The sequence below is a fragment of the Esox lucius genome, chromosome 25 (genome assembly GCF_011004845.1).
Source record: "Esox lucius isolate fEsoLuc1 chromosome 25, fEsoLuc1.pri, whole genome shotgun sequence".
NCBI classification, from domain to species: Eukaryota; Metazoa; Chordata; class Actinopteri; order Esociformes; family Esocidae; genus Esox; species Esox lucius.
The window spans coordinates 12,868,042-12,973,913 of NC_047593.1; the positions used below are offsets into that span (position 1 = coordinate 12,868,042).

The 105,872-nt window shown below is 43.4% G+C and overlaps 3 protein-coding genes across 3 annotated transcripts; 1 reads left to right on the forward strand and 2 right to left on the reverse strand.

Moving 5' to 3' along the window:
* Window positions 1-2,122: 2,122 nt before the first annotated feature.
* On the reverse strand, window positions 2,123-13,020 carry LOC105020997 (hydroperoxide isomerase ALOXE3-like). The gene is made up of 15 exons (XM_010888425.5): window positions 12,730-13,020; window positions 11,348-11,501; window positions 10,022-10,229; window positions 8,304-8,385; window positions 7,111-7,233; window positions 6,392-6,495; window positions 5,838-6,010; window positions 5,212-5,355; window positions 4,442-4,645; window positions 4,184-4,270; window positions 3,764-3,933; window positions 3,534-3,655; window positions 3,347-3,447; window positions 3,032-3,202; window positions 2,123-2,895 (listed from the first exon to the last, which is right to left on the reverse strand). The coding sequence occupies exons 2-15, from the start codon at window positions 11,492-11,494 to the stop codon at window positions 2,716-2,718; spliced, it is 2,016 nt and encodes a 671-aa protein (XP_010886727.2). The 5' UTR covers window positions 11,495-11,501; window positions 12,730-13,020; the 3' UTR covers window positions 2,123-2,715.
* Window positions 13,021-13,691: 671 nt separating this feature from the next.
* On the reverse strand, window positions 13,692-61,306 carry tbck (TBC1 domain containing kinase). The gene is made up of 26 exons (XM_013140655.4): window positions 61,082-61,306; window positions 60,424-60,694; window positions 58,141-58,213; window positions 57,586-57,700; window positions 56,950-57,023; window positions 56,104-56,245; window positions 55,455-55,515; window positions 55,209-55,270; window positions 54,823-54,884; window positions 54,344-54,492; window positions 53,864-54,002; window positions 53,099-53,198; window positions 52,821-52,870; window positions 52,447-52,576; window positions 51,553-51,651; window positions 51,376-51,438; window positions 50,904-51,030; window positions 50,529-50,579; window positions 50,328-50,411; window positions 48,614-48,699; window positions 45,834-45,870; window positions 43,948-44,109; window positions 34,124-34,305; window positions 25,815-25,978; window positions 19,334-19,493; window positions 13,692-14,069 (listed from the first exon to the last, which is right to left on the reverse strand). Exons 2-26 carry the CDS (start codon window positions 60,614-60,616, stop codon window positions 13,959-13,961), a joined length of 2,676 nt encoding a protein of 891 aa, XP_012996109.2. The 5' UTR covers window positions 60,617-60,694; window positions 61,082-61,306; the 3' UTR covers window positions 13,692-13,958.
* Window positions 61,307-61,683: 377 nt separating this feature from the next.
* aimp1a (aminoacyl tRNA synthetase complex interacting multifunctional protein 1a) lies at window positions 61,684-79,524 on the forward strand. Its single transcript, XM_034291184.1, has 7 exons — window positions 61,684-61,784; window positions 66,352-66,494; window positions 66,831-66,944; window positions 68,823-68,981; window positions 72,059-72,249; window positions 75,623-75,791; window positions 79,139-79,524. Coding segments are annotated over exons 1-7 (945 nt in total). The 5' UTR covers window positions 61,684-61,782; the 3' UTR covers window positions 79,306-79,524.
* The last annotated feature ends 26,348 nt before the right edge of the window (window positions 79,525-105,872 follow it).

Below are 105,872 nucleotides of genomic sequence, written 5' to 3' on the forward strand. Positions count from 1 at the left end.
ATTTACTGATAGATAGAAATAAGACAGTTCTCCGCATTTGAATCTGCTATGTTAAAATCTGAAGTGATTCGCAAGGACAACCTCGGAAATTCAGGAGGTTGACGTCAAGCGTTTGCGGAGTATGAGACTGGTCTTCAAGTTACCAAGTTCACATCATAGCCTCATGTTTCCCAAACGTCAATACTGACGTTGGTCAACCTCCTTTTCCTGTTGATGAGTACTGCCAGTGACACTAGGATTTACTTAGTTATACGTTTACCACATCTGTATCAATTGGTTACTATTATTAGACTGTAAAGCCCATTAAGTTCATATATTACAGGTGAGACAATTTCACAGAAATGGCGCGGCGACCAAAAAATGCATATGCTTACAGTACTCACTCATTTGATCATGGAATTCTTACGTGCTTTCGGAAGAGAAAACGCGTCCACAGTTTTTGCCTGCGGTCAACCTAGCCGACTCTTGAAAATACTCGGTCAAACTAGCCGCTCGGGAAAATTGTGTGCGGGGCTATACCATAGTATTCGTTAAAGCGCACTGAAAAGCAGTCTGCGTCGCAAGACGTATGCGTGTATTGTTCTATCGGTTCACTTTTTAGTACTTCAAGATACATTAATGCAATAAACATTTCTAAGGTAGCAATTTTGAGAAATGTACATTCAATTTGTATAGGCCATTTCTATGGAGACTTTGCTGTTGTCACACTTAAAGCCACATTACAGCCTCAATTCCCATAATTAGTTAATGATTCCATTTGATTTGAGTTAAGGTATGTCCCCTCTATGCGCCCACCACATGAAGAGCAATTTTACTGTAGCATTTTGGACAAATTTAAAGGTATATTGCATCTCCATGGAGACATTGCTGTTGTCACATTTAAAGCCACATTATAGCCTCAATTCCAATAATTAGTTAATTATTCCACTTGATTTGAGTTAAGGTATGTCCCCTCTATGTTTCCACCACATAAAGTGCAATTTCACTGTAGCATTTAGGAGACATTCACATTTAAATCATAGTGCATCTCTATGGGGACTCGGATGCTGTCACACTTTAATTTATATTTCAGCTTACATTTCCATAATTAGTTAACCATTACACTTTGGTTAAATGTGTCCACCCCATAAAGTGCAATTTCACTGTAGCACTTGGGAGAAATTTGCAGGAAAATGAATAGTGCTTCTCTGTGATAATGTAGATATTGTCACAACACTACAAAACAGGCTCAATTCCAATAATTAGTGAACCATTCCACTTGATTTGAGTTAAGGTATGTCCCCTCTATGTGTTGACCACAAAGAGCAATTTTACTGTAGCATTCTGGAGAAACAGAAAGGTATATTGCATCTCCATGGAGACATTGCTGTTGTCACATTTAAAGCTACATTACAGCCTCAATTCCAATAATTAGTTAATGATTCCACTTTATTTGAGTTAAGGTATGTCCCCTCTATGCGCCCATCACATATACATATATTTTACTGGAGTATTTTACATTAAAACTTACATTAAATACCTTGTGTGAATTTACTAATTATGGGATTTGAGCATACATTGTAGCTTTAAATGTCACAGGATTCAAGTTGCCATAGAGATGCATTCAATGTGAATTTCTCCAAAATGCTACAGTAAAATTGCTTAATATGTCGTGTACGCATAGAGGGGACCTAGCGTAACTGAAATTAATAAGAATTGTTAACCAATTATGGGCATTGAGCATCCACAATAAAGATGCGCTATACCTGTCAATGTAAATTCTCCAAAATGCTACATAAACATTACTCTATTTCTGGTGTGCCTATAGAGGGGACCAACCTAAACTCAAAATCATCAAATGTAGCTTTAAGTGTAGCAACATTCAAGTCGACATAGAGATGAATCATGCATTTCAATGTGAATTTCTCCCAAATGCTACAGTAAAATGTCTTTATATCTGGTGTACACATTGAGCGGACATACCTTTAGTCAAATCAAGTAGAATCATTAACAAATTATGGGATTTAAAACTATAATGTAGCTTTAGGTGTAGCTGCATTCAAGTCACAATAGAGATACAGTGGATATACAAACTTTTCACACCCCCGTTAAAATGCCAGGTTCTTGTAATGTAAAAGAATGAGACAAAGATAAATCATGTCAGAAATGTTTCCACCTTTAATGTGACCTATAGTGTGAACAATTCAATTGAAAAAGAACTACCTACCTTAACTCAAATCAAGTGGAATCATTAACAAATTACGGGAATTGAGGCTGTATTGTGGCTTTAAGTGTGACAGCACCAACGTCTCCATAGAGATGTACTATGCTTTTAAATGTCAATTTCTCCTAAACATATCCATTTCTCCAACGTCTCCATAGAGATGCAATATACCTTTTCAATTTCTCCTAAATGCTGCTGTAAAATCGCTCTTTCTGTGGTGGACACAGATGGGACATACCTTAACTCAAATCAATTGGAATCCTTTACTAATTATGGGAATTAACTAAATGTTCAGAATTAAACAAATGGAAAAATAACATTGGTTCCAACCCACCCTGATGACCACCAAAAAAGTAGTATCTAAGAGTACAAATGAATCCATTCAGTGGTAACTCTTAAATATAATTTCAGGTTGGACAGATTAAAGGTGTGGCAGGTTGTCAACATGGGTTGTGTTGACCAAGTAACAAAGTCCCAATCATCCCAGTCCTGCCTTCCATTTGGTGCCTAATCTAAATGGCCACACTGTTCTCCACTACAGCCGGGTCCAAGTAGGTGTATGGCACTGGTAACGTGGCGTTCCTGGCATTGACAGACTCACTAAAGGCTTTCAGTTCTGCCTGGAAGTTTTTTATCATGTTACAGGGTTGTGCCTCATAGAAATGCTCATCTGGGTACTGGCCAAGGGCAACCTGCATATGGAAGAGAATCAAAGTCAGCTAAAATAAATTGTTAAGCATTAAAATCCACACTTATATATTTTACCAAAATGTACAATGCTTAGCATAACTGTCGTTAATTGTAGGTCACGAAACTTGGCCGACTCACAAAGTCAGAGGCCTGCTTGCTAAGGAGCCACATGGTGGACATGCCCTGTGCTGTGGTGCCGACGTTGGGGAGGGTTTCCAGCATGGTGCTCTCAGTAGACTGCCCCTTGGTGGTGGGAGGTGGCTGTTGCAAGCTGATGGGTGTGTTGGGCATCCAGCTACCGTAGTCATACTGAGATACAAAGAAAAATGACCGGTGACTGATATGGTGTTCTTAAATATTCTTTGTGATGATAGTGACAAAGAGACACAAAATTGTTGAAATGTTTGGTTAATATGTAGAGGAAATAAAGGACTGTAGTAGTCCTACACCCACCTGTCCAGAGTTAACAGCAGAATGTTGGCAGGAAGAGATGAAGATCACCATGGTGACGAACTTCACTAATTCTGTCACAGTGGAAAAAGACTGAGGGATTCCTGGTAAAAAAAGAAAAAGAGGGGCGTGACTAATGGAGTAATGCCTGGGTAGAGCAGTGCCCCACCATTAACTTGTATAAACCTACCGGTCTTATCTTGGGCCAGGAAGCCATGGTCAAAGATATCCTTGATCCAAATCTGTAGTTCGTGATCGTTCTGGACCTCCGAGTTGTTCTTGTAATAGAAACCTAGTACTCCGTTAACAAATCTGTACAGAAGAAGAAAAACAAGATTTGTATAGTTAAATATAGCTACAGTACGTTCATCTACCAGTGGATGATACTTCGGAATACTCAGCTGCCTTGTTGTAGACTACCTGTGGATGATGTCCCACAACTTGAGTCCATCGTCCCTGTAGTAGAAGTTGGGGATGTCGTCCATTCCTCGTGCAGTGATGTCCTCCGTTATGCAGAGGGAGCTGTAAGTCAACTCGGCCACCGATCTTCTCAGCATCTCGATCATTCCCTCCCCGCCTGAAGCGGCAAACTAGAGTGTCCGATGGTACGAGGGGTTAAGCCAGGCGCAATTCGACTGTCCCAGATACATTTTCCACAAACACAAACCCACACATACATACACTAAGGAAGGTTGTTTAATATGAGATGCTAAGCAATGGTACGATTTTCATTGTTGTGTAGTGGCTGAGCAGAAACAACTTCCATGGTTGTGTGATACCTAATGTAGAGACCATACTGTACACATGTATTGTTTCTGTCCATTCAGTTCCTTACTGTACCTCAGTGAAAACTCCTTTTTCAGATATCAGAAGTGCCCGGGCCAGGACGTTGATCTGGAGGGTGTAGCGGCCGTGTGGAATCAAAAGCTACAATATACCAGGAGGAAAAGGAAAACGACATTTGTGAGGGGAATCTCAAGGACCGCACTGGAAAAAGTGTAAAATAGTTTTTTTTATTCATTACACTGCATTCCGCTATGTTACATTCTGCCATGCTACATTCTGCCATGTTACATTCTGCTATGCGATATTCTGTACCTTGTAGAGGGGGTGCACCATGGGCATGTTGCGCAGCAGTGATACCGCAAACACCTCAGCTAGTAGGTGGGTGCGAAGCAAGTGGACGTTGAGCTGGTGCTCTTGAAAGTCGGCGCTCCTCACAAAGATCTTGGCAAGGAGCCAGTCATACTCAGAGTCAGTGGGAAGGAAGATGGGGTTATCACCTGCAGGCTCTTGCTTCAGCTGTGGGGGAAGAAATAGGACCTTTTGGTGATATGGTCTAACATTTATCGTTGGGTAGCCATTATATTTGTCTCATGAACTGATATCTGTTTGAATCGGTAAATCACTGTCTACAGTGAAACAATTAAAACATTTGAGAAACAAGTTCAAGGTGGATGCAAGGTGCAAGTAGCCCGTTTGTGGAGAACCTAACAATACATTGCCTTGATTACATTCCATAAAGAGAGATAGTGTGTGGTTCGTGAGAGAGAATGTGGAAAGGCATGAAAAAGGATTTTAAATCTGTCTTGGGCTAGAGAATTGAGAGAGTGCAAGTCTTTAATAGTAACATTTTGTTCTTATCAGACCAGTGAATCGTTTTCCCAATGCCCTCAGATGTCTTCAAGTGTTGTTTGGCAAACGTTTACTCAGATTTACTTTTAAACTAATTACGCACAAAACACATGGCAACATATCAGAAAGCTGGCAGCTACATTACATGACACAGGAAGTTGGTATACTTGGTTGGGTGGATCGGCCTGGAACACACAAACCATTTCAAGTCTCAGACGTAAGGCCAATCTCACCTGAATGGCGATTGGCACCAGTGTGTCAACCGGGGTCCTGTAGAGCAGCACCAGAGGAGCGGCCATGTACTGCTTTTTCTTATTTATCACGTTCGGCTTTAATCCGTCCAGCTTCTTGTAGTCAAGCAGGAATATGTTTCCGCTCTGTTTGGGATACGATGACATGGGAGAATTAGTCAGAACAGCTTCTGAGATTACACTACATGGGAGTGTAGGGGGGTAACTTGATCAGTACCCCAGAGGCCCAGTAAAAGAGAGCCCAAGAGACCATACATTTTTGCCAGTCGTTTTTTAAAGTAGGTGACCAAAAAACATGCCAGCTAGCTGCATAAGACGTGCAGCATGCTAGCTAGCTGTCAGTCAAACGGCCAAGCGGCGGGGGGGGGGGGGCATACATTTTTGCTTAGTGTATGTAGCTCTTGGTAGTTGGTATGTTTCATGGTAACTATCTCATTTGACTTTCATTGACTAATGTGAATATTCAAGAAATTAATCATGTCCAAGAGGATTATCTCTAGTCTAGTGCCCCATACTGTAACTTGTAACACGATCATTTAAGGTAACCTTCAAAGATTTGTGTGAACAATTACTTGATTTCACTGGAGTTCCAGTTTGACATTCAGTACCTTCAATTCCTTTGAGAGGCTGCATGTTCCACTCAGGGAGGGCCTGACCATGTCTTCTGTGACTGGGAAATTATCCGGCAACACGGAGCAGCGACAGATCAACATAGGGTTGAAGCCATTCAGATACTGATACCCAAAGAACTCGTCTTCCTTCCAGTGTTTTTGTACGTAGTCTGGGCGGAGGAAATAAATTGAGGTGAACCACAAAATCTTCTGAGTTGCCTTAATTAATGGACCCGTTAGAAACCCTTTTACAACTTAAATATATTCATGTTTATTTCATAAGACATGTGGATGTAGTCCTTCCCTGATTCAATCTGCTTTCTACAATTTTGCTGCCCAGTAAATCAGGGCAAAGTTAAATCCTTTGTCCATCCATCCCATTCTGCTGTTGTCGGCGGTCTTCCTCTGTCTACTTTCTGAAAAATTTGCTAAATATCATGACGTAATAATAATGGGTTTTTATATTTATATTTTATTTGACATGTTCAAGTAGTAGTAGAGTACTTCCTATCCTGTTGTTAATACTATTGGAGATATGAAATGCCTCCCACCTGAGACGACGGTCCGTTTGCTGCTGAAGAGTTTACGGATTTCATCAAGATTTTTCCAGTTCTTCGTGGAGTCAGAATACCCCTTGAGTTTCAGCTCAGTTATCCTACGAATTGAGAGGCAAAAGAGCTATTTCAAGCACAACTTCACACTGCCAGTGTGAAACCAAGACATTATCCAAAACAATATGGATGAAGGCTATATTTCAGAAGTATTTTAAGGATCTGCTTCAGGAGACAATATTAAAATTGTCATCCAATTAGACATAAGTGATAGTAATGGTAAATTGTTTCCCTGATGCAGTCTTACCACATCTGGAAAGATATTTTCCATTTAAGCTAAGCACATAATAAATTATAATAGGGCAATTGCACAGTTGATTACTTGGCATGAATGCAACTTCTGAGCAAGAAAAAATACATGTTGAAGGAGTCCGTTTAAAGTGACATGTTGAAAAGTAGACATTCACCATTTGTTTTTATCATGGCAAACCCATGAGTTGTTTGACAAACCTGCATGTTTACATCCTTTGTATGGACATATTATTCACAGAAATGTTTAATTCATTTACACGTCTTCTGCATTAAAATGATTGTAAATAGGAATCATATTTTGGTGAGAGCCTTTTGAAAAGAGGCCCGATAATCTTACTTTACACAACACAGTGATGCCATCTGACATGAGACAATAAGACAATACTTGGCTTACTTGATGAACTCACCCAGTGGCAGCAGTGAAGACAAACTGGGTGGTCTTGCTGAAGGAGAAGCGGACTTCAGGAGGAAGAGTCAGAGGATTGTCTGTCTTTACGTTGCCAGGAAAACCCTCTTTGTATGTATCCCAACTGAGAAGGAGGAAGCGGGTGAGGAGGAGGAGGAAGCGGATGAGGAGGAAGCGGATGAGGAGAAGGAGGAAGCGGATGAGGAGGAAGCGGATGAGGAGGAAGCGGATGAGGAGAAGGAGGTAGAGGATGAGGAGAAGGAGGTAGAGGATGAGGAGAAGGAGGAGGAAATGTTTTGAGACAACTGGTCAGATATAATGCCAGATTGGACAGCTAGGCCAGATGTTAAACCATTATATTATGTATGTTATACAAATGGGAAAGTGAAAATATATTTCCCTAACCCTAATTCTTACACCAATTTTACATTTTAACTTAAAACTATATTAATAAACCCCATCTGATGTTTCCATTTTTCACCTCATTTATACAGTCCAACCTGATTAACACACACACACACACACACCACACAAGTTTGTACAGCTACCCTCATGGGGACCAGAAAATAGAAATTGCATGCTCCCTTGCCCTAAACTTAACCCTAAACCTAACCCTAACCTTAATAAAGTAACATTTATGCCTAAACTTTACCTAGATGTAATGCCTAACCTTAACCCTAAACTTAACCAACAACGCCTGGACCTTAAAGAAACCCCAATTCTAACTATAAAATCGATTGTAAGTTTGACCCTAAACCTAAACCCTGAGCCGGAAATTGACTTTTGCCTCACAGGGACCGGCAAAAGGTCCCAATGAGGTAAATTTTTTCTGGTTTTACTATACTCATTGGGACATTTGGTCCCCATTCGTTCAGTAAGACCTAACCCCAAACACACACACACACACGTTAATTTACCTTGTGGGGACCAAGACCTCCTTGGGAATCTCCTAACCCTCTCTGTAACCTTAACATCAATAACTTAACCTTGAAGCCTAAATGTAACAGCCCGGATGCCTAACCCAAAACCTAACGCCAAATCCTTAGTCTCCCAAATACTAAAGTTGGAAATTGCATTTTCCCTAAAAAATAAATCCTTGTGGGGAACAAACATTTCAGATTTGATTCTCTTTATGGGAAATTCAACTCCCAACATAGACGTGAATCACACACGCACAACACATACACCACTCACCAGTACTGCTCTGTCCTGGTCTTTATCTCCTTTTCCCTGCTATACTTGGCCAGATTACTTTCTTCATCACAGAGTCTTTTTGCTGAACAGGGAATAATAAATACTTTTTTATTATTATTATTTGTCAAAATAATATTTTACTGCATGTATTAGGGCCTTGTGAGTAATCCTTGTCCGCGTTCTAATTATTCATTTAATTGTGATGATTATAACTGAAAACTAATAAAAATACCACATTCAGTGTCTCTGAAAATTTGAATATTACTTAAGACCAATACAAAAAAAGGATTTTTAGAAATGTTGGCCAACTGATAAGTATGAACATGAAAAGCATGAGCATGTACAGCACTCAATACTTAGTTGGGGCTCCTTTTGCCTGAATTACTGCAGCAATGCAGTGTGGCATGGAGTCGATCAGTCTGTGGCACTGCTCAGGTGTTATGAGAGCCCAGGTTGCTCTCATAGTGGCCTTCAGCTCTTCTGCATTGTTGAGTCTGGCATATCGCATCTTCCTCTTCACAATACCCCATAGATTTTCTATAGGGTTAAGGTCATGCGAGTTTGCTGGCCAATTAAGAACAGGGATACCATGGTCCTTAAACCAGGTACTGGTAGCTTTGGCACTGTGTGCAGGTGCCAAGTCCTGTTGGAAAATGAAATCTGCATTTCCATAAAGTTGGTCAGCAGCAGGAAGCATGAAGTGCTCTAAAACTTCCTGGTAGACGGCTGCGTTGACCTTGGATCTCAGAAAACACAGTGGACCAACACCAGCAGATGACACGGCACCCCAAATCATCACTGGACTTCAAGCAACGTGGATTCTGTGCCTTTCCTCTCTTCCTCCAGACTCTGGGACCTTGATTTCCAAAGGAAATGCAAAATGTACTTTCATCAGAGAACATAACTCAACAGCTGTCCAGTCCTTTTTGTCTTTAGCCCAGGCGAGACGCTTCTGACACTGTGTCTTGTTCAAGAGTGGCTTCTCACAAGGAATGCGACAGCTAAAACACGTCTTGCTTATGTCTGAGCGTGGTTGTTTTTAAATCACTGGCTCCAGCTGCAGTCCACTCTTTGTGAATCTCCCCCACATTTTTGAATGGGTTTTGTTTCACAATCCTCTCCAGGGTGCAGTTATCCCTATTGCTTGTACACTTTTTTCTACCACACCTTTTACTTCTCTTCGCCTCTCTATTAATGTGCCTCTCTATTAATGTGCCTCTCTATTAATGTGCTTCGCCTCTCTATTAATGGACACAGAGCTCTGTGAACACCCAGCCTCTTTAGCTATGACCTTTTGTGTCTTGCCCTCCTTGTGCAAGGTGTCAATGGTCGTCTTTTGGACAGCAGTCTTCTCCATGATTGTGTTGCCTAAAGAACTAGACAGAGACCATTTAAAGGCGTTTGCAGGTGTTTTGGGTTAATTAGCTGATAATAGTGTGGCACCAGGTGTCTTCTATATTGAACCTTTTCACAATATTCAAATTTTCTGAGATACTGAATTTGGGGTTTTCATTAGTTGTCAGTTACAATCATCAAAATTAAAAGAAATAAACACTTGAAATATATCCATCTGTGTGGAATGAATGTATACATTATACAAGTTTCACTTTTTGAATGGAATTACTGAAATGAATCAACTTTTTGATGATATTCTAATTTTATGACCAGCACCTGTACAGTCGGTTATAATAACACGGCTCAACCTCCACAGTGCTTACCGGTGCCCTCTCTGAACCGGTGCACCTCCTTGTCCAGAATCCAACGGTAGACAGGGAAGTGGCACGTGTCTCCCTCTGGCGTCTTCACGACAATCTTAGACGGGAACCAGCCGTCTGTAGGTAAGAGTGGGAGGGACTGCAGGTCTAGCTCTATCAGCAGCAGTCTGCCAAGGGATGTGGGGCAACTAACCTCAAATGGACACGACGTCTGTAGACAGAGACAGAGGGAAGGAGTGATGGGGAAACCAGAGACACAGTGGGACATGGGAAAAAAAGAGGAAGCCAGAGGGACTTTAGAGATCAGAAAATGTGGCTTAAAACAAATCGCAAGTTCCTCGTTTGCACTTTTGACCCCGCAGCTGTGGGCGCGCTTTAGTGAGAGGTGTGATGATGCTTCTTCTTCTTACTAGTGGACACCTACCTACGAGCATCTCAGGTATGCAGCACAACGTTCCTCCGTTCAATTTCTACATAGCTAGTAAAAGCAGCTACGATTCATTAAGTTGTACTATATTACATACATTCCATAGAAGACAATCATATATATAAATAACAGTGTGTCGTGTGTGTGTTTTAAAGAAGGCCTATGTATCATTAGCTAATGGAAACGCAGTAATTTATTTCTGCAAAAAAACCTAACCGTTACACTGTCATGAAATATGATTATATACCGACTAAAAAACAAATAGGACATGGCCTGCTTATGAGTTGCCATGAAAGAACGTTAGATTAGTTCAGCTGAGAACATGCGTTCGTAACTAAATGCTTTTGGTTAGTTAAGTAGAATATTATGAACCAACACTGATTCGTAGGAGCTAACTATATAGAAGTTGGACAGCAGAACGCCCAGTACTGCTTACCTGAGATGTCATTTGTTATGACTTGTGTCGGAAAGAAAGGCTGAACGGTATTGGTTGTAGCCAAACACTCCAAAAATGGCAAACCAATGGAGAAGCATTATCCACACTTCCCACTAAAGCCTGCCCACGGCTGTGGGGACCAATAAGTGCAAACCGAAACTAGTGTTTCAATAAAAGAGGTCTCATACGTAAAAAATTCACATAAAAAGCATTGCAAGCAAATGGGTCTGTGTAGTCAAAATTAGGGGTGGTTGATGGCGAAATTCAATTAGATTTTTTAAATCAAATACATTCTATGATCTTGAAATATTTATTTTTGCGCTCTATCACAAGAAGTATTTGATTGCAAAAACTTTTTTTTATTATTTGAAGCGTCGTTCTTGCTTGCAGAACAATTTTTTTTATTGAAAAAGGAAAATGTTTTGTACTCGACAAAAACAAGTACCTCCATAGTTGACTGACTTACCGTGCCTTGAATAAAGCCTCCGTCCAAGTGGAAAAGCCATGTGCGTTTGCTCTCTCCTTTTTCACCAACCAGTTTGATGTAGACGTTGTTCATCGTGGTGGCATTTGCGATGTTGTATGTGTGGACAGTCACAACGTATTTCGCCATGTTGACTCTGAAATGTGTATATATATTATGAAAGGCTAATCTGCGCAGACTGCTCACCAAACTATTTTATTCAGTGTGAAAACCAAGCAAATACTTGCATGATCTTCATTATTCCATTTCGAAATACGTAAGCATTTTAGGCAGCATATTTCTGTTTCAATAACGTTTCCAAAGCCACACTCATTTAAAAAAGGTAAGGAGCAATTACAAAGTGTAATCCCAGCCACTGTTTTGGAAAAAGCTGAATGATGGTGCTGGAATAATGTAACCACTCTCGGATTTATATACAATATGGATGCCATCAAAATGACAGTTTTACGCTGTGCTGTGTTAACATTTATAGAGAGCATTCTTACAGTGGATATAAAAAGTCTACAAACCCTTGTTAAAATGCCAGGTTTTTGTGATGTAAAGGAATGAGAAAGATAAATCATGTCAGAACTTTTTCCACTTTTAATGTGAACAATTCAATTGAAAAATAAACTGAAATCTACGAGGGGGAAAAATGAAAACTAAAAACCTTAATAATAACCTGGTTGCATAAGTGTGCACACCCTCTTATAACGGGATGTGGCGGTGTTCAGAATTAACCACTCATACTGAAATTCATGTTAAATAGAAGTCATTACACACCTTCCATCATTTAAAGTGACTGATTAATTACAAATAAAGTTCAGCTGTTCAATTAGGATTTTCCTGACATTTTCTTAGTTGCATCTAAGAGCAAAAGCCTTGCTCTGCAGACCGCTTCCAAAGCATCAGAGGGATCTCATTGTTGAAAGATATCAGTCAGGAGAAGGGTACAAATGAATTTCCAAAGTTGTCCCGACAATATGACATTTTAAGTGTTTACATGCATGAAGCATTTCTAAGTGATATTCTTCAAGAATAAATGGGTACACAACATTCATTTATAAGTCCAACTACAGTAAAGACAAACTGAGATATTTCCCTTTGAGGCAAATATGGAATTTAAATAACAATATGGTGACATTTTGCACAATAGCAGTGAGCAAATTAGCAGTAACATTTCAAACAGAAAGGAATGATATCCAAAACACTGTAACTGCCAATTGCATTATGGTACATTTCATGCAATATAGCCTACTGACCTCAAATTCATCATATTGTTACAATACACAATTAGAGACCAATGTTTCAGATTTCATTCACTTTTTCCCACAGCTGTGCTCTTTTGCTTTATTAAAATATCTCCCAAATCATAATTTCCTTACCTTTTTGGGCGAATTCCTGTTGAGCGGTTAAGTGGTCCTTAAATGTAATGATTCTTTTTAGTACTGCTCTTTATACCTGTCTGTTGGTGGGTGTACAATCATATAAGTGGGTGTTACTTATCACCATTGATCTTAGCATTTTAACGTCAATTCTGTTGGTAGTGTTGATAGCCAGGTGTTGCCCAATCAACTTCTTTAGAATCTGAGGTAATGCCTCTTGATAACGCTAGGCATGTTTTGAAATTTGAAGTCCCATGTTTGAAATTTGGTTCTAACACATTTCATATGAAACATTACCAAACAGGTTTGCGCAAGTCTTGTATAGCCACTCACTTGCACCCACTGTGTACATCCTGTATGTGGAAATTCCATTAGAGGTGTGTGGCACACAATTTTTTTCCAGGTTCAGGACCTCTCTCCTAATCATGTCGGGACAAATACAAATATGCCACAGAGGATGCTGTCATTCAGTTCAGACATTTAAAGGCTGCAGGGACAGCGGAATTTAAACTCTTGAGAAAAACTTCACTGTGTCCAAATTGTACTCCTGCAGAACAAATACAGGACACAGAGGTCTGAACCAAGGTAAAACCAGGTCCAATTCATGGACTTAGAGTATGGGTCATGAGGAGCCCATATACATAGTTATTGATTAACAGAGTCACCTTTCTTCTCACACCCTGCTGATGACTAATAGGCAATGACAGCTATGCCTCTCCACTGCGGTTTAGGGAATGTTGAAAAGAGAGACGCGTCCTTTGGCGCAAATCTTGCCAAGCAAGTTCTGGCTGTTATCACACTGATCAGTTAACCGGGATGCATGTCAGTACAAAGAGATGGTGGGACAGACTTCACTTCAGAGACAGAAGACTTACAGATGTTATGAACTGGCTTGACCTCTCCCCTTTGGTCTTCAGTTAAGGCAGATTGTCTTGTCGTTTATGCAAACACAATGCTGACAATTTGCAGAGTCAGAAACAGACTTGTTTTAATGCTATGACTTCTCACCAAGCACATACAGCATATATACAGTACAGCACTGCAACGTATCAAAAAAGAGGGACTTCTTCATCCAACGATCTAAAGCAAAAAGTATATAACACCACAATCCAATATTTTACAATGTGTTAGAATACCTTTTACCAACAGAATGCCTGTTGGTAAAAGATCCCTTTTGCTAGTGTGGGCTGGGCTGAGTTTGATGGGCAGCTTGTGGGCGTGGTCACAGGTCAGATCTGGGGGGAAGGGACAGTGAGGAGGCCAGTGTGCTTCATCTTGTTGATGCCTCCATCCAGAGTGGCCACCCGGGGGTAGTTCACCTTCACCAGGTGCGTGGCAAACTGTCGGGACACACACCAAGGCAAGCCATTACCAACATGAAACATTCATCATCAGCACTGTGATGAAGCAGCTACTCTATGGGTGATGAGGCCCAGATCAGAGTCAGTTGTTGAATCCCCCCCCCCCCCACTTAGGTCATTAAGCAAATGGTCTTAAGAACGACTTACACGGTATGTTTTCATACTCTCCCCTGTCCTTGTTTTAGGCTGGAGAAGAGCAGGCAGTGAACCCACATTCATCATCTAATTCATTGGGGATTGTGACCTTGCAGTCCTTCAAACCACACTTTTCAAATGTTTGCCAGCCAGCTCAGAACACATTTCCCGGTTAAATCTCCTCAAACAGTGAAGTGACAGAATGAATCACAGGTACTTTAATCTTAATGACAAAGAGCTGACTTGTTTCTCGCGAACACAAACATCAACTAACACGTGCACATGCTTGCAAACACGATCACACACACAATACATTTATTTTTGGTTCAGTGATGATCATTCTTTCAATATTTCATGAAGATCCTGAAAGTGGACTGTCACAGACTTCAGCTGAAATCTCCAAATGACCAAGGATCTTCCATCATGCCCAGAGGCCCACATGGTGGGACCGAAAAGGGCAAGAAAACAGCCCATTTGCCAGAGAGAAACCAAGAGGGAGGGTGAGAAAGGATGGAGACAAAGGAATATGAAAGGTGAAAAGAGCAAATACAGTAGACCGCATGAGTATTCACACGTCATGCTGGGATGAATCCAAAATTGATTTAACTGTGCTTTTTGTGATTTTTCTAAAGAAAAAGTGAAATGTGAAAGTCATCATCATCATCATCATCATCTTCCGCTTATCCGGGGCCGGGTCGCGGGGGCAGCAGTCTAAGCAGGGATGCCCAGACACTTCCTCCAGCTCTTCCGGGGGGACACCGAGGCGTTCCCAGGCCAGCCGGGAGACATAGTCCCTCCAGCGTGTCCTAGGTCTTCCCCGGGGTCTCCTCCCGGTGGGACGGGACCGGAACACCTTCCCAGGAAGGCGTTCCGGAGGCATCCGAAACAGATGCCCAAGCCACCTCAGCTGACCCCTCTCGATGTGGAGGAGCAGCGGCTCTACTCTGAGCTCCTCCCGGGTGCCCGAGCTTCTCACCCTATCTCTAAGGGATCGCCCAGCCACCCTGCGGAGAAAGCTCATATCGGCCGCCTGTATCCGGGATCTTGTCCTTTCGGTCATGACCCAAAGCTCATGACCACAGGTCAAATGTGAAAGTCATATTTGGATTAACAAATAACAAATGAAATCAAGTGATTTATTATATACCACCCCCCGCGCCCGCCCCCAGGATGGATAGAAACAGAGTATGGATTGACCACATCATAGTGACTCCAGCTTTTAGAGGAAGCCAAGAAGACTCAGTGTTGCAACAGCTGCTGAAGGTGTTTCTAAAATGTATGGACTCGAGGGGGGTGAATGTTCACTGAAGTGGAGTATACACAGTGTAACGCAACAAAATGTCCACTACAAGAAAATGGGGCTCGCCGACCGAGCAGCAACAGAAAACTACCCATCACCGAACATAATTTAAGGTAGGGTGGTGCTTCATCCCAGGTCACACTAGAGTGAACCATTGTTATATTCAGTCCTCTACCTCAGGCAGTCAGTGTGAGATTTAACAACACAGCTGAATTAATCCAGCTCAATCACTAAAAATGATGTTGTTACTGTGTTCAAAATTCAAAAGGTCCATGACCTGCCATTTACATCATGAACAGAGATCTGTCAGCTCTCTTCGGGGACTGGAATGAGTTGCTCATCCTGGATTTGGAGGAGGAAGGAAATACTGCAGTGCGCGTCTGTAGCCTTGGGCTATATCTCCGGTCTGCTAATAAACAAACCGAGATCTCAGTGCTACTGTACAGTCTCTCAGCAGATGTGTATTCTGGTATGAGATTTCAGTACTTATTGCTATGGGTTTTGGTTGTTCAAATACATATAGCATAATTTAGCACAGCAGAACGGCATGATTCAAAATCACCACCGGATTGCAAAGTAAGAGACTGCATGATGTAAAGGAGGGTTTGGCAATTACTTATTCTGAACGTTTCCCAGCCTACTAAAGTCGTGCAGGTTTTGCAATGTGTTTGGCAGTTAAAGAGGAAGTTTCTGTTTTTGCAGTGTGTTGTAAACCAATTTTACAAAATTCTATCAAATCGCTTTGGTGGGGGGACCGCAATGTAACCCTCTGATGGCCTAGCTGCGCTAGCTCGTCCCTGCTCTCACTGTGAGAACTGAGAAAGTCGCATGCATAGAGAGACAGTCCGACGATTACTTCAAGCGATTTGTGAACGTACAACCCTGATTCCAAGAAAGTCTGGACGCTGTGTAAAATGCAAATAAAACAGAATGCAGTGATGTGCAAATCATTTATCCCTATGCTTAATTGAAAATAGTACAAAGACAACATATAGAATTTTGAAACTGAGAAATGTTATTGTTTTGTGGAAAAATACATGCCCATTTTGAATTTGATGCCAGCAACACGTTTAAAAAAGGTTGGAACATGGGCATGTTTACCATTATGTCGCATCACCGCTTCTTTTACCAATACTCTGTAAGCATTTGGGAAATGAGGAGGGCAATTGCAGTAGTTTTGAAAGTGAAATGTTTTCCCATTTTGCTTGATACAGGATTTCAGCTGTCAACAGTTCGAGGTGTCCTTTGTCGTATTTTTTGTTTCATAATGCGCCATATTTTCAATGGGTGACAGGTCTGGACTGCAGGCAGGCCAGTTTAGCAACTGATCTCTTACTATGGAGCCATGCCGTTGTAATACATGCAGAATGTGGTTTGTCATTGTGTTGCTGAAATAAGCAAGGCCTTCCCAAATAAGACATTGTCTGGATATCAACATGTGTTGCTCCAAAACCTGTAAACAGATGTGTCACCCATGCCATGTGCACTAATGCACCCCCATACCATCATGGATGCTGTTTTTTTAACTGTGCACTGATAACAAGCTGGATGGTCCCTCTCTTCTTTAGTCCAAAGCATTCCCAAAAATGATTCCCAAAAATATATATTATATATTATATTTTAATTCGTCAGACCACAGGACATTTTTGCATTTCACCTCAGTCCATCTTAAAGTAGCTTGGTCCCAGAGAAGGTGGTGGCGTTTCTGGATCTGGTTGATATATGGTTTCTTCTTTGCATGGTAGAGTTTTAACTTGCATTTGTGGATGCAGCAACATACTGTGTTCACAGACAGTGGTTTTCGGAAGTGTTCCTGAGCCCATGAAGTGATTTTCACTACAAAATAGTGTCTGTTTTTAAAGCAATGCTGCCCGAGGGCCCGAAGATCACTGCCATCCAATACTGGTTTTTCGTCCCTTGCATACAGATATTTCTCTGGATTCTCAGAATCTTTTAAAGATATTATATACCATTGATGACGAGATCCCCAAAATCTTTGCAATTTTACGTTGAAATATGTTATTCTTAAACTGTTGCACTATTTGCCTGCGCAGTGTTTCACAGAGTGGTGAACGACTCCCCATCTTGACATTTGAAAGACTCATCCTCTTTGGGATGCACTTTTTATACCCAATCATGTTACTGACCTGTTGCCAATTAACCAAATTAGGTTTGGGATGTTCCACCAGGTTTCTTTTGGCATTACACAACTTTTCCAGTCTTTTGTTGCCTCTGAAGCTGCTGACATCAAATTCAAAGTGAGCAATTATTCAAAAAACAATAACATTTCTCACATTTTATATTTTGTCTTTGTACTATTTTCTGTTGAACATAGGGTTTAAATGGTTTGCACTTCATTGAATTCTGTTTCTCTTTATAATTTACATAGCGTCCCAACTCTTGGAAAAAGGGTTGTATACATCTTTTTGATATTTGTTGTTATACCCCTTTGACATTTAACCCCACCAAGAGGGGACCCAAACCAGTGCAGGTGACTCTTTGAGTGATCCACAAAGCCGGCTCAGGATTGACTTAGGGATTTGGGGATTTTGTCCTCTCATCTGAGGCCGAAGATGGCCCAAGGTGACAAAGTTGGCCATTTTCAAAGTTTGCCTTCTTTCCTTAGCAGTCCTAGTTGGTATTCCTAGTTCAGGGGTTATACTCCTGATCTGATCCTCTTATCTACACAGTGATGGGGGGGCAGCATCTTCACCCCTTTAATCAGTGTGACAGAATCCCACCTTTGAGAGAGAATTTTTTCTTTCTTTGTGGGTTCTGGCTGCTTTCATCCACTTGTTTTCACAATACTTTTTCAGTGTGGAAAGTAAGACAATAATTACTCATAGATAAGCAAGATATGTCCATATCCAGGGTATTTATTCCCAAATGAGAAATAGGAAGTCGTCTACACCATCTGTCAGAGCAACACTAATGGATGAGATAATTGAATAGGGCTGTAGGGTGGTTAAAGCATCTGACCAGAAACCGAAAGGTTGATGGATGGAACCCCTGAGCCAGCAAGATGAAAAATCTGTCATTCTCTCCATGAGCAAGGAAGTAAACAGTAATTGCTTCCAGGTTGTTCCTGTTAAAGAGAATGTGTTGTCAGTCATACTAAACTAATAGTAATATAATATTTTTTTCATGAAACATAGCCTAAGTGAACCAAATACTTTAAACTAAACTCTGTTTTCTGACCTTATGTTTGTAACAATAAAGACCTTAAAGAGACAGACTGACAGAATAAGTAACAGGAATGCCAAAGGGTAGTCACATTTCTGAGAAATACCTAAAAGTCCAGCAGTCACGGGTGTAAGTTAGAAGAGACAAGTTCTAAAATAATGAATGCAATATTGCTTTGTCATTCAGAAAATGGACCTGTGCTACAAGCTCAACCACAACGCGCTTACAAAGTGAGCAACTTGTCAACACAATGTCAATATAAATTAATGATTTTATACAGGGAAAAAAATTAATAGACAAATCATAGTTTTAGGCTTCATTTGGAAAAACAGTGAGCACAGACATACGGCGAGAACAGCCTCTCCCCCACAAACAGAAAGACGGTATTTAGAAAAGGATTTGGCTCCGGGAAAACACATACTGTTCTCATGTCTGATGAAACCAGCCATGACTTCAGTATGATGTCTGTAGAGCATCAGAAGGTGAGACTAACTGAATCAGGTTCAGTCTGGGTTGTCAAACTGGCAGGGGGACTCAATTATTTACTAATTTTGCTCCCCTTAGCAGCAGACACAGTTTTATTTTGTGTTTGTTATTGTGTGTGAGTGTGTGTTACTTCTCTTACCATGGCGGCGCTCTTCATGGAGTGTCCGATGACCACGATGACGCGGCCCCTGAAGCTCTGAAGAGTGCCTGTGGCGGGACACTGCGCCAGCTCCCCGTCGGCAGAGAAGGCCGTGCTGTAGGGGATGTTGACGCTGCCGGAGATGTGTCCTCGGCCAAAGCTGGACACGCTGAGGGTTAAGGGGCGGGGCTTCAACAAGGACACCTGGTCGCACATTCATGCCATTTATCACTCTCATCAGTAGCAACTTCGGTGAGCAATCAGGGTTAGGAGCCTTGCTCAAGGGCACACTGACAGTCCACCCCCCGTCGCCTCCAGGATTTTAAACCAGCCCCCTTTAAGTGAAAGCCCAGGTACATGGGTCCACGTGAAGTCCACCACGGATATGACAATGTACTTTTGACTGTTCTAATTATATCGCTAGGAAGTTCATAATAAGCAATAACGCGCCTCAGGGGTTTGTGGTGTATGTTCAATACACCGTGACTACAGGCTGTGATCCAGGCGCACGTGGAGCCGTGCTTTAGAATAATCCACAGCCATATACCACTCCCCCGTGTGCTTTATGGGCTTATTATGAACGGCTGATTTCTCTCCCTTACAATGTTAAGCGCCGTTCGGCTAACGAATGACCTACTTCCGTGTCAGTTCAAGATTTTGGAAGGTGGGGACAGCGAGACTGAAAGTCGGTCCAGTCCCTCACCCTGATCCAAGTCCCAGGCGTTTAAGGCTGCTGTAGCAGCAGGAAATGACCGAGTGGAGTGAAGAGTACAGCAGACCGCGGTTTCACTTTTATGGTCTTAAGATAGTGCAACTGGACATCATTTGAGGGTCCAGCACCGTGATGAATGTCAGGCTGCATATGCAGTTGGCTCAGATTTACAGGCAATACATTCCCCGGGCCTGTGTTCACACTGTCAAGCTAATATACTCTCCATAAAACACAAGGATATATGGTGGATGAGTCCCGTTGAGGGCAAGCTAAAACACGTAGCCAAGGCCATGGGAGGTCGCAAGCTCCATTCAGAGTAATTGCAGACACCACAAAAAAATAATAAATGATTTCGCAACCTCGGGATGATGAAAACTACAGGATAGTACATCAGTGATAAAAAATAATAATAAACTATTGGCAGAGAACCCCCGCCCCCCCAACACAAATAGCATGACCGTACGAGTCAGTGTCCGCCCTACGTAGAACGTTTCATCGTGCGATTGGCAAAGCCTTTCTCCAGAATTAAATGGAAGAGGGATTCGGGACAAAAGAGGAGAAACCGTCGAGGAAATGGAGAGCCAGACAAAACAAAATGACTTAATCTCGGTGGGCGGTGGGGGGGGGGCGGCGACTGGGACTGGGAGAGTGTTAAAATTGCCATTGTGAAAGAAAAGACATGCGCTGAGGGAAAAGTGAAAACTAGACGATGAGAGAGCAAGGGGTAGAACAAAAAGAGGACTCATATAATTGAATAATCATTCTCCATATAAAAATGAAAAGAAAGAAAACTGCTCCATTTCCGAGTGTGTGTGTGTGTGAGTGTGCTTATCAACATTATCACTTTATAATTTGAACAGTGCTCTGCTGCTTTCCTGGAGCTATTAGGCCAAATATTTCATTATTAGAGAGAATGGAGAGGCAATTAAATATGGTTAGTTACAATAACTACTGCATGATAAACATACTGTTACGTTTCTATTTATGAGACTTGAGCTAGCGCATCTTTGCTCTGGAGCCACTGAATCTAGGGAACGCTATAAACAAAATCAGCAGTGTGCTAAAGGCAACACCAAAAGCTCAAGTTCTGGATCTCAGGAATAGCTTTAATAGGTGTGGGATGTGAACACTGGATTTCTGTGATCAAATTAATAACGAATCAACTTATTTTAGGACCAAGGTGAGACCCAGAACTGTGGTCTATCCTTGAGCATGATGATCAGCATGCAGTGTGGCCCGGGGTAGGCAGCTTTAAGCGGGCCAAAACCTTCTTTGTTCTTCTGGGTCAGGCGCCCTGGGGAAGCCTTGTGTATCAGGAATCGTTAGAAAAAAGAGAATTTAATCTGAGGGATGAGGGTTGCCAGATATTCCCCCAACTAATCCCCCTTGATAATGGAGCTCTAACACCCCCTTAAACAATTACCATTCCGCTGATCTCAAACAATCACTCTTAAGAGAGTGGCTCACTTTTAGGATGAAAGAGCATTACATACTGCTGGAAATTCAAATCCTGCATGTGAACCTGCTAGTGAAACACAGCCAGAAGAAAACAAAATGTAGTCTGTGCACAAAACTGTGTTTTTGAATGACATTTTGAACTTTTTCTGGAATGGTTCAGCCAATGTGGATTACTAGGTTATAGAATCTGGCAACATGTTTTAATTCTAAGGGATTTAGCAGTGGTATTCACGATGTGTGTGTGTGTGTGTGTGTGTGTGTGGTCTACTCACTTTAGAATGCATACAAATGCCACAAATCTAACCATTCATCCAATCACAAATTGACAGGCATTCCAACTCTTTTCATTCCTCCCAGAAGGTATTGCATTTAAGAAGTAGAATTTCACTAGTTAGGTTTAACAAGGTTAAATTATGATTCTAATGAAATCTCACCGGCACCACATTCTCCCTTCCAATTTGATTGGCTCTTATCCACATTGTTTGGCTGTTAAAATGTACCAGATGGGTTCACACCCATTCATATGACGGGAGGATTTTCTTCAGAGACTTCAACACCTTTACCTTACACAAGGTCAATTCAAATACCGACAGTCTCACTTTAAAATTCTCCTGACTGACAGGCAGGTGAAAGTGCCTTCTCATATAAATCAAATAAGACTCACACCTCTGAAATGTGAATTTTAGGAGTATTCCTCCACAACGTAACTAAAAAGTCCAAAAGGGATGTCTGGCTAGAAACTACTTCAATCAGTTCAATGCCTTAGAAGCCAACATCAATAGATATTGGCAAAGGTCAAACCATTTATCAGATGAAACTTGCAGCAGGTATAACAAGCTTGGAGGTGTGCAGCTGTCAAGGGGAAGAAGTGATGCTAGAGGGGGTGTTGTTACATTAGTCCACTCAGGAACAATTTGCAACGGATGTAAATTAACAAACCCATGAAAGGTCTCTAACATGCTACGGGTTGGTTAATAAGCAAGCAAAATTGATTTGTCTTAGACCCAGTCCTCCACGCTCTCAGAGGAGAGCACATAAGGGAAGTCAGTTCTGCTACATGGCGCCAGTGCCATTCACCCAAAAAGTATACAAACGGTCACGTGAAAACGTTAGTACACCCCCAGGAAAGTTGTCTTTTATTTGTTACCTACTCAAATACGTGAATATTAGAGCTAAATTCAAACCACATTCATTGATGAACATAACCCAATATAAGAAATCACAACCAGTTTTAAACCAGTTATGCAATTCAAATGAACAGAAATGCAATTTCCTCATGCGGACAAATTTAGTACACCCCTACTTTTAACTAGAATCAGGTGGACAAAAACAGGTGCTAATGATTAGAAAATAATTTGAGAGTATCTTGCGAGGGTCCAGTCTCCCATAATGATTAGAAACTTTCTGGTTTGGGTTAAGGTTTGGTTAAGACCATGTGTGTGTTAACACCATGCCAAGATCAAAAGACCAATCCAAGGCCCTCGTAAGAAAGATTATTGCCTGAGAACACCACTTCTAACACTGGTTAAAAATTCCAGGATCGGAGCGCACGTAAGCTCAATAAATTCAACCCTGTCCACCATTGTCATTTGCGTGACCCGTTTTTTGTCCCTCTTCAGGACCTGGCCGGGGAGTGTTAATCCTTTTAGAAAATACCGGCATTCCTGTTGCAGAAATATTATTGGCAATAACTTTTAATCCTTGATAGTGAAGATAAGCTTGCTTTTTCCTTCCTCTTTCTGGCACGGATATTGATTAATTCACCTACATTACCCACGCCTTGCCATAAAACAATCTTGATTTAATTTAATTGTGTCTATTCACCAGCTTTCCACAAAGAACTCATCATTAAATCATACTTCTGTTTTTGAGAGGACAGCATCAAACTTTTCATTCGAGGAACCTAACCACCTTTAGATTATAATTGAGTGGAGTGCCATTTTCCCAAATTTTCTTTAAAGAGCTTCTCCTGCTAACAGATGACCAGCCGGTAGCGTCTTGCTAAAGAGTTATATCATAAATCCGTTTTTTTCATAGTTCACAAATATCAACTCAATTAATTAATTGCTATCAAAATACCAGGTGCCACTACTCTACATCTAAATAAAGAGAATATATATTTCCAAGTACTAGCAGTAGATCAGCAGTTGCCGGGCTTCTGGCTTGTCACACCGAGCCGGGCTTAGATCAGTGACCGCCTGGCCGGGGAGAGAGCTACGTGACCGGGGGTGACTCCCGGTGGCGCGCTACATGCCGTAAGTGATGCTGTGTTATCTTGTGTTATTGGCCTTGGCGGCGTCTCCAAAGAGCGGTCGTCTGCTTAGATATGCTTTCCACCTCTAGGCTGTGTTGGTGTTGTGCTGCACCACAAGCCAAGGCTGAAAGCCCAGTGTCCGCCTGGAAAAAGAAATATTATTGGCAATACCTTTTAATCCTTGATAGTGAAGATAAGCTTGCTTTTTCCTTCCTCTTTCTGGCACGTATATTGATTAATTCACCTACATTACCCACGCCTTGCCATAAAACAATCTTGATTTAATTTAATTGTGTCTATTCACCAGCTTTCCACAAAGAACTCATCATTAAATCATACTTCTGTTTTTGAGAGGACAGCATCAAACTTTTCATTCGAGGAACCTAACCACCTTTAGATTATAATTGAGTGGAGTGCCATTTTCCCAAATTTTCTTTAAAGAGCTTCTCCTGCTAACAGATGACCAGCCGGTAGCGTCTTGCTAAAGAGTTATATCATAAATCCGTTTTTTTCATAGTTCACAAATATCAACTCAATTAATTAATTGCTATCAAAATACCAGGTGCCACTACTCTACATCTAAATAAAGAGAATATATATTTCCAAGTACTAGCAGTAGATCAGCAGTTGCCGGGCTTCTGGCTTGTCACACCGAGCCGGGCTTAGATCAGTGACCGCCTGGGCGGGGAGAGAGCTACGTGACCGGGGGTGACTCCCGGTGGCGCGCTCCATGCCATAAGTGATGCTGTGTTATCTTGTGTTATTGGCCTTGGCGGCGTCTCCAATGAGCGGTCGTCTGCTTAGATATGCTTTCCACCTCTAGGCTGTGTTGGTGTTGTGCTGCACCACAAGCCAAGGCTGAAAGCCCAGTGTCCGCCTGGAAAAAGTGGCGGTTCGTTAGGATCCATCAGCTCCACTGTAATAGCCATGTCTGTTCAAGAGGTGGGCTTTGGATCAAAGATTCTGACAGACCAGGGAGGGATATAAAACAAGCTCACTCCTCACTGTGTGTGGGAGAGTGTGTGTGTGTGTGTGTGTGTGTGTGCGGCCAAGCGCGGATGTGTGTATTTAAGACTGCCGCTGGTGTGCGCGTCCGTATCAGTGGATGTGCCAGTAATTTACAGCTTATCAAATTTCTAAAGAAAACGACTAGACTGAATCGCCGCGAGGTCAAACGTGTCTGAGGACACAATAAAACAATAACCTCCCAACAAACTACCATCATCACAAAGAAATACCCGGTCCCCCTCCCGGCAAAGCTGTTAAACCGGTGGTGATAGACCCCTAACGATCTGCCGTGCTTTCCCGAGGGACTGGGTTTCTAACGCAGACACTCTGAAACGCAGCTAGTGGAACCAGCGTAGCGGGTCTTCGGTCTTGGTATGTGTCACACGCGACACCGCCCGAAGGTGAAAAGCATATTTAAACAGCGGACCGCTCTCTGCAGGCACAGCCAAGGCCAATAAGGCATGCATTTATTCTGGCGGTACAGTCTTTTACGACACGCTATAAATCCCACTACATAGGAAAGCATAACACACAGGCTGTTTTTATCCTTGTGTGTTGCCGTGGCAAAGATAGAAACAGCCTCCAGGTGAATGAGGAGGCATGTTTTAATAACTGTCCCGGAAGACCTGCCCGCTATGTGTTCGCTAGCTCCTTGCTGCTGTTGCCGGGCCGAGTTCATTGTAAAAGCGCTTTGTGACAACAGGTGAGCTCAACAGGTGTTCATGTAATAGTGGCTTTATAAATGAATTGAACTGATCAATTCATAGATGGATTGAATTAATAGTCACACGCACACTAACATTCTTTCATTGTCGGGACCTGAAACCTAACCCATAAGTCCATGATCCCTAAAATTGGGATTCCCTAAAAGTAACCCCAATTCTAAACCGATGTCTAACGATAGGTTTTACCCTAAACCTAACCCCTGAGCTGGAAATCCCATTTTTGTGAGAGACAAATGAAACATTGTGGGGACCAATTTGTCAGGTTTTACCACCGCTGCAGGGACTCCAGGTCAACCCGGATCACACACACTCTCTAATGGATACTCCTCGATGCTGCGGATGTCAACGGCAAGAATCTTGGGTTTTCCGGCCTTGCTCTTCTTGGTCTGGCCCCCAGCCGACAGCTCACACAGGTCAATGAGGTCCTCAGCAGAGATCCGGGGTGACACCTCTGCTTTCAGGTCACGCAGCGCCAAGGGTTCCCGCGACTACAGAGAAAATGAATGGGGGGGTGGGGGGAGGGTTAAGGAAGATCTTGAACATCTTACAATATAACAATAATGCAATTCAGTGACACATTCCAATACCATTGTCAGTCTATGGAAACCTCAGGCTATGGCCTTATTGGCAGCAAAGGAGTTAGTATTTCTGGCAGAGGGTTTCGGATAGGCATCTTGTTTCCCCTGTCCAAATACGATAGCATAATGCTGCCCAGGAGGCTTCGATGAGCAGTGTTAATGGAGAGGACCTAGCCGGGGAGTTGAAGGGCACCAAGGCTGTTTACCATCAAAGGCCTAAAAGTATAGCCAGGTGCCAGGAGTCTGTGTGGCACTAAGGTGCCAGCGTCTCTTGTAAACAGTGTGCAGCCGAAAATGGAAAATGTCCCGTTTCACTGTGTAAGCCATCTTGAAATCACCACAATGTCTACATTGCAAATTACTCATGCATAATGTCACCTTAACCTTCAGGCTCTCACAATACATTGTCTGGGAAATATCTGTAAGGATATATAACTGCAGTTTATTGATCAATACATGGAATGGGCATAAGTATGGGATAGGCAGAAGTATGGGATGGGCAGAATCAATCAATCAAATTTATTTATAAAGCCCTTTTTACATCAGCAGATGTCACAAAGTGCTTTTACAAAACACCTGGCCTTAAACCCCAAGGAGCAAACAGTAGTGTTGAATTTCAGTGGCTAGGAAAAACCCCCTAAGAATGCCAAAATTTAGGAAGAAACCTAGAGAGGACCCAGGCTCAGAGGGGTGACCAGTCCTCTTCTGGCTGTGCCAGGTGAACATATTAAGATTACAATTGTAATAATTAATAAATGCATGTGGGCTGAGTGTAGAGTCTATTTAAACTTAGTCCAGGTCAGAAGCATGACCAGATGGACAAGGAAAGGGACAACACGGCGGAGGTGTCAGCACAGTGGCAGCTGAAATCGTCAGACACCGTCTCGATCTGCAACACAACCAGGAGGACTCTGGACAGGGACAGCAACGGGTCCCCCAAGCCAGGTACTCTGCAGATGTGGGCCAGGACCTCATGTCCTCCTAAGTTCAAAACGGGAGGAGACTGAGAAAATTCAGAAAATTCATTCCTCATATCAACAAGGATTTATATTGGAGAAGGATAACTTAGTGGAGAACTTATTGTGCTACTCCCCCAGCACAATAATATAGCAGCGTAAGACCTTGGGAGTGAGACAGGGGGGTCCGGCGATACAGTGGCCCTATCTGGGGGAGGCCCCGGACAGGGCCCAACAGGCAGGAAATCTATACACCCACATTGCCAAGCATCAACCAAAGGGACACCCACCAACTGCAACCACCCTGAATGAGGGCCGAGTATTGCCAGCAGAGTACAGCCCAATTGCACAAGTGCGCAACAGAGAGACAACAACAAGCCAGTGACTCCGCCCCCAAGAGGCATTGGAGGGAGGGCATCCCAGTGGCGATGAGAGCCCACCTGGACAGACAGCAAGGGTGGACAGTATCAAGCCTTTCTGGTCACCTTCACGCCCCCGGGCCAGGCTACACCTAATCATAGACCGTGCTGTAGAGATTAGTCTTTAGTAGACACTTGAAAGTTTGCACTGAGTTTGCATTAATTCGCAAATCATTCCACAGTACTGGAGCTCTGAGAAAAGGCCCTGCGCCTCCGGCTGTTTGTTTAGAGATTCTAGGTACAATTAAAAGGCCGGCATCTTGAGAAGTTACGTGTAGGTATGTATGGCTGGATCATTTCAGCAAGGTAAGTAGGAGCAAGTCCAAGTATTGATTTATAGGTTAACAGTAAAACCTTAAAATCAGCCCTAACCCTAACAGGCAGCCAGTGTAAAAAGGCTAGTACAGGAGGAATGTGTTCACATTTTTTTGTTCTATTTAGGATTCTAGCAGCCGTGAGCAGCACTAATTGAAATGTATTTATTGATTTGTCAGGGTAACCGGAAAGAAGAGCATTGAAGTAATCTAGTCTAGAAGTAACAAATGCATGGATTATTTTTCTGCATTAGTTTTTGATAAAAAGTTTCAGATTTTTGCAATGTTCCGAAGATGAAAATACGCAACTCTTGAGACATATTTTATAAGTTCATCAAAGGAGAGGTCAGGGTCAAGGGTAACGCAGAGGTTTCTTACAGTTTTTTGGGATACAACCATGTAGCCGTCGAGGTTCACAGTGAGATCTGTTAACGACGCTCTTTGTTTCTTGGGTCCTAAAACTAGCATTTTTGTTTTTCTTGAGTTTAAAAGCCAGAAGTTTTCTGTAATACACTGCCTAATATCTGAAACACATGCTTCCAAAGTACCTAATTTTGGGGCTTCTCCATGCTTCATTGAAATATATAACTGTGTGTCATCAGCATAAAAGTGAAAGTTGACATTGTGATTCCGGATTAAATCACCCAGAGGCAACATATATAGTGAGAACAATAATGGGCCCAAAACCGAGCCTTGAGGAACACCAAAACATACCTTTGACTTGTCAGAGTGTATGCCATCTACACTAACAAACTGATATATTTCAGATAAATAAGATTTAAACCAGGCTAGAAGTATGGGATGGGCAGAAGTATGGGATGGGCAGAAGTATGGGATGGGCAGAAGTATGGGATGGGCAGAAGTATTGGAGGGGCAGAAGTATTGGAGGGGCAGAAACGCATCATCTCAGAAGTAGCCATAGTTCATAAGGTCGAGACTCTTGTCAGGGAGCTTCTGAACAGACAGTGACTCCTGCAGTGTGCCAACGCATTCGAAGACATCCTCCTTGGGATTCAGCACAAATCAAATGAGGGGAAAGGTGGATAGATGGGGATGGCAAAGGGCTGAGATTGGAATATACATCCACTAGCCTGATGAGGTGCTGGCACAGGTCACACATTTCACTGGCTGTCAGGCTCATTGGTAGGCAGGGGGTGTGAAAAGGAAAGCAGGGGTGAGAAGAGCGGAAACGGGAGTGAATTAAATTGTAAATACTTGAGGCAGTTTATGTTAATCTAGAAAACTGTGAAAACCAGGGGAGGATTGCAGCGAGGGTGAGAGATTAGAACAGAGAGACGCACAAACGAAGAACGAGATACAGGTAGAACTAGACTGGTAAACAGAGAGACAGGTAGAGCTAGACTGGTAAACAGAGAGACAGGTAATGAGAGAGACTAGTAACTTTTTTTGATTGGTAAAGAGAGCAGCATGCAGAAATAGAGAGGAGTGTGTTATACTAACACAAGGCTGTTCACTGTCATTTAGAGTGAGTGTTTACTTCATTCATTAAGTCAGTCTGAGGATTGCACACAACCTTTAGCCAGAAAGACTTTAACACACATTGCTTCTACACCAACATGTTAGGAACAACAATTAATTACCATAAAAAAAAACAGATCTGTAACTGTAAATGGAAATACTTTCTGAGCGAGTGTTCTTTAATTAGGCTTTTGAATCAAAGGTGAAAGGTTAAGTCAACCATTTGGCCAATGAGACTAATAGGACAACTGCAAAGGTATTAATGGGTATTGAAAAGTGAAGACAAAACACAAAGACATTTTCATTTAAAAAGTCACGTGGGAACTTCAGATAGGTCCATGCACTAGGAAAGCTCAATCAAGCCCAGTGCGAGTATTATGCAGGATTGTAAATAGTATTTGAATTCAAATCACCTCTATATTTGAATATGGATTTGACACATAAAATGTTTTGCTATGTAGGGCTCTTTCCAGTTAACATGTGCATTTTCTTTTTACACGCGTCACTCACTCAAACACATCTTCCGTGCGAGCCAAGAACTCCGCGCACTCCTTCACATTCAGCACGTGCCGCTGTAGGTGCGATCGAAGCGCAAGGCTGGGTGGACAGGGCGGAAATTAATTCATTCCCATGGAGCGCAACCGCTGCAACCCCTCAGCGGGACTAGGTTGCAGAGCACACAAAAAAACTTGTAGCTTCTTTGCTGTGCGGTAGCAGAAACGGAAGTAGGTCAACCACTAAGACGATTCTGATGTAGCCTTCAGCTCTGTGTTGATGGGATAGCAACGAGCACAGCAATAGGCTACTCTTAATCGAAAAGCGCAAAAGCAAGAATGACTGCTGTTTTCATCCATAATCAACGTCGGGCCAGTTATGATAAGAGAATATATGAGGAACATTTTCACCTTATTTTAGAAGTTCATGAAGGTAAAATATCTGGAATTTGACTACATTTGCTGAAACCAATTTCAATGCAGCATGTTTGGCAAGATCACGGTGAACATCGGCAATGGCCTCGTCGGAGATAGAATCAAGCTTTCCTTGCTGCGTTACTAGCAGAGACCACACAAAGCAAAAACGTTCAGTGCGTGTTATCAGCTCTGTTAGCTGCATAAATGCACCTAGTTTGGAGTTTACTTTCTGTTTATCGCCGAATATATATTTTTTTTCTTCATTCCTCTCACTATATACAAATGACTGTGCGGATTCAGTTGATTTATTCAGTGAAGGAGTCGTACCAATTACTGATTACTACATAGATAATTGCAACATAATGACAGACATATTCTTGATTTGCAGTTGGTGAGTCCATTATTACACATCGTTTCAATGCTTCCACCTCACCCCCATATGGACCCTTAAATACGGCATGTATTTAATCTGCTGTTATGTTTGCAATATTCGCTTTGGTACAGTTAAGGTTTCTTTTTTAATAATAATTGTCGATGTGCGGGTCTTTGTATCAGAAGAATAGCCATGTCAGTTGGTTGTTCATGTAGGGAACTTAAATCAGCCCTGTAGTGGAGTACGAAAGACATACAGAAATGGCAATCATGTTTATAATGAGACCACCCTAACCTAGAGTTTACAGAGAACATATTATACTTGGATTTTGCATACACTTTAAATCTTTCTGTCCTTGTGGGGACCCAAAAACATAATTCCTATTAAAAATCCTATTTTCCCTTTCCAATATCCCTACCCCACCCCCCCGCCCATAATCCCAAAACTCCTAACACTAACCTCGAATACAAATTCAAATACCAACTGGAACTTTAATCGTAAACCTATCCCCTAAACCAAAAACAGGCTTTTACCTCCGGGGGTCCCCACAAGGTAAAACGTACAAGGTTTTACTATCCTTGCATGCATTGTTGGTTCCTGTCACGCCACGACTTCCCAACTGTACAATGCATCCTTGACTGTGGCTCCTTTGTTGGGCCACATGACCAGGGAAATGTCACGGCGATGTGATGCATTGCGTAACTGAAGCCATGCTGGCCGTATTCCAGAGCCCTGGGGGCCAATGGTGACAAGGCCTAACTGGCTCACAGACAATCCAGTGAACCAGGGCCCCGTTCAAATGTTTGGGGGAAAGAAATAGCCACATTCAACAATACGAATGTATGTTTTCAATTGCTAGGGTTTATAACCAATGTACACACTGCAAAACAGCCTGAGAGCCCCGACTGATTTATATGACCAGCTGCAAGCGAACAGCGGCTGGGCAGTAATTTACTGTACCATAAACCCAAGAGGGGATCAATACATGTGTATGCATTTTTGGAATACTGCATACAAAGGATATTTCGTACAGTTAAAAAAATAAATACAATTTGGTTTGGTTGAGAATAAAGCTGCCACAATGTAGAAAGCCAAAAAATAAAATCCCATATGTTCTACTTCAAAGTTGAGCAACACTCATAAAACACATTTAGAACTTGCGTTATTCTAGTGATAATGTTAAATAAAGCCCGAGCAGGGTTTGTCCGTGACTGTTTGATACAGCACATGCAGAATTAGTAAGCCTAACGTAGGGTGACTGGCACTTCAATCACAATTAATGTGGCAATCTGTGACTAACCCCAAGCCTGTCAGCATTAGCACAAAGGCTATCATTTTTACTCAAGACTTGACTCTTTCCCTTATCAGAGAATGCATCAGCAATAAACACAACAGGCCGGATTAGCAGAATCATGAGTCACAAAGCTGAGCCAATATGAATGAGCCTCATAAAGAACAAAAGGGTTCCCATGGTGAGTATTGTACACGGGCAGTGAGCACTTGACCCAGGGTCAACACTTACTTGATGGCCCCCATTTTGGTTTCTCCTCCAATAATGGCAAAACTGCACCAATTTTCCTCTCAACCAAAGGAGGAAGTAAATTCTCTGGCAGCAAAGCAGAGCGACACTCTTCAAAAATGTCATTTCTTCTGCCACACAGAGTCAATATGGGAGTGGAGCAGGGTCATTGGTTCAGGCCTTGCATAAACAGTTCCTCTAGTGTCCTGAAAACAGGATATTGCTGGATACGTTATTCACGGTGTGCTGCAGGGCATACATGCAACCACACATCCTGAGAAAAAGAAAAATACACACCCACACACACACCCACCCACACCTGGGTAAAATATGATCTTGCGTAAACGATCCATGCCAGGTAGGCAGACTAGGGTTTTGAAGAATACATGTTTTAAACAAACATCCTGTGAATCGAATATAACGTAACACCGTCCGATATAAATGTGTGAAACAACAGCAACAGTGTTCTGCCGCCGTGATCCGGTTACCCCGTGCCTTTGCGTGCACTGCCTCGAGGGCACCGCAGATGGACGTGGTCATGGGTCAATACCGACCGCGAAATCCTAACCAGGGCCTCGGTTCAGGACTTGAATGACAGAGATAACAGCAAGGGCGGAAAACACAGAGAGATCACATAGGTGGTCTGAATGTGTGACGTGACCCTGGAGTGAATAGTACTCCCAGCACCTCAGGTCTCGTTCGGACTCACCGACGGTTGACTCCTCTATAAGCTTTGTGTTGCCATCAGCATCAGGTCCAACTAAGGTGGCGGTCAGAGCGGAAGGTTGCTAAATGTCCTTGAGAAAGACAGGGAGTCACAGTTGCTGCCTAGTGGCCCAATGTGTGTGGGGTTGGGTTAAAAGCCATCACAGTGAAAGTTTGTGTTCAGCTGATGACTAAATGAACTAAACACGTCAGTCGAACGCGGCGTTTCACCGGCTAAAGCAAAACACAATGAGTTCACTCATTATTTCAACACTTAAGACAAAAGAAATGTGTGCATCAGCTAGGCTCTGCCAGAGATGCACGGCTGAGTTCCGATGAGTATTCTAAGACTGTACGTTTAGAAATCTGCTGATGTGGCCGGTACTACTGCATAATATTTACAGCTTTTTCAGGAGGGGGTGGATTTGGGCCCTGGGGTTCTGGGGAGAGTGGGGCACCTGGAGACTGGACATGTTAACCAGCCGTTAGGCTCAAATTCCAATCATAATTTAACAGCTAGTGAACTTTATCCCTCTGAATTGTCAAAGTCGATGGACGGCAACAGCCTGGTCATAGAGCAAAGCCATGGAAAACGGAGACACTGAGAAAATAATATATAAAAAGACAGAACCACAACAACAAGAAAACACTAGCTGCTCTAGAAACGAATGAGTACATCAATACGGTTATCACTGACCCTCAGTGTCCTAGATCTCTATTAGAGGTTTAGGGCAGTCTGCCTGGGAATGGTGTCCACTGTCTTGGTTTAACTAACCACTGATGGACACACGGCGTACGACTTCATTAGGGTGAGAAAACAGGGGCTCCATACAAGTGGAACATTCGTTGACATCTCCGTTTAAATCATAGGGGTCTAGGACTAACCAAGCCTGAGAGGGCGCGCGTGTAAACCACAGACGGATGGTAGCACCTTAATTAAGGAGGATGGGTAAAAGATGGCAATCAAGACCGCAAAATAACCTTCTGAGATAAAATGTAAAAAAATTATAATAATATTACCAGCCCCTATTTCAACACACATGACTGAGTATGTCATGTAGCGCTTCCTGAAAAATACATGTTTCCAGTTTGTTTCATGTACGGCTTTCTAATAACTGTACTGTCCACAAGGGGGCGGGAGAGAGGGACAAACAGCTACCATCAGGGTGAATTGGTAAGGTTTTCTAACAGCAAGATTTTTCTGGGACTTTACTGTTGAGTATAGTGTGTGTGTGTGTGTGTGTGTGTGTGTCTCTCTGTGTGTGTGTGTATATGTGTGTGGTAGGGTTTATTCGTGTTTGTTAGAATGCGTTAGTGAGCGTGAATTATTTCAGGTGAGCGAGTGAATGTATGAATCAGTGTTTCGAAGACGAACGCACCAGGTCCGTCTTCGGCATGTCCTGGTAGTCGGAGGAGTAGTGGGTCGCCGTCTTGCCGAAGCAGCTGGCGCTCCGGTCTGCCTGGGCCTTCGGGGGCTGGGCGTGTTGCCGGTACGTGGCGCTCTTGGGGGTCCAGCAGAACAGGCTGATGGATTCCCGGACGCAGCGCTCAATGTCGATCTCTGGGAGAACCAAGAGGGGAGAGGAGAACAGCAGTGTTACGTGTCTGTCAAGTTCTTTCAGCGTGACTCTACACGCGGGGTTAGGTTTTCGTGGAGCGTTTCTTAGTAAAAACGGATGCTTTTTGCGAAAGTTAATGAATGAAAGACACTCGGTGAATGACAAACAGGAAGCGTTAATGCCCGTGTCCATTTACTTTCTTCAGTGTCCCCGACCTTGGGCACAACAGTTGGGAGATTATGCAAATTAGCGGCAGGGTTTAGTGCGAACGTGAGCCGCCCCCTTGCTTCCTGCCAACTAAACGTGTTGGTATATGTGCACAATCTTTGACTGACAGGAATCCCAACTCCTGTGAACCAAAACTGGTTTAAAGCAGAAAGCGGATTCTAACTCCTCCTACTACTACTACACCCAGTAGGGTAAAGAGGTGGGGATTACCGGGAGGAACTTACTGGATTAGCTGAGGATTTGTGGCAAATTGAGAATTCAAAACCTCCCATCCTCTATTTCTTTACTTGGCTCCCTCCTTCTTCTGGACTAATGACAACTGTGGGTAATGAGTGTTTTTGGCTTGCCAGGATGCAGACTGAAACAAAGTAAAATAAGACGTAGCTCTTTGTTCTTGGGGTTGGGGATTTGTCGGCCCCTGAGAATGTATGTTTCCGGAATAGAGGACCTCTACACACAGGTCATTCCAGGGGAAACACAGAGACTCTGATCAAATAACCACGCTCTCAGGCGGCGGACGGACAGAAGGAAAAAGAAACCCTCCCCAAGGCCATCAATGTTGCAGGCAATCATGCAAGCACGCCTCCAGCAACCAGCCAAGAAGGAGAGATTGATAACAGCTTTGAACACCAGGGTTCAGCTTGGCAGTGCCTGTGTGTGTGTGTGAGAGTTAGAAAAAAACTTTGGATTAGATTCAGATCATTAATGTTAAGGTTGATTGTAGGAGGGCAGGTGTGACACAGTTGGGCCACAAATCAGCAGTTGGATTTGAGGGACACTAGGTAGGTTAACTGCTAGATAGGTAATGGGGCCGTGGAACCCTATTGAAAGGGACCCTATGGGATATGTCCTCTTTTGATCATTGTGATTAAACACACCTCAATTCATAATTAAACACCACATGCCTACAACTGGGCCAACCACAACACTGGACACAAAATCATACTGGTCCACGGCCTATATTCCAGGGCTGAAACCGAAATTGCAGACTGTGGCTTTAAAATCTGACTGTGCCAAAGGCCACAATCCCAGTCAGACTCAGCTGTGGGAGTCTGCGGATTTCCCTGCCAACACTCCCCACGGACAACGGAGATCCCTGGAGAACTGAAGAAGCAGCCCAATAGCATTACTGTAACCAGCGGGCACTTTGTTCTATTGCATTTTATATCCTAAGTCCTTACTGGAGCTAAGTCCTGCAGCCTCTGGGCCATTCTGGTACAAATGTTACACAGACATGCACAAAAAAAACTACTGAGAACGACTGAGGAAATGCTGTCAGGAAATTCAAGGCAGGCCCTTTCTTTTTGAAAAGCTAGCCACTGTAACCTGTGTTTGTATGTGTTTATGTTTTATAACCTGTTGGGATAGTGAACAACGCACATTTTGACCATTGGCTGATCCCCAAAAAGATAGAGACTTTCTTACTAAGAGGAAGTTTAAAATCAAAGTTACTAATTGGGTTAGAGAATAGTGATAAACTTTAAGTGTTAGGAATCAGAGTTAGGTTTTTGGTGTAAGAGTTAGGATGATAGTATTTCGAATGGGAATAAGTTGTGTCCCCACAAAGAATAAAGTCTCCCAAAAAGTGTGTGTTCATAAGGACGTGTGTATGTTTTCTGTTTGTGCCAAGTTACTGTACAAGAGACACTGGCAGATGAGCGTAAAAACCACTGCAAAATAGCAGTGGAACAAACAAATCAGCACACAGCGGGCTGAGACATAATTTGTGTTCTTGAATGCTCACAGAGCAAAAACGAAGCTATGCCTGCCTCGCTTTGGATCCTCATTAAATGAAACTCTAAACTCCCAATCTGAAAATGTCAGGAGCGTAACACCGGCTTCGGCTCTCACCCCCAGGAAATGGATGACACAAAAGAAGACATCCTAACTAATCTTGACAAAATGTCACAATGATCGGTTTTCCTTTAACGGTGCTCTACATTATTTGGCGCGGGAGGAGAAGAGCTATCTGGGGCAGAATTCGGAGTCGGTGAGTCACTCCATCGGCCCACCAGAGGCATATGGCACGCTGGTAATGAGTCTCGTGCCAGTTTCACTTTGAGAGACGCAGCTCAGACGGCAGCCTGGACTGGATCTGCGTGACCAAGCCAACGGAGGGCTGTGTCCCCCCTCCACTGGTCTTAGCTGTAATAGGCTTGCCGATGATAATTAATGTCACTGGCACCATTCACTGTCTATAAAGGAGGGGGAAGGAGAAGGAGGAGGAGAGTGTCTGGATCATTTAAGGCCTTGCTTACTTGTAACTTCATCTGGACCATATACCTTTACTCCAATGCTTGGAGACAGAAAAAGAAAGATTGAGACAAACAGAGAGGAAAAGAGACAGGGAACCAGAGAGAGAGAGAAGCAGTAAGAGACAGAGAGATTAAGAAGCAGAGACAGAGAGTAAGACAGAGAGTGAATTGCTTTATACCCCCTTACAAAGTTACCAAGGTACTGTCACCTGAAAAAGTAAATACTTATTTTTTTTAACATAATGTGGACATAGGGATACGCAGTCTTCATTTCAACATTATTGACAGAAAAAAGCCCTGGTGTTCATTAAACCACTTATGAATTTGTTTAGCAGTGTGTATTAGGGCATCGTCATCCACCTCCTGGAACATTAGAACATCATGAGCGAACAGTGATGGCACCACAGGGCACACCTGGCCCGGTAAAATGGGCTTTTGCCAAATCTGGATCCTTGCACTGCAGTCTAACAACACCACGTTTGTCTCATCTGTCCACAGCACATTGTTGTAGTGGGTTGGTCTTTTACCCAAGTGCTGTCTTTAAAAAGTCAGTTGTTTCCTGATATAATGTTTTTGAGTGCAGATGGCTCTTCTGTCCTGAACTCCAATCGGGTTTGTGCCCTCTACGTCTGACAGGCGACTCATTGCACTCTGACACTGACTGGACTCATTGCACTCTGACACTGACTGGACTCATTGCACTCTGACACTGACTGGACTCATTGCACTCTGACACTGACTGGACTCATTGCACTCTGACACTGACTGGACTCATTGCACTCTGACACTGACTGGACTCATTGCACTCTGACACTGACTGGACTCATTGCACTCTGACACTGACTGGACTCATTGCACTCTGACACTGACTGGACTCATTGCACTCTGACACTGACTGGACTCATTGCACTCTGACACTGACTGGACTCATTGCACTCTGACACTGACTGGACTCATTGCACTCTGACACTGACTGGACTCATTGCACTCTGACACTGACTGGACTCATTGCACTCTGACACTGACTGTGACAAAAGAGGCCTGTAGATCGCTCCATGTTACTGGGGTTCTTAGAGACTTCCATGAGCATCTTTCGGTTGCGTTTGTTTATTAAACTCAAACTGGCTTGTACTGCTGAGAGATTAGTGGTGTTTGAGGTCTATCTGGTAGGGTTATTTTTACGACAAAAACATATTTTTTTTTAACATTAATTGCATTATGAAATAAATGACATTCATTATTCATGTAGTTGGATATCACCAGTTCTGCATGGCTAATCACAATTAATACAATTTTCTTCATATTAGTTCATTCAAATATTTCCCGAATGGTATATTAGTTTGTTTTCATTAGATGACTATTATTTCATTAAAGTTAGTCATCATCATCAGCCCGTCTCTGCTCAGTAGCCAGACAGCCATGAAATGTCTCCTCTGTGAATCCCTCATCTAGGACAAGAGGCCTCGTTTAAAATACGGCGCTGAGAGAGCTGAACAAGAAATCCCGGCCCTTTCGAAGCACAATAAAGACACTATTTGTTATTCACCACAACAGATAACCGTCACACAAAGTAGCAGGGAACTCGTAAACAAACTACGCTAATAGAGATATGCTTGACTTTTTCATGTGAATACCTATGGGAACATCGAGAGAAAGACTTTACATAATACAAACACTGTGTTCAGGAATGTGCTGGCACTAGATATGTTACAATGTTTTAGTCTTCTACTCTTTTAACAAAATAAAAAGAGGAAATATATAATTTCCTTAATTTATTTCCTTTAAAATGTTCTCCCTGTTAAATGGTCCAATTTGTGATCACAGACTTGCCTCATCGCAGCTAATCAACATCAGGGTCGGTTGAGTTGAAGATGAAGTGATCTTTGACGCCCTTCTCGCCAAGCCATTCTGCACATCTCCCTGCTCACTCAGCCAGAAAGTATTTGCCAGAATATACACGCTGGAGGAGCGGACAGTTTTTAGCAAACAACCACAATTTTTGTGTTTGCGACCACCTAACCTACTGAAAGGAGTAGCTACAGTGCAGCTAGACAAGTCAACTCTGTCGAGCATCCAAACAGGCAGCACTGAACCAATCAAGAGAGAAAAGTTGATACAAGTCAGACGGCTGTTGTGTGTATAAAGCGAGGACAGAGTTGACCAGTCTAAAAGTCAGTGATAAAGCACAAGGCACCCATAGTTCAGGTGTTCAAAGTAGATTTCATTTGTAGAACTACCGACATCTAAATGTGTATGGAGAAAACGTATAGACGTTTCCACTTCCTGAACCAGAATCTTGGAAAGAGGGGGCAGATGATGTAAGTCCAGTTGTGTTTAATTATTATTACGTTTTCCGTGTTAAAATGCCTTTTAACAAAATGACTAATGAAAGTTCTACCCCCTGCCACCCTACAAAGCCCTGCGTCCCTGCCTGCTCTCCCTCACAGTTCTCTTGTCAATTATTTGATTTCTCTTTAGAGGAATGGTTTTAGTTTACAGAGTTATTTTGATAAATCTAAAACCATCCGACATTTCGCTTTGTCACGCAGCACTGCTGACTTGCGGACCAAGACACTGAACAAATACAATTATCCACACTACTTAACAGAAGACAAAACATTTTAAATGACTGATGAAAGCTTAATTTTATTTTCACACTGTGTGTTGTGAACCGGTAAACATTTTAAAAAACGTCTTATTCGGACCCCACAAAGTTTGTTTTTTAGTACTGAGGTTAGTTTTAGTTGTAGGCATTAGGTCAGGTTTATTCTTAGGTGTTGGAGTAGGTTAAGTTCAGGCATAAAGGCAAGATTCAAGTTAGGGATTTCTGGTTTTTGGGTGCCCACAATGAAAGACAAACAAACGTGTGGGAGTGCGTGCGTGTTTGGACACAAAAACGTTTAGTGTGTTTCTGGTTGCTGCTGCTGTGCAGCCTATGTTTTTAAACAGAGGAACAGGAGGCTGAAGGTATGAGGGCATGTATCCATCATCTTCTGAAAGAGAGCAAGATAAAGGCCGACAAAAAGAGAGAGAGAGCTCAGTCATATTGTTAATTGTTATTACGCGCTTTGGCAACAATGACAACCTCCCATTGAAACACATAAAATACAGAGATACAGAGTTACAGAGAGAAATACAGAAACACAGAGTTACAGAGAGACAGAGAGAGACAGTTTGCCTGTGTGTGTAGCTAGTGTGTATGTGTGTGTGTGCGTGTAGCTAGTGTGTGTGTGTGTGTGTGTTCAGGGACACGGTAACATTAAGAACCCCTTCTTCGCACCCAAACACAAGCCCTCCATGCCAAAGACAAAATGAAACCAGCTTGTATTAACCTAGCATGACATATATGCCCCAATGCCGAGAGATCAGCTGGTTATTGTTAACCTGTGTAGAAGCAGTGACTATGACCATTTGTCTGGTGGAACAACCTTTAACGTTCATAGATGCATCTCGACCATCTCGACCATCTCTACCCAGCACACGCTCCCATCAGCCGGAGACGTTGTCATCAGCTGCCGCGGCCCTCCGCCGACACGCACCAAAAAGAAACACGTCCTAACACGGACAACCGGTAGCCACTGTGTCCGGCCGCATTCGCACCATACCCAGCCAAGTAACTCAGTTGGGCTACTCCTGGTGGAGGTTTTTTCGGCTCTCGAATTGACAGCGCAGGTCTAAAAAGGAAGGCGAATGAATGAAGTGCAGCGATAAATATATTATCCAGCGCCGACAGGAGTACGCGTCAGCTCCATATTCATTGCATTTCTATGTGCAACGTTCCCCGGCTGTCTGACCTGGGTAAGTGAATGATGGGACGTCCTATGGGCCCTGCTGCTGAGATTCCAGTTGGAACACAGAAGGAAGCTGCCAGCTGCACTTCCTCTCTCTGTCTCCCCCTCTCACACAGACGCAGCTCGTTCCTCCGGGCGAACATATTTTACCTTTATATGGAGCTCTCTCCTCTCCTTAACACACCCAGCTTCCCCCCTCTTGAAATGTGCCAGCTGGAGTTGGTCAATAAAACACAGGCACGTGTGGAGACAGAAAGAGACGCAACGTAGGACAGAGCAAGAGATAAAAAGAGACTCCGACCCCCCCCCCCAAACACACACAGAGTGTCATCATCAGCACACGGAGCCAGTCAGCCAGCTAAGTTTCATGAGTACCCCAGCGTTCCCTTTGGGATAGAATAATTTGCCGTCTCACAACTGGTATTTAAATTTTAATGTCACACGCCTCTTAGCCGAATGGGGTAATCGCTGTTTCAGTTTAGAAATGGGGTTTAAGGGAAACTGATTGAGTCATCCCCCGAGTGTCAAGAGCATTATGAGGCATACATTATGGATGTTCCTGGCCCCTGGATTTCCTGCCTCTGATACTTTGCTGAAGCAAGCACTTTGTGCTGGGGGGGGAAGTATTCAGAATATGCACCAGGTGTTATTAAAGAGAAATGTAACTGATGTGGGTGCAGACAGAGGCAGAACAGATTCCATAGATTTTGTCCAGTCATTTACAGAGACACACAGACACACACATTCTTGCATGGGTTGGCCAGTCAGCGTCTACTCCCCCAGAATCTCCCCAGAAATCCCAAAGTAAGAGATGCCGCAAAGCTTCAAGCAGAAACAAAGAGCCAGAGAATTACCAGTCCCAAATGCTTCTGCATAAATCAAATCAACATCAGCAAATATGACATGTTTCACAGGACAGTCATAAGCTATGAATCGCAAAATTGACAGGTTTGGAGTGAGCATAGAAACAGAATTGCTAAATTGTACTGGGAGGGAAGGCTTAAAGACATCCTGTTAAAACTTGGTTTTGAAGGCCCAGTAAGCATTCGAGACAGAATTAGTAATAAAAAAAACAAACATTTATTCAGAAAAACACCCCTTTCGCACAATTGCCAGCAGCTGCATTCATCATTCTGAGCCCAGACACCAGAATATATTTTTAAGTTTGTGTCCATGTGCTCTCTTTTTATGTGATTCTGTGGTCAGGCAACAGGCTGTGTACGTTTTCCCCCAGTTTAGGGTTCCGCCTATGCATCTGGTTTGTTAACTTGCGAGCGTAACCAGCGTGAATTTCCTAGCTAATTAGCGGCGTGCAGTGCGCTGGTGGCATTTAACCTGATGATGTTCATCGTTTGAAGTAGTCGTTTTTTTGACGATCTTTTTAGAGTTAAGCTAAATTTGCAAGTCAAATTTCGTTTCAAGACATAGATCCTTGTATGCCCTCTGCTGGTAACACTGTATAGCCCAGGATAAACAGGAATGGAATTTAAGGGACACTGCTGAATCCTGCCTCTAACGTTCATAAGACAGAATTTAAACAAGAACAGAACCTGTTTCCTCCTCTTCATACCTTAGACCAAGACCAGAATGGTACTAGCTAGTCAAGGGTGGGTTAGGGTCGAGGGATAGTACTACGAGAAAAATATATTTGAAACATTAGCTTAAAACATTAACCCCAGCAGAAGATGTCTTCTGTCGAAATATGCTTGTATGTACGCTAGTAGTACAGTAAAAATCTATACACAGGTCCCCATTCAGGTGTGGCCATCCAACGCCATGCCCTACTCTGTCAGAGGGCTACGCTGGTAACTAACAAATGAGATTGGGCAATGTTTCCCTCACAGAAACGTGCATGCGCACGCACGACCTCACATAACTAAGGACAGTAAACTTCCGCTAAGACTCCACATGAACAATTTGTGCACCCCCCCCCCCCCAAAATGACTTTTCGCCTCGATGACAGACACTCGGTAAGCGACACAAACGTCCATGATGAGAGGCCAAATGAGCACCCATGAACTGTAATCCACGGACGCTTGAAATGAGTAATAAATCAGGGCTGAGGGTTGAACTGAGGACACTGATCTATTGCACGGCTGATTAGACAGAACAGGAAGATTAAATCCTGTCACTCCAATCCAAGTTTGCATAGAAAATATTTAAAAAAAAGAAAAAAGTACTCTCAGGTTGTTTTCCATCCTTTCCTCAGACCACAAAATGTAGTTCTCGCCAGGAAAGCTCACGCTTCACAACACACGACTCCTACCTTTGGGTATTTAGCTTAAGTGCTACCAGTAGATGCAGCGGACAGTTTGCTTACCTAGCATCTAGTACCATGCCATCACATCACATGCCTTTTCTTAATTTCCTGTTTTAGGGGGGGGGGGGGGGTCCTGTCTTTGTGGGCTAGAGTGCACGGAATTAACACCATATGGCATCCGACAACTCAAGGTAATTCCCCGGTGCTTCAGCTCAACCACAGTTTCTCCTTCTAACTGACAGAGGGCCAAAAATGGATGAAACCTCGGTGCGTCGACTAGACAGAGATCCATCGTGATAATCAGTCGTGGACACCACAGGTGGGAAGGTTCCCCGGCGTTGAACGCTCGGCGATAATCCCCGCGCACAGCAACCTGCCCAGTTTCCCACGCGGCCCTGCCCTCAGCGGTCGAGTCTACCGACGGATGCAGAGCGTAGCAGGGCATGATTAGCGAACGCAAAAGGAGCACGTGGCTCCCAGCACGCGGGGCCTTGCGTCATCGCCCTACAGGAACATCACCCACGGGGGCTAGAATACCAGTCATTAAACCCAAACAGACAGCAGCAGTCATAGCCCCGGGTGCAGAGAACGAGAGCTTTGCTGAAGTAGTTCTGAAGGAAAATAGTTTCTTCACTAAACCCCCCACCCCCCAGCATCAAAAAGTGTCTGAGAGTGATATATTTTGGATGACTTTTAAATATATAAAAAAAAACAAAAAACAGTGGGTCTTTTTCAAGCCGGTTCATTACTGGTCCCTGGGAGACGGAGCCCCTCCACTTCACGGTCACATCTGCACTCCTGCGGAACCTATAGCGCATCTATCATGCTGCAAATCAATAGGCATTTACATCTCTACAACACCCGAGGGTCCCAGCACTGGCCCTGTTCAGTCAGCATTAATCAAAGAGAATGAGAGAGGGGAGGGAATCCAAGTGTGTCCTGAATGGCAGTCTTTTCCCACTCCAGCGGACTCGCTCTACTTTGCACTAATCAAGGAATCTGAAATGCCATGATCACAAACAATGCATTTAAAAATGTAGCACACTAGACAGGCTAGGGAGCGCCCGCTATCCTCCCGCCGCCGCTCCCCGGCGAACCTTCCCCTCTCACCTGGGAGGTCGGAGAACAGCAGGATGCACTCGTTGAAGCCGTTGGCCAGCAGACGGTCGCGGAGCTGCTGCAAGATGGCCACGCCGATGCAGAACGGGAAGGAGCTGTTCCCCAGGAGCAGGGTGTCCCACAGGTGGAAGATCTTATGAAGGGGGAAGACGTCTGTAGGGGAGAGGGTTCGTCAATCAATCGCATTTACCCAGGATGCCTTTAATAGGCGGTTTCAGTTTTCAGTTTCATCAACCTCAAGCCAGACAGAAAGAACGGGTGGGGGGGGAGGGGTGGGGGGGGGTAGAGCTACTAACAATGAACGCCGAAGACAGCTGCAACAACGACAAACGCGCACATCAACACGGCAAAGAAGACGGTCTTCGCGGCAATTGAATGCGACTCCCCCAAAACGCACACAAGTGGTTTTCCTCTCACTCTAAGCAGTCAGCCAAATGCAGGGCCACACTGACCAGCGTGGCTTCATACAGCAGGGGAGGAGGGAGGAGGCACCATGTAGGCGGCAGTCAGGAGGATGTCCACGGAAAAAAAGTCTATAAACGAAGAGGAGCGATGGAAAGGCACATATGTTCAGGAAGAGACCAGACCCGACATTTTCCCTTGACCCGCGTGGAGCGGAAAGAGCCGGAGCACTCCGTTACGGCCCAAACAACGAGAACGGCCTCCCGTCACGTCCCACTTTCCATTTATCTCCTGATAACATTTCGGCTAATGTAATTGGATTAAAAAGCAACATCCGCTGGTGTTGGACGAGCGGACGCCCGGCGAACCGGTGGCGGGGGGCGGGGGTGGGGGGGTTGCCATGGAGAGTTCTCAGTCTTCTGCATATTAGCTGTGAAATGAGCAGCCAGTGGGTGTGAGTGACAGGTGAAGTTTGTGTGTGTGTGTGTGTGTGTGTGTGTGTTCGGCCCTCCAACTGTTCTCCTTGACTGGGTGCATTAGCAGTCAGGGAGGGAGAGAGGCGAGGGGCGACGGGCCCACACGCTGCCCAGGGGAGGACCGGGCTTCACATTCAGGGCCCCTGGGAGCCGTGTGGACGTGGGCATACATGCCTGCGAAATGTGTTTGTGTCTGCCCAATAGCTCTCCAGTGTGCGGTTCTGCATTTAATACACAGCGTACCACGCCGTGCTTCAGACTATAATGAGATGGCATAGGACTTTTATAGAGCATTGGAGTTTTGAAATACAAATGTACATGTATGAAATGTTTACTGATCAAAGCGCTACATTGAATGTTAAACATAGCTTTTCCCAGATACTTCAAAATGGGATCTCCTGAATTTCGCTGTTATCTTTTTAGTGTACCTTTAAAAAAAAAAAAAATCATCCAGAAAATACCTGGGAAGAACAGAAACCTAGACAGACAATTCGTAAAAAGGCACCAAAACAAAACAACAACAATGTTATAGCCCCCTCCTGAATCTATTAGGGGTGAAGTAAAGGTCACACAATTGTCAAAAGCTAGTAATCCATAAAATACTTGGGGCTTTGACCTTTTGAAAGTGCATGGTTATGAGTGCTAGACTCTGACAATCCAACACCCTGCCAAGGATTTAAAGCGGGAATAGGCAGTTGAACCAACATAACTTCCCACCCCAACTTCTGTGAAAAGCTGTGGGTTGGGGCTGGAGATATGAAATCACTGATATTCATGGACAGAGCAATGGATGCATGGAACACTTTGAACCATGTCCTGAGGATGACCTGTTGGAACAGAACAAGCTAAAACACTGGATTCTGATTGGATTTGCCAGTTAAACTAAGGTCACATTCAGCCGCAGTTATTTTTGAAAACATAATTTATAGTCCCAAAAATGTGGGGACTGTCCCTTTAATATATACTATCTCATATTGAAATGAACAAAAGTGAACTTACGTGTGAACATTGTGAGAAACCATGGAATGGCGTAGAGCTGTAAGTTAAAAGAGAGAGGATATACAGGAGTTAATGCAAGAAATAACATTAAAAATGCATACCCACTTTATGCGTCACAGTACATCACAGTCTTTATTAAAAGAGGAACAACAAAGACATGATCATCCTACTGTAAATGGCCAGCCACCCCAGCAACAAACATTAAAAAAACTAAGCGATCCCATTTTTGCAACCAAGCCCAGTGTCATACATATCACCACAAATCAGTCGCCAAAAGAAACGGAGGTTCAGGAACGTCGGCAGGTCATTTTGGGCGGGGGACGCCCTGCTCTGTAGTGTGCCTTGCCGGGTGGGACTTCACAGCTGGAAAGAGATCTCAGCTGGATGATCCCATGACCGTAGTTGCCCCTTAAACATTCCCAGCCATAGACTTTTGGTTAGCGCACATTCCAGCGAATAAATCTGAAAATAAATGGCATCCAAAGTACACCAAACTGGTACTTTAACACCCTTTTTCCCCCCATAATTCAACCACACCAAGTTTGCAAGACCTGATGTCTGCCAAGCTGGCACAGCCTGGGAGTTCATAAGCGAGGGGGACAGGGCAATAAAGAGAAACTGCTGAGTACTGGAAGTCTGTGGAGAGACTGCTACAATGAAATCTCATTATCCCAAACACTTCAACCTCTACCCATCCCTTCCACTATCCTTCAGTCCCCAACACCTCCCATAGGAGGCAAAGTAAATACACTCAGACAGACACGCACTCAGACAGACAGACACGCACTCAGACGGACAGACAGACAGACACGCACTCAGACGGACAGACAGACAGACACGCACTCAGGCGGACAGACAGACAGACACGCACTCAGACGGACAGACAGACAGACACGCACTCAGACGGACACGCACTCCGACGGACACGCATTCAGACGGGCGGACAGACAGACACGCACTCAGACGGACGGACAGACAGACACGCACTCAGACGGACACGCACTCAGACGGACAGACAGACACGCACTCAGACGGACAGACAGACACGCACTCAGACGGACAGACAGACACGCACTCAGACGGACAGACAGACACGCACTCAGACGGACAGACAGACACGCACTCAGACGGACAGACAGACACGCACTCAGACGGACAGACAGACACGCACTCAGACGGACAGACAGACATGTACTCAGATGGACAGACAGACACGCACTCAGACAGACAGACACGCACTCAGACAGTCATGGGAGGGAGGCCTAGTGAACCGGCCCAAAAGGAACCGAGCCAGAGACTCCAGCCAGCATCCAGCCGGACTGGACCGGGCCTATGGCGTGAATAATGACGGGAAGAGACAGCTGTTTTACACCAGCTGCGTCGCCCCACCGTGGTGGCCCGTGGTTATTTGACAATGTGTTATTCCATTGTTCCGCACAGTGAACTTGTAAATCTGCTTAGACGCATGCACAGGGGAAATTTAAACTGAGAGTTCACGTCGCGGTAACCGGGAAGGCTGACATTCAGGCTTTTAGTAGCCTAAGTATAGATTTATTAGTTTAGAACAAGCCTTGCGAAATCTCAGCATCGTTCTACACTCTCTGAAGTTCGTGAGTGAATTATTTATGGTCTGTAAAGCCTAATGCTCTGGATTCGACATCAAACACAAAAAGCTGAATCAACACACTGCGCTGAAATATTATTATCAAAGACCAGACTTGGTTAAGTCCCCAGCCTTTGAAATGGAAGGAAAATACAAATAAAATCGGCTGTTCACAAGTTTCGAGGTGACATCATTTAAACACCACCCACAGAGTGGGACCTCGGTGAAGACAGGCTAACAGTCTGGTAACTGATATACGCCGGCAATGGTTTTATTTTTGACAACAAAAAACTAACATTTATAACCAAGATATGTTCAGGGCAATGCTTTTGTAGAGGAATATTAAATGCCTTTATTCCAACCCCTATACAAATCCAGGCAGGTTCTTTGAGGGGCCATTTTGTCTTTCAAATGGAAATCCCAAAAAGGAAAACAAACAGTTTTCAGCAAGCATGAACAGTGTAAATATCCTCATGCCAGTCCCAATATGGCCTTTGTGGGCACACAGGCAAACCGCCACTGAGACAATGTACATTTGTCTTATTGTATAATAAATTCCCTGATACCTCAGTCAGCAGCCAGTCACTACTTTGGTCCCACCCAGGCCACTACTTTAAAAAGGCGAACGCTCTCAAAAACCATGCCAAAACGTATTCCGTTTAAGTTCCATCCATCTATACAGCAGAACCACAGTTGAATCACCACGGCTTCTCTAACGGTCCGCGGTTCAAGGCCAACAGCTTCAAGTTGTCATTGTGAATGGAAAAAAAAAAGTGCTAAATGGAACTTTTCACAGCAGTGTTTTTACAGTAGCCGAGTGGCAATCATGTGTAATCACAATCTCCAGCATCCATCTCCCAGAACAGGGCCCAATAAAAGTCCGTCACCTGACTCACAGGGGGACTCCCACAGGGATAGAGACGTTTCTATAACACGTTAAATCGGCCACGGTCAGCTGGAGACATTCCAGTTTAGAACCTCCCCCCAGATACTGACCCCCCCCCCCTGCCCAGTCAGTTTCATGGTTGAGACCACCCACTCCGGGAGAACACAAAAAGGCAGACGGGCAGTTCTTTTTAAGTCCCCTCAGCCACTGTGAGGTTTAGGACCAAACTGCCCTAAACCTCACTGTTAGCTTGGGGTTAGGAGCGACCCGGACCTACTGAAATGTGCTTACGTCAGGTATGAATCCGATCTCATTCAGGTGGTTGCTGAGCTCCGGGTCGTGAAAGGCAATCATCTGGGAGAAAACGGTGAGGTACTCTGAAACAGGTGCAGCAGAGAGGGAGCAATTTAAGTCGGTCCAGATATAAAATCAACACAACATTTTAACTATCTGTGGCACCAAAACATTTGGGTGTCTGTTGGAGAATGTTTCCCTAAGGGACACGACCCCTGGAGTCAAGGTAACAGCACAGTACATTTAATATTGGCTAACCCACAAATAAAGATTTGCATAATTAGTATTCTCTTTCTGTAAAGAGAAGAGATCGGATCAGGACTGAAAAGCTCCATCCCGTATCTTAGATCTAATAATTCTCGTATCTCAGCCGTACTGTAATTACCTGATACCGCAGCATCAATGTTTATGTACATAGAAGATCAGATTAGGTTATTAAACCATTTGATTATTTACTATAGGTTTACTCCTTGGTATTACATCCCCGTTTTCAAAAAAGTTGAGACGCTGTGTATAAATTTAAAGAAAAACAGTGCAAATCATTTAAACTTTATATTGAATAGAAAATAGCACAAAGACAACATGTCAAATGAAGAAAATTAGTTATGAAATAAATGTTATTGTTTTTTGAAAAATTTCGTGCCCACCCAATTTGATGTCAGCAACTTAGGTGGGACAAGAACAACAAAAGACTGGAAAAGTTGTGTAATGCTAAAAAAGAAAACCTGGTGGAACATCTCACAACTAATTGAATTAATTGGCAACATGTCAGTAACATGATTAGGTATAAAAAGAGCATCTCAGAGTCTTTCAGAAGTAAAGATGGGGAGGGGTTCACCACTCTGTGAAAGACTGTGCAGGCAAATAATGCAACAATTTAAGAATAACGTTTCTCAATGTAAAATTGTAAAGAGTTTGGGGATCTCATCATCTACGGCATAGATCATTAAAAGATTTAGAGAATCCGGAGAAATCTCTGTGCGCAAGGGCCAAAGCCGAAAACCAATTTTGGATGGCCGTGATCTTCGGGGCCTCAGTCGGCACTGCATTAAAAACAGACACAATTCTGTAGTGAAAAATAACTCCATGGGCTCAGGGACACTTCCGAAAACCGCTGTCTGTGAACACAGTACGTCGCTGCATCCACAAATGTCAGTTAAAACTCAGCCATGCAAAGAAGAAACCAGCACCTCAACTCTTTTGGAAATGGGCTTAGTATAATAAAATTACTAAAACCAACACAGGTGAGATCAGATGAGACAGCAAGACAAACAACACTCCACACTGGTTTCAAGTTTGTCCAGTTTCAACAGCCGAGCAGTATGTGTCCGTCTTTGTAAATCTATACAGGGCTTCTATTCTTTCGGTGTTCATTACAGCTTTGGAAATCAACCCTGAGAAGGACGGCCTCTTGATTGTCCCGTTTGATTTGGAAGTTATTATTTAATGCAATACAAGTGTTCTTCCGTTTTCAGCTTTGTTGAGGAGGACACAGTACCTATTATGTTCCTAGGAAAGCTTTTCTTAGTGGCTTAACTTACAGTGAAGTTCAGCTGCCAATATACGTACAACATAGTCTTAGAGGCCAGGGAGGTGTAAACAAAACAATTCCGTTTTATAAATACAGACATTACTGGTACACACAGAACAGGTCATGATGACGGAGGCCAGTGCTTCTTAAACAAGTGTCAGGGTACATGGAGGGACTGACCTTGGATGACATGAGAGTTGTCCTTCAGGAAGAAGTTATACAGGTATTTGGGGATGAAGGCTGACATACAGGCATAGGCCAGGGCTGTGAAAAAGGAAGAGGAAAAGAGGGAGTGCGGCAGAGACCCATACAAGGCTTGTACATGACCAGCCACGCTATTGACCAGTGACATTATTTTAAAGAAGAACAGAAAACCCTTACCTTCATTGTTGAAATTCAGCCAGAGAAATGGTGCACAAAGTGAATCCAAACCTGGGCAAAACATAGGGTGTATAACCACACTGAATTCCAAAAATATGACTTGTCTGCCCCCTAGTGGTTCATTCACCCCAACAGAGTATTGATCAAAGTTATCACTGACAGAGGGAGAGCAGGACAGAGACTATGGCAGGGAGTGTGTGACAGAGATAGACAGAGACTATGGCAGGGAGTGTGTGACAGAGATAGACAGAGACTATGGCAGGGAGTGTGTGACAGAGATAGACAGAGACTATGGCAGGGAGTGTGTGACAGAGATAGACAGAGACTATGGCAGGGAGTGTGTGACAGAGATAGACAGAGAGACAGATGTCCCACCCTGCCAGTAGACAAGCTCAGGATGAGAGACCACCCAGGCCTTAAGCACACGCCTGAACTTTCTGTGGCCCTGTGGCGAGGATAGTAACTCATCATACTGGTGACAGCGAGGGATGTCCACCTCAATCTGTAGGTAACACAGACAGACAGACCCACACAATACACACGAGTGAACTCAGGCTGACAAAACAACTGCCATCGTCCTCACTGTGGTTTAGAGCATGATACACTTGTGTCCTCTACCAGAACAATCAGCAACCATTCATGTCCGTTTATTTGTCAGTCATTAGCTTTCCTTTGTGTTTCCTTTAAAAACTAGAACTTCACTGCAGTTTTTAAAACGGCTTTACTTCATTTACAAGAATCCGTACGAGGGCCGATCGCTTTAAAAAGTTAATTTAACAGTGTGTAAGATCTGTTCCGCGACATGCTAGCCAGTTAGCGCGGCGGACGTGTTAGAACGCTGAGGTACCTGTCGGTCGGTGGGTATGGACGTGTCCTTATCAATGGCGTCATATTTGGCTTGAATGTCCCCCTGGCAAGAGAAGAACAGACATTTAAACAACTGAAACAGCTCCCGCTATCGTTACATGGCACCGTTTCATCAGCAGTTGCATATATGAATTTCTCTCTTTAATTATCAGCCTACCTCGACTCCCAGGAGCGCGGCCCAGGCCAGTCCACGTACGAGAGGAGGAATGTCTACCCTCGCCTCCTTCCACACATGGTTCTTTTTGTACGGGTATGCCTGAGGGACCCAACCCACAGAATGATTTAATAAAACGTTTGTTTAACCAGGTAAGCCAGTAAGAACACGCCGCTATTTCACTATAACAATCTAGTGGATCTAACATTTAGCTGGACTTTAATTCTACGTCCAAACAATTACTGCAGACCGAGGCCTGGACGTACTTCAAGGGAAAAGTTATCCCATCCTGGGAGGGGAACCCGTGATGATTAAAGAGTGCATGAAAGGGGTAAGTGTGTGTTCAGGACACGGTCAGCGTGACTTTGGATAGAACTTCTTTCCATTACAGGAATCCCTGGGAGCTGAGGGTCTTAAAACTGTCATTTCATTTTTAGTTCTGAGTGTTTGAGTGTGCCTCGGCATGCCTGTGTGTGTGTGTGTGCGCGTGCGTGCGTGTGTGTGTGTGTGCGACTGTGTCTGTGTGTGACTGTGACTTGCTACGATTGTGATATGTTTCGGTTTAATCTACATGAATTCACTATATGGTGAGTTGCTCCTGGTTTGTAAATTACTTATTACTGAGATTGAAAGACATCCTCAAAACAAACACTTTCTAAACTACAGCTCGCTAAAGAATTCCTTTTTCTAAATACACCCAATTGTAGTTCAGAGTAGTTAAAGTAAGCATTTCAAATAAATATAAATACTGCCCATCTTTCTCTGTGTGTGTGTGTGACTATGTGACTGTGTGTGTGTGTGACTGTGTGTGCGTGACTGTGTGCGTGTGTGTGACTGTGTGTGCGACTGTGTGTGTGTGTGAGACTGTGTGTGTGTGTGTGTTTTAGAGCTCAGGACCTTGAGAAGCCTGTCAAAGAGGATGATGCGGATTAGTTGATACTCTGTGTCCCTTTCCCTGATGATGAGTGGCAGGTTAACGGTGCAGGACAGCTCATTGCTGCTGTTGGACTGGGACAGACTGGACTGTCTAGGGGAGGGGGGGGGGCAGACAGACAGAGAAAAACAGAGAGGGGGGGGGTAGAGAGAGATGGAGGGAGAGAGAGAGATGCAGACAGAAAGAATGACAGAGAAAAAGACCAAGAGAAACAATGGAACAAAAAAAACATTTACCATCTCTGTCACACAGTGTGGAAAAAAACGACAGGCTGGAGAGGAACGGACTTTCAGTCAATAAGTGACACTTAAGAATCAGAGGATCAAAGGATTCTTACTCGTCTTCCAATAAAGGGTTATATGCCTCTCCTGACACGTCTTTCAGTCTCTGAAAGAGAGATGTATGTTAGATTTTCACACACACACACACACTCACACACACGCACGCTCAAGTCGAATTGGGTGTCTCAAGTGAACAACTAATTGTTGTTTTGTGCGTGTGTGCGTAGTACACTGACCGCTACAGTAAAAAGGTCAAGACCATTCACCAGCGCAATACATTACTGCAGGTGTTGTAAGGTCACATTAAATCAAGCAATCCCAGAGGTCCCCTCACGTTTTTCAGCTGACACAGAGAGAGTGTTACGGTCGTGTCATCCAAGAGGAAGCTTCGGTCTCTTCCTTGACCAAACGACTCTCCATCCTCCAGCAGGAAACTGACAGAGAGAGAGAGAGAGAGAGAGAGAGAGAGAGAGAGAGAGAGAGAGAGAGAGAGAGAGAGAGAGAGAGCATCGGATGCCAACTGTTATGGCTGCCGTTCACCTAGCCTTCACGCGGAAGAACACATTCTCCATATTTCTCCTTAACTAGGCTAGTATTCAATCCAAAAATGTGTTGCAGAAATTCCACGTTGTGGAGGTAACATTGACCGAGATCCAGTTCATGGTGAATACTACACGCCCGCTCAACCAGACCCTAATAAAGCCAAGACGCATACTGTACGCCAAGCTTTCAGATTGAATCCTGGCCAAAGCCTAAGAGCAATAACATTCAGTGGACCATGGATGCCCTCTGCAACGCTTACTGTTATTGATCTGAAATCACTGAACATTCATTTGATGATAACTACGGTATTAAACTGTCACAGAGACACAAATACAATTCAGATACAGATTCTCTTTTAGTTAGTGCTTCGAGCACATTTACACGACTCAAAACAACACGGTCACGTTAACACCTGCAGCTCAATTCCGACCCACCCCCACCACCAATTGATCTTTTCGAAAGATTAACTCAGGGGGGAAAACAGAAGTGATGTGCGGGTGTAAACGCAGCCTGACAGCTCTACGTGGAGAAACAGACGGGACATGATGTCAAGTACTTGGGAAGGGTGCAGACTGGAGGCTTGGACTGGATGATCTCCTTGTTGGTCAGCTCCTTCTCCAGGTCTCCCCCAGCCAGACACCACAGATGGTACACCTCGTCTATGGACCTTTCCCCCAGGTAGTCCTCATCGTCATCTGGGACATGATTGATTCATGAACAGAATTTATAGGGCAAAATAAAAATGCCCTATTCACACACACACAACGCGACGGGAGCAAACACCTCTCTACAATCTATTGAGGATTATAAAACAAGGCTCTTAATATGGCGTTGTGCGGTTATTCGTGGTGCCCCAACGCCCGCCTTGACCACGGTCGTCTGACCGCTCGGATCGGGTTTGAAAAATGTGCCGTTTAAAGGTATGACCTTTTAAACCAGGGACAGTATCTCCTACTCGAGACCTTAAATGTTAGGACTGACGGCAGCGTAAACCCGGGGGGGCAGGGTTAAGTGGGGTCGTTCTGCGTGTGTTGACCTTTGCAGAGCTGGCCGATGTCCTCCGGGAGCTCCAGGTGGGCACAGCGCAGGGAGGAGGAGAACAGGCCAACGGGCTGCTGATACAGGGTGTAGAGACACGACACGCCCTCAAACACTGGGTCCGCCAGCAAGTCCGCGGGAGTGGGTCTGCAAGCACGAAACATTGACGAGAACGCTCTCTCCGCAACACAGATTTCACTATCACTGCTGCTATATGTTATTACAATTATCTAATCAGAGCTCATTTTGGATCCCTCTCAGCTATCATGACGAAATACCAACACTAATCGCCACTTCATTCTAATTTCTGGAGTGGAGTTTACAGTAATGGGCCCTGTCGTTTGACCTTAAAGCAATTCTGTTGCAAGACAAATGCATAGGAAAAAGGCATTGAGAACGGGCTTTGTAGCAGGAAATGACGGTTAATGCAACAGTTAAGTCCACATCATACTGTTAAAATAACTCTGGTTGGGTTACCGTCTGGAGGGCTGGAAGGTGAGGCATTTCCTTAATAAGGTTACGACGTTCTTCGGCAAATCCTGTAAGGCAACATCGACAGTCACATTAGTAACGCTACAATTCCGACCCGCAGCCCCAATCGCCCTCCGCTTTCATGGCTTTCCAACATCCTCAAGGAATAAAAACCTCCTAAAACCGCCTGAGAAAGGTTAAAAGCATTTTTACAAGAAAACACTTTGGCAAATTGAGGGCATATGACTTTCATTAACACGCATACACACGCACGAATGCATGCACACGGCTAGCAGTTACAAATGCTGTGTTTTGGTACATATGTCGGCCGGTTTTTACGGTGGCAGGCCAAAGGAATCAAGTGTAATAGTGACTTATGATTTCAAGCTCACCCTAATGGCATCCAAGCATCCATGCTCCTCTGCAAGGACTGTGACGATGTCATCAATACAACCTAAGGGGAAAAAACACAAACAAGTACTCAAACAGAAATGTAAACGACCCCATCAAAAACCCATTAAACTGTGGCGCATAACAGAATATTACATCTGAGTAATATTCTGTTACTCAAATGACCTTGGGGCCTACTAATGCAGCAGGCCGGCCCTGCAAAAGACTTCGAAAACGCGTTCACTTACCGAGAGTGAGGATGAATTTTAACTTCTCGCTTATTTCAATGTTCTGCAGCAGTCCTCTACCCTGTGAATGAAAAACTGATGAGAAAAAGTACATCTTCCAAAGCACAGTGTTACACACTAGTAACCTGTTAATATCAGTAATTACTGTCAATTGACAGATCAATTAGTAATATGATCAATAGATAATAATAATAATAATACATGGGATTTATATAGCGCTTTTCAATGACCCAAAGATGCTTTACAAAAACAAGCAAAACAAAGAACACTGAGAAATAAAATATACAACAACAAAGGGGCTATGGGAAGGCTTGTTTAAACAGAAATGGCTTAAGGCGGAGTCGGAAGGTGTTAAGAGAGTCAGAGTCAAGGATGGATTGTGGCAGTGAGTTCCAGAGCCGGGGAGCAACCCTGGAGAATGCCCTATCACCAAAGCTCCGTAGCTTGGATCTGGGGATGATGAGGTGGCCTGCTGTACAAGAGCGGAGTGAGCGTGAAGGTTGATAGTGTTGAAGAAGGTCCGAGAGGTAGGGGGGAGCAAGTTTGTGGAGGGCTTTGTAAGTCAGGAGGAGTATTTTGTATTCAATGCGCTGTTTGACAGGGATCGATCGATCATTAGGGCACGGCTTGGTTGTGTAAGAGAGCTTACTGTACATAGCTCAAAGAGCAGGACCCCCAGAGACCACACGTCTGTCTTGGGGCCCGAGGGCAGAGGGTTGTCCCCCTGGGAGGTGTCACTATGATGGGCTGGGCCCTGGGCGATGACCTCTGGAGCCAGGTAGGACGGGTACCTGCGGACAGGGGTAATGGTCCAGGGTCACTTTAATACCCTGCAAGGCCTCCAGGCACCTTTCACAGAACTTTGACAAGGTTTGTGCTGTGTCTTGAATTAAATTCAATAAAATCTCAGTTCCATTTGACAATAAAACGACTTTTTAGGTGATTCTTTTTTGCTTCATATGATTTTCAAATGACGTACATGCATATCAAAGTATCACTTTGACACAGATAGGGTCATAACGTCGTCAAACCAGATGTTTTTTTGTTGGAGACTAGATAACACAGGACATCCGAGGTAGTAACACGCGCACGTGCACGTGCACGCAACACACACACACACTTCCCCGGTCCAACAGGATATTACAAACAAATACTGTAGAACATGGCCCTCGGGTTTTGGATAAGACTTCAGCTATCTATTACAGACCAGGACATGAAACAGTGGATTACTTTAATATACAAAACCTGGTTTTCATAAACAGAAAGATTACTCTCCCTTAAGCAGAAATATTATGATGCAGTAACTCATTCTATTTCACTCCATCAATTTGAGGAACAGTACGCAAATGCTCAATGGTGTTTGTTCACAGAGGGTCCCCTGACCTAATATAGACCTTCTTCAGTTTCACAGTAACCTTCCAGGATCATTATTATGTTTCTTTGTGTCATAAAGAACATAACTGAAAACCACATGGCTGGATAAAGGAAGGCTTACCCAATAGGAAAGTCCACATCAGCCCCATGGTCTGTCATATGATATAGGCCAAACTTAGCCAGCTTCACCCTGCCCTAACGAACACAAACATGAACAGAAAGTAGGACAAAAACAATGTATGTCAATAGCATTGCAATAATACATTTTATACTTGGGGCCAATTGTGCTGGAACAACTTCAGCAGTATTTAAAGTATATTTCATTTTCCACATATATTCAGCTCACGTTATCATTTTAATTCATTTTTGTCACAGCTCCATTCCTGAACGTTTTCCCCATACCAGCGGTAGAGGATAGTGCTTAATAACCCAGAGCAATGTGCTTCCATAGTGGAGACAGACAACTGACGTGACTGTGTCGGGATGATGCCGTGGCTGTTTTAGGTGAGTCCATCCGCAACAACTAGCGCGGCATAATTAAAGAATCTCGGGGGAAGAAATGGAGCTGACGAAACCAAACGGCGTCTACAGCGCTAAGAGCAAACGGAGAACCAGGTCAAACGTGAAGAAAGAAAACAAAAAACAAATCCATTTAATCGTAAAACGCCTCAAGGTTCTTAGTCCGCGACCAGGCTGTGTGTCTGGAAAACCTCCTCAAAGCCTTTTGATTGGGATGAAAGTGATCTGGCAGGGGTACCTTTCCATCCATAAGGACGTTCTGTGCGTTGAGGGCTCGATGCACCATGCCATGTTTATTCATGAACTCCAGGCCCTCCAAGGTCTCATAGGCAATCTGCAGCACCTTGTCCGTGCTGGGAGACAGACAAATATAAAACACATTTACAGCATGCTATAAAACACACCTAACGCCTAGTTTCAGAACCTGTGGCGTGTGGTTAGAAAGTCTTTGTTTATTTTTTTAATGGATGGAAACTCAGAACGTGTTTGTTTTTTTTCCGAGCAAAGGTTTGCGTTCGCTCTGTGTAATAAATAGACCGTTGTGTTGTTTTGTCCACCTACTGGGTCTTCATATACGTAGGTGAGGAGTTATGGTGTTGCAGTATGGGATTATGAGGGAAGAGGCAAATGCTTTTGTCCAAGTCAACACAGCGTGTCAGGGTTAGTGTTTTGGCCCAGCCCAGGCTGAAGTCATGCTGGCTGGCTTTTATTCAGTTCAGCTATTATAATTCCGCTGACAAAAATAAATTGCAATTCCTCTAAACTTGCAATAGCAGAGTACACGAAGTCTCACCTGACAGTTGCGCCAAGCTTCTGGAAATCATTTAGACTGCTCTCGTAGTGTTCAGCCACAACAACCAGTCGTTCTGGAAGACAGAAAAAGATAAGGTGGGTGGTAAAAAGTAGTGTAACATGGTCCATCAATTTCAACCCTGATATTTAATAGCTTTTTTTTGGTCGGTGTATGATCAAAACAAAAACAAAAATCCCAGCATACATTTTCATTTAAAATATTTTTTAAAGAACCCATGTCCAATAATAAAAAAGATACAAAGTGGTGTTTTCTTCATCTTACTAAAAATAATGGTGTTTTTTGGTCCCAATAAATAACAGAAAATACAAAACAAACAAATAAATAACCAAAATCTGAAACTGAACAAAAAAGACCCCACTTCAATACTTTTTTTGATTGCAGAGCTTATGGATTGGTTTCCAATAGCCATGAGGAATCTTAAAAATTAAAAGCTTGCACCATGTTGTGACAGAACTCACATATTTAATAACAAAGCTTTGAAATATGTAGCCTACTCAGTCATTTATAAAATGATTGTTCACCAAGCCCACAGAAGGAATGGAAAAACAAAATGTTATCTACAAAATCTGACGACAAAGCGTCCAGGGATCAGGAACTCAAATAACATCTGGACGTGAAAAAAAAGGATGAAACGATGAAACAAGTAAACTTTTAACAACTTAGGAAGTCCATGAAGACCGTGTTGTGTATACTCAGGCCAAACATCCTTCACATTACAGGGCCCTAAAAAACTTGATGGGCTCTTCTAATAAGATCAGTACAGTGTCGACATTTAGTTGATCATTTTCCGTTTTTGTGAGACTTATAATTAAACACATGCTTGTAGTAATGTGCAACACAAAATGAGATTCGCAAAAACATTCAGTCATTTTAAAGTCTCCCAGATGTAATGGACAAAAAAAACACTTCTTAACAATAGACATTTTTGAAAGCCGAGGGCATTTTGAGTTGAGGCGCAGTAATCAATGATGCAAGTACCTGCGATTGGTTTAAAAGACGCCGCTTAAAACCAAGTATGAGTGGGGCTGCGATGGAGAAAACAGGAACCGCCTATTTTAATGAAACCAAATGTAGCAGGTGTTAAAAAAAAACACCTATAAGTACATCCCCCACACATTGATGGGGAGGTTCTCATATGAACTGATCAACCACTCCCAAAATGAAGGAAGAGTTCAGATGGAGGGTTGCATTTTTTTGACTAAAAGCTCCCTTTTAATTTCCCCCGAAAACCAGAAAAATCTGCATCATTATAGGCCCGGGGGAGCAGTCAATTTACTCACGTGCCCCCGGTTTTCTCTTCTAATTCATTTCTATTAAAAGCTCCCACAGGGCGAATGAAGTAGGGTCATGGGTTAGAATCAGGGCTGCATTTCGCCCCACCTTGTTAAAGGTGCAGCACAAGATTGGGGGGCCAGGGTGGGTGGTGATCTCAGTTAACCAAAAAAAGTCCTGCCCAATTGGTCAAGTGCTTCATTAACGGAGGAATAGTAGAAATTATTCTCCAAAAAACTTAGGTGAATTGCAGCGACAACAGTGCACATTCAAACCATCCCTCCCGCATGCCCTGCAGTTTTAGGTAGCATTTTGGTCAATACAATTTAAACAGCTGTTAAAATCGATATGCATTTATTAGAAGATATTCCACAGTGATGCAGATATATACACTATCCACAGCTTATTTTTTTCACATGAAAAGATATTGGGTGAACTCTATAGAGTTCTAGCCACAAGAAAATGAGTGGAACCCGGGCTTGCCACCGTCTGCCATTCCAAATCATTGCAGCGGAGGTGGTGGTGACCACGATACCAATAGAAGAGAAGGGCGCAGCTTCAGTTGTCCAATAGAAAGCCTGCAATTTATATTGTGGTTTTGTATGCACACAGAATCATTTCTGGGTGAATCACGTATCACGTATTTTATGGACGATGTCTGAACAATTACAATCTACATATTGGATTTGTTAAAAGCTACTGCATCTCATACAATCTGTTGTTACCGGACTGATCTATGGTAAAATTTCTATCCACGAGAGATTGGCCAAACTGGAGTCCTTGTAGAGCACCAGCAAAAGAAAAGAAAAAAAGTTTGCCAATCGGGGCATTTCGCACAACTGTTGGATTAAAGCTGGTTTGTCGAGGGCTGTATGAAAGTCCTTCTAGCATAATGTTTGTGGCATTATCTAACATCAATTACATTATACTTAAAAATGTAGATAGAGTAATGCCCTGGCTTCTCTGACTATCAGAAGTACATGGTCCTACCGTGCTTCCCTCTGGTGATGTCCACATACTGGCAAAGCCTAGGGTGGGTGATGGTTTTGAGGAGCTGGAAGCGCCCCAGGATTTTTATGGAGTTGGGAGTGAGAGGGAGGCCATTGCTCCCACATACATCATGGGGCAGGGCAGAGGCAAAGAAGGTGAAGGCCCCTAACTGGGCATCTCTCAGGGGTCTCATTACTCTGAACTCTTCACTGATTCAGTGACAACTTTTAATCGCACAAGTTGACAGCTCCAGCACCGACACACACCCGCTCTATGGAAAACAAATAGACATTAGTGGCACTGAAATGAAACCCTGGATGAAGGAACAACTTGTCTGCACTTGCAGTATAAGACGACACAATATAATGGTTATTACACAGCTTATCCTTTCGGTCTATGTCATAATCAAACATAAAATTGCGTGGGAGATCTCAAACTAAACAATTGTTTGTGACCGGTGAGAATGTTAGTGACAATGCTACACTTTGATTTGCAAAAGGAATGGATGCATTTAGCCACTGTAGCTATTGCTTCTCAAATCATTCTCGTTTATGTAAAATTAGAACAAGAGGAACTGTACTGACTAGGAAGCATAACTGAAGACATTGAACGCCTTAAACAGCAACAAAGACTTTCCGAAATGGGAATTAATACTTACATTTACTAAAATAACAGAAATCGTTTCATTTCGCTAAATATTATCTTTCTTAGGATGCATTCGGATGCACTGGGCAGTTGAAGTAACGTGACAGGTGACGTCAATTTTCAGCGACGAAGTTAAGCTGTCAAAATTATTTGTAAACACAGTAATCTTGTTTACAGATGAAACGGCATTTGTAGCTTTTTGTTTTACATACTCATTGCTCAAAGTTTATGTTTATAGCCAATCCAAAGAAAACAAGAATATCTCTTTTCGCAATGAGGCTATCATAATTCTTTACGCCTGTTCAATTCTCATAAACAATGTTTCTATCAAATAATCTTTGACAAACGTTGTTATATTTTACATTCAAATTTTCTACTTAGCATTTGCTTGTAATATAATTCACAAGTTGCTTTTACATGTAAAATAATAAGTATATTTAATGGATAAGCAGGCACCAGCGAGAGAGCCTTATGAGCTGTGAAGCCGCAGCGCATGTTTAATCAATAACTAGCTAGTTCAGTTGCAAGCCAGAATGCCAGAGGTAGCCGTTCTTCTATCCACATTATGTGTAGATTAGTGAATTGCGCATGCGTTGCACAGCTACACGGATGTCTACGTGGGTCTTTTCTTGATCCGTTCCATTGTGGCTGGATGTTCCCGGATGTTTCCTTAACCAAAACGTGTGTCGATTTCAGGGTGCTGGTCACATTTTGATGTAAGTGAAATCCATGTACATTGTTCTTTCGTTTTTTTTTTTTTTAGTCAGACATTTATTTCCAAATTCGTGATACTGTATATCTGGATTTGGATGTCAGAATCACACATGAATCCAGTACAGTTGTTGGCAAGCTGAAGCTAACTCCACGTACTGTAATTATACACAGCACTGCAGGCTAACTTTCATTCAGCCATTAATTATTGGAATTTGCTGTCTAGTTTCACATTCAATTTCTGTCCAGGTGTCAAAGTACAGTACAGTAGAATGTGAAGCCTAAATGATTAGCCACAACGGCCCTAGTCCCAGCCAGAATGGACTTGATTTGAACCACAATTCTTAAATTGGGTTATGTAAAGACGTGGTTTCCATCATAGACGCTATTGTCCCATATTATTTTAATATGTTCAGACAGCAGTCAGACAAATTCCGATTTCCGATTATCAATTCATTATGCGTTATTATTTGCCCTAGTAAAAAACATCCAGTGCTGCCTTATCAGCCAATTAATTTGGTTCCAAAAAAGTTTGTAAAACTATTTTCGGTGCTAACAATAACCATGTTGTTTGCATATTCAATATTGTCGATTCCTGCATTACACATAATGCTGCACGTTTGCATGCTAAATCTGAACTTGTCTCAGAATGGGAAAACCAAAAATACGTGAAAATGTGGGTGTGTGTGCCAATTGAAGCCCTCGCCTCGGAAAGATTGTACAACCCCCAAAAGTTGACCATGAAATGGACAAGCTTTTACGGTCGACTAATCATATTAGTCTTTCAGTTTGTCAGTCTTAGCTCAAAACAACTTAGTCTAATGTGTAATTAATTTTGTCATTAAATATCATACTCATAAGGACAAACATTGCTAAAATCTAATACACCTCAACATTTTGGTCAGCTTTTATCTTTTATGGATGTCCAAAGTGAACTCTGACTGCATGTAATTTGTTATTACAATGTCACAGTCAGGTGGTGTATTTTGTTTCTCTGGTCATAATACATAATTACATTTTGTGCAATTGAAGAAACAGTACTTATCTTAAGTCCTTTGCAGAAACATAAAGGAGGCAGATATTTTCCTGCTGTTTTCACTGTTTAGCATGACGTTTTGTGTAATAATAATCAATAAATAAGCCCATGACGGTGAAAAAAAAACGTTTATCCTGTGACAATGATTGTCATGCTCTTTTCATTTACTAAACGGTATGTACATGTATGAGATTAAATTATTACTAGGCTAAAGTATTGTCTGCTAAAAATAGTAGATGATCAAATGATTATGGCACCAATAAAAATATTTCCTGGTAGATAACATAAGTAAATCATAAGTAAATTGTCCAAATTACTTTCCGTATAGACAATCTGGAATATGAACTTGGAAAGAACAAATGGGCATTTCTGAAACCTGCATTTTTCTTTATGTTTTGAAAACCCTAGTCATCACTGACTGACAGATCTACGGTGGCCTACTGTGCCACACGCTGTTCTCGTTGCTGCAACCCAGACTACCGAACAGGCTGGTGTTTTGTGTCATCCACACACACACACACACACACACCACCGTGGTTTTAAGTGGTCGCAGCAGCTAGAGAAGCTGGTAGATCATACCCCGATGGGTGTTCACACGCCATCACCACTGAACTGGGAAAGTTTTTTGGTGTTGAAAGAATAAAAACAGATCTAGGACCTGGGCCTAGTTTTGCTACCACACAACGTCCTGGGGCTTCTGTTGTCACTGTACCACAACGAGAGATGAAAAGGAATACATGCTCTGAGGAGGTGGAGAATGTTTATTTAGTTTTATGCTTTTCCACGACCACGAGCAACGACAAACTAGGACTGGCTGGTAGCAGTGATAGTGAAGGGAAGACAGCGTTGGGACCTGCTTTCACTAAGTGCATCTGAACCCACCTATTCGAATAAAAATCTTGAATACAGTTCTTCCCCTACTCCCACCGACTTTGGTAATAACGTTTTACTTGCCCTCTGTGATCTGGTCTTTCCAGGCTATCTTAAGAGGAATGCCGTAACTAAGTCACTCTGGATAATAGTTATGCTAATTGACTATGTGAAATGTAGGTCCACCACACCAATTGACCTAGGTTGATCCCCTAAAGGCATAGTTCTTCTGTTGTCGTAACTGTCCACCTTAACGTTATGAAAAGGAGTAACATGGTTTAGTGATGAAGCCATTGTTTACTTTCCATGTTCTCATTTGCCCTCATGCAAAGAATTGGATCAGGGTCAGAGTTCAACATTAGGCCAGGTTGTAGTTGGGCACCAGATAAGCAATGTGTCTGGCTCGGTAATAACCGGCAAAGCACTTTCCAGGATTGCTGGGTTTGGTTTTGGATCCGTGTTGCTTTGGCCTCTAGCTACTCCTTGAGAAAAATGAGTATTTTTGCATGGCTGTTCTTTGAACATTTAAATGCCTACCACTGATCGGACACGCCAGTCATAGTAGATGCAGACACGTCTTGACAGGTGCTGTCTGTCACGCACCCATCTGCTCCAAGTCCTCTTCGGATTCCCTCTCATCACAGCGCCTTGACACTTACCGGTAGCCAAGTGTTCAGTGTCTCTGTTGCATTGTGGATATGGTATTGAAACTAGGCCCATTATTTGGGCAAAGACATTTCATCTTCTCAAAGGCTGTTTTGCTTCATTAATACATGGATTTTATGGGTGGCATGACATCCAGAGCCAGTCATGATCAACTCTTCCACTAGGCAACGTGCTCTGCTGTGTTGTCCAGTGTCAACAGTAAGGATACTGACCATTAGCGGGCGTGCAGCCTGGAGGCCCGGGTCCCAGGCGGCTGTCAGAGTTGATTCTACAAGGACCCACCGCCATTTTTGGCGGTTATGCAAATGAAAACAGCCCTTTCATGGCGCTCGTAAATTCTTTCACCACAGGGCCCAGTTTAATCGATTCCGATCCTTCGAGAAAACAAGCTTCTTTGATCCCCGATATTATCAACTCCAGCTCCTTTTGTGTTTCTAATTTCCTCATCCCCGACTTCTCTTTTGTTTTCATCCTGCGCCAGCTGTTGTTTTCCGGCATTGTCCTGTACAAGGCCTATGTGTTGGACAATGTAAAAAAATCCCCTCTCTTTTCCCTTCCTTTCTCAGTGGGAGAGGATTGACAAAGCTTTACGTGTCCAAAGCACGTTACACATTACAACAAAACCCCTAGCTGTCGCCCAGCTGCATTTCGGCTGAGTGGCACGGGGCTGTCGTTTGATCCCTTTTGAACTCTAAAAGTAGCCCTACAACCCATCAGCGATGCAGAGAGAGTGCCATTCAAGTCTATAATGTGATTTGCCCATGTGTGTCTTTAAAGGGAAAGCAAATGACAAAAGATCGACAGCTTATTTCATTTATTGTCGTATGTTGTCTTTTCCCTCGCCATGTTATTGGAGAATTTGGTTTGACCAAGTTGACCTGGAGCTTGTCAAGACAATTTTGAGGTTTAAATACTCGGCACTGACAAGAAACAGTTCCCTCATCCGGAGTTCCCTGGGAAAAGGAAGGGAGGGTATAAAGAAGGGATGAGCTGATTTATCGGCTCATCTTTTTGCGGGACAATCAACATTTCAACCTCTTATTATCTCTGCATGCCTTGTGGAAAAAAGCCAGACTCTGGTAGACGAGGCTGACAGCCGTATGAGACATTATGGGCCAACATTACTTTAAATGTTTCTGATGTAGAAGCAATCTGTGTTTTCTCAGTCTGTCACGGTCGTTGTGTGCTGTCTTTTGAATTCCTCAATGCTATGAACCCATATGTTACAACATCCATTCATCTAAACTTTTCATTTAGTGATGGTGGATAAAATGTAATGTCAGGATATTTTTCCAACGTCACAATTTATTATTATATATTATATATAAGTTATCAATATTATATTATATGAAGTAAAAAAAAAAATGTTTTAGGTTTACCTTCATGTTTTACGTTAGCTTGTTATGCCATCACCTTAAGTAGTTTTTTTGTTTTTGTTTTAGCATCATTTTCCACAAAAATATATTTTTTGTCTTTATAATGTGTTATATATGAGGTGTTCATTATTTGTATCATGTAATGTAAACATTTGATGGAATCAGTTAACCATAATTCTGCCAGGTGTGAGTTAACTGTTCACTGAGAAGGTGTTCAAGAAATGTCTCTCCATCTACCCCATGTGAGGATGTGTTAGACAAATGACACCACAATCACCAGATTCGGAGGCTGCTGCATCTTCAAAAGTCACTTAAATGTAAAGCACTTCTGTTTACCATCGGACAATATAATATCAGCACCTAACTAGACCTGTTATGATAATATCGTACCTGGAAATACCCATATTTTAGGTCTCTCTGGGGAAGTATGGATACATGAATGTTGAATGTTTTCTTCTGGCTTGAAACATTGCAGTAAAGTTGCCGGGCAAAGGAGCATTCAACAGGGTATGACTGTGTATTGCATTACCTTTTGTGCCCTTCACCTGCATTGTACTGGATGTGTGGGTCTACTACTTTAAAGTTAATTCTTATATCTCATATTATCTGCGCTTACCTTCCCAGGTTCTTAGCAACACGCTCCCTGTCCTTGGTCAAGATGTCAGGTCTTTCTCCTGCCATGGTGAGGCTGGAACAGCGTGCGGCTGAGGCCGACCAGATCATTGATTACCTCAAACAGCAGGTGCAGCTGCTCAAGGAAAAAGCAGGTAAGAAACACGCCGACACGCACGGATACACGTGCAAGTATAGAGATTATATTTGGGTCAAATGTATTCCTTAAGCAGTTTATTGTGGGAGAGTATGATTGAATGACCTTGATCACTCAGCTCTGAATGACCTTGATCACTCAGCTCTGAATGACCTTGATCACTCAGCTCTGAATGACCTTGATCACTCAGCTCAATACAAGTGAATATTCAATAGAACAAAGGAACCTGAATGGAGCATTTTTTTAAAGTCAGTGAGGGGAAAGAAGAAACTATAAGCTAGTTGATAGCATGTTGGTCCCAATAAAGGTCTGATGTATGTCTGCCTAAACCCAGTTGTCCAGGCCACAGTTAGAGAAGAGAAGAAACTGATGGTGGAGAACGCCAATCTTAAGAGAGACATCGAACAACTGAAGCAGCAGCTGCTGGAGAAGGAGAAGATAAGAGGAGGTATGTGGCAGGTCGGTGGCTGTGTTCCGTTCACGGCCTGTCTCGGTCCCGAGGCCTCATATTGTATTGACGTTGTTTGAGAAATAACTTTCCTAATGGAAATTCATTCTTCAAGGAACTTACAGCCATTCATTTGATACAGGGTCTGGCGCTGTCAACCATATAGGTTAGGACCAGCTATAGCCACCTGTCGAATAAAGTTTGGCTGGGTTGGGAATGGTATAACCTGAGCCTAATATTGCAACCAGACCTTTTTGAACTATCAAAGCTCAAAGATGTACTTGAACTGAAGTGGCCATTAGGGCCATGATTATGTATTGCAGGCAAACCCGACCTGCCAACGTGAAGCTGCGTGCCGTCTGGCAGTGTTCTGCCACCCTGTTGTGATATCACGCCTCTGACACGCATTAATATCCAAGGGCAAGAAAGTCTCTGTGATCATTAGCACATCAATAATGGCGACCAGAGAGAGTTAGGTGGAAAATAAATCCGGGGGATTAGTGCAAATGGGCAATTTAGCCCTCTTCAAAAGGCCTCTGTATATGTTATTTTTGGAGCGCTTGGGGAATGTGCGCAACAAGTAATGCAGGATTATGGTTTTCCTCAGATCCAGTTGTGCTGTTTATTTTTGGTGTTTGTTTCAACGGGGCTTTATGGTGCGGTAAAATAAGCTCAGTCAAAGTAGTGATAAAGTGTAGAGCTTTTGTGAGTGATATTTCAGTGAGGCCTTACCCAAATTTAAGAGAGATGGCAAACTGAAGTAATGAAGACAAGACGTTGGAGGGGGGGGGAGCGGGGGGATAACCTACTGAAAGCCAGAAGACCGACAGCATTTAAAAGGTTAAATCGCATTGTTTGAAAGTTAAACCTTTTTAAGTTCCAAACCTCAGCTCTCAACATAGAATTAACATTAAGTCTGAATTTTATCATGTTTGTTAAACACCAGCAAATATTTTCATCAGAATACAAACATAGTACCAAACATATTTGCCTGAAATGATGGGTTCCCCACATTTTCTTCTTTTTCCAGAGATAATCCGGGTAGATTTTGTTCTGACTTCAGCCTCTATATCCTTGTTTTCCATCATTTCATGGAAACACTGCCATTTTCTCATCAAAACAAGCTTCAGGAGGCTTGTCGTTCCTCCGTTTGAGTCTTTAAATACATTTTCTCTGTATCATTAAGCAGTATGACGTTACTAAAACTAATTAGGAAAGGTACAGCTCATTAAAGAGCTGTCATTCGACCATCTCTGGGACATTACTGCCTGAGGTGACTGGCAAAATGGGTTTTTAAATATCCTACAAGAATATAAGGTTTTCTTTTCTATTGTGTATTGGAAACGAAACTGGTGGTCTCAGTATAACTCCCTGCTAAAAAATAAATACAGAGGAGCATAAAACTATATTCCAGGTGGAATCATTCAGCGCTGATGGTTTTTCTCCATCCTTCATTATCAGCCTCTTATTTTGACATTGCAAAAACCACTTCTCTGGATTCCTCAGCTCGTTAGAAGCATCGATTGATCAAAATCAGTAGCGAGAAGAAAATAAAACCAGCGGCAAAGCTGTAAGTGGAGTTGAATGTCTTTGGCTCTGCTGTGACTCAACACAATTGGCTCGCTGAGTTAGAGCCTGTTAGAGCATTTCGCTGGCAACACCGCGGTTGTGGGTTTGCTTCGTGCCTCGTCCAGTTTTACCTATCGCCAGCTAATTTGTGTCACTGTCAACTGTAGAGGCTGTATTCCCATACCCATATTAGCAAACCGCGTAAGCATGTGACCGATACTGTGTGCCAGTGTGATTATTGGAACGGCGCTTAAGTGTCTTTTGGAGGAAAGCACCGAATTCATCTTCTCGTGTGTTTTCTTTCCGCAGTGAGGGACGTGGCCATGCCGACAGCAGGGGACTCCAGTGTACTTTGCGCCTCAAAGCCCGCGCCACCACAGCCCCCATCCCCAGCAACGACTGCCGGGGCCGCCTCCAAAGCCCCTCCCAACGAATCCGAGGGCAAGAAGAAAAAAACGGAGAAGAAGGGTACAGCAGAGGAACGGATAAAACCTGTGATTTGTGTTATTGAGATTGCGGGGGGCCTCACGCGCCTGCCGTTCACGCGCTAATTGCCAAACCCATCTCTACGATGTGTGCTTGTCGCCCCTTGTCCCCCGTCCCCCCATCCCAATTTTTTATCTTTTTTTATTAGTCCGCAAAATCGAAGTAGATGTGAGCGCTACTTCAGTGACAATGAGCCTAAATGCTCCATAGTTTCGCTGTGGTATGTTATATCGTTTTTTGGACCTCTGAAATTGCTTTTCCTTTGGAACATGAGCCCTTGTCTAAGAGCCAATGTTTCCATCAACACTTGGCTGGATACGGCCCCCCTTTCAGTACTTTAATGGCCATTTGCGATTTCCCAGTCAAGTATTCGTAATCTGAATGTCTAATTTCTGGCGATAATGGACTACAGACACAGGGGAATCTGCATATAGAGGGGATCTATTTCCAATGTTGACATATCGTTTCAATTTCCAACGTTACATTTTGGACTTGGCCTGAGCGTTGTACTGAAGCTAATTCACTTGTTCTGAATTTCCCGAAAAACCTCTAGCTGATTTACGATGAGGTTGATAAATAATCTTGATGAAGAAAAAAACCCAAAATGGTGAGGAGAGATGAGCCTTGGTAGAAGTGTCAACTCAGTAATGGGACCTTAGACAGAGCCCCGGCTTGGATGTTTATATTACGTCGACGCCATTCATCCTGAGGCTTTGCACTGCTCTCCAGAGCTAAACCAGATATTGCAGTCTAGTGTAACGTGGTGTTGGTTTCCTCCGTGTCGAGTTAAAACGACCTATTTTCTGGAGCAGTGGTGGGTTTTCTTCCTTTTAAACTTTATTTTTTTGTTGTTTATTATGAAAATTATCTTTGATTTAAATCAGTCGAAAGCGTCGTTCCACTCAGACGTCAAACCCATCCGGACTAATTAAGCGCCAGAGCAACAGATAGAGAATAATCTTCTCCAGATTATTGGCCAGGACGAGCCAAACGAGAGGAATGGAACGCTGAGAGCAAGTTGTCTGGTACTTGCCTGACAGCCGTGTGTCAGAGGCAAACGGAGAACAGTGGAAATCTGATGCCGTTTGTTCAATGTCAGTTGATGATGAATGCTTTGTTTTAGCACATTTGAAAGTCTGAGATTTCCCATGTAGGGACTTATCGGACTCTGTTCCCACCTCATTTAAACGATTAGCGCCTGTCTGTCAAACACCCGTGGGCACTATTGCTGAAGGTGCCAGGGCTGACGATGTCACACACTAATGTGTGTTTTATCAGAGTGCAGATGGTAACAGAGGCGTTAAGTAGGGAGGCGGGAGAAGTGGGCAGGTACCCGGAAGGTTGCTGGTTCGAATCCCAGGGCTCCACTAGGGGCGATAAGTGGACGAAAAGATGGAGGGAGGACCACTTTCTACCATCCGCCCTGTATGAATGGGTGCGTGTTACCGGACACCCCTAGGGTCCGTACGGAGTCTCTGCCCTTTGTTGGAACAGTGGGTATTGATATTGGTGTTTACTTTTAAGCGTCTTCAGAAGTTCTGAAGAGTTGTGGAAACGAATCGCTGTACTATTTTTAAACGTCTGCAGTGATCACGGTCAAAAACGCCACGTTTGGGCCTCCGGAGTCGCCGGGCAGATTTGTTTTCACTTTAGGGGAAATTGGATCAGGACAATCAAGACGGCTGCTCGCTCGGCCTAGTTTCCACAGAGCCGAGTGTCAAATGGATCCCAATGAGTCCCTAGGCAGCTGGGCCATAGCAATGGGCTAAAAATAATCTCAATAGAAGCCTTGCATTAGATTCTGTTTGAAAATAATGGCATGGCCTGTATTCTCTGGTGAACCTTTTAATATAATAAAATGTAATAAAGGCAGAGTGAGCGGGCCGGCTCGGAGACGAGGATACTACACCCACTGAGGCCGACCCGATGTTAAGCTCTACTTCACATTTCAGTCAGTCAAGCAAAGTCCCTCTTTATCCAGAACGACTTTACTACACGGGCATGACTTATGGCCAGCCATTTAAACATTTATTACCCGCAACTGACAAGTCATCATTTCAAAGCAACGCGCACTTTATCATTAGTTACAAGTAACTATTTCAGTTCTTTTTCCCCCCATATCTATTTACTTCTAGTACTTATTCAATAGAAACTAGTTACTTGTTTCTGTTTTTATTAGCATATTGTCCTCTGTGCACTAGTATGTTTAACTTGACACCAGTACTTATTCCAAAGCCTTCAGTTTCTTTATGTTCTTTATATTGCCGTCTCGTTTAACTAAAAGCAATATGAGTTGTTGACGTTACATTACAGGTATCGACAGTCTTAATAATGCCTGGTAACAAAGACTGCTTTTGATATCTACTGCGTATGCTAATGGCCCGCTAAATATGCAAGATAGAAATGATTGCATCACCAAATAATTAGCCCAATGATGAATGTTACTCGTCACATCCATGGCAAATGTTGTTGTCGTTATTAGTGGATTCAAGCCATTCTAAATATTACATGGATGTTAAATTAGTAAATTCTTCATTGTACGTGTTGTTTTAAGACGTTTGTTTGTGATCAAGGCTACAGGGCCTCATTAGACCCTCCAGAAGCCTCTCCCAGCGAGTTTGCAATGCTGCAGCCTTTCTTTTGTTGAGCTTTGCCATTTCACAACAATAATTTAAAGGCATGAGTGATTATATTTGGTTTTGTAATTTTGAAACATTAAATAACCCCAGAAATACATGTTTTTATTGTTAAATGTTGAAAAACCACAGGAGGGATTTGTTCATTTTGAATGTCATGCTCATTTTATTATATGAAATTAGTTTCCTGAAGTTGACGGCTTTATCGATCCGCTCAGTCATGTTTGTTTAGTGCGGAACACATGACTATGGAGGGCCAGTCGGTAGGGGTGAGGAGCTGGTTTGGATTCAGGTCCTCTTTGTTAACCCCTTGCCACGTATTTTTACCCCTGCCTGGGTGCGTCTTAAAGCCTCCCTCTGTGTGTTTCGTTAACCCCATCCCGTGGGTGGTAACACCTCCTCCTCCTCTCCCTTTCTTCCCAGAGAAGAAGCCCGCGGCCCCCCAGGAGGAGGCTAAGGTGGACGTGTCGCGGCTAGACATGAGGGTGGGCCGGATCGTCACAGCCGAAAAGCACCCGGACGCTGACTCTCTCTACGTGGAGCAGGTGGACGTGGGCGAGGCGGCCCCCAGGACGGTGGTCAGCGGGCTGGTCAAACACATACCCATAGACCAGGTAACGGAGCCATCTTCTTTACTGGTTTTCACGAGAAAGTTCTACTGTCCCCATAATGGAATAACATCCAGCTCAGGTACCCATAAATACACCACAAGACATACCACCAGGTGTCTCTTTAGTCTAGGTCTAAAACAAACTCCCAGCAAGCAACAGTGTTGTACCGTACACGTCATGACGTCACACCGAACTAACTCCCTTGCATCCTATAATACTCACACAAACCGCTGGATTTCCTTTTAAGAGACTGAGAAAACGACATCTCGCGGCTCTAACCCAGAGAGGACTGAAGAGATCCACAGACTCACCCGCCGGCTCTAACCCAATGTGTTCAGCGGCATTTTCGTGTGTTTTGGTTTGTGGGACTGTCCTTTTCTGTCAGCGTAGCGGCATTTTGTTATGCAAGGTGTTTTCTATGGACCCCAGGCAGAGCAGCAGTTGCACTGGCATGAGAGCCGCGTGTAAGTCATTGTCATAGAAGAGTACTGCAGATTTTTTACTTCGAACTTCCAGAACATTTGGCAAGTTCGGGTGCCTCAGGGCAGACAGACCTCCACACTGTAGATCTCCCAATAAATTTATTTTAAAGATAGCCTTTTAAGAACTACTACAACCAGTATCGGAGCCTCATTTTCATGAGAACAAATTAGGGTGTGTTTGTAGTGTACCGAAGGTGCTAAAAGTCAGACCGGCTTGTCAGGTTAATATTTGGGATTTATTATCCCGTGCAAAGTGACCACTCTGGCGTGGTCTATGTCTGGGGTTCATGTTGCGCTTTTTATTGTCACTGAAGTAGCTCTCTGCAAAGACAGACTTGGTTTTTATTTTCTTAATGCCCAGAATTTACGATTTTGTCTCCGAGACGCAAAAGTAATTTGTATGTAGTCTTTTTCACATTGCAAAACCACCGGTTTCTCCTAGCAGTCAAAGGGCTTTTCTCGTTCTGCCTCTTGGCTTATGTTCATGGCATAGGAGCCCTTTGTACATTATGCTTTATATAGACAATGTACTGTATATTCCCTATAAATGAAAACACATGCTCTTTGGAGTCTTTGTGTATAGTCAAACGTATCTGGGGAAAATATGATAACATGAGAATAGTAATTGTTTATGACAGCCATGTTGTTGTTTTTTTCTTTTCATGTATTTTTAGTAAGACATATTTACCTTTAGGTAGCTGCAGTAGTGAGTTAGAGTTTTTGTTGGGAAATGTATGTGAACACCTAGATTGATTGGCTCCAAGTGTATTAAAGTAGTAAAACGTCCTATATTCTTTGCATGCGGAAATAACAAGCTTATATCAAGCTTGTAACACAAGCCCCCGGTGTTGATTAATCTAGGAGTCCACAAACTCTTTCTAATATATAATTGTATTATTATAAGTGTTAAGAGTTGTATTTTTGCTGGACCACATAAGCAGAGCCGGCCATGAAAAGTGAATGTCTCGTGAGTTAGTGAGCGACTGACCCACCCACCCAAAGTCCGTTATTGTCACCTATATTGATATTTATTGTATCAGTGTCATTCACAAATGAAAGAAAAATGAACGTTGTTGTGCCATGAAACGAAATAGCTTTGTCACTGTAAAGTTCATCTTCAGTCTCACTAGCAATTGCTCAATTCTCATGACTATTCCAAGTAGTAAGTTATTAGATACTAGTAAGCCTATTACTGGCTAATAAGCTGTTAAAATGGCCAGTGGCAAAAGCCATACAGTTCATAGATGCTATTTGTTGTGGAAATAAGTGCAAAAAGAAACAATGGTCAGTTTAACGCAATGCTTAATGGTGTCAAGCAAAATATTCAAACTTGGCGCGATGTTATTGTGTGACCAAATGATCCAATGTCAAGACGCTATACCGACACGCAGCATATGTATGGCTTTGTGGCGTAGTGGTTAAAGACACAGCCTCTCACATGGGAGACCCCGGTTTGAATCCAGAGGGCGACAACAATCATCCCTTCTAATCGCTGAACTTGACTCGTCTGGTTCCTTTTCTTGTTTCATTTGATTCCTGTTGTCTGTTGTTCTGACATCAATGATCACATTTTAGGTGGTATACAGAAAACGTTCACAAATGTTCTCTCAACACAGTATGAGAATAAACTGAGAATAACATTTTCTCTGCAGTCTGTAGTAGCAAAAGTTAAACAAGTTGAAAAAAAAAAATTACTGAGACGTTTGTCATCCTCCATAATCAGTTACATAAAGACCCAACTGAAGACAATTCATGCACACAGCCTTGTAATGCATGTAGATCTGGGAGTCTTAAAACTATACCTGCCACCCCTGGACTATACTGTATCAACACAGTTTGGTAGAAAGTTAATTTATACATAACCAGAATTTCCCTTGATATAATAGTGTTGCTAATAAGACTAAACACAGAGGCCGAATACACAATCTACAGAAAGTCGACATTGTACAGTTGAGACAAAATCCACATTTGTTTCGCATTCCAACATATAACAAACAAACCCATAAACACAACGAGCAATGACCACTACACCGAGTTCAACTCAGAAGTGGGGGAGAGAATGCCAAATCCTTAATCCTGTCACTGGAGATATTGGGCCTGTCTTTCCTTTAAACGGGAAGAACAAGCTGTAGTCGAAGCCCAACATGAGCAATAAAAAGCCTAACACTTTCACTGGCAGCAATGTAGAGGCTTGCCTTTTTTGTTTTTTGTTGCACATTGCGGTCCTTGCTTCTTTGTCCCGCACGCGTTGGCTGAAATTTTCAAAACCCAAATCCTGGCACGTTCAGAATGTGTTCCGGGCCTTGTGTTCTAGAGATTACATTGATTTCAAGCCTTCTTGTCTGTACATGAGATTTATTGTTAACTCTCAATGGACCGGTACTGGTGTTACCTCCAGCACACTTTTTGTGGTGCTTATCTGACAACCTGTCTCACACACACACACACACACACACACACACACACACTTACACACACCACTAAGCAAAGGCTGCCTGAGGAAGAAAAGCTGCTGCAAAAATCCTGTCGAGGCTGTACGCCTCAACCAACATGAATATTATGCAAATGTATGATTACAGGATGTTTCTGAAATGAAAGACGTGATTCTTTTTCTAGCTTTAACACGCACCATGTCTCTGTGCACTGCTCTCTCCTCCCTCCGCTCTCTTGATGGAAACGGCTTCTGGCCTTTTCAGAGTTTTGGTAAACCTCAGAGGTCCCTCCACAGACATGACAGAGAAATATATATATATATTTTTCTCTCACTCTCCTTGTGTTTAGGCGTTGTGGGTCACGCAAACTGTATTCCCCCTTGTTCTATGGATGAAGGTTTCAAACGTGCCTCCGTGTGGGGGTTTTCTTCTGAACATCTGCCTTCCCGTGTCCTCGCCCAGATGCAGAATCGGATGGCAGTGCTACTGTGCAACCTGAAGCCGGCTAAGATGAGAGGCGTGTTGTCGCAGGCCATGGTGATGTGTGCCAGCTCCCCAGACAAGGTGGAAATCCTGGACCCACCCAGCGGGGCTGTGCCCGGGGACAGAGTCATCTTCCAGGGCTTCCCAGGTAGGAGACACACGCTGCACTGCATGGAATGATTGACCCCTGTAGTCCAACTTGTGGAAGTATTTTTACTTGGTTCTTCTTACACCTCTGGGAACCTGTTTGTTAAAGGGGTGTGAGGGCTCTACAGGTCATTTATGGATGATTCTTTGTTTCGTTTGAAGAGGGTAATCACGAAAGCTTCTTAAGGCCCCAAAGAGTGCTCTGACTGCAGAGCTCATTCCTCTGTTTTCTTTAGTAATCAGGGCTAGATGGCCTGGGAGTCTTACTTGAAAAGGCAAACTAATCAGCCCCCCCCCCCCCCCCCCCCCAACAAGAAGTAGTAGAAGTCCTATTTTCCCACAATCAAGCAGCGTTTAAGGGATGGGACATTTTGAAAGGTCCTTAATGCCCCGTTCAAAGACCCAGGATTGATTTGATTCACATGTAGAGAATTAACGAGGGTATGCTCTTTATAACAAATAATCAAATAAAAGTCCACCCACAGAACTCATTTCTAATACAGTAACTACACACCGCCCTCCCGCTGCCTGTCAGACATAGTGCATGTCCAGTGTTCATGTTCAGTGTCATGCCTGTGAAGTGCCCAGAAACCCAAACTGGAGGAATGCGGCCTGTTTGAAGATCATAAAATGTCCCACCTCATGCCTCACCCGCTGAAGGGAGAAACCCACCGTCAATGTGATTGTGATTTAGACTTGTTCATGTCCCAGAGCTAATAAAAAAAAGATGGTCCTGTGGGGGAGGGGGTGCGGTTGGAATTAGAGAACAATGACAGAACTGGGCGTTTCCCTGGGAGAGAGCAGGAGAGAGACAGTGCAGATGGGAGCGGGAGGAGGGTACATGAACAGGGAGTGTCCATTACTCCCAGGCCGGGTGACATCAGCCTGGTTCCTCCTTTCATCTCCTCTCCTGCCCCTACTGACCCCTCCTCAAGCTGTCTGCTTTATGACTGATCACCTCGGCCCAAACCAAAAAATGCACAACTGTGCACATCAAGAAGGACGATGTTCACTTTGGCTGCACTCTTAGATGTAACCCAGGGGAAGAGGGATAACCCAGGGGAAGAGACGAGGGATAACCCGGGGGAAGAGGGATTACCCGGGGGAAGAGGGATTACCCGGGGGAAGAGACGAGGGATAACCCGGGGGAAGAGACGAGGGATAACCCGGGGGAAGAGACGAGGGATACCCCGGGGGAAGAGACGAGGGATACCCCGGGGGAAGAGACGAGGGATACCCCGGGGGAAGAGACGAGGGATACCCCGGGGGAAGAGACGAGGGATAACCCGGGGGAAGAGACGAGGGATAACCCGGGGGAAGAGACGAGGGATAACCCTGGGGAAGAGACGAGGGATAACCCGGGGGAAGAGACGAGGTTCGAGACGGTGGTGCTAAAAGATGGAGAGGGAGGGGGAGAGAAGACTTGGGTGCTAAGGTGGTCAGTTTCCAGTTGTTTCCAGTTGTTCTGTACACAACTTTGGGTTGTTAAAAATCACCAAACAGGATGTTGTTTACAGCATGAAGTGTCCCGGCCTGGCTGACACAGGCTACCACAACGGAGCGGTTGATCTTAGTACGGGTCTCTCTCCCTCTTTCTCCTGCCCTGGTGGCGCTGCGGAGAGATGAGTCATTCCACCTTCACCACACCCAAGTCGGCCCAAGTGTTGCTCCTCAAACTGCAGAGCGCATCCAAGCTGCCCCGTCATAGCTTTGTGTGTGTGTGTCCGTCCGTCCGTGTTTGTGTGCGCGTGTTTGTGTGCGCGTGTTTGTGTGCGCGTGTTTGTGTGCGTGTGCGCGCAGAAAGGCATGTGTGCAACTGAGGGAAATGAAACACATTGGTTTCCTCACGTCTTCCAAGCTGTTTGTGATGATGAGTAGGAAAAGTTTACACCCCAACAGAAGCATCTTATGAGTCCAGTGCAGAGCGCCAGTTCTGAATCCGTACAGTGGCCAAGTAATATCAGAACACTGCCAAGGACACAGTGCTGAGGTTATGAAGAGCTCCCTAAAACCCATTAGTTGCTGTCAAAGTTGGATTGTATGTTGTTTACTGTACATTTTCAGTTAGGACTAAAAGAGTAACGACTTCGATAACACTTCTGGCTTTGTTTTTCAAAAACATGTTTTTCAGTTGACAAGGAAATGCACAGAACAAAAAGTACTGTTTAAAAATAAATACATTGTAAATTGTGTATATATAAGCAATAGACAATGACGGGTCAGATTACAGGTAATACTGCCAGGCGCGAGGTTACATTTAACAGATATTGTTGAAGGAGTGATGTACGAAAGTGTCAAGCTTAATGGGACATTTCCCGTATTATGGCTCGCGCGCTCATCCAGACAGACAAATAAATCTCAGAAATGGAACTTTGTCCAAAACCATTGTCTGGGTGATGTGTCAACAATAAATGTGGAGATCATGGTCTAACATGCTAAAAACAGAATATCCCTTTAATGGTGTTTTGCCATTTGTTTAGGTCATTGGCAAATGTGAAATTAGTATCAACTTAAGGGGGTATAGGCTTTAGGAGTGACCAGCATGATAATGTCCACTGGAACCAAGTTATTATTTCAATAGCAGATGTTAAAATAAGTTAGTATCAGTGACTCTGTGGTGCTGGGTACATACCTAGGGCCAGTTTCCAAAGTGGAACACTGAAGACTGGTGAAAGGAGTGTTGGAGACAAAGCAATGGCGGCGTGTTGAATTAGAAATTACATCTAATTTACTGAGGAGCCATTTACCGTCAAGCCTATAGACTTTGTGGCCATAGTCAAGGATTGGCGGGACATCGTGTACTTGACCGCATACTTGAATTTAACCCAAGTCTGAAGGAGGGTGATGTGGGTATTCAGTGGGTAGTGAGAAGTCGAGACACGTACCGATGTTTTTGTAGGTGTTGTCAATCACACTGCCATTCAGGACGAGGATGTTTGAGTAGGCAGGCAGGTTGAGGTAGGCACCGACTGAAGAATTAAGATTTCCTTTTTTTAAGACTTAAATTGTTCGCGGTCAAGAGACATTTTCTAACCCGGCTAGACAGTCTTATGAGAATCCTAGATTGCAGAGTTCATTGATAAAGATGCATTGGTTGACAGAGTCAAAGGCTTTAGCCAAATTTATAAAAACACTGGCACAAGCCTGCTTTTTGTCTAAAGCAGATTTAAAGTAGTTTAAGGCCTTTAGAGATGCTGGCCAGTTCTGAAGCCTGACCGGACAATAGACATAGAGACAACACTCTGGGACTTCAGGTGGCAGGTTATCTAAATTAGGTCTTGAATATGGCCCTTGCTGGCATTGTTACCATTGAAATCGTTCTCCACTTTGTGCCCCCGATGTCCTCAGGTGAGCCGGATAAGGAGCTGAACCCCAAGAAGAAGGTGTGGGAGGCGGTGCAGCCAGACCTGAAGACAGACAGCCAGTGCGTGGCCACCTACAAGGGAGCCTGCTTCGAGATTGCCGGCAAGGGAGTGTGCAGAGCACAGACCATGAGCAACAGCGGCATTAAATAAAGACGGGCAAAGGCGGACAACAGAGCCGCTGAATTGCAATGGGATAAAGTGGAAATGGAATCCTATTTCCATGGGTGGAACAAGCGAAGTAGCTTGCTCAGCCTGTGGAGGTGATTGGCTGCTATACTGCAATGGTTCTGACTGTGATGTTAATGGAAGAAAAAGGAAATGTTTTGAAAAAGTCTAATAAAAGAGTTGTTTGCATCTTCAGCTTAAAAAGTTTCGTTTGCCTCTTTTTTGCGCGGCGTAAACGCAACATTCATTAAAGCCGATACAACTGTGCTCGTATCTGGGCTCTCTAGCTTTCTTAGGTCATCCTGCAAATCACTTTTATGTGTATTATTATTTTGATAAGTACTTTGATTTCAATATCCTCTGCATCACTTTGTCTCGTCTCGGGTTACTAAATAATCTGTGGGAGAGAAATGTGAATGTCAAGATACAAATCCAACTAACAGACAGATGGATTTTCCCAGACACTCTGCAGAAGGCCTTTTTGATGGTACTGTCATTCAAGTACTCTGGTTGTCTTCTCAGTCATTACCCCACACTCATTAATAGTGTCCAGTTTTTCAGGACTTATAATCCAGTTTAAAAGGATTGTATGTTTTCTTCTATTCTGTTCCAGCACCTTGAAGATGAAACCAATCCCAACAAATATCTTGCGGTGTTACCAGACTACAGCTAAAGTAATGTCCCATGACATACATTGTGAGGATTGCCAGTTTTATAAGGAACACAATCAAAGGGAGAAAGGATTCACATTACCCATGTGAACACAAAACTGGATCATTCTTAAAAGGATTACATGTTTGGAAATTGCCTGAGAGATCTGGCCCATTGGCAATAACTGTATATTGTTTGACTGTTTGATTCAATAGTCGAAAACACATTTTTGTTTTTATTACCATAGAATGCTCTGTTTAGTGTGTTGATGTCCCTTGCCTATCTAATCTAACGCATACTGTGAAAATATATTTTGGCGGGTGAACTGCACATGCATGAGGATCCAGCCAAGTATATTTACAGATGGTTCAGGATAAGGCTATAATGAATATGAAATGGAATTATGTTAATTTAACAATTGCTTTGTCAGTGTTTCCAGAACCGCTTAGTAATTAGCTGGGCTTGATCATAGTTGGGCGTGGTAATCAGTTGGACCAAGCAGACATTTGATCCTTGACCCCGGCTCAATGAAACTGCCTGCTATTAGAACAAATCTCTTCTCTCCAAAAGCAGCACCATCATGGCCACTGATTTGTCTGTCTGTGACTGTGTTTAGTCTGCGTCTTCACCCTCCTTCAGACGGAACAGATCTGCGGTCTTAACGTTTTTACATCGTCGCCGGCTCTTTTTAGCACCATGTGCTCATTTGTGTGTTGTTTCAAGAGCGATGCTGCCACTGCCTTGATGTGGCGGCGTTGAGTGGTAATTGGGGGCATGATTGTGGGGTTTCGTGATTGGCTGGTTTGGGCAACGCCGCGGAGGCCACACAGGCCCTGTGATTACCGCGGAGATTAAAAAGTCCTTTGCACTTGTCATGCTTCGATGCGTCCTTCTCTGACTGTCGTCGTATGACTCGGCGAGGACCTAACAAGGCCAAGTCCTCATTTCACAAAGGATTTGATATGGTTAAAAAAGGAGTAAAAAACATCTTTCTACAATTTGGTTTCTGCCCTGAAAGAAACCCAGTAAAGTCTTGCACACAACATTTCACACGCAGGAACTCATCGGAAAAGACTTGATGGGATAGTGTGGGGAATGATGTGTTCATATCAGCTGTTAAGAGGAGCGATCTTTGGAAGAGCTTTTGAGACTGTTGGAAAGCAGTTTTGCTGTGACGCAGCCTAAGAGCCACCCCTGTCTAGTTTATCCACCTACTTTTCAAACTCTTTATCACGTCCATAACCACAAAAGTTTACGCAGCCAGCGGCAACGAGCCAAAGCTACCTAAAATGCAGCAAAGCAATGTATTGAGCTTTAAGGTCGAGATACAACAGTCATGATGTCATTAAAATGGTACATGGAATATTCCAGCCGAAGTGATGTATCACCCAGGTCATTTGATTGCCAATATTGTGTGATTTGATGTGAGGCGAGAAGGAAAAAAGTCTAATGCAAGTTCACGTGTTTCTAATCACTTCAAGACCTTTCGGATAACATGTTTATGCTTGTCAATGTGATAAATGGTTTGTTTTGTGAATTTACCCAATCCTTGCTTTCTGAAATGATGTCAAATCGGTTGATTCTATGTATGCCTTTTACTTCCATTCTTCACAGATTTATGTCAGGGTATTCTTTTGTGATGATGCTTCCCCATTTTGTACTGTTTTGGTTGTTGTTTGGTTGGAAATATAGATTGTTTAAATCTGTGTTTAAATAAGCAAATTATCTCTTACAACATTTAGAACATATCCCTTTGTTTGTGTTTGCGATGTAGTGAGAAAAATATGATTAGAATTAGATACAAAGCCAACTCAAACTGTCAGGGGAGAGTATACTGATTTTTCCTCTGTCGTAGTAAAAGGTGATTCACAATTTTCTTTGGCAGACGTCAGACAGATTTAGAGTCCGTGAAGAGTTCTGGAATCTTCAAGCGGCACAGTTTACACCGTTCTGAGGGATCCTTCACATTTACTTTGTGTTATAAACTGTGGAGCTGTTACCTTTGAGCCAAGTAACTTCTATCTAAACCTGGCAGAGCAGAGCAAGGCAGTCTTGGCTGTCAAATCGCACTGTGGACAAGTCGACTACGATTTGGAGGACCAATCCATTTCTATTTACGTTCTAAAATAATATTCTATGGAAGTGTGATCAGCAAGTCATCTGGATTGCAGGAAGAATGTTAATTTCTCACATTTTCCACTGTGACCTAGTGAAATCTAGCTGGAGATTTTTGTAGATAAATAATACCAGAACTTAGTATTTTGCCATTTCCTCACGAACCTCCTTTAAAGAACAAAGGCTAACCATAAAAATGATTAGCTTGAACATTTTCATTGGAACACTGACACAATTAACAATGCCAGTCTCAAACGCTAGTGATTGAAGCGTGCAAAATGTACAGCATAAACAATGGCCAGTCAAAGCATTTTTTTTTCTGTTTTTCTTTGTTTTCGGGCCCCCTAGAGGTGGGGGGGGCGGGCCCTGGGGCATGTGTCCTCCATGTCGTTTTGATATCCGGCTCTGTGTCCCCTCACATTCTTACTGCTATAAGCAGCAAACAACACAGGAAATACTCAACAGAGGAGAGAGTGATTTGGCCTAGACAAACTGGATCCATCACTATGCCTAGTCCCCAGAACCTTTAAGATGGACCGTAAACCACATACTTTGCCCCTAAGTTGTACTTGAAGTGTTGTGGGGAAAAAAACATAATACTGTCACAAACTCTCACAAATGTAACATTAAAGTGTAAAATGAGATTCCAAGTGTCCTTCAAAATCACTGAATGATCACACGTTGAATGGTTAGGACATACAAATGGGTGTCTTCAGCATAGTAATTGGTACAAATACAGTGGACAACTTTATTGGGGGTCTTAAAAAATAAACAAGGAAAGTGACTTCGGGTTGATATTAAACTTGGAATGCAGGTGGAGAGAGATGAGAAACACTTACAGAAAGTGGAAAGAACTGTGTACTGGGGGAAACTTAAACTGACCATAGACATATTGGCACAAGCTGTAAAAAGGCAGCTCTTTGCATGCTCCTTTGTGTGTGGTTTCATGGCTGGCTAAGTCACAATGGACAAAGACCACTCCATCTCCTTCTCTAAGCTATAAAGAAATCTATTAGCCATATTATGGGCCAGCAGGGGCTTTTGAAACACCAGTTGTGAACAGCAAACATTGCTGTTATGTCTCGGTGGCCATGTTGTCAGGCCTTTTAGGACACAGGCCAGGACAGTTTTGCATGGCAACATTTGGATTTATAGGCAACATTCCCATGTCAAGATTTCATGTAGGTCTACAAATCTTTAGGTTGTAAAAATTTTTATTATTGTTATTGACAGCACTTATTGCAGCAACACATAATAAAGCAATTCTAGGTAGTTTATTAATTAATAATTACTCCCAGATTTGTCTATATTAGTAAATTAGTCATTAAATCGTTTATATCAACAACTTTTAAAGTAAGGAAATTCATGTTTTGTGTGTTTGTGGCCTGTTTGTACAACATTAGCATTCTGTAACTCAAATAAGCGATACTCAAATAATTCCGGTTCTGTCGGAATGTCTACCAACCGCGTGCCTGGTTTTTGTAAGTCATTTCAAGTGTCACAGTAAACATTGATAAAGTTTAAAGAATGATAACTTTTATACATTTTAAATAGCCCACACTATAAGAGGACACACAAAAATATCGTTTATGCTTTATTGAGTGTACTTATTTTATAGCACCACCAAATGTTTATATTGACGTCTAAAAAGCACATTTGGAAATGATTGCACTGATCATCTTGCGAGTGTAGCCTGGATAACAGAAAGCTGCAATTGCAGATATATGCTAATTATGTTGCTTTATCATTGCGTGTCTTTTGTGGAAGACCGAACAAGGTTCTGATGGTTTTTGTTGGTCTCAGTGCTGGTCTAGTGGATTGGGCAAAATCACGAAGCGGACCATAAGAGCGCTGCAAGGCAGCCGCCGTGTCCGTCTACAACCATATCGTAAATGAACTCCCCATCAAAATGTATGACTGGCCAACTGTGAAGAAGCCTGGAAACGAGAAACTCTGACAAACAACGGCAATAACCTTCTGGCCCACACACATTCTAGTAAAAACCGCTGGGAGGTTACAGAATACATGATCACAGCATAATCGGTCAAAAGAACAGTACCACTGACAATTATCAGTTTACGTCCTCGTGGGTTAGTTCAGAAAAACAACACAGGGGAGTATCCAACATGTCTGTATGCTCTCGATACATCAGGTCAATGGCACCAGTCTGCAGCTCTCGACTAAATGCAGTGTCATCCGTTAGAGACAGTGAGGAGCCTTCTGACAGATTGACGGTGACACCTGGTACTATCCGTAATGATGTGCCCTGTGACTACAGCAGCTATGGCAACCACAGGAGGGCAGAGCCCCACCACTAATAATAAACATCTCTAGACGCGGTGGGGATAGTGGAACGGACAGCACGGCAATACACATGAGAGTTCATCCCTCACGGACAAATCGTTGCATTCCATCATGCTACTGCACGTTCTCTTTACAGCATGCCGTCTCTCCTTTTCTTCAACCCCGGATGAGCACCAATTTTGTAGCAAAATTGATTGAATATTCAAGTTCCGTGGTAATCCCTAAATCGGTTTTAGGATTGTGGATTTCATTTTTATTCCTTACTGATGCCGGAAATACCCCCACCTGGATTTCCGAAAACATGGGAATATATGGGAAGTTCCTGGAATTTGGCAAACCTACTGTATAGGTCTGGAGCAAGAAGTCACACCACGACTAAGCTCAATGTGATTAAATTATTTAAGTTAAAAAAGAATTGTACAAATAAAAATGAACTCAAACACCATAACAGGAAATCGGGATGTGGTTAGCATAGTTACTAATTACCGGACGGACCCGTTTCCAAAACATGAGAAGGGAAGTGGCTAAGTGTTGTGTTTTGCCATGTGCTCTGAATTGATCCCTTCACTCTTACTAAACATATTCCGCCCAGGCGAAGACGGAGACTGAAATTCAATCACACATTGAAAATAAAATAAAAATATACTCTTCACATATATATTCTTCGCAGTGGCAATTGTTGCTCACAAAATAAAAGCTAATAATTCATGGAAATGTTCAATGTCCTACTGCGATAAAGACTGCAGAGGCCTCAGAAACGGTACTAACACATCCACAGGACATCGGGATAGTGTGCCTATAGTACTACCAGGACAGGCTCTAGTGTAAATACACCCAGGAGTTTCTGAAACTCCAATGAGCTCACTCGTCAGCTATCACCAGTCAATGGAGTCAACTGGGCTTTCTGAGACACTTCCTGTAAGAGTCTAGTGAATCTCACGTCTCCTCACTTCTGCCATATGCAAAGTAACCCATGAGCAAAGGTAAATGTCTGCCAAACCCTTGAGTCCAATTTAAGGGGCATGTCTTTAAATTACAGTTTTTTTCTTGCATGTCTGGTACCTCAGTATATTCATGAATCTCTCCCCACCAGCCAGGAGAGTCTATAGTGTAAAGGAGGTTTAAGAATCAAAGGCTACTGAAACTTAAACTGTTGAGTTTTAGAGACAGAAAGACAGCAGTGGATTGTCTTCATTTTCCTTCCCATCTTATGAGTCACTATGACAGTCAGGAACCTTGGTGGGGAAGGGGGGTTTCCCGGGGGAAACTTTGAGGTGAGTTCCATAATTAGAGCTAAACAGGGACAGTGCTGTCCTGAGACGCTACAGGTGAAATTCAAGACACAAGGGGGAGATCGTGGGATCAAAATAAAGGGCTTTTGGACAGATGAGGCTCAAAGTTAGAACCTGTGGTCTGTTTCGGGTTAGAGCACACCTGAACGGCCTCTTGTTAATGTCGGTTGGTGCTGCCACTTAGCGTGCAGCTGGATAGCAGGATTTATTCCCCGGCTTTTGTGGTGGATGTACGGCGGAACAGCAACATAGTATTTTCAGACGTCAAATAAATCAGAGAATAGAACATTTGATTTACAGTGTGCAAAGCCGGACAGAAAGGGTCTCGTTTCTCTTTCTGCCGTCATATTTTTCTTAGGCTTCGTACTTCAAACGATATCAGCTTACGTCTCTAAGCTCCGTCGAGGGACGTTTTCCCCGAAAGAAAACGTCCAACTCACATGAAAGTAATAGCGGGACAAACATGCGTGCAGTCAATTACGATAATGCGGACGGGTGTAAGTGATATTAGCGAACAGCGCTGTGTAATCCGGCTTTATCCTAAACGCTCAATGAAGCAGCTGGTTCAAGTATAACCAAGAGGGGAAGAGGGCAAGGCATTATCAGTGCCGACACACCAGCGTTGCCAAATTGGATATAGTGTCCCTGGCTGTTTCAAGGCCTTGTGAGTGGCTTGACTCCACAGACTTTGAGGGAAAACAGCCTTTTTACAAAAAGGGGAATATCTGCTGAGGAAAGGTTTCAATGTGGGTTTGCCCAGATCTGACTCAATCAATAAACTGCATGTGCATCCAATTAACCTGTGAACTAGTGTGAAGGGGAAAGATACATCCCAGGCAGAACTAGGCGAAGGAATTCCGTACAGATGACTGATTGACTGTATCGCTGCAATGGAGAGAGGAGCAGCAAAACAGCAGGTGGAGAGAGAGTTTTTTCTGCTTTTCAGCATGAAATTGTATAACAAGTGTATATATATATATATATATGGATGTCTATTCACAAGACATGCAAAAGTGAGGTTTCTATTTAATTGTAAACAAATTGTTACTGATATACAATAAAACTGGACAATTACAAATGAAAAGGCACTGACATTTTATACACGCACACTGGTATTACTGTACTTGTGAGGATATACAATTGATTACCAGTGAAAAATGTTTTCCTAACTTTAAGTTATCCCTACATTTTACCTCCAATACACTAACCATAACCCTGAATCTAAACCTAACCTTAACTCATAACTCAATCTTTTTTCTAACCTCACTTTGCCTCTAAGCAAAAAATATACAAAAAAAAAAGGACCAGAAAATGTCCCAACTTGTCCATGATTTAATATATTTGTGAGGACTTCTTCTGACTTTACCCAAATTCTAACACTATGCACAATTGTAGGTTTTTCCCTAAACCTTACCCCTAAGCTATTAATCTTTTTTTTCAAATAGGGTCCTGCCTAAAACCTTGTGAGGATCGATTTGTTTGGTTTTGTTATCTTGGGTCTACACATGTACACACACAGACCTGAATCACACACACACACAGAGTAATCAAGATATGAACTCCAGACCTCAAATACACACCTGAGGTAATCCAGGGATCTCTGACTCACTCCCCTCCATCTGTTCTGTGTGTCCAATTACACACACACACACACACAGACATTTTTGTTCTATCCTTGTGGGGCCCTGTTATTTAACCATAACCCAAAAATCTATGTTCCATCTACCTAACCACAGTAACTTGACTTTTATGCAAAAATTCAAAATACTTAAACCCAATTCTAACACTATGCCAAATTTTGTGTTTAACCTACACTGAAACCCTGAGGAGAAAATAGCCTTTTTCCTAGTGGGGACCAATTTGTCAGGTTTTACTACTACTATTTTGTGGGAGCATCAGGTCCACACATGTACAGTATACGTGTGCATGGATCACACACAGAAATATACATACACTGGTTGATTTTTCTATCCTTGCAGTAATCAGAAAATGGTTTTCCATGTTCACTTAACCTAACCCTAAACATAACCCTAATCTCAATATCTTAAACCTTTACGCTTATGCTTTACCTAACACCAAACCCCTAATGCCTAAACTCAACCCTAAACCAAATTTTTAGTTTTACACTAAACCTAAACCCCTAAGTTGGAAGTAGACATTTCCTGTGTGGGGACAATCTAAATAACCTAGGGGATTTATGATAGTAAAACCAGGATTACACAAACACGCACACACACACATACACACAGGTCAGTCAGCTGCAGACAAGCCAGCCATAGTGGGGTCTGATCCCTGATGACATGTCTTTGGAAAAACACACAGTCTATATGATCAGACTTGGCAGGTCATAACTGGACAGGACAGGAAACTGCATTCCCCAAGACCTTGATCCCATGTCCACTTAGCGGGCGAAACCTGCCACATGGAATCATGAACATACCTAGCAGTCTAATCATCACTAAAACTGACATTAAAACACCAGAGGTTTTCCATATTACTGAATATATAGTATTACCCTTTCTTCTACACTAAAGTGAACATTTAAAAAGAAAAATGAAGCACGGCTATGGACGACAACCAAAACGGCAGCTTGAACAACAAAACTGAACTACCATAACCTAAAACCTGCAATTTATGGTCACCGCATACAGCAAACTGTTATTTATGGACCCCGGCAAATTCACATTTGGCGAGAGATAGCGCATGTTCTGTATGCCTTACAGAGTACCAGTGTGCCTTGGACTATAGCACTAATAAACACGGGACAGACTGACGCAGAGAGAACGAACGGACTGAGAAGGGTGTTATTCCTGATTGTTTCCTTACCTACAGGCACACGGTTTAGCTGCTTTATCTCCATCCCTTTGGGCCTGTTCTTCCATGTAGTGGTGCTGGCCTGGGATAAGAAGAAAAGAGAAGTAGGGTATTTTCTTTCCCTGGCTACTTGGTGACAAATGACTGACCTGCATTACATTAGAACAGGTGTTTTGGGCGTATGTCAATGGCCAAACCCAGGCGCCCACAGAGGAGTGCAGAAAGGTCACCCGGAAATCTTCTCAACGGGAGAGATTTTTTTTTTTTTGATGTGCTATGAGTCACTTTGTCCTTGTGTGAATCACGACAAAGTGTCTTCAAATATTGTTCAGTTGTTTCAAATCTTCCATCAAGGATTTGTTGGTGCTGAAATAGTTTCTGGTCCATTACTTTAACATCTGAACCAGTCAACTATTCATAAAACCCTGGACTGGGATCAAAATATGCATTCCTGGATAGTCCCAAGTAACAGACTGGAAGAAACATCTCTGGGGAAAGAATGGCAGTCCCTGGCTGTGGGAAACACAAAAAGCTCTGTTTCAACTTTATATTTCAGGTGCGGTATAGACTCAACCTGTACAGTGCATTGACTGTATAAGGAAGATAGATCACATGGGAAAAGCGCTCTTTATTCTCACAGTGAAACCCCTGAAACGACATCCATTAAAGAGCCACGCTGAGTTTTACTGTCACACGGAGACGCTTAGATAAACACTGCACCAAAATAGAGGTGTCCGGTTCCAGCTGGGGGCATTGGGAAAGAAAGGAGAGCTAAAAGGCATTGTGAAAAACCATTGTTGTTCCCTATATTTTCTGTTCCGGTGGGTAACTGTTCTTACAGACCGGACACAGACCATCATTTCTCAAATAAATACAAAACAACATCCTTTAAGTTCCCTGGACAAAGAGCCTGAGGAGACCTGATATAATAATTGCCGCTCGTCGTTGTTTGGCACAGGCCTGGGGGAAAAGTCTGCACCAAACAGGGCTTTTAATTGGCTGAAAGGGACCTGTGGCCAATCACCTTAACTGATGGTCAAAAAGGTTTGAGACATGAAAAGAAACCATGAATATAAAAGGTGAAATGTCAACTACAACCATTGTCATCGCCTGGGTTAGTAGGCTGTCCTATATGGCAGAATTAAAATGACAAGACTAGCCTCGACATAGAATACAAGATTAAAATCTGGTGAAGCTAAGCAAATCATCTTGGCTATATCTGGCTGACCATCTTCGACTTAAAAAAATTCCAGAAACAGGGACAAAATACTCACATCTGCACTCCGGGGGCTATTTGAGTTTTGTGTGCAAAACAATTATACAATCCAAATACATGGTCCTTGAATGGCTTAGTCATACACTGTATGTCATGCTCTCTGGCTGTAAAACAAGGGCCAGGATAAAAGCTTATTGCTCTGTGTTTTCATTAGGCCTAAGTGAATTGAGAAGCATGACAAGAACAAGAAAACTACAGAGTGAATTTACACTGAGTCCAGTAGAATGAAAATTCCCCTTCTGAATCAGGAATTAGTTGGAGTTCTGAGTCACCCACAGAGATTTCGACACCAAACATGTGGGCCCAATATGGATTAAAACACTGAAACAATGTTGGATCATTGGTTCCACACTGGCAGGCCTCACTTTGACTAAGCCCAGCCTCTTAGATTGGTTGGGCTGCCTTTGTTGGACCATAAAGACAATTAAGTTTGCTGTCACAAACTATGCACTATTGTTTGCCCAATGACAGTCGTAGATTCCTTAAAGTGCAATCGATAAGGTCAAACAGAGGGGTGCTGTATAAAACAAAGTCATCAGAAATTGGATCTCTACCAAATCAGAGTGAAAGCCAATAACACATGTTCAGAACATTGCTTCTCTGGCTCGGGCATAACCCTCTTGCGGCTGGGACAAATCAGATAGAACCCATCGGTTTCTGGGACCAATCGGATAGAACCCATTGGGTTCTGGGACCAATCAGATGGTAAGTTATTTTGCAACCTTGTAGTTACCTAGGTCCACACAAACTGTTGGTCGAACCAGCAGATTAGAGTCAATTAGACAGTGATTTTACTCCAAGGTTTTTATAATTATATTCTAATGAAGCTGGATGGAGCATGTGTGCTCATGCCTTATCAGAAGGCACCTGTTGGCTACTGTAGATTAGCCTGTGTTGGGCAGCTGTAGAATAGCCTGTTATGGGCTGCTGTAGAATAGCCTGTGTTGGGCTGCTGTAGAATAGCCTGTGTTGGACTGCTGTAGAATAGCCTGTGTTGGACTGCTGTAGAATAGCCTGTGTTGGACTGCTGTAGAATAGCCTGTGTTGGGCTGCTGTAGAATAGCCTGTGTTGGACTGCTGCAGAATAGCCTGTGTTGGACTGCTGCAGAATAGCCTGTGTTGGACTGCTGTAGAATAGCCTGTGTTGGACTGCTGTAGAATAGCCTGTGTTGGACTGCTGTAGAATAGCCTGTGTTGGGCTGCTGTAGGTGTCATGTTGTTTTCTGTGGAGTCTGGTCTGGTTGGAAAAAGAGCCCTTTATAACCTTTAAAATTATACTCCTATCCCAATACATATTCATTGCATTTATATAACTACACTTAAGTCAAGGTGTTATTCAAATAAACTGTAAGCTTTGGAATATGTTTTTACCATAGCCTGCAGTTTGATGGTTTTGAGTTGCACATTTCATTGACATTTAAAAAAGCTATTATTTGTCATAGTCTGTAACTGCTATTCGTTATTCAACACTATGCTTTGAATGTCATATTTTTCGTTCTTTGGACAACGGAGAGTGTGAGTTGTACTAATAATTAGCCAGGTCCTCAGAACATGCACCATTACCACTTGATACCCAATGGTTTGTTTTACAGTTGTTGTTTCAATCTCCATAGATACTCTAACATTGAGACACCAGTATTTATATAGTAACAAGTGTTTAGCACTATCCCTAAAAGTAGGTGTCTTTGGAGAGCACCACTGATTTCTCATGACAGCGTACAGTCTAGTTGTTGATATAACGCATAATTCTATCTGCCAATAACTACATAATTCCATCCATGATATCTCTCTCTCTCTCGCTCACTTTGCTGCGCCGTGCCGTGCCGTGCCGTGCCGTGCCGTGCTGTCATCAGGTCATGATGAATCTTCTGCTGGCCCCGTGTTCTCAGTGTCAGACTAGGAGGGCTGAGGCAGGATTGGTTTGGCCTTCAGATCATCCCCAATATATCCAGGGTAACAGGCTTGGGTGTTGATGGGCCAAGGGGGCACGTTAAACCACACCTAAAACATTGCTAAATATTATGCCAGTGTGGATGTTGCAACTGAGCTTTGAGCAGCCCTCACATTTTCCAAATACATTCAGTAAGGGTCAGATATTAGATGGTTCTGAAATGAGAAAAACCCGACCAAAACTGGGTGTTCATGAAACAGAATCTCAACACAATGCAGTTGTACGTGGCCACGGATTTCAACAATAACTTCTAGTCTGTAAATATTCAACATACAAAGCCTTGAGTGACATAGATATGTTTAAAACATGACAAATAATTCCAGTTGATTTGAGTGCTTTTTCAGCGACACAAGGTGATGAACAAGAAACCAGGCAAGCCTAGTTCAGCCGGCCAGCCATTCGTCAATGACATTGAAACAATAACTACTGTATCAATATAGGTGACGATAACAGACTTTTTCATCAAGTGAAAAGACGAGAGAGTCGTGTAGCCAGCGAAGTGTTTGTCTGTCCTGAACAAACAAAGGAGTCATAATTCAAAAATCCACCAGAAATAGTCGCAATATAGTGAACAGTGTCATTTTAGGCTTCCCATAACGTATCTACTCAAGGTTGTAGCCAGCAAGGTTTTTGTCTATCCTAAACAAATCCTCTTTTGCCACTGGCCGTTTTAACAGCTAATTAGCCATTTATGAATGACATAGATACAGTATCTATCAATATAGGTGACAATAACTAGTTATGGCCATTCAAGGCTTCATTAGCATTATTTTCGAAGCAGGATATTATGCTGGCACAATAAAAGCCATAATTGAAATGTATAAGGCAATATAGATGACAATCTAGTCTGTGAAAAAGAACAGACAAACATAACATTGGAACGGACGTTGAAAATAAAATGTACAGACAAGATTGTTAACTATATTAACATATATTTCAGTGATGGCTTTTATTTTGAAAAAGAAAATCTAAGTTAGCACTGCTAGCATAATATCCTGCTGCTAGTAGAAGCTCCTCCTTCACTAACGATAACTGACTTTTTTGTCATGTGAAAAGACGAGAGAATCGTGAAGCCAGCGAAGTGTTTGTCTAACCTGAACAAATCCTAATATCCACCATTCAGTCAGAGACATTCGTTCTTCATAGCCGGCTCCGCTTAAGCGATCCGGCAAAAACACAGACATAGAATGAGGGAAGAAGAGGTAGGAAATGTTTACCTCCAGTAGAAGACAAATGTTCATAATGACAAGAACAGACCAAGATGGAGTGTGTGAGTCTGTGTAAGTGTGTGTGTGTGTAACAGGCAAGGATAACAGTCAAGAATAAGTCTACACCACGCAATATCACTGTGCCTTACTGCAATCTGACTTTTCTTGACCTGACGCCCAGAGAAAGCTCTTTCAAAAAGGATGATGAATGAAGTCACCCCAAAAATAGGATGGAGGGAATTTTTCTAACAACTTCTCAGGAGCAATTTGTCACAACCTGAACTGTTTTGTTCTAGCTAGCAATAATTCAAGCCAAGGGTGTCTGGTAGAAACACCCTATTCCCCACTTAGTGCACTTTTGACCAAATCCCTAGGGTGTCGTTTGGGATGTAGCCCTCGGAACGGAGATGGTGCTATTGTGTGTGTGTGTGTGTGTGTGTGTGTGGTACTAAAGGAGAGAGGAGAGGCCAAGGTAAAGGTATCCTGTGGGAGCCGCCCTGCCTGTTTATGATCTGACCATTGAAGTGGGCGGGACCGGGAGATGAGGTGGCGGGGGGGGGACGGGGGGGGGGGCTACCTACCCTTTTTTAACTGCTAGCGAGAGGAAGGATGTCCCCTGCCTCGATGAAACTCCGGCATCCCTTTGTTGTTTGTGAAAACAAAACAGAACAGGGGAGAGGACAGAGGGACAGAGAGAGAAAGAGGGGAAAGAAAGAAAGTTTGAGCCACAGTCACGGAAAACAATGCCGTCAGCCCACCGGCACAGACGTTATGTCACTCCCAGGTCCCTGGTGGGGGGGGGGGGGGGTGTAGGTGACTGGGTGGGGCTCCACCGGTCCCTCCCTCCTTCTTCCCTCTCTATCCCCTCTCTCTCCAGTGTCTCTGTGAGCGTTTTGTGAATGAACGGCACAGGGACAATAGAACCGGTGGCTCACAGCACTTCCCGAACGCCCGTCATTTGAAACAGTGAGAGCTCCAGGTCGCCCATTCATCCCGCTTAGTCCCCGCTGAGTACAGTGGAGTGAGTGGGGTGGGGGGGGGGGGGGGGCTGGGAATAGCCTGGTAAAAGCTGGTAAAGGATCACTCCCGCGGGTGGGGTAAATGGTTGTAAGCGGCAGATGGACGGCGGTGTCACATTCTGCTCACGTGCGGCTGGGTCACGGCTGACCTCATCCTGTTCCCATGAAGCGAATTTGTGAACGAGGGAGAGATTCGAAGTCACGATTGACAGCACTCCCCGCGACTTCAGCGCACGCCAGGTCCAAGCAGTAAAGAGGGCGTGCGTTCTTACAAACACAGTACTCTACCACGTAACCGGCCATTACATTTGTCAGTATGTAACTTATTTGTCAGCATACTATAAAATGTAGGACGTTTAACTGCACTCTTTGGCTTTCTACCACCATTATTTCACGGAGGAACAGATGCATCCAATAAAATGTAAAAATAGCATTCAGGAGATACATAGAGAGTGAGGGCTCATTCGAATAAACCAGGCGGAGAATGCACTCGTGATGCAGTGTTAAAGTCAGTCTGCTAGACAGGTGCGGACAGTACAGTTTCAACAGGTGTCAAATATCATAATTCAGACTACAACGAAGAGATATATAAAAAGATATATATAAATGTGCAACTTTATTGCGGTCCGTAAAAGTGAGTGGTTCATAAACCAGCTGCCCATGCTAGGGGAAGTCACAACCTGAGAAGTCAAATTCAGCTCTGTCAGCGTTCAGCCAAATCACTGCCACAATCCATTCCACCTTCAACACGTACTGAATTAATTCTACTGCGTGGGACGTTTGCCCGAGAATCTCTCTAGTTGCTTTGTGATATAGCTGACATTGTCCAGTAGATGTACTTTAAAGCTTAGCACCGTAGCTGGACTCAGGAAGCATGTGGTAATGGGAGCACCTGGGTGGTCAACACTTCCAACACACCGGCTCAAAGAAACATTCTAAATTCTAGCAACTTTTGGAAGGGCATCGGACAGTCCTACAAACACACCAGTTCACTATAATGCATGATCCGTCACAAGCCATGAATGTCGACTTTGTGAATGCAAAGTCTCTCTAGGCCTGCGTGCGGCCGTCCACTTCTCACGAACTGGCTCTCTCGGTGGAAAACGTCGGGGGGAGAAGGACCTGTTACACTCCAAACCACCCATCAAGAGACCTCTAGTGAGCAAAGCGCAGCGCGTCGGCTGCCAGACGATCCTGGGTCTGGAGTACTGGACAGGCTCTCCGGGAGTGCTACCAGACTCCGGAGTGCTCCGCCCTCAACACTCCACTGCTTACTGCATTCCAACCCCCTGTCCTGAATCCTATCTGCGGCGTGTTCACCATCAGCAGACTGCCCAGAGCGCCCAGGTGCCATGGCGATTACGCATGTTTGGCCAAGGAAAGTGGTGACAGCCCGTATGGCTGGCTTAGTCAGGGCCGCACAGCCTGAAATGGCTGGTTGGCAAAGGCACGACACTGGCCCGAGCATGTATGTAATAAACCCAGAAGAATGAGGGTTGCATGACTTGTTGCAGAGGCTCAGCCCATCTGTTCCTGTCTGTGTGTGGATTGCTTACAGAACCAGCTGGCTCTGCTGTTCGTAGTTAAATCAGAGTGGAGACGATGCACTTGCCTTTGGGATGTACTCCTTCCTCCTCCTCTCATAGTACCAGGTGTGTCTGGCAGGGATGCAGCTTCAGACCCGCTCTTTCCAATATTTATATTAATGATTTGGCAAGAGTATTAGAAACTTTGGCAGGGTATGGCCTCATCCTACTGTACTCGGAAAATAAATGTATTTGGTTTGGAGAGGTTCCGTGCTCCTGTCTGAAGCAAAAAGACGTATAGCAGCACCTCTTCCACACAAACACTGTCAGACTTACACTTCAAATCAAAGTAAAACAAAAAAATATGATGAAAAAAGTCATGATGCCAGAACCAAGACCATAAATTCTTCCTAGACACCATTGTCCTATAGCAGTCAAATAATTACACTCACCTCTATGTAAACAATACCTCCACAGGTAATTTCAACAAGGCTGTGAATTATTTGAAAGACAAGGCATCAAGGGCCTTCTGTGCCATCTGAAAGAACATACAACATTAATCAAGAATTCACAAACCCAATTAAGACGCAAAACACTGACTATATAAACATTCAGTGAGCATGCTCTTGTTATCGAGAGGCCACTACAGGCAAAACTGCGCACAACGCCTAAATATTTTGGTTGAACTGTAGCTACACTTTTAATCTCTTGCCAAAAAAATGACCGCATTCAAGACACATTTTTCCAACAGCTTATACAGACCCACAGAGAATTTGAGAAGTAATCAAACACTGACAATTTCCCATATTTGTTAAGCGAAAATCTGCAATGTGCAATCACAGCAGCAAGAATCTGGACTCGTTGCCTTGAAATAAGGGCAACCAGTTGAGCAGAAACAACATAAAATGTATCTTATTTTCTACCTGCCTCGGAAATGTTAAAAAAAAATACAGTTAGAATAAATATTTTTCATAATATGAAACTGAATGAAAGGAATGAGAGAAAGAAAGCTGGAGAGTGACAGAGACCAATGGATGCTCCATTAGGGGAAGTCTCCACATAGTTCTTCTGCTTCTTCCTCTTTTCTTTTTTAACCCTCGATTAAGGAGGAAACTGTATCTTTGCCACCCACTAGCCCTCAATGGTTACCTATCAAGTTAAACTGCCAAAGTGAGACATCCCGACAAAGCCTTCCTTTTACAGATGAGGAATGACGGTGGATTGGAAAGCGACGGGGGTGGGGTGAGGGTTAAGGCCCCCCTCCTGGGAGTAGGAGGGGCAGTGTCACAGTTTGGAGCTGATGAAAAGAGCACAATAACACAGCATATCGGGTTTGTCTGTTTGACAAATGGAGTTCCAGCAGTCCCATTGACTGAGATTGTGGGCAAGTGCTAGTGCCTTTATCTGGGAGCAGTAGATTTTTTTTATATTCAAAGAAATAGGAAATTAGGAGTAAAATAACAATGTTCTCTATAGCCCATTGCAAAATGTGTAGAATCACAGAAAATGTACTTCAACAATGCACAAACAGGATGATTAGCGACAACAAAAAGCTAGAGGTGCAACTGCCCTGCATAATCCCACAAAATGTTTCAGTCCCATTTACTTTTTGCACATTTGTTAATATTACAGCCTCATTCTAAATGGATTTAATTTATTTATTTCCTCATCAATCTACACACAATGTTCCATGATGACAGAGCAAAACATAATTTTTTTAATGTTTAAAAATTTACGGAAATATCACATATACATACACGTTTTCAGACCCTTTATTAATCCTGATCAGTCTCCTGGTCCCTGCCGCTGAGAAGCATCCCCACTGCATGATGCTCCCACCATGTTTCATCATAGGGATGATATTAGCCAGGTGATGAGTGGTACCTTATCGTTGCCTCTCAGAATCCTTCAGTCGAGCCATTCTACCATACAAATCCCTATTTTATTATTTATTTGCACTTGAAGGTTCACAAGTTTGCAAGGTTGGCAACAATATTGGCAATGTCAATCACCCAAACTGAATCTAATGTAGTATGCCTTTTACTTGCTGAAGACAACACTGGAGGGGAAAAGGACCCAAAACAAAAAGGAACAAAAGATGGCTACAGTACCGGCCTGGCAGAGAATCACTAGGGAAGACATCCTGTAACTGTGGACTATTGCTTCAACATTAACAGCATGCAAATGATTTGAGACCACGTATAAAATAATATTACTATTTGCGTATATTCCAAAGACTTTTGACCCCCTAAAATGGCAAGGATATGTACAAAACGTATTTTAACCTTCCAAAGATTTCAAACCAATAGAGCTGGGGTGCAGAGCAAAAACAAAACTTGTGTCTGAAGTAATACTGATGTATTTGAATTATTCCACATAATATTCAGAACATTCAGATGTGAGCTCAGAGCCAACACAGTGAATCAGTATGGAACACTTGCGCATGCACCACCAAATCCCTAGCTTGTTTTGATGTTCCTAGGCACAAAAAAGGAGGTATGGCACTTTAAATCCACTAACTGCTTTAAACTGGGAGTCCACTGTCCTAAATTTACCGCCTGAATACACCCACACACAAATCTTCGATCCAGGCCAGTAAATCAGGAGCGGACACTGATCAAAGCACGGCTGTGAATCTTAGATGGCATATCCTGCATTCCTGCCTAAACGCATTCACATGCTGGGCTCCCAACGCGTGCCGCTTATTTGTCCACCCCTTACCCTCTGTTTGAGGCCTTGAACTTTCATCCAAATTGTCCTTCATTTGATCAATTCTCACACAACCAAGGACGGCTAATTGAACGGAAAGTGGTACAGAGGCCTAGCAGTCTCCGTGGGCTGTATGGTGCATTTTCAAAAATACATTCATTGGCCAAATGTGACATATGGTTTGGTAAATTCCAGGTCCGGGATGACTTCTCTACAAGACTTCACAGCGATGGCTCGCCAAATGTTAGGAACTTTTTGTCCTGAACCAGACATATGACATGCCGCGCAAAAATATTTAAATAATTATTTCAGTGTTTGCTCACGCATTCCTTTGGCTGGGTTTCCTCAGCTTTGTTCCTGAAAATAAATTCTCATCTATCTAACATCTTTATTAACATATAAAAGCAGTTCCTACCAAACAGGATCATTATATCGGCAAAACCTAGTGGTCCCTTCAGTTTCCACTGATCTTCTTTGACAATATCTGCTATTTCGCTCTCCTCCATCACCTCTCTACTTTTCCATGTTGCCTGTGTGTCTTGCCTTCCCAAGTTTTGGGTGTACCTTTCCATTTTCTTCTGTGTAATTCAAGAAAGCAAACTCAGGGTCAGTCTTGATATAAAGGAAAGTATTTCACAGAAAATCATGTGATTTACTGGCATACAAACAAGGGCATAGTAGCAGAGGGAGCAGGAGAGGTGGATATGTCCCCTAATGTTAAAAGCAGGTCTATTGTTCCCCCCAAATAAAAGCATTAATATTAACGCCCCCTCCGTATCAAACTCATTATCACAACCTGCATACAGTCAATAATATGATTGAGGCTAAAAGTAAATAAATATTTTGTTACACTAAAATGTAACGCCAACTAAGTTCTGTGTGGCTTATATATTAGCAGGAGTCCTACTCGCTTCAATATCAGGAAATGAAGTCAACACAGTAGCAAATGTGTCTTTAACTAAGCAAATTGGGATCAAAGCATTACAGTTGGTACGTCAGCTTCACAGCAAACCAGCCAGCCAAGCCAGCTAGTGTGGGATATACAAAAATATCACCACACCAGACCAGCGGTTCCCAACCAGGGGTACAGGACCCTCTCCACAGAGGGTACTTGAAAACCATAGGCTTACTTGTGAAATGAACATCAGGGGGTACTCTGAGTTGAGAACTTTAGATATCTAGAGATGAATGACATTCGTCTGGTTACCCGACAGTTATTATTAAATAACTAAAAATCTTAGATTTATATGAGTACCTTTTACTACGTTCATTTTAGAAACTTCTCCTTCACTCACTGCAGCAGCAACCGGCTGCGACTCTCCGTCTCCAGGACCAACACTGGCAAAATGTCTTTGAAGTTACGATTTTATGAAACCAAGATATTGAATTCTACGACATATTTGCTTTATATTTTTGTTAATTCACTATGTTTATTCCCCGTATTAAAAAATACTGAGGATATGACGGCTTGCATGCGTGGCTCACCTTTTGCGCGTACATTTCTACAGCAAAGTATCCTCAACTAACTTTCTCCGCTACAGACTGTGTAACTGCTAACTCCACCAAGAATCCAGTGACGAGTCTGAATCAGAGTTCATTCAGAAAGTAGCAAACCCATTGGATTTAGGCTACACGCCTAGCAAAAATGCTAACAGAAATTCTGTATAATAGCATGCCAGGATCCACAGAATTCCATGTCTGCAGCCACACCCGGTTGCATATGATGGTCATGCACGTTAACTTTATGCAATGCAATTATGGCTACTGATATAGATCATGACGCTCAAACCCTCTGATCATGGAAGCCCGTGCTTGCTCATGCAAACAGTATGAAATACACAAAAAGGTTGACGAATTGGCTAATCAACAAAGGGAGCACAGTTTTACTCATTGCCATTCATAAAACTAATGATAATGACCGTAAATCAGATAAATTGCATTTCGTTTGGCGTATGTTATGTCTTGTGCTCACTTGTGGAAGATATGTGGATTCGGACCACACTGAGACTAATAACTCTTCAGTTAGAATTCACCTGAACATTCCACTACCTGTACAAGCTATACCATGTTACAACACTGACAACTAATGCTCCATTACAATGTTCCTAAATAAACATTAGCATGTATTTTGATATGCTCTGTAGCACTTTGAGATTGATAAAATGTAGTGCAATACAAACGAATTTATTATTATTATTATAATACATTTTCTCTTGCCCATATTCTGTGCCCCTGACACTATGTCCTGCCATTGACAATCAGGTTTCGTTCATGATGTAGTTTGTGAACCTAGACGGAGGTATGACAGTTCTCCGACTCCATGTGTGGCATTGTGGGGAGGTGGGAGGAGAGCTGACCACTTCTTTGCCGTTATCTGCCTGAGGAGAGTGGTTGTGTTGAGGCAGTATGTCCTCCTGTGTATCAGGAAGCTGGTCTGGGTCTGTAGTACCGGATGGATGTGCCTCAAGTGGTGTCTGTTTCTGCAGAAGATCTGTCCAGACGGGGTCAAGATGTTGTATGAACGAGGTTCAGCCCTTTTCTCTGAGACAGTGACCGGTATCCATCCCTGTTTGGTTTCCATGCACACTCTTTTCTCTGCAATTAACTCTAGGCAGTGGCGTAGATGCAGCATCGTGGTACCGCTCCTGTTTGGACTGGAGATGTTTCAGTCTCATGCGATACCTTTGGGGCTTTATTGGTTTGTAGTACAGCACCTGAACTTGAAAGTGTAAACCTCAAAACTCTTCCCATGAGCATTTGCAAGGGTGAAAAGTCGATTCCTGTCACAGGCTTGTTCCTCAGTGACAGTAGTGCCAAATGTGGGTCAGTTCCTGTAAGCACTGACTTTGTAAGAGTGTATTTGACAGTTTTCACGGTCCTCTGCCCGACCGTTGGATTGTGGGTATCCAGGACTGGAGTGGGTGAACTTAACACCCCACTCAGATGCAAACGTTTTCATTTCCAAGCTGGCAAAAGGAACATGGTCGCTGACTACCTCTTTGGGAATGCCATTTCTTGCAAAAAACTCCTTTCATTTTCCAAATCATTGTGTAAGCCTTCTTGTCTGGAATATGTAGTACTTCTGGGAACTTTTACAGGAATCCACCAACACTGCACATGTTTCCACAATCTGCTCTGTCTTTTGTCATGTCTGACCAATAGACAAGGTTCATTGCTTGTGCCTCAGTTCTCTGTGTGTGTTTGATTGGCTAGATTCAGCTTCTCTAGCATCACTGGTCTGATGATGCATGGAACGATGATCCTGTCATTGGTCCAGTAGCACTCTTTTCCGTAAGGCTCATTGTCTAATTGTCTGAGTGTCTGAGAGGTCAATATGGGTGTAGTTTTCTTTCTTTGAGGCCAACCTTGATTGTGAACTCCTACTTCTGCCTGTAGCACCTCATCGGTCACTGTTGCATCTTTCAACTTTTGTAGCATCTCTACACTCAAAGTTTCGGTTGCTTCAATGGCATACACACCTTTCTCTTCAAACATGGTTGTGTTGTCCTTTCCTGGCTGTCCAATAGCTACTGCCCGAGATAGTGTCTGCTCTATACATGTCCTTATCCGCCGTGTACGTGATCTGAAGGTCATAACATTGGAGTTGCACGAGCATTCTCTGTGGTCTAAGGGTTTGTGGACAGATTGGACTGCAGATTGGAATTTTTGTTGTGGAACTACACTCTATATGAGTGTAGTTCTTTTCAGCGTCAGACAGAGCTCAGTATCCATAGAGCTCCTGCATTAAGCACGTTCCGACACCATCCTTCTATGCATCTGCCTGAATGGTGAGGGGATTGGTTTTGTCATAAAACCTGAGGACAGGCACTTTAGTGAGAGACATTTTCAGTGTGGTCAGTGCTGCCTCATGCTCATATAGTTCCATTGCCAGACCGTGTCTTTCCTGAGCAGTTCCCTCATAGGTGCGGTGATTGTTGCTTCCTCTGGTATGTGCAGCACTAAGTACCTGGTCATGCCAAGTAGTCTCTGGAGACCTACCCGAAAGGTAGTCTCTGGAACTTGTAGTGGCCCCGTACTGTGTTGAATGTGCACAGGTCAGTGGATGATTTTTCAAGCTTTAACTGCCAGTAACCATCTTATCTCATTAAGAATGGTGAGGATTGACACGCCTGCCAGCTTGGACTGGACATCCTCAGGCGTTGGGATGGAGAAGCGTTGTAGCTGAATCGCTTTGTTGAGGATTGTGAGGGTCCAGTCACACACCATGCTCTGTTTTTTTTTTCTGTAATCACTAGGCTGCTAACCCATTCAGTGAGGTCGCTCACAGATGTGATCACCTCGGTGTCGTCGAGCTGTTGGAGTGTGGTCTTTAGTCTGTCCATGACTGACAGAGGAATCTTTCTGCAGCTGTGTATTACCGAAACAACAGTTGGGTCTGTGTGAATATGATGTTCATCTGGAAACTCTCCTAAACCATTAAACACATCCAGATATTTCTCCACAAGCTGATGATTAGTCTCCGGGGGACTGCACTTTCACTGTCTCTTTTCACAAATTCTTAAATGAACATGGATAGTAATTAATTAGTTAAATAAACCATAGCACAAACCTTGGACTGTGCGCTGATTGGCCTGAGGAGTTGTGAGTCTGCCATGTTTTTATCTACTCCTGTCACCCTGGTCACCCTTGACCTGGGTGGACATTATGTGGGGTACATAGTGCCATAAGCAGAACATGTTAAACTTTCATCTGTATATCAAGGTCTCAGGTGTGAATGGGGAGCAGGTGTGTTAAATTTGGTGTCATCGCTCTCATACTCCCTCAAACTGGTCACTGGAATTTCAACATGGCACCTCATGGCAAATAATTCTCTGAGGATCTGAAAAAAAGAATTGTTGTTCTACATAAAGATGGCCTAGGCTATAAAAAGATTGCCAAAACCCTGTAACTGAGCTGCAGCACGGTGGCCAAGACCATACAGCGGTTTAACAGGACAGGTTCCACTCAGAACAGTCCTCGCCCTTGGTCGACCAAAGAAGTTGAGTGCACGTGCTCAGCGTCATATCCAATTGTCTTTGGGAAATAGACGTATGAGTGCTTCTAGCATTGCTGCAGAGGTTGAAGGGGTGGGGGGTCAGCCTATCAGTGCTCAGACCATACGCAGCACACTGCATCAAATTGGTCTGCATGGCTGTCGTCCCAGAAGGAAGCCTCTTCTAAAGATGATGCACAAGAAAGCCCACAAACAGTTTGCAAAAGACGTGCAGACTAAGGACATGGATTACTGAAACCATGTCCTGTGGTCTGATGAGACCAAGATAAAAGTATTTGGTTCAGATGTTGTCAAGCGTGTGTGGCGGCAACCAGGTGAGGAGTACAAAGACAAGTTTCTTGCTTACAGTCAAGCATAATGGTGGGAGTGTCATGGTCTGGGGCTGCATGAGTGCTGCCTGCACTGGGGAGATACAGTTCATTGAGGGAACCATGAATGCCAACATGTACTGTGACATATTGAAGCAGAGCATGATCCCCTCCCTTCGGAGACTGGGCCGCAGGGCAGTATTCCAACATGATAACGACCCCAAACACTGCCTTGCTAAAGAAGCTGAGGTTAAAGGTGATGGACTGGCCAAGCATGTCTCCAGACCTAAACCCTATTGAGCATTTGTGCGGTATCCTCAAATGGAAGGTGGAGGAGTGCATGGTCTCTAACATCCACCAGCTCATCATGGAGGAGCAGAACAACTTGTGGCAACCTGTGAAGCTCTGGTGAACTCCATGCCCAAGAGGGTTAAGGCAGTGCTGGAAAATGATGGTGGCCACACAAAATATTGACACTTTGGGCCCAATTTAAACATTTTAATGTAGGGGTGAACTCCCTTTTGTTGCCAGCGGTTTAGACATTAATGGCTGTGTGTGGTGTTATTTTGAGGGGACAGCAAATTTACACTGTTACACAAGCTGTACACTCACTGTTTTACATTGTAGCAAAGTGTTATTTCTTCAGTGTTGTCACATGAAAAGATATAATCAAATATTTACAAAAATGTGAGGGGTGTACTCACTTCTGTGAGATACTGTATCTCTCTCTCTATATATATATATCCATCCATCCATCATCTTCCGCTTATCCGGGGCCGGGTCGCGGGGGCAGCAGTCTAAGCAGGGATGCCCAGACTTCCCTCTCCCCAGACACTTCCTCCAGCTCTTCCGGGGGGACACCGAGGCGTTCCCAGGCCAGCCGGGAGACATAGTCCCTCCAGCGTGTCCTAGGTCTTCCCGGGGTCTCCTCCCGGTGGGACGGGACCGGAACACCTTCCCAGGAAGGCGTTCCGGAGGCATCCGAAACAGATGCCCAAGCCACCTCAGCTGACCCCTCTCGATGTGGAGGAGCAACGGCTCTACTCCGAGCTACTCCTGGGTGACCGAGCTTCTCACCCTATCTCTAAGGGATCGCCCAGCCACCCTGCGGAGAAAGCTCATTTCGGCCGCCTGTATCCGGGATCTTGTCCTTTCGGTCATGACCCAAAACTCATAACCATAGGTGAGAGGAGGAACGTAGATTGACCGGTAAATCGAGAGCTTCGCCTTGCGGCTCAGCTCTTTCTTCACCACGACAGACCGATACATCGACGGCATTACTCCAGAAGCTGCACCGATCCGTCTGTCAATCTCCCGTTCCATCCTTCCCTCACTCGTGAACAGGACCCCTAGATACTTAAACTCCTCCACTTGAGGCAGGCACTCTCCACCAACCTGAAGTGGGCAAGCCACCCTTTTCCGACTGAGGACCATGGCCTCGGATTTGGAGGTACTGATTTTCATCCCCACCGCTTCACACTCGGCTGCAAACCGTCCAAGTGCATGCTGAAGGTCCTGGCTTAAAGGGGCCAACACGACAACATCATCCGCAAAGAGCAGAGACGAAATCATGTGGTCCCCAAACCTGACACCTTCCGGCCCCTGGCTGCGCCTAGAAATTCTGTCCATAGAAATTACGAACAGAACCGGTGACAAAGGGCAGCCCTGCCGGAGTCCAACATGCACAGGGAACAAGTCTGACTTACTGCCGGCAATGCGGACCAAGCTCCTGCTTCGGTCGTAAAGGGACCTGACAGCCCTTAGCAAAGGACCCAGGACCCCATATTCCCGAAGCACCCTCTACAGGATGCCGCGAGGGACACAGTCGAATGCCTTCTCCAAATCCACAAAACACATGTGGATTGGTTGGGCAAACTCCCATGAACCCTCCATCACCCTGTAGAGGGTATAGAGCTGGTCCAGTGTTCCACGGCCTGGACGAAAACCACACTGTTCCTCCTGAATCCGAGGTTCTACTATCGGCCGTATTCTCCTCTCCAGAACCCTGGCATAGACTTTCCCAGGGAGGCTGAGAAGTGTGATCCCCCTATAGTTGGAACACACCCTCCGGTCCCCCTTCTTAAAAAGAGGGACCACCACCCCGGTCTGCCATCCCAGAGGCACTGTCCCCGACTGCCACGCGATGTCTTCATCCAATATATATATATATGTATGTATATATATATAGCTCCGGTAAAAAAATTTAAAAGGAAGGTTTTGAACAGAAAGGTTAAAATTAAGAGACCACTGCAAATTGAACATGTGGGTAATCCGCCCCCGCAGAAAATGTAGCAATGATTATAATGAATAACCATCTTGAGCTGCCATTGCATTTTAATTTCTATATAACAGAATTACTATAATG

Excerpts from the sequence above, each read along its gene's own strand:
- LOC105020997 (XM_010888425.5), bottom strand. The coding sequence starts at position 11,494 with ATGGCGAAATACGTTGTGACTGTCCACACATACAACATCGCAAATGCC. Across the intron at positions 7,234-8,303 it reads ACCAGGACAGAGCAGTACTG|TTGGGATACATACAAAGAGG; the intron begins GTGAGTGGTGTA and ends CCTCCTTCTCAG. Across the intron at positions 4,271-4,441 it reads TGGTGCACCCCCTCTACAAG|CTTTTGATTCCACACGGCCG; the intron begins GTACAGAATATC and ends GGTATATTGTAG.
- tbck (XM_013140655.4), bottom strand. The coding sequence starts at position 60,616 with ATGAGACCCCTGAGAGATGCCCAGTTAGGGGCCTTCACCTTCTTTGCC. Across the intron at positions 54,885-55,208 it reads GATGCTTGGATGCCATTAGG|GATTTGCCGAAGAACGTCGT; the intron begins GTGAGCTTGAAA and ends GTTGCCTTACAG. Across the intron at positions 48,700-50,327 it reads CAACTCTCATGTCATCCAAG|AGTACCTCACCGTTTTCTCC; the intron begins GTCAGTCCCTCC and ends CACCTGTTTCAG.
- aimp1a (XM_034291184.1), top strand. Across the intron at positions 68,982-72,058 it reads GAAAAAAACGGAGAAGAAGG|AGAAGAAGCCCGCGGCCCCC; the intron begins GTACAGCAGAGG and ends CTTTCTTCCCAG. Across the intron at positions 75,792-79,138 it reads CATCTTCCAGGGCTTCCCAG|GTGAGCCGGATAAGGAGCTG; the intron begins GTAGGAGACACA and ends CGATGTCCTCAG.